Here is a 138,451-nt window from a genome sequence, read left to right on the forward strand (position 1 = left end):
TGAGGTGAACCTGAGGGGCCAGTTAACCTGTCAAATATGCTTATCTGGCATCATCATGAGACCCAGGTATACGCAAGATGTTGTTTGAGGTCAGCTAGGCTCTTGTTTGGAGCCTAGGATCATCTGAGATCAATCTCGCATACTGAGACCTTGACAGACCTGACATACACTTGACCTTCACAGAGGTCCTTTGAAGTCACCACTCTTCTCCTTTGGAGGAGGGGCAAATATTTAAAGTCTGTTTGGTATCCAGTTAAGCAGTAGGATTCATTTGAGGTCAACAAGACAGGCTGATAGGGTTCATGTGAGGTCAGTGCAACCTTTGTTCCGTGCCCAGAAGTCATTTAAGGTAAACCTGAGATCCAGTTAATTGTTTGATTTGTCATTGGCCGTCAACCTGCCTCTCACTTGGTGCTAAGAGGTCACAGTCCTTGACTCTTGTCTGAAGTCATCGGAGTTCAATCTGAGATGCAACTCTCACTGCAGGGTCATCTAAGGTCAACTCTCACGGTTGTGGCACAGGTCAGTTCAAGTAAACATGAGTTTAAATAACTTATGGGAGTCACACCAGGTCCAATTGACTTCCCAAGGCTCATCTGAGGTCAACATGCTAGCTAGATTAAAGGAGTCACCTTGGGACGACACAATAGCCAATGATCTGCTTGGGGTCATCCAAGCTCAATGCCTGGGGTCAGCTTTACACCCAGTAAATTGTCCAGGGTTACACTCGTTCTTATTTTCATTCAACAAGTCCATTCAGATCAAATTAACCTGCAGATGTGTCATCTAATATTAACCCTAATTCCAATTAGCTACATCAAGTAATCACTGAGGGTCAGGCTGGGCTCCTTTAATGCACAGGGGTCATCTGAAGTTAATCCAGACCACATTTCTTTACAGTCACTTTAGGCCAACCTTACATCCATTTAGTAGAGCAAGAGGGACATGTGGCCATTCCTAGCTGACCACCCTGGACCTCCCTTGCTCTCCTTGATCAGTTGCTGCCCTAACCGTTTCCTGCTCAGACATTTTCAGAGGTCACATTACACTTCAAATGTCATAGCAGGAGTCATCTGGGGAGAAGCATCTTTTTTTTCGTATTCAAGTGAGACACCTGTTGAAGCCAGGCCACCTGAGTACACTGTGTCAATGTGTTTTAGTACATGTTACTGCCTCTTGCTACAGACCACAGAAACAAGATGACATTGGCAGTATCTCTGTGGGACAAGAGGTCAGTCAGGAAAAACAGCAGGAGGAAGGCTCATAAGTCAGAGACTGCTCTCTGTGCCTCAGCCTCTCCTCCTCTTCCTCAACTCAGTCTCCTCCTCTTTCATCTCCTCCTCCCCTCTGCCAGCCATGCATAGGTTGGGCTGTCTGCAAATTGTCAAACCTAGATCATATTATTTTCAGTGACATCCTGAGAAATTGAAGGTTTTAGCCATTTACCTAAATCTTTGACACAAAGATCACAGCCAGGCTTTCTTTAGGGAACAAAGTTACTTCTTTCCTACAGAACTTTTTTCTGATTTTCTTCTTGAACCTTAAGAACTTTATCACAACTGAATATTAACATCCAAATGGACCCAGGGTATTTTAAAACACTGGTTTGTTTTTTGTTCTGCAAACAGAACCAGTGCCAGGGAGGCAAATGGACAGAGCATTACAACTGTTTGCACACTCTTCAATATCAAAGAGGAAAGTAGTTTTTGCTTAGCTTTAGTTTGAAATTTTTCTTCCCCAGCAGTAGTTACCATAAATTGGGAGACCAAACTGCCTTCCAGGATAAGTCAAAATATGACAAAGACAGTAAAGAAAAGCTGAAAAGCGTAACAGATCGTGCAAATGATCTATCAGTAGGGTAAGCACTGACTACTCTGGTGTGACCACAGTTGATGAGAAGGCCCAGGTCAATCCAGGCATGTTTTTCATAATCTCTGGGAACAATTTTTCAGCGAAAAGTGACTGGCATCATCATCCTAAGAATGGAAAAGAGATATAAAATGTAGCAGATTTGACAATGAAGTCAATAGGGCACTATTCATTTATAACTCCTTGTTTACACTTGTGGCTATACAGGCTTTTCACATCAGAGATCTAAAATTATAGTAAAAAAAAAAAAGACTGTCATATTACAGCAATGGTATCTATTATTCTAAAACCTGCAGCAGTGATTGGATTTACCAAGTTTTCTAAGAATTGATCATGCATCTCAACTAAAAAAATTAATCCAGGGTTTATTGAACAACTAATAAGTAAATTAATATATCTATTCTTCTGTAAAATTAACTTTTAACTTATGAGACAGGTGTAGAAGTATTCTTGCTGTAAGTATATTGACTACGAGAATAGAAACTAATGCTACTGCAGAACTAAAACAAAAGAGAAGCTGGAAACCATATGATAAATATAGAATAGATGTTTATTACTTTGAGATTAAAAATAAAAATGACCACATTATTCTCTGTATGTTACTTTCACCTGTTTTCCTTAGTGCTCAGAAACGTTATTTCATGTTATACTTATGAAGAACAGAAACATTGTGAAAGTGTTCTTTTATTCTTTTGAAATTTTGAAATAGATTGACAAAACTGCAACAAATACAAATCCATTTCTAGAAAACACATGTAATATCCCTTTTGAATTTACTGCACTAATAATAAATGAATAACCACAAATACAACTATGAATAAAAAGAAAAAAAAGCCTTCCTGAGTGTGAGGTTTTCAATTTCTGAATATTTTTCCTATGTTCAAGCTACATCTCCAATGCAGCAGATGCCAAAAAAACATTTTGCTGTGGATAATCCCAACTGAATTCCTAAGTAAGCTTCTTTTAAGCTCATATTAAAATGTGAGCTTATAAATACTCTGGTGGAGTTTTTGTTTTGTTTTGTTCTTTCAAAACTTTACTGCCTGACTCATTTGAACAAAGTAAACAGGTCTTTTTTTTTTCCTGAACCCACCAGAATTATGAAAGAAACCGCTGTATGTCCTTTTCAGCATAAACAAATACTGAAGCTAATAATCAGAAAACCCTATGCTTGGATTTGACATACAAGATTTCTTCTTTCACTCTAGTTGTCAAGCACTTGGAGAAAGAACCTGACTTCCACATCTTTCATTTCACATGAACCACAATTTTAATGTGAGTGGGGCTTACTGCTGTCCCCATTAAAGGCTGTTAGTTTTTCTTTCATGTATTCAGTGGACGTATGCTTTAATCCAAGGTCAGTATTTAGAAATCAACAGACAATTGAAAGAATATATAAAGTTGGTAGTAAGAAAGACACCAAGATCTCAAAAGAAATATTTTTTTTCGAATTATTTTCAATATAATTTATTACTGAACTATGAAAAGGTACTTAAATTTACAGTTTAGTGACATGTGAATCAGCGCTCCCAAAAAATGCAAAAAGAAAGGCGGGGCATAATATGCCAGGAGAATTACTGGAGTTTTTCAACTTAGTGTCTCCACGCATGGAAAAACTAGTGCAAGGATAAAAATATACAGTGGTACAATTTGAAATGCCTCCTTTTCTTGTTTCATCCCCTTAATATGTCATGCTGAACAAAACTAAACAGCTACAAAATTAAATAAACTACATTTCTACACAGATTAGTACCTTGCAAGGATCCCCAATTTCATACTGGAAAGCAGTATGTACCTTGACAGATACTGACAAGAGGGACTAAGATTAATATACACTGAGCTATCTAGACATCGTAAGAATTCTAACAAGTATCAGCTATGAAACCCACTCTTGCGGGCAACAGGAGCACTGTCAAGAAAAGACCATCTGAAGCATGATTTGTGCAGACCTTCAAAACTTGTAAGGAAATGAAAGGTGCTCAGGCCCAGCCTGGTGCAGAGTTTATTTTTTGTGCATAATATATATGTGTTCTGAATTTATGGCAACATTTGAGGAAAACAACACTATCAGGGCAGGAGTTACAATGTCTTTGACTTTAAAGACATATTTATGTGTCGTTTAACTTAACTGAATTGAAAGGCATACAAATAGTTAGAGATCCTTTAAAGAAAGGTCTTTCTTTAATGTATTTACGTATTCATGTAAGCACATATCTCCCTAAAGTCAGATTTTAAAATGATAACCACAGGAAGCAGAATTACTACCTTACAGGCATATGGATCAAAATTCACCCTCAGTCTGCAGAGATGCAATCAAGCTACCTCTTTCACAGACAAGCTAAGTTTTCTGATATATTGACTTGCTTCCAGAAAAAAGGAGCCAAAGGAAACTATGTATTTTGCAAAATGGAAAATATAATCTAATAGGGGAAAATATGGGGGGGTTTCTATCAAAATTATTTTTAAAAGGAAAAATAACCAACAGGAACCTCTTCTGAATACTCTCAGAAACTGAAGGCATCTCAGCTAAACATTGTGTAGATGATTACTTCAATGACTGTTTACAATACTGATTACTTCAACATCAATATCGTAATCAATATAAAAACTGGTAACATGTAAATCAATATAAAAACTGGGAGCATGTAACTCCCAAATCCAATGTATATGTAGACATTTACTAAATATACCAAATCAATCACAGATCATAATAAAAAATAATATCATTATTTTTTAATGATATTAAAAAAATTAATTAAAAAAAATCATAATAAAAAACCCCTTTACACCTTAAAATTTACTGTCAGCTTTAGTGGAAATGTTTTTTTTTTTTAATTCAAATATAAAATTTTCTAATGACTGACATTTGAATATTAGGTTTTTTTCTCAACATGAAAGTACAAAGTCACTTTAATGGTGTGATCTGTATTAGAACATGAGTTGTATTAGAAATATTTCTGCTGAACACTTCAATCTTTACAAAATCGTATTGCACAGATTGATTTTTCTGTTTTCTGAACTTCAGCTGTAATCAGAGGACATCGACAGAAACAAATGTGGATGCTGCCAAATATAATTGCACCACTGTTAGGCAACAGTCCTACGTTCAGCCTGACATTGACAAGTTAAACACCAAATGGAACATATTATTCTTTGTGACTTCTAAAATCTTTCTTCCATTTGCAACTTTAAATCATTCAGAAACTAAAATATTATAAAGAAAGGCAGGTCCTGAAAGTCAAATGTCACATTCACGGTTGTTCTTTATGTTTGTATTAAGGACCACAGAATAATCAACTTCATCAACTCAAAATGAGAAAATCCCATGCTTGTGGGCCCAATAATCTGCTCCTTTATTGGACAACTTTTTATTGGTATGTGAAAAGATTTCAAGATGAAGTTCCTACAAAATTTTTCAGTCTAACTGTCATGAGTACTGTTTAAACCATTAATTCATGGCTCACATATTCTTGGTTTGTCTCTGAATCAAAATCAATAATAAAGAGAAAGTAGTATTTCTGCAATTTCCTGGAGAGCCTTCTATGCCCAAGAATAAGTAAGCACAGGGCTGAATGGGCTCTGACTGAAAATGAATGATTTGCACATGTGTATACATTCATTTATTTACTAAAGAGCAGAAGGAGAAACAAACCACTGGGAAATAAACTTGTCACAGTCGTTTTCATAAGAAAACACAGTTTGGAACCATGATTAAAAAAAAAAAGGCACTGATGGGACTGTTTACCCAGCTAAGGGGTGACCTGCTCCCAGTAGTTCATTGGTCTGTACAAGAAAGACCAGCACAAGAGCATGGAAGGGCTGATTTTTCTCATTCCTTGTTTGTAGGGTCTAGCAAGGGCAGACAGATGCTGCACTCAGTCGCCTGTACTTTGTGATTTTGGACAGACCTTTGGCAGTGATAAGGGGCAGGTTTTCAAGCATGCAAACACATGGGCTCTGCTTCACAGCTGTGTGTCATACTCAGAAGGCTCGTCTGCATTATCCGCTTCTTTGGTGCTTGTTTCCATTTCTGTTTCGAAGGCCGGACCAACAGTTTCTAATGTGTAGTCACTTCTTCTCAAATCTATGGCAAGAAAACAAGTTCAACAATGCAGCCAAGTAAATGTTTGAAAAGCACATACATCTTGAGCAGTGCTCAGCCCAAGAACTGATGGCAGTTTGTTTGATGTTTCCAGGAGGAAGAAAATCTGGAGTGAGGCAAATAAGAACCAGGGAGTTGAGAGAACCAGGGGTGTGAGCCCGTATGAATGAAACTTCCCTGGCTGTATTCATTCAGCTGATTTTCCCCTGTATTATCTCCAGCTGCCACAGAGAAAAATAATTATAATTATAATTATAATTAAAACCAGTAACACTGCAGTTTCTGTTTCAGAATCAAACACTAATTATTACTCCATGAAGGCAATGAAAGGAAGGAGCTTTCTCTACAGAAGAAACATCAGTGGCTGAAAAGTCATCCAGAAAGCAATCTATTTTGGCTTTCAGTCTTTAAAATCTGCCATACATCAAACAGAAGCACATTCTACCAAATATAGCATGAACAACAGGGAATCCAACTAAGCATACATAGGGGCTGGAGCAGGGCCAGAAAGCATCCAGTGAGTTTTTCCCCAACTAATGCATCACGAATTTTCTATTGTTACTCTTTCTTATTCTAAAAATTATTGGAGATGTTGTCTGTAGTGATGACCCTGGAAAAAAATGGGCTACCATTTAGCAAAGAAGGGGAAACAATTCAATGGGAAGAAGCTTTCATACTGAATGCCAACATCAGGTTGATGAGCTCTCACTCTTACATGGATGGTAGGAAAAAGAGCAGTATTCTCATATCTGCCTTTGCACAGGAAGACTATGCCTACCAGAATCCTTCAGATCAATAGAATTTCAGTTCTTGCCTTTATAGCACACTTACACTCTTACTTTGTTGCACTTATAAAGTTATACATAGATTAAAAATTAATCTTTACTTTGCATACCGGGAAGTTTCAGCTTTCTGCAGCAAGAATTACAGTGATGCTTTGCAATGAAGTTTCTTATTGCATCTTCTCCTAGGTTTGCTGGTCCAAATACCATCTTTCCAGACCTAAAAGAAATATGCTTTAAAAATCAGTGAATCTAAAATAAAGCAATTATAGGGGAGGGAGATGATGACAATTTTTTTTTTTTTTATCAGTTAGCCCTTTTTATCAAGACAATCAGAAGTTAATACACATTAAAACTTTTTTTAGATATGGGATGAGTGAACCGTCAGTTCCAGTAAAATATTAGCCTACATATACCCCACACTACTTTTGTTTTTCTCTAAAGGAAGACAAGATAGACCCAGCAGTCCCTACTAAAATGCTCAAAGGAAAACTGGGCACAGCAATATTTTGATGACATATGCCATAATCTGTGTGATTCTGCTGCAGCCACCACTCATTCCCACCAAGCAAGTAGTTTGGTTCTAGTTTTGATGGTGGGCATGTGAGAACAAAACAGAACTGACAGGGACTAATTTTCTCCTCAATTAAAAGCAGAAAGGCAAAAGCTAGGAGAACCCTAGTCACAGCAATACGCAGCATAAAAAAATGAAAAAAAATTAAAACCCCAAAACCCACAATATGCTGCTGACAAGCAAAGTTTTAAAATTTATTGTCTTCTTCCTGTGCTTATTTCCATGTTTCTGTTCTCTGACCAACTCAATATTGCTACTAGGGAATCCATTTGTGGAAGTGGATTGCATATTCTGAAAGAAACTGCCGCAATTGCAAACAGAAGCCAGCTATGACCACACACATATTAGAAGCACCACATAATTCCAGCAGATCCTTAAGGTAGTCCGAAATCTCAGTGCTCATTAATTTTAGTATAGCTGCACCATTATTATCAAGAATTTGACAGTCTAGACACTATGGAACACAGCACACAAGAAGCACTTCCAAAAAAACTTTACAAATGCCAGTATTTTTTTTTAATGATATGCAGAGTGAAAACAGCATCTTTTAAAATCTGAAATCAATTACAGCTCTGAGAAGCTATAGAAAATATTTTAATTCTCTCAAATCTATCTGTAATTCACATTAACAAAACTATATTCTCTCTAAAGAAAGCAATGTTCAAACATGAATCTCTTCCCTTTCACACAGGACAGCAGCAGTGTTTAGCTAAAACTACTATACAAAACTTAGTATCCTTCTAATTTCTAGCAGACACTGGAGATTATGTGTCTCCTGGATCCTGTGAAGGGTTAATCTAGTCATCTTTTAAAGCAAATTAATGCATAAAACAAGGGAAGAGGTGAATTATAATCAAGGGCCATATATACACTTTAAATAACATGATACAATATAGCCATCTCTATCCTTTGCTGGAATCTGATGAAATGCCATAAAAACAGAATGTACTTAAGTATTTGCTTGAGCAGGTATAGGAAATTAGGAAGGCTTTGCTAATTTCAAGGCCACACAACTACTCTGATACTTCTCTAACCTAACCATTACTCTGTGCTAGGTGAAGCAAGTAACAGAAGACAGAATGGTATTTTCTCATACTGTTTTGAGATAAAATGGTATACTCTCTGTGACATATATGAAGTAACCTTTCCTCTGTACCTAGTACTAGCAATGATTCAAGAGGAATACTGCATTTAAATTTGGATAACTATTTCAGGAAATCTGGGGATAAATTGGAAATGATCATCGGCCTGGAAACCATAACATGTAAAGATTAGGGGGTAGTTTAAAATTATTTTTTAAAAAATTGAAGACTGTTGGCTTTTTTTGTCTATGTTGTCAGTAGGCAGGACCAGAAAGAAACATTTCAATATGAAAACCAGGAAAAATCTTTCATGTGGTGATAATATCAAACTATTGAAAACAGATGCTCTATGAATATATCAATTCTTTTCAGTTTGAAACTCAAAACACTCTTTTCCTCATCTCTGAATCTGAACCTAATATCTGTGAAAACTTTACCCGCATTAACTTTGTTGTGGACTTGCCAAGTCTTCTTCATGTTTGGGCAGTACAGAAGTGTTCAAACTATGTTAAAACCTTGCTGCTGTGCCTCAATTACATCTGTTTTAAAGGAAATCTTTCTGTGGATGTCATACCTGTACCATTTTATCACTTCATACATTCTATGCAGTGCATGTGGCCAGATCTTACACTGATTTGCATCAGCTCAGGATCTGTGTGGGATGTCCCAGCATTAGGCATACTTTCTAAACAGATCTATTATATTGGTCTTGATACTGGTATAAAACCAAGACATAAAGCACTACCACAGACCTAGAGGTCACACTTTGCCATTGCAAAGTCCTTTCCAAAACAGAAAGCAGGATGCATGAAGTAAAAGACTTACATGATACTAACATGATAATAACATGAGCCAGTAAATTGATGGAGTTAAAGAAGTAAAACATAAATAATTTAACTGTAAGTAAAGCTGAAATTTCAATCAGCCCTATCAGTCAGGTGCCATCTATTTTTTCCTAGGTTTCCAAGGGAACATGAGCTCAAAGTATCTTTGATCTTATCTAAGTATCTTACCTACAAAAGAAAACTTAAAACACATCTTGCCTCTGTCAGAAATGTTTCTCCTGTGAGCAGATGAAGTTTAGAACAAAGACAGTGCTTTTACACTGTAATTCTTATTACTCTTTTAGAAAGTATTTCATAGAATTGGGTACCTGCTTACAGAAAACACCACAGTTTTACTGCCTTATTACTTTAGAACCCTAAATCAAACAATATAGTGTCACAAGTTGCTGTTCTGAAGATTTCCCTGAATATAAGAAAATCAAGCTGGGTTTGATTAATTAATCAACACTTACTCTGTAACTAGAACTATTTTGCAGATGATAAACAATAAAAAGTTCTGCAAATAAAATCTGTATGATCAAATTTCATTAATCAATTAAAATTATTTAACAGCAGAAACAATACAGAAGGATGCTAATAAAAACTTCAAAATAATGTAGATAAATATTATCCCAATTTAAAGGGGGTAGGCTGAGTTGCCATGTGAACTACTTCAGTCAGTGCCTCTCCACTGTTTACAGCAATAACTGTTACAGTTTATGCTACCACTGATATAAAAAAATCTACTTGAACAGTAGCAAACCAGAATTTATGCATCTGTAGCAATACCTTAAAAGTATTTGCTAAAGTCTAGTGAACAACTACATGACTGACCTCTCTGCATCTCTAACTTGAGCTATCTGTGTGCTTCTGTCATGAACCAATGACCTACTTAGGGCAGTCTTTGTCACTGAGAAGTGCTCAGCATATCTTTGCTCTCATATCTTTGTTGTTTCCAAAATAAATATTATATGGCAAATACACCTACAATCATTATTAAACATTAAGGAAGTAATTTATTACTTATCCTTTTGAAATATTAATAATGGTCCCAGAACTAAGAACTTGCTTACAAAATTAACTTGGAGTTCCAAGTTGTGGGCAAGTCACCAGTATTTCTGTAGTTAATTGCCCTTTGTATTACATTAGACTATTCACATTTGCATCTCTTCCTTCCAAACATGAGACCTCCCTTCAAGCAAATGGCATGAGCTGAGCAAGGGGCAGTCAAGATGAACACCAGATAGGGGAGGGGCAGAGATGTCAGGGCAGATCTGGAGCGGTGTAGGTTAAGGAAGAGTAGGAGAGCTGTAGGAGAGCAGCTGTCAACACCACTGCTTCTGCTCTTGCTACAGAAAATACCACTGAAGAGCAAGGTCACAGAACGGGAGAATAGCCATGGTTCTGATTCTGAAATTTGATTCACAAAGGCAGACTGCTATTTCTGTGTGTCTAATCTATCCAGTTGTTTTAAGTTTCCACTCATGATTTACCATTTTCATATCACAGCTCTGAAATCATGCTGCATGCTTAAATGCAACACTAAAACCTCTCGGAGAGGTTAAAGAGCCAGAGGCCTTCTCTTCATCCTCTTAAGCCATTGTGGCCCCATATACTCCCAGTTAGGGGAAACTGAACTGCCGCATTCACATCTTTTGGCACAACTCTGTGAAGAGATTGCTCCCAGAACAGCAACGCAGACTCTCCCGCCTTTCATACACCTCTTACCACATGTGGAGAGCTGGGACACTTAAAGTCCTCCAAAGCACAGGGGAAGATGTAGTCTCTTCACTGGCATCATGCTTTCGTTTAACCCAAGCACCATGTGAAAAAATAATTAAACCTCTCCCACAAAACATAGAAAATCATCCTAAATATACAGACTGTTGGCAGAATGTCTGAAATGAATAATAATTTCAACAGAAAGAAACCTACTTTTTGTCTTCAGGTTTAATCACAGATGGATCTGTAAGATTTTCCCCAACACCTACAACAGATAGACAATATGTGTTACAAACGAAGGTTGTCATGATTTCATAATCTGACACTTAACAAAAAATGTAATTAACCATTTTCTTGGTACATCATACAGTGTAATAGTTAAAGAGGTCATGAGCTGGAGTGAAAATGCTATGAGTATAAAAATCTGTAAAGGACTGGCAAAGTAGTTATTATTACAGTTCTGACTTCAGCTACTTTGAGGTTAATTTATTAGTAGATGGAAGGTGTATGCAAATACAATAAATATTATATTGAAGCTCAACAAACTAAAATGTGACCAACCAAAAGATTGTTATTTTACGTGGAATAAAGGTACTAACCAGACATGGATTTTTCCAATATCAATAGAGCTACTTTCAGACACACATTCTCTTCATGGCAACAAACACAAGAAGCCACAACTTCATGATGTGCAAATATTTGGGTCTGTTATCCCTTTCTCCATTTGGGTGGCCAAGGAAACATATTAAAGAAATAATTACATTATGATACCTGAATGCTGATACCTCCATTGCAGTTTTCACCAAACTGATTAAAGTATACTACCTTTACAAAAACCATCTTTTCTTATATCTGACAAAGTCGCCACACTTTTACAGTAATGAAAAATCTATTGTCATATGACCATGTGATATGGAATTATTTTTATTTCAACAAGGTAAATTTATGTTCTGCAACAAAAATAAAGATTCTGGAGACAGCATAATGTGACTGAAATAACCCCAAATTTCAATGTAGGCCATTTCAGTGTATGTAAATTAGGCAAAATGTGGTGTCTATATGTGTATGTGGAGATGTCCCTGGTATTAAATAGTAAATAGTCGTGTAGATTCATCCTAGTAGAATTGCGAGGAGATCAACCCTTGTACTTTTCCTCAGTTCCAGATTAGAGAATTAAAGATAAACACGAAGCCAAAACTAGAGCTGATCTCAGTTTGTTTGAGGCGAAAACTGAGATTTACATAGATGTTTATATTCTCCATTTTTGAGCCAACACAGTTGTTCTGGAACTGTGAGAGTTATGTAATAAACCTGAGCAAATGTCATACAAATTCTCATAGGCTGTGGCAAAGACACAGTTATTCTTTCTGTGCCATTTTTTTATGTGCAACTAAAATCAGTCAAGGCTAGGATGGAATTATAGGCTTACTTTGCATAGTAAGTATATATTTTTGTAATTTACAGCTTCTGGATGCTGTAAAATATAAATATGCTAAGTCTCTGGCTACTCATAGACTTTTCCCTTGACAGAAATGAAAAGCAATAGTGTTTATATTGTTTGATGGGTGATGTTCATCTGAACATTGTCAACTGTTCTATCTCCTCAAAATATGCCATCTTCCCACTTAAATATGTACAGTAAAATGATCACATGCTCTTTGAAGGAGTCACTAGACTTCATGAATAACATTCAGGCTAACAGCTTATTTAAACTGCATACAGATTTATTAATATGAACAATAAAAAATGCAGATAGCAATTCACACATTTTTGAGAGATTTACATACACATTAAGTGTGCATATATATATGAGTACATTTGAATCTCTATATTATTTGTAGATCTTATAAAAAATAAAAATATTTTAACTGTGGAGTGGCTTTTTGGAGCTGGATGAAATATTCCTGCAGTTTGTATAACTGCTCTTTTGGTCTTTCAGCCTGGAGGCATTTGGAGCAATATTATTTTCCCATTACACCTACATTAACCTAGACTGTTTCTGTGTGTTCTCATTTATTGGCATCACACAACAGATATCCAGAGGTTTCTTGAGCTTTGCATATTCTCATATAAGTGAAAATTTGGCCCATTCCTCAGTACTAAATTCTCTTTTGAGATGATTGCTTTTCATCTGGTTTCAAATAGCAATCCCATGCTAGCAGTCACCTTGCAAATCCAGAACAAGGAGTTCCCCACGGGTGTAGACATAGGTCCAGTGAGAAAAGGCCAGCATCATCTCTTCCAGCAGGCTGATGGGAGTAATCTCATCTCCATTGTTGTTGTTGTACTTCCGAAATTCACCAGTCATGTACTTCTCAATGGTCAGCCACTGGTTTGCTGAATGGCAGTAGATGAGGAAAACTTCCAGGAACCTGTAGATATAAAAACTGTCTGTCAGGAGCTGGCTAGGTAAAAAGCATCGTCACAATCAGCAAACTGCAAGATGCAGAGCAAGTATACCAAAAAGGAAGACATGTCTACTCTGGCTAGAGCATTTTCGACAACAGTAGATACCAAATGGAAGAGAGAAAAAAGGCTTTCTTGGTCTGATAATTCTCAAAAAAACCCGCACCTGATCAGAAAGTATAGTTTAGGAACAAAAACATAATCTGATTATCCTAGCCCTCTGTAAATGAGCTACATCAAATTGTTTTAGTTAATGATATAAAAGGCCTTCTTGCTTAAGTCTAAGGAACAGAATGTTTATTTTGCTACCGCATGTAGCTATAAAGACAAAGTTCAAAGCTGCCTACCTTTCCTCTTAAAATTAACTATCCTTAGACATTATTTTTACCATTGAGTTTTTGCACAATGATCCATGATGGAAAAGGAGGCTGAAAAGAGAAACCTCTTCCACCTAGTACTTTAAGACATTGAATTTACCTTGGAGTATAGGGAATAGTATGAGGTTTCACTTGGTTGAAGGTATAGATTAACTTCTGGGCAACCCTTTGCTGTTGAATCTCCTGAAAAAAATGTAGTGTTATAAACACCACTTCATTTTCATGAAGAAAGGTGTCATAAATTTGTAAAAAAACTAAACAAACATGCACAACCCCCTGATTATTTTTTACACATAGGAAATACATCTTCCTCAAAACCGTTTTTCTTTCCAAAAGATAGCATCGAAACATGTCAACCTTGCTGAAGACGTTAACAAGTAAGCAGTCTAATGTCAGGCTAGACCAGGGAGTGTTCCTTCAGGTCTGAACTCACCCTCAGACAGAGATGTAATACTGTGCCATGGTGAAAGATCTTTTGCCAAGTTTGAACCACCTCTGGCAGGAAAGACTTCACAATAAATACTTGTCCCAACTTTAATACATCACTCTCAGACCAAGTACAAATGACCTTCATGGCCCTCCGCAGGCCCCCATCCATCTCCTCCCGCGACAGGACTTGGATCATTGCAGTCGTGCCACACTGGGACCAGGAAGACATGCTTTTATCAAGATTCATAGGTGAACTTTCTTCTAGCTGATAGACTGTCACTTCCTCTCCAGCTTAAACAAAAGAAAGTTTTGTTAGCAAAAGTCATTAGCAGAAACAGGAGAGAACAGCATTTTCATTTAATGTATTTAAATAACACACCATTTTGCACACCTTTCTAAGCCACACTTTTTTAAGAAGAGAGCCTTTTTATCATAACTGTTCATCTGTCTGAAAACTTCCCAGCCTAAACTTAGACTATTTAGTACATTCATTCTTCTGCTATGATAATAAGTGGTCCAAAGAGCTTGTATTAAGCCTCTTAATAAAGATAAATTCAAGACATCCTGGATGCCTCCACACAAACAAAGCTCACTGATATTCTAGTCTATAGCAGTCATTTAAAAGGACATCTTTTTAAAGGGTTACCATTTTTATCTCCAGTGCATGAACTCTAAATGGCCCGTGTGTAATTTTGGTAAGACTGAAGTTAATTGTAAATCTGTGGAACACTTCCAGTATTTTTCTTTTAAGTCTGTGTTTCACAAAGTAAACCCCAAAAAACCCAAACACCCAAACAAACCTGCAGGAGCAGAATATCCGAATTCAAATCTTACTTTAAAAATAGTTAAAATAATAGTTTAAAGTAATAGTTAAAAACAAATCTAGAGAAAAAATCATGACATCAAGGCAAACAGTTTGTAACAGTTATTGACTATAAGATTAAAGGAGTTTAATTTTGTATTTGATACAAAATTGACTCTAGTCGAGAGTGCCACCTTTTGCCGCAGACAGAGAGCTGAGTTGTTTCAAAAGTGGTGACTTGGCCATGATGTGATGAGCCAGGGAAATTAGATGGAAAAGGACATTTCTAGGAGAACAAGCTAAAGCAAGTTATCAGGAATCTTACAGTTTTGGTATTTTAAACTAATATTTGAATTTTTTAATAGAAATGTTATTTGCAAAGATGAAGTGTTTAAGATGTTCTGCTCCTGCTAGTAACATTTTTTCTGCAAGCAGAACCTAGTGAGCTGTAACTCAGTTGCTCTCTGTTTCCCCCTGGAGCGCTGTAGTAGCATTCCTCTCTTGCAGCAGAATCAGTAACATTTTTCTGTTGCCACCATTTGTAAACTAACAGAAAAGTGGACTGATTTTTTAAATCTGGCTTTCCTTCCTACAATTTGCATTATTTGTAATGTTAAGGCATAAGAAGCAGGTTTTCCCTGGTAAGTGTGACAAGGTAACTAAATTGCCAAAATGACAAAGACTGTCATAAGCAATCACAAACTGTATTCAGACCAGTAGATTTCCTTCCCACTCTTGAGCTTGCCTTTTACCAGTTAGAAAAAATGCAGATGCTGTTGAATCCAGCAATTTACGCACATTTTAATTTAAAATACAACAACTAGAAAAGTCAGTATCTTACACAAAAGACAGACGCTTGAATAAAGATAGTATAACTAGACACATTTTTAAAACTTACATTAAATCTTCATTTCATTATCTTTTGACAGTTTAATACCAAGAAAGGTATCTCCTGGGAGCTTCAAAGATTAGAATGCTCAATATGGCCATTATCTACAGCAATCAGGTCACAAGAAATGCTATGATGCTGCAAGTATCAGCAATTAGTTGCAGTGACACAAAATATTCCACCCATTGAGAAGGTGGTACATAGATATCAACTGTCTATAGGCAGAGCTTCTGCTGCTGTAAGCCAATACTGCACACTAATTTCAGAACTCTTCCCAAAAATTTATGGATTATGCTCTACCACTCTTCAGTTACAGCAATTTTTTTTTCTTTAACACTAAAGACACTAAAAGTTTTCTGTGCCAGGTACAGGAATCATGCCCTTTAAATCACTATCTGGTTTTCTTCTTGATGGCATTTCCTATACATAGATTTACATGCGTGTCTGTGTTTGTGTCTGTGTCTGTGAAGAGAAACAGAGAGAATGAAGTTATCAAGGTTTAGGGGAAACTTCTGGCTGAGTTCAGTGATCCTAATGATAGATACATAAAAGGTGGAGTTAGACTCATCTCTGAGGTTGACAGCAATCACATGAATACTAACAGATACAAGCTACAGCAAGGGAAACCCCAACAAATACAGGGAAAAACACTAGATTCATTATTAAGTCAATCAAACACTGGAAGAGGTTGCCCAATGAAAATTAGGAGTCTCCATTTATAGACATAATCAAAATGCAGTTGGACAGGGCCTCAGCAATCTGATCTGAATTGATCGGAGAGGGAGTTGGGCAAGATGACCTCCAAAAGTCCCTAAACTGCTGCATGATTACATTACAATTCTATCTTGTTTTGTGTCTTTCAGAAAAAAAAAGAATTGTTGAAATAAGGAAATTTCTCACAGTCTTTAAAAGATAATGCACCAACTATTTATAAAGCAAAACATATAAGCAAGAAGTTGGTACTCACCAAAGAGCTGGACTGGTGTAAATGGTATAGTCTGAGCAAGTCTCATTAAGTTGTTTCTTTCAACAGCTGCAAAGAACATAGATTTCACTGCTAGATTGAATAAACAAGCTGGCTAAGTTTCAAAAACACTTGGCTGCACTTTACGGTAGTGTACAAAGCCAAGGAGGACGCAGCAGTGTGATACTGTGTCACATCTGATCACCATTCATTTTATGTAGACAGCAACTCCCCTTTGCACACTGTTGTGTTTTAGGAATTATATTCCCCAATTTGGTGTTCCCAATTCAGTGTTCCCACTGGAACATGTCAAACCATGCTCCATTCTTTCACTCCTCCTCCCCCTGTCCTTCCCCCTGTTGGGGCTGGAAAGGAGAGCTGGAGGCACAAAAGGTAAAGATCATGGGTTGAGATAAGTAGAGTTTACTGGAAACAGCAAGGAAATGAAGAGTAACAATACTGACGACAAAGAGTACAAAAAATGACCCCTGACAATAGAAAATACCACAGACTCAGAAGGGACCCCTCCTCCCCAGAAGAGACTCCCTTCCCCTCAGCTTTGGCAATGACCTGAGGTGGTAGACAACAACCTCTGGGTCCTAGCCAAGGCCCCTGCTGGCTTCTGCAAATAATTAAACCTGTCCTAGCCAGGAACAGGACAGAAAGATACCAGAAACTCAGTCAGCATTAAAGGTTTGCATCTGGAATAATAACCCAGATTCCAAATTCAATCATTACTCTTCTACAGGCTTCAGCAGGCTTCGGTCTCCTCTACAGGATTAACTTCGGGGTAATTTATAGTGACAGCTGACAGTCCAGGTCTCCTTTAGACATTTCAGAAGTTAACACAGCCTGAGAAATGGAGATAAATTCTTCACTTTTCCTCCTTTGAGAAACCAAACATCCTTCAAGAACCCGAACGCAATGACTGCCTCAGGCCTCAGCTGTACTACTTGTCCATTTAGGGGCAGGTTAGATGCAAACATCTGCAAAACTGTGAAGATGTGCATTCCAGAAGAGAGAGTTTTCAGTGGAGATGAGTGAGAACTAACTGGTGACAAAGAAACAGATTTTTAAAAACCAACTAACCAACCAACCAACCAAAACCAAACCCCAAAACAACCTGAAGGCAATGCGGGATACGAGCTGCTTTAGTAAGGCACTTCTTGATACCCAGAAGCCATGGAATCAGGTTTGCACTCCATTTTTTCAACCTAGCAAATTACATTTGGTTGATTCAATGCTCTGCAAAAGCAAACTGGAGAAGGAAGCCTTCCACACTTTTGGGGAACAAATAATTAAACCATTTTAATCAGAGGAGAACGAAAGAGTTGTGGCAGACTAGCATTGTAGAAAAGACTTGAGTTCTGTTGTCACGTGCATGATGATGGTTAGCTAGAAGTCAGAAAGCATTAGGGACAACTAAAATTGCCCAAATTTTTGTCAAGCTAATTCAATATAAATCAGCTAATCTGTATCAACTACACTTTTTCCCTACCTGAGACAAATAGTAGGATTGCACAGAACTCCAGGAACTTGCCAAAAAGAAGTCAGATCCACCCCTTCTTCCATACCATGTCCTTCATGTCCAGGTCATTCACCTTCTAATTATATACAGACAGATAGGTAGATAGATATGTACTGGTATCATTTCCATAATCAATGGTCATCCCTCCCAGATGCCTGTCAAGTTCATTGGGTCCATGACTGTGAGTTCTATCTGTCCTAGATGTCTTCCAGGGCAGGAGGGCTGCTGTGCTGTCAGGTGGTTGCAAGGTGCATCATGAGCTCATGACTGGTGTATCTGGAGCAGTCCATGCCCACTGGCCATGGTAGTTATGGCACGCAGTGGCAGGGTCATTAAGCAACCAACATTACATACACAGTCTGACATTGCAGACTATTCCCACTCAAAAATCAAATCCCCCTGAGGTACACATCGTGTTTCCCCATCCATCTGCATCACCAAGAGTGCTCAAATGCTTGAGCAAAAACAATCACATGGGTGGGTTTGCCTTTGCTTGAGGCAGGACTAATCCAAACTGACTTCCCAAACATATTCCTCATTTCCACCATGGGAGCTTTCTCCCCTTCTACAGTACATGGGAGTTTTGATTGGGCAGGACCAGCTTGACTGGGAGAGCCTCAGGTGTTAATTAACCTGGTGGTTTTTGCTAATTGTAAATCCCAATGTTTGAAGGTCCCACCAATGTGCTTTTAACAGTCCATTGTATCATTCAGTTTTCCCAGAGGCTGGTGCATGACAGGGAATATGATACCCACTCAACACTGTGCTCTCTGGCCCAGGGGTCTCTGAGGCTATTTTTGAAATGAGTCCCGTTGTCCAACTGACCTCTTTCCGGGGTGCCATGTCACCACAGGACTTGCTTTTCAAGGCCCAAGATGGTGTTCCAGGCAGTGGTGTGAGCCACAGGGTGCATCTCCAGCCATCCATTTCTTCCTTGTACATATAAAGAGCTTGCCTTGGCAGGTTTGCAATGTAATCAATCTGCCAGGTCTTCCCACATTTATATTTTGACCATTGTCCCACATATCATAGAGGCTTTACCCTCTTTTGATTTCAGCACATTTCACAGTTATTGAGAGCCCATCTGTATTGTTGCATCTCTTCCCTGATGACCTGAGGTGTTATGGGCCCACCAACCAGAAATAATTCACCTTTGTGTTGCTAGACCAGGTCCACCTGAGACACTTTTATCTTGGCAGCCCAATCCACCTGTCCATTGTTGTGATGCTCTTCAGTAGCCTCTTGGGTGCGTGTGCATCTACATGATGTACTTTTACAGCGAACTTCTCTACATAGTCAGCAATGTCTTTCCACAGTTCAGCAGCCCAGGTGGGTTTACCTCTGCATATTTATCTTTTTCCATTGGTCAAGCCACCCCTACAGAGCATTTCCTACCATTCACAAGTCATTGCAGAGGTAGAGCACTGGCCATTTCTCTTGTTTGGTGATATCTAAAGCCAGCTGGATGACTTTCAGCTCTGCAACCTGACTTCATCCATCTTGTCCCTCAATAGCTTCTGCAACTTGTCACATAAGATTCCATACAGCAGCTTCCCCTTTTTGACGTTTCTCTGCAGTACAGCAGGAAGCATCGATGAAAAGACCATACTGCTTTTCATTTTCTGATAGCTGATTATATGGTGGGACCTCCTCAGCACCAGTCACCTTTCCCTCCTCTTTTTCCAATGATATTCCAAAATTTTCACCTTTGAGCCAGTTCATGATGACTTCCAAGATCCCTGGGTGATTGGGATTTCCTGTTGAAGCTTGCTGTGTGATCAGGGTGATCCACTTAATCCATGTGTGGCATGATGTGTGGCAGGGACTTTCCCTTCACACATCCATCAAGCACTGGTATTCAGGGTGCCAGGAGGAGCTGTGCATCAGTGCCAATCCCTTCTAAAGCAGCTTGAACTCCTTCATAAGCTGCCAGGATCTCATCTTTAGATGGGGTGTAGCAGGCCTCGAGTCCTTTTTATTCCCGACTCCAGAACCCCAGAGATCATCCTCAAGTCTCCCTGGACACATTTTGTCAGAGACTCCAGGAAAGATCATTCTTCCCATCTGCAGTGTAGAGCACAGTTTCCAGATCTTGTCCTGTCCTAACTGGCCCAGGGGCTACTGCACAAACAATCTCCTGTTTAATTTGTTCAAAAGCTTGTTACTCAGGATCCCACTTAAAATCATTGTTCTTCTGGATCACAAGAGAGAACTCACAATCTGAGTGTAATCTGGAATATGCATTCTCCAAAAGCCCACAGTGCATAGGACAGCCTGTGTTTCCCTCTTGCTGGTTGGTGGGGACATAGCTGCTATTTTGCTGAACATGTCCATCAGAATCTGTCGATGTCCATCCTGCCATTTTACTTCTAAGAACGGAATTTCCTAGGCAGGTCTCTAAATCTTATTGTGTTTTACAGCAGGACTGGCCTTCAGGAGGATTTGGATTATCTTCTCCCCTTTCTCAAAAGCTTCCTCTGCTGCGTTGTCTCACAAGTTGATGTCATCCATGTATTGCAAATGTTCTGGAGCCTCACCCTTTTCCAGTGCAGTCTGGATCAGACCAAATACTGATATATTTGCATCAGGCAAATACTGTGGCTGTATTTCCACTTCTTGGGCAGCTGGTTCCGGGTGTACTGGACATCCCTCCAGGTGAAAGCAAACTGTGGCCTGCCCTCTGCTTCTAAAGGAATTGAGAAAAACCCATTTGCAATATTGATGGTGCTACCACTTGATTGCCTTGGGCTCCAGTTCATACTGAAGTTCCAGCATGTCTGGCACAGAAGTGCTCAGTGGTGGTGTGACTTCATTCAGGCCATGGTAGTCCACTGTCAGTCTCCACTCTCCAGTGGACTTACACACTGGCCATATATGTTAAGGAGTGAGCCAGTCTTGCTGGCCACTCCCTGGCTCTCCAGTTCAGGAATCACTCGTGGATGGGGGTCACAGAGTCCTGGTTGGTGTGATATTGCCAACACTGCATTGTTGTGGTAGCCATCAGTACCTGTTCTTCTTCAACCCTCAGCCATCCCACAGCAGAAGGTCCTCTGAGAGACCAGGCAAGGTGTTCAGCTGTCTGATTTCCTCTGTCTCTACAGCTCTCCCAAAAGCACAACAAAGCCCTTTTGGGTCTTTGAAATACTCTTTCCTGAGGTAATCTGCTCCAAGGATTCATGAGGCCTCTGTGCCAGTCACGATGGGATGTTTTTACCATTCATTCCCAGTCAGGGTTACTTCAGCTTCCAGTACAGTCAGCTGTTGGGACCCCCCTGTCACCCCAGAAATAGAGATGGGTTGTGCCCCTACATATCTTGATGGCATCAGGGTACATTGTGCTCCAGGGTCAACTAAAGCACAATACGGTTGTATGTCTGATGTGTCAGGCCATGAGATTCACACAATCCAATAGATCTGATTGTCCCCTTCCCCCATTTGGCTGGAGGAAGGACCCCTCTAACTCTGGTCATAGTAGTCATGGTTCACTTGTAAATATGAGCTGGAGGATTGGAATATGTCCCTTCAAGAGGATTGGAAGTAATATCAACCCTTCTATTCTGTCTGAGGGCTTGCCCACTGGCAACTGGAGTGGTGTTTGGTGGTTGTTCTTCCTCTCAACTCACATACCCATGCTGCCAGGTCAGAGGTGGGGTTTCCATCCCACTTCCTCATGTCCTCTCCATGGTCACACAGCAAAAATCACAGATTACCTCGTGGTGTGTACCCTCCCTTGAGCAGGCGACTGCTTGCTCCCAATAGCAGAGACTCTGGTCCATACTAGTAGAGCATGGAAAATTTTCTCTTTAACTTGCTCAATGCGATACTAAGCAAGTTCACAGATGATCCAAAACTGGGAGGAGCTGCTGACTCCCTCAGAGGCAGGGAGGCCCTGCAGAGAGACCTTTCCATAGCTGAAGTGCAGGCCAGTAGGGAGGAAAAAAAGGTGATCTTCATATTGCCAGCGTTGGGTAGTCACCTTTCCCTCACACTTGACAGGAGTCACCTCTGAGAGTTTCTGTCCTCTTCCCAATCCCCTTGTCAATGCCCACATCCTGGGATAGGGATCCCAATTGCTTGGTTTCACTTCCATCTAGTTCCATATCGTGGGCCACAACATCCCAGCATCAGAGCAGCCAGGTCACCAGGGGTTCTCCTGACTAGTGGGTGAAAATTGTTTGCATACCTTGCAGCTCACCTAGGGAGTGATTTTCTCTGGTCCTGCTTCCTGTTCTGAGGGCCCTGCTTCCTCTTCATCCCTCAGTATGCAAACTGGTTTGGCTTGAATTTCTTCTTCTGTATAGGAGCAACTGCTACCAGCATGGGTAGTTCCTCTGGTTCACCTGCAGTTTGAGTGGCCCCAGTGCCTATTGCTCTGCTTTCCTGCTCTTCCCCCTGAGGGTGCTTTCTAGTATTGTGAGCAGTGTCTGATAAACAATAGCCAGGGCCCTGCACACTGCAGAACTTTTCGTCTCTCTGGAGCTGCCACAGCATTTTTCTTTCAAATATTCTGCCACTTCATCAGGGTCCTGTAGTTGTTCAGGGGAAAACTTCCAAGCCATTGGAGCAGAATAATCCTTCAGAAGCTGGCCCATTTTCTCCCGCATTACAGGCCAATCATGACTATCCACCCTCAGGGTAGATCTCTGAAAGACCCTCCTAAGAATCCCTTTTTCTAATCAGGGTGTAAAACTGTACGAAGAGACCTGGCAGACTTAGCAACAAGATCATGCTTTCCTTAATATTCAAAGGGAATTCAAAATTCTCAAGCACTGTTGTAACAGACCTCAAGGAGAAAAAGGGGGTGAAAAGCTGGGAAAAATAATCTTTCCCTGTTCTGCTCACAGGCTGGGTACAATTGTTATAGAAACACAGAATCATAGAATATGCTAAGGGACCCATCAGGAAGCAGACCCATCAGGATCAAGTCCGACTCCTAGCCCTGTGCCTGAGAGTCATACTGTGTGCCTAAGAGAGTTGTCCAAATGCTTCATGAACTCTGACAGGCTTGGTGCTATGACCACTTCCCTGGGGAGCCTGTTCCAGCACCCAAACACTCCTCAGGTGAAAAACCGTTTCCTGATATCCAACCTAAACCTGACTAACTAACCTCTGACTCAGCTCCATGCCATTTCCTCAAATCCTGTCACCAGTCACAAGAGTGAAGAGACCATTGCCTGCCCCTCTGCTTCCCTTTGTGAAGATGTTGAAGACTGCAATGAGGTTTCCCCTCAGCCTCCTCTTCTCCAGGCTGAACAGATCAAGAGACCTCAGCAGCTCCTGACAAGGCTTCCACTCCAGACCCTCCACCATCCTCATGGCCCTCTTTTGCATGATCTCTAACAGTTTAATGTCTGTTTTATATTGTGGTGCCCAAAAGTGCACACAGTACTCAACATGAGACTCCACAGTGCAGAGCAGAGTGGGACAATTGTGTCCCTTGACCAGCTGGAAATGCTGTGCCTGCTACAGCCAAGGACATGGTTAATGGTTTCCCAAAGGTCGTACCTGAGGGACAGATAGGAGACCAACACTGAATACACATCACAAGTTACTCTCTTTGCCCTTGAGGTTATAGTATCGTAAGCTGATATCACACAGTTCAGCAACAAAGCAATCCTGATCTCTCTCCCTGCTCTGAAAACGAGCACCTCAATGGGCACATAGTGCATATACTGAAATGTACAGGGTTAGGTTACAACACTGTGACATACATAATATAACAAATACTTAGATCAAATTTATTTCCAACCCACTCTTACCCTATCTGTTGTTATCTCAGCTCTTCATGTTTCACATGGAACACCAAATAAGGTTGTTGTGGTTTAGGAATGGTGTTCATCAGTTTAGTGCTCCCACTGAAACATACCAGACCATGCACTGCTCATTCACTTCCCCCCTCCCCCTCCCCCTCCTCCCAGTAGCAGGATGGAAAGGACTGGAGACACAAAAGTTAAAAACTGTGGGTTTAGATAAGATCAATTTACTGGAAACAGCAATGAAATAGAAAAATGAAAGTAACAGCAGCAATATTAGTAACAGAGGGCACAAGAGAGGCAAACAATTCACACATGAATACTTACTACACGGAAACTTGCAACAAGTGTAGAATAACCTCCAGGTCCTAGCCATGCCCCCTCCTGGCCGGAGCCAGGGTACTGACCCATCAAATCTCACAAACGTCAGCTGCTGCTGTTTTCTCTATTCAAGAATTCCCTCCTTCCAAAGGAACAGGCTCTCTGAGAAAGCCCATTGCACCCTGCCTAGAATGACTTCCACTATCTCCTCATCCTCCTCCTTTCACAAAGGGCTGCTGCTGCATCCTGCTCCTGCCAGCTCCAGTGCAGCAACACTCACACTGCACTGATGAGATGCCTTGACCCCAACTACCTTCATTGTCTGTCTTGTCAGGCATAGAAGCACCTGGAGATTTAGCAAGGTATGATAGGAAAATCCAAACTTCCCCTGCACAGACTAGTGTTTCTTCATTCAGGCTCTTTGCCAAAAAATATCAGTAACATTATTATACCTCCCTAACCGGCAGCTTATTTCTCAGGCAAACACCTTCAAAACTTCAGAGAGTCAAGCAAATATTTATGGATTTGTTCTCACAATGACTAAGTTGTCAGGAAGGGGGAGAGAGTGTAAAGTAAGGCACAAAGAGGGTAAGACTGAAACTAGGAGGCAACTTGGATGCTACAGTTCTGATGTCTAATATCCCTATTGAATGGTTGAAGGCAAGCAAAACCATCATCCAAAGCTTAGAGTGAGCCACAGCAGAGCTGTGTTTCTCTGCAGAGTGACCAAAAAGCCATGGTGACAAACTCTGGAGCTTATGGAATTTATGGAGCTTGGGTATAATCTATCCTTATTTTAAGATTATTTCTTTGGGCAAAATTTAATTAGAGATTACTGAGTCCAGAAGGGCAGACTAAAGAGCACACATGAGACATCCACCCCATGAATTGGGGTCCTCATTTGAGAAGATGTGCACTTCATACTCCAGTTCAAGGTTTGTTTATATGTACCAAATTCAACAGGAATTGGTTACTGTGTCTGAATGGTTTCGGAGCACGGACTGAAAAAACAAGATCTTCCTTTGGTACTGCACTAAGAGCACACTCTGATCATGAAATCAGTGCGTAGCAGAAAGAAGGATGTGAACAGAGGAGCTGCTAAAATCTATGCCATCTATCAGACCCTGCCAGCAGTTGCTCTAGAACTTTGAGAAGCCATGTGACATGGACTTGCAGCAGCTGCCGAACTTGGGACGAAGATGTGGTTCTTTTGGGTGTGCAGAGAGGCTGAATTATATTTGCTTGCTCAAAATAATGGCAAGAATAACACAAAAGCAATATATGGTACAGAATTCTAGTGCTGAATTTGTGGGCCTAGTTGGCTAAATTCTGTCCTAATCTTCCTGAGGAAAGAAAGCCTACACTGAAAACCTCTGAAGACATTTGTTAACTCATAAGAGAAACCACTTCCATCTGTGCTAGAAGTCCAACCTCATCTCAAATAGCATGCCAGACAAGTAACAAATCAATCACTGCAACAATGCCACCATGCCAGAGAAATTTCTTCTGTACAGTTGATTGCAAGCCAGGAGGTGTTACTCCCAGTGAAAACTGTGTAGATCTTGAATTTAAGGAGGCTGCTAATACTGCTGATTTATTCCAGCCCTGCGTGTAATGGACGCCAAGTCCTGTGGGCAATGGTGACATCTACTGGCAATCCCTGCTCTGTTCTCCTCCTGGAAAAACTTGACATCCAGGCCTTCTGGGAAAATCTGTGCGCGCTAAACTCAGGGAAAGGCAGGGCTGCAGGCGATTAGCATTCAAAGCATTTCTTCCCTGACAGATTTCCAGGAGTTCATAGGTATACAAACACAGATTAAGTAGTACAGGACCAATTAACTGAAGAAAAGAATTCCAGACAGTACAAAGGAGGATTTGGGTGGTGTGAGGGGACTGACAGCTATGAAAAATGAGTGCTGCCTCTGCCCCCTCAGGAATCCGACCTGTATTCATGATTTCCACTGGTATTTTGAGAGTGATTATCTACATCCTGCTCTGGATTTGCCATAAATACCCAGAACAGAGCAATTATCAACAAGAAAAAATTCAATAATTCTCTCATTTAAGTGTTAGACATGAATTAACACAGAACCTTCTTAGCAGTGGGCAATTGTGCACATCCTCAAAATGAAAATCACAGTGGATGACAACCGGAGAACTAATGTTCTTTTTAATTTCTTAAATTTCTCAGCTGTCATTCTGGTGCCTTCTGCTTACCTGAGTAGTGAAGATGCAAATCTTGAGATGTTTTCAAGCAGGAGAAGATTTCTGAAATAATGTTTAAAGGATTGTTGTATTAATTATTATAAGAGACACAAATGTATGATTTTTTAGTTCCTTCCATCCCAGAGTTTGTCACAAAACAGATTAATCAGAATTGCTGGCTCAGTATTCTTAAGAGGGGAATTACTAATGGGCTTTAACTACATTATAATGTACTGTATATTGGCAAATTTCAGTTATCAGTGTAATATAGCCAGATGACTTATTTATTCAAGGAAATGGTAGGAAAAATGAGGTATTAACCTCAAGGACATGTTAAGCCAGTTAGACCCCCTGGGATAGCAAAAGCACTTTGCTATCCACCATGCTTCATGGCCTCCCAAAGACATGAGTTTTCCAACTCCATCCTCAGCTATTAAGCATTCCATTAACTGCACTATTGCACCAAAGTTATAATAATACTGTCCCATTAACCCACAACATCCAAACTGCTGTTAAAATATAAGCTGAAAAACATCTTCTGTGGTTACATATTTAACAGGCTCAGACAAATCAAATTTGGTCCAAAAATCTTTGCTTTATAAAAAGCCTTTTTAATATAACCAAGAATAATGAACACATTTTCATTAACTAGATGAAATAATTTTGTTCACCTGGAAAACCATCCTTCAAAATACCAGATTTCAGTATATATATATACACATATATGTACACTGTACTACTCTTAATTTTCAAAATATGAGATAATCAGAACAATGTTTATCAAAATTTTTGAACTTTACACTTTTCTTCTTGGTGTATTCTATTTGCTTTTACTCCCTCATCTAGTGAAAGAGATCCTAAATGAAAACATCTATGGATATTGGGGAAGAGTCAGCATTTTCACTCCCCTTAGTGATTCAAAGTCCTTGGTGCTTTCTTTCTTGCTCGACCCATCTACTTTTGCAGCATTTTGTATCTTGCAAAAAGCAAAACATGAAAAGGGGCCTTTTGAGAATGAGAAAACTGGATTTTAATCAAAACAATGGTGTCCTCTAGAGACCAGCCCTACAACTCACTGCTTGCAGCAGAATGCTTCAGCACTGCAGTGCTTTGTGCACAGATGGACCTGCAAAGAGCAGCACTTAAAATGGAGATAAGACTAGGAGCAACTTATTTCTGCACCACAGCTAATCTCAAAAAGAATAGATGGCCAGCTGCTCAGCCTCTTACAGCTAAGAATCATGCCAGGAAAACTGGGAGACAGACTAAAACACAACAAATATCCGTGATGTTTACTAACACTCTGCTTTTGAGGAACAAAGTTATTCCTCACTAAAACCTTGAATTTCTTCATTGGACATTTCATAATAAATTCAGTCCTTCACAGACTTCGGAATTCCAGGTAAACAACACAAAGAGAGATATTACACAAAATTGCAACTTGAAAAATCAAGCATACATTAAAAATCTTATAATCTATCTTCAGACATACACCCTGGTTTAACGCAGGAAATCACTTAGACTGTCAGGGATCAAAGCAGCAGCATCTTCAAGAGTTTCTTCCTGCTGAAAGGACAACATTACTGGGCAGACTAGAGTAAAATAAATTATTTTCTTTTAAGATTATGCAGTTGTTATGAGAAAAACGTGTCTCATGAAAGAAATCTTTCACTTTGAAGTATAAATTAGTTACTAACACATGAAACAATATCTGCGCTATAATCCTGAACTATAGTAAATTAACTTCTATTTGGATTTTGTGCTTCAGAATTGTCAGCGTGAGAATTGCAGATGGGAATTAAAATGAGTGACAAGCAATGCAAAACTTACTGTCAGTTTCCTCTGGAGTTCTCAATCTGTTTAAAAGCAAATATTTAATATTTTAATCCAACATTCTGTCATTAAGCTAACACTGGATCACATGTAAATAGATGTGACTCAGCAATCATAAAGCAAAATAACCCTCAGTGCAACTTCGTTCAACACAATCATCACCAAACAATCCTCAGGAACTGAAGAACTGACACATTTTTCTACGTGTTTCTTTCTCTGCTTTATGTTGAGCTGCTCTTGAGTCTGCACTGCTGTTCACATCTTTTACACTGGAGTAACAGTATCGGTTACAGACCTTTCAATGGCTTGCATAACTGTTCATTTTTTTAGTCAATGCCGAGATGTATTAACAGCTACTTATGTCATTACCATTACTTGTACAAAGACATACTTCTTAAATTGGTGGTTCTTTGGATTAACAGGTCTGCTTACAAAAAGACTACTGCATCAGCATTAATATTAAAGCAGTCTTTGTTGCAGAACAAAGATATGATTCGCCTCGTAGACCAGAGATACCCCACCGAAGACAACAGATTGAGTTATTCAGGCCACCCAACAGCCTCTATGTCCTGCTGGTAAGTGTGCAGTTTGCCTGCCATCCATAAATGATGGGGTGTAAAAAAAAAAAATTACCCTAAAAAACCCAAAACCACAACAACAGCAGAACACCCAGCCGCCCCCCACACACAGCATGCATATAACCCCAAAAAACAGAGTAACTTTTTTTTCTCCTCTCCCCATGGTGAAATCACATAGGCTGTGACAGCTTTCTAGTATCTTCTACTTATTATATATGCAGTGCTGCAAAGAAAAAACAAGAGAGATCTAGAAGAAATTTATGAAAATAGGAAAGAAAGGGAAAAGGAACATACAGACAGCACTGCATGTAGCAAAAATACTAATACCATGATAATGATTAATCAAGTTGGGAAAAAAAATTAAAAACCCCACAAGAAAATGGAAACCACTTGTGAAACCTTTATACTTTCACTGAATGCAATCAAAGCTTAATAACTTCTGAAAACACATAAAGAAAATTAAGCTAAATATTTTGTAAATATGTAACTCAGCACAAAAGAGATGAATCAGTGAATGAGAGAAGTTTTCAGGAGCTGCTAGCATTGTAATTATTAAAAAATAGAACATGCAATTACACAGCAAAAGCAAATGCAACTTTTCGTGCTGACTAGATTGCAAAAATGATTAATTAAAGATGTTATGGTCATAGAACCACAAAATCACCACAGAATCATAAAACTATTAAGGTTGAAAAAACCTTGTAAATCATCAAGTCCAGCTGTCATCTTTGTGACTGAATTAGAAAATTCAATTATTGTTAGAATTGGAAAGGGTGTCTATTCCACCTAAAATGATACACTTTGTTTAAGTGGATCTCCTTTATCTCCATTAATAAGGCTTCCTTGAAAGGAACTTAAACAAACTCAATTGCCTTAACTCTCCATTTCTCATTAATTTCTTATCCTAAGTGTATTGCAGAACTGGAGAGTACAGACATCTCTTTCTGAAAACATGTGATGAGTATCTTAATATACTAATAATACATACGAGGAGTTCTTGTTCAGATTACTTTTCTTCAAGTTTCCAAATACGCTATTACTCGAATCCTGAAAAAAGAGAGATACTTTTACTGGTAAAATATGCTAATCTTTATCATATACATGGTGCACAGCTCAGGAAAGTACAGTCTTGAGAACAATTGTTGATATGCTTATTGTTGAATAGTGACCCTGACAGGCAGGTGAACCATAGCACTGCCATACCTACACTAAAATGGAACTGATTTGCTCACATAGCAGTTTTCCATGTTGTCTACAGACATTCGAATTAAATACTCAGGTCACCACCTACATCTCAAAACACTCACAAAGCTTGTTAAAGGTCTTTTAACACATGCAGTATTAGAGAACTTCCTTTTTGTTGGAAAATTCTAATGCAGGGATAGTCTTTACATTTTTTGAAAATAAATTCCCTCAAAACCCCTGGAACAGAAGAAGGTAACACACCAAGCAGCTTTCCAGGGATATTTAGATCACATATTTTCCAGGTCTTAAAGAAATACTCAAATAATCTTTTAAACTTCAAGCCATATTAGGAAAAAATGGGCCAGCCAGGTCCTCCTAATGTGGTAGTAAGAAATGGAATTTTTCTTCTGAATACTAGTCAGGCAGATTTCAATCCTCAAAAGAAACACACACACACACACACACAGACACATGCAATAGTTCAAGGACAACTAAGTCCAAAGATCAATCAACTGAATTTCAACTTTTAATTTAACCTGAAACTTAACTCACTTCTAATTTTTTTTTAATTTCTCTCATATTTTGAAATTGTAGCTTGCTTGGAAGATGAAAAAATCATTAACAAAACCTTCCTAGACACTCCCTTGCTTTGCTCCCTGCTACCTATCAAGAAAGCTTCACTTTCGGAGAGATACATATCTTTAAAATACATCGTTGTCCAAGTGAAACATTTGGATGCAGCAACTTTGTTACATCTCAGTGATAAATATAAGCTTTCATAGTCCAGAGAGGACTTAAGGAGAGGCATAACAGTGCAGTGGATACTGGAGACTGTACCTTGAAAGAATAAATAACTTGAATTTGGTGTTGCGGAAGCGACTGGTTTCAGCCTAACTCCAATATTGCTGTTAATCATGGTCGGAATGGTTTTTTTACAATTTTAAAAATCTCTCACTTGAGTTTTATCCAAATACATCTTGATATAAGATTTGAAGCACCAGATTACTTGGTTCCCTCACACAGTTTTCCTGACTTTACTTTTATTTTGCCTGGCTGATCCTGTGTTTCACATTTCAAAGATTTATTGATTTAGAGTCTAAGTTTGGGTTTTACAGAATACAAAATCAGTAAATGTATTTCTATTTCGCTCTCTCATCACTTTTTCCTACAAAACCCCATTATTTTTATTCCTTTAAAAAAAAAAAAAAAGATAACATTTTCAGTGAAAAATAAGCTAGCCTTTGAAAGATCTCCATTTTAATAGCCAAAAGTGCTATAAGTAAAATCAGCAAGGAAGGGTGCTTTGGTGCTCTTGAAAAGGAGGAGGAAAGGATTCTTTCACATTTCCTTTTCTTAACTTATTCTTTGTTAATTTCCTTTCATTTCTCTGAGATATCACTACAAAATTTAAAGAATGGTACGTTTTCTTCTATCAGCTATAACATTTCTTCTATTAGCTACAGAAATTTAAAACAGATAGTAGTTTCCACAATCCAGACTCCTGCTCAAGTCTCCAGGAAACATAAATTGGTCTAGCTCCATCAAATTCAAGGAGCTTATGTTGGTTCACACAGGAAAAGGACCTTTAGATTACAGAGCTGCAGATTAATTCTTGTAAGTAATAAAATACGGTGTTTATAAAACAATGGTTAAGAAATCTATGCTTTGCAATTATTATCCGTATTTAACTACCCCTTTGCAAGAAATAACTTTGTGATGAAGTGAGTGCTATGTAGCTAACTTTCCAAAATTTGCTTCTAATCCATTCTGCCCAAAAGTTCAAGACCAAGTTTTGTGCTTTCATTGCCCGATGAAACATCCACATGTCATTTGTGACTAAATTAATGCTCAGAATTACTCAAAGATTCAATAATTTAATGTCCTATTTCGATAATCTTAGTAGAGTCTTAGCAGCTGTTAAATTATTCATTTACTTCCTCACATACACTGTGCCAGCAGACAACAAAGTTTTTCATCTCTCAAAGAAGTATGTTATGACAAACAAACTCTATTGGCAAATCCAGGGATGACTGTAGAGCTACTCTGGACTTATCCCAGCCAAAATTATGGAGTAGGATGTGTAATCCTAGGTCTTACCTCTCGAGAATGCCTCAGGTAGTCACAGAATGGTATGGTATGCCTACCAATATCTTGATTTTTAATCTTCTGGTGCTTGTAATGGAGGCGTTCCAAACCTAGCCAAAAGAGAAGATGTCAGCTATTTCTAGAGGGTAAATTAACAGCTCTATCACTATAAACTAAGTAGCTATGCAGTGCTATAAAATAAACACCTATGTACCATATTGTCCCAGCAAATGCGTAATGGTTTAAAAAAAATTACAGAGTTTCATAGGGTTAAAACTGAATATTTCCACTCTTTTTCAGCAGACTTTGGAGTACAGCCCTCCTCAGACCATGTGGTACTGAGTCACAGCACTGCCTGGTACTTCTCCCAGTAGCTCGCAGGATGAAACCAGTGAGCCACATCACAGCAAAGTTGAAAGATGAGATGAATAATGCCCAGAATTTCTGAGAATGAAAGAGATGGAGAATTACTAAATGAAGAGTAAGAATGTCATTCCTTTTCACTCCAAAAGAGACAATACAGAGTTCATTTCTTCCCTTTGGAGGATGTTTTTCTGAGCAATGAGAAATGAATAATGCAGACAGAGGATCTCCCAATAAATACAGTATCACAGCACAGCCCGTGAGGGTAAATGCACAGCCCGTGAGGGTAAATGTCCTGAAAAATCCTGAGTTTATTTTTTGCAATTAGCCAGGATGTCACTTTAGAAGATGTCACCTTAGAAGATACTTCAGGAGAGGAGACAAAGACATCATTCTCCTTGCTTCCTACTAGTTCCTGAGGATTAGCACTCTGCTATCTCCCATGGAAGACATGCAGTGGTCCCAGAAAGATTCAACTGGCCTTCCATCCAACCTATGACTCTTTTGCCTCTTCAATGTTGCATCAAATAATCAGGACATGCATGCCTGCAAACTAAGTCTAATTTTATGAAAATTACGCCCTGAGGTGAAAATGGTGGATAACACTTTGATTTTTTGAATTCTATTTACTGCTTCTTTTTAAAAGCTGTTCTGAAATTCACTGTTTGCAACACGTGACATACTTAGCTGACTGAAATTAGACACGGTGAGCCAATTCTTGCTGTGTTTCTCTTGCTCATCCCAGACACTGATCTCTGCAGGCTCTGAGTTCACTTGAGTGTTCTGGGGACAATCATCCACTCTAATCACCTGCCAAGACACAGACAAAACAATACTGAATTTACAAGTTGACTAGCATCTCTGCAGTTCCTCTGACAGCAAATGATGTGGCCTTTCAGAGCATCTCTGAGACACCAATGACTGAATGCACTGACAAACAGATTTTCCCATTTTTGTTACAAGCTGCAGAAGATGGGTAGCTCTTGTCTAGTAAGTACTACGGATGAAAGGTCTCACACTATCTGAAGGTATTTGAACTTTGAGACCTAATACCTTCAGAGATATTAGATTTCAAAGTTCAAGTCTAAGATCCTTTGCTGACCTGAGCATCTTACATAAACCAGTCTTCGGCATTCATCTCATTGAACAGATAACACCGACCATAGAAATTTCTTTATAGTTCTAGAAATAGATTTTTATTTATGAACACACAGACACAGTTGCAAAAATTGCCCCATACATATGACAATCAATATACTTTCTGCAATGTGCTAAATGCTTGATGGATTCAGAGAAAAGTCTATGGGACTCTTGCAGGCAGGAGACAACATTATGAGGCCTAATCTACTTGAGTACAGTTGTATACCCCCTGGGTATGGTCACTCCTTAAGTCTATCCTAGATCATATGAAGCCTCCACAAGTTCTCCCACCAGCTGAAGTGCAAGGACCCATCTATGCTTGTGTAAAATCAGTATCATCACAGTATACCAAAGTCCCTGTATGTCAGCAAGTTCAAAGAAGAAATCCCATACATCCAAAAGAAAAGGAAAATTGAAACAAAGCTAGACACACACCAGAGATGCTCCAGTTTGTGTGAAGCATTTTAATGTATACATTTTCAACTACACCACACTGCAGAACTGCTCTTAAGGAATGAAAAAGACAATTTTGAGATACACAATTCTCTTGCATCTGCCCATACCGGCACCTGAAGAGGTTTTTGATTCCTCTTTCCTCTCCCAGACTTTCTGTCTCTGTTTTGCTGGTTTGCTTTTGTTGCCTCACTGTGGTGTAGCTCACTGGATCCTAAAGATTCTGCAGGAAAGAGTCAAAAAACACCTTTAAGCTACAGCGTTTCTGTTTACTGAGAGAAAATCTGATAGGACTGAGAATTGGCAGATGTCTAAAGCAATCCTAGAAAGAATTGTTACATCCAAACTGAATACTTGAGCAGTTCAGTGCAAAGATATGCACCATCACAAGATATAAAACAACTGATGTTATCTATCATCCTATACTATTCATAATTAAAATTGGAATCTGATGTATTTTAGCTCTTGGTAAGCAAACTTGGTGGTGGATAGGGAGGTATTTAAACTGACTACAGAAATGTATGCCTTTTCATTCTCCATACACCCATCTCTGATACTGCTAATGTATCTCTAGGGGATTGTATAATATATTTTGGTTCTTGAAACTCTGTTTTTGCATGCCCAGGCCAAGAGACTTCTCCAGAGTGAGCAAAATCCTTCTGTCACCTGGCTGTGTAGCCACAGCCATGGAGATTCCATGAGATGGGGCAAATCAGGGTGGCTGACACATAGGTGTGTTGCAGCTTGGATACCAAGCATACTTCAGATATTCCCAACAACCAGATCCACACAAAGAAAATGAAAGAGTAACTCTGGACTCTCTGCTACTATCCTTCACTGCATCTAATACCTTCTGGGTGCAAATGAAACATTTTTGTAATGACTTGGACTCTCCAGTAAAAGATACTGTACAGGTTTAATGTTTTATAATTACCGACTACAGCCTTGCAGGTTTTCCCTGATCTCTCTTTCTTGGGAGATGGCAAGCTGTTGCTTCTGCAGAAACTCCAATCCCTCCAGAGTGGGCTGATCCAGAGGGATATGCTTCGTTTCAGCCTGTTCTGAGAGATGCTGCTGCTGAGACATGGCTTGTCAGAGTTGTAGGAGAAGGACTTTGAATCACTTAACTGGACATGCCTGGCAGGATTATTCTGGCAATTGTTGTCCCTGTCATAGGAGGAACGTATGTACAGGGCTTTCTTCTTTGAATCTGAGATGAAAACTCCTTTTTCATCACCTTCAGAGAATCCCCAGTTCACATAGCCACCTTCAATTTCTTCCCTGTCATGACAGGGGGATGCTGCACTTTCTTCAATATCCAGAGGTAGCTGCAGATCAAGAGGATGAGCAGCCTCTGCAGTATTAGTCTTTTCTGATGGCAAATGAATAACAAAGTTTCTCTGGCTCCACTGATAACCTTCTGTCTCTTTTCCAAGGAGACTGACACTTGGCAAGTTTTGCTGAACCACAATGCTACTTTGCAGGTTATCTTTGAATGCTTCATCCTTGTACTTGGCAGGAGTGCTCAAAAAGGAAAAATTCAAGGTGACATCCTCAGAAAAAGACCCTCCCTGATGGCCAGGGGGCACCAGCAAAAACTGCCCATACCTGGGAGTTGACTTAGTCTCAGAGGATACTCCTGAAGTGAGTGTGTCTGTTTCTATTTCTGCCTTTTGAGAGCTGTCTTCTACCATCTTGTTACTCTTAGACCTCAATTGCTTGCACTCTGATGGAGACTGAGTCCTTACCAAGCTCTGTAGGAGGGAGGGGGGCATGCTGTAATAGTGGTCTTTCTTGTCATACAAGCACTCAAGGCTGCTCAAGGTCTTGGAATAGAATGCATTGCTCCAGCTGTGGGGCAGCTTCCTACAGGTTTGATGTTTTGTGTCTGCCAGTAAGGCTTCTTCCACCTTCAAGGTGTCTACAGCTGAAAGCACTTTCAGGATGTCCACTGTCAAGGCAGACAGGTCTTGCAAATGTCCTAGCTGGCTGTCCAGGGAGAATAAAGACTCCTTGATATAAAATACCTTCTCATGCACTTCTTTAAATTGTTGAAACATCTCTTCCACTCTAAGTAGAAAAAGAAAACATAATTAAAATACTTCATATCTGTTTGTGAGATGATGAAAGAAACCATTAACACATTTCAAAAAGTCAGTGTTTCAAACAGGGGGTTTTTTTTAATGGTGACTTTCATTCCCATTAATATCCGTATTTGGCAAAATCCAGCCAAACTGCCAGTGGGTTTCTGTTGCAGTGGGGATCCTGCAACACGCATATATCAAACCAGGAGTCCCGTGGAAAGGAAATATATATGGACAGACAGATTCTTGCTAGATGTTTCAGAGATGTTTATTTCTCCAGCCGCATGGCCGGAGCTCTGCCCGAGGAACTGTTCAATCACGGGACCAAGGGTCCTTCTGCCCGCGCAGGGAACACAAACCAACCCATGGGAACGAGGCTGAGCAGGGGCAGGGAAACCCCGTGTCTGTGCCCTCAGGGCCCCTCTCCCAGGGCTCCATGGCGGGGGAGGGACCCCAACACCTCACCCGTTTTATTTTAATAAAAGGAGAATGAAAACAACTGGATAAACATAACAAGAACAGTTTCAAAACAAAACAAGCCACCCTCCTGAGTCTTTAAATGTCCAAACAGATTCTCTGGAACATCTTAGGGCTGACAGAAGGGAGACAGGACTCTCTGAGCATGCTTTGTGGGGAAACTGAGGCAGGAGAGGGTTTAACTTCTTCCCTCCCCCTTTTCATCCCCCACTCGGCATTGGAAAGGGATTTTTGGGGAAACAATTGGCAAAAGCATGGTTTTGTGAGGGAAACCATGGATGAAAAAACGGATTGGGAATACACTGGGGGTAATAGGACATAGGGTAAAAGAGAAAGGTGGGATTAGGAAAGGGAGACTGTAGGGGGGACTTACAATAGAGATACTGTCTAACATGACTACGATTTTTTGCATATATACTGCCTTTTACAGCAACACCATCAGGCCCAGTGACCTGCGATGCTTGTAACCCTTTTCTCCCTAGTACAATATTAAATTCCACCACCTCTCCATCTCCCAAGCTTGGGATGCATTTTTCAGGGTTATTCTTTTTAATAGCAGTTCTATGCACGAATATGTCTTGCTGGTTGTCACACCTTGTTATAAAACCATAATTTTGCTTAACATTATACCATTTTACTATCCCTAAGATCTTAGTTTCTATGATCTTTTCCTTTTTCCGAGTGGCTGCTGTTTTTTGTCTCGCTGCGTCTTTGCTCTCTCCTTTGGTCGCTCCCGTGTTGGAATTGTCGGGGCTGCTGGTGCCTGCGCGCTCTTCCCGGGGTCGCGTTCGGGGCTGCGCGGGCCGGGCCGGGCCGCGCCGCTCAGTTCTCCGTGCGTCGCCTCCTCTGGTCGCAGCTTCGCTGCCGCTGCCGGCCGCTGTACCCACATCTCGGCCGGGCCCCCGAGCGATGACTCCCCCGCGCCCTGCTCCAGCGTGCGTCTCGGCTGGGCGCGGCTCCGTTCCACCGCCATTGCCGCCCGCCGCCGCCCGCGCGCCGCCCCTCTCGGCCGGGCGTTCACGGGGCTCGCTCCACCACACGCTGCGCGCGGCCGGGCGGGCACCGCCGGGTCCCGCCGCTCCCGCCGCGCCTCGCTCTGCTGCCGACACTGCGGCTCGCATGGCTCCGCCCGCGCGCGGGAGCTGCCTCGCTGCTGCTCGCAGAGCGCTCGGTGCACGTGGCCTGGGCCGCACGGTCCCTGCGCCAGGCTTCCCTTCGCCAGGACACAGCTGACATTGCTCAACAGTCTCGGTAACTAAATAATATTCACGAAAATATTCTTCCATCGGCATATATTTTGACTCAAATATTAACTGTGTCCAAACGGTTTTCCAAAAGCCCTTGGTAAGAATTAAATCCCAAGAAACATAGAAAAAGTTCTTAAACAACCATGCCAGGAAGTGTTTCAGTTCTTTCTGAGCTTGAATCAAGCTAAAATTTACAAATCGTTGTTCAAGAATCGTTTTAAGTTTAAGATAAATGTCCATATGCGGCTCTGAGAGCCAAGAGTCTTCCCACGGTTCCTCCATAGTTTAGATACGGAATAGCAAAGCAAAACCAAGAAGAGGAATCCAAAGTTTCCAGGGTTTACTCACACAAATCAGTCGCTTAGGGATCGGGGATCGTTCTGCTCTCAATTCTCCACCATTTGTTGCAGTGGGGATCCTGCAACACGCATATATCAAACCAGGAGTCCCGTGGAAAGGAAATATATATGGACAGACAGATTCTTGATAGCTGTTTCAGAGATGTTTATTTCTCCAGCCGCATGGCCGGAGCTCTGCCCAGGAACTGTTCCAGTCACGGGACCAAGGGTCCTTCTGCCCGCGCAGGGAACACAAACCAACCAATGGGAACGAGGCTGAGCAGGGACAGGGAAGCCCCGTGTCTGTGCCCTCAGGGCCCCTCTCCCAGGGCTACACGGCGGGGGAGGGACCCCAACAGGTTTCTCAAGGAAACAGACGTTTTGCTCAAGGAGTATCTATTTTTAAAATTGTTGTTTTCCTACTGATACCCATTAATTGCCATAGAACTACTAAACCAAGGATGGCAGGCTACATTGACTATGGCTGCGAATGAAGTATACTTCTTGTCGGCTGGACATCCTGCATTTTACATTTCTTGTGCAAGCATGAGAAGGGTAAGGCTCACACACACTGCCAGGTACTCTTTAATTCTGCATTCTTCAAATACTAGAGACTGCTGAGAAACACATCTTCCCAAGAACATATTTGGCCTCCAGAGCAGATTCTACGCATCTTATGCTATTGGTTACCTTTAGGTAAAATTCAACTACCCAAAAAACCAAAGCCTTTTTTGTTATCTTCGAATCTCCAGTGAAAAGTGCAGGAACTTCTTGGCCTGGAATTACATCATTTTAACCAAATCATTATCTTCATATTTCCTGAAGATACTCTCTGGCTGATAAACTACCTGCAGGCAATATGCAGTAGTAATTTCTTTCCTTTGTCACAGAGTAACTAAAATATCTAGTATTTAGGCATTGCTGAATAAAATCAAAGACCAATGTTCCAGAACATTTTATTCATCTAAATTAATGTCGTGCATTGATGTTATGCAATGCTGTGAAGTGTGTTTCAGTTGTACTCAGAAAAAAATTCCTTTCCAGATCTATATTTATCCAGTAAATGAAACCTTATTGAAGTAATCAATTCTGCAGTTTCTGAACAAAGCTACTTATTTAATTTCTTTTAGAGGGGAGGTTTATTTTTCTTCTGTGTTTAGTTTTAACATGCAGAAAATAAGATTATGAACAGGAAAAGATGCTTTCTCTAGGCAAAACAAATTCGTTAGATGAGATCAGTGTTGGCATTCAGTAAGACTTTTTATAGTGTTCAGTTTTTATAACTCTTCCCATTAAACTTAATGGCAGATTTGCCATTGATTTCAATAGAAAACTAAATTAGGCCAATACTGATTGTTTTGAAACCCTGTTAGTATTTGTGTATTGACATAGTGTAAACCAAGGCACTACACTGCAAATAATTCTACTGTGGTTTTCTGGTTGCTTCTGTAAACAGCAATTATACTCAATCATGAGCAATACTCTCACAGTGTACCTACACTAGCAAGTTTTAAATAAAATTACATATTGCGTGCTGTTCTCTGGCTTGCTTTTCTAGTGCTACCTGATCTGCAAAAGTGAAACTGAGCAACACCTCACTGTACCCCTTTAAGCATGTGCACACTGAACGCATCTGGGGATGCAATTCTGTCAGCAAGGCAGATCTGACATACACCTCAAACACATGCAGATACAGAAACAGATACATTTCCATCAAATTAGCAAGGCCTATGCATGTTCACAGTGGCCATAACCAGCTTCAAAGCATTAGCTTATCAAAGTCTTTTTGTATCACAAATTTATACAAAGAACATAAATATGCATCAAAACACACCTTTCTGTGGTCAAACGGATCCTCTCACTGCCACTGGAACTCCGGTTTTCATTCTTTTCATGAAAATAGTCTTCTACACACTGTTCCTCAAAGTCATGGAGTTTCTTTAACTCCTCATCACTCAGATAGAGCTCTGAAAAAAGGAGGTAGGAATCAGTATGAAGCATGCTGATAATTGCAATCATTTATAAGTATCCATGAGGAAAAAAAAAGAAAAAAAGTACCTGCCAAAAAGCTTGTTTACACTCCCTCCCTTCACAAGAATGAATCAGGCCTAACTGCATTAATTTGGGCTTGAGCATAAAGACTCAACATGCCAAATACTCGAAAATACGGGAGTTTGTCTTTCCTTACACAGGGAACAAAACCATACTGACAAAAATTCCAGTGGACTCCCCTTAAAAGCTGCAAAAATACATATATGAATCACAAATCTGCTCACAAAGATGTACTTTCTCACAAACTTTTTCCTTATTTTGTTGTACGTGTGTCACTCACAAGAGTTAGAGATGAATATGTCAAGCTTACAAAAATTTCATTCCAATTTGGCCCAGGCATTCATTTGGAACTAGTCATCTACAACAATTACAGTCCATTCAGGTGCTCAAAGCTGCAAAGCCCTTTTTTTATTTCACCTAATTGATTAATATGTTCATATATATAAAACATTCTGATATTCTTAATAAATTTTCATATGTATAAAACATTAAGATCTTCAGCTCCAAGATTATTGGGGGGAAAAAAACACTCAAAAGTTTAAAACTCCATAACTTGGGCTGCTCATGGTGCTATTCTTCTAGGACACCAAGACTTCTGAGAGAAGAGCTCCATTACAACAATGTACAAAGAAATGCATATGGTGGAAAGCTGCTTCTCTGATTCAAACTCCACATTTTCCAAGCTTCTCTTCTCTGTCCTTTTTTATGTACCAAAGTCCTCACTGTACTTGCTCAAGAGGTATCTGTTCCAAGCAACAAGGCAGTGTTTGATACAAGGATGTAATACTCAGCTGCAACACACAGCTCAGCAGTGAAGACCCCCACAGTATTCTGGGGTTCCCCCTCTCACTCCAAATGAGACTTGATCACTTTCCAGGCACTCTTCTCCCCTATTTGAGCTGTGTTTCTTCCTCCAAAATTTTACTCTGTATCTTAGTATTGATTTTCCACAGAGCGGCCCTGGATCCTTCTTTGTGAAAACCAGTAGTTATAACAACACCAAAATTCAAGAAAGCTATCAAGCAATGTATAGGTATATAGAAAACGTGCCCAGAGGTGCCTAAACAGAAAAAAATTCTCCTTCTGAGAGAAGTTGTAAGTAAGGCATGAGCCCTCTTCTATCCAAGGACTTTTATATGTGCTAAGCAAGGTTTCAGTTTTGCTTTAGCCTAATGTTCATTACAAGACACCCTCTATGCTATGTCACTGCCTTATGCTGTGCTTGCACATAAAATAAGCAATGGCACTTCAAAGGCAGCCTGCTGTATCCAATCATGATGGGGGAGCTGAACCTGGGAGCAGCAGTACAGCAGTTCAGCATTGATTAGCTAAGCCCGGTTTTGAACTCTCTGAGCATGCCAGATACCTTCAGCATTGCATGTTCAGCAGAGAAAATTCTAAGTGAAGCATAACCGAGGCAGAGTCTGCCCACCTCTATTACAAGGCATCAAGGGTGTATGTTGCATCAAAAAGGATTAGGTTGTATAATACTATATACCAATGCTTCCCAATGCTTTTTGAGATATGGTTACAGTCACCAGCCTCTCCTTGTCCCCATTTCCCTGCCTCACCCCCACCACCAAGCCCCACTACTGACTATTCATTTCCACCCCAGTGTCTTGAGGTCCCCTTCCCACAACAGCTCGGGCTACTCCTGGCAGAGCTGGTGACAGTGGGACAGGGAACTGGCATCACTTTAAAGAGGCATTAGGAAGGACCTGGCATGAAGAAGCCCAGGCTGGGAAAAGTGAGGAAGGTAAGGTGCAGTGATAAGCCAGTGCACAAAGGGACGGAAGTAGTGAGGAGGTGGGAAGCCCCTATGCTCTCTCTCTGCATCTGCCATCACCAGATCTTGTCTATCCTTGGGCTCTGCAGCTGCTTTCCCCAGGTAATGAAAAAGGAATTACTGGTCTTTTCATGACAAACATACAGAAATTTATACCTTCAGTACTGCTTAATTCCTTTTAAAATAAGAAATTATTTATTTCCTACAGAATGAGTTGCTGTCACTTTATTTCAGCTCAGAGTTATGAGGTATCTAGACTGATGCACAGTATGTAGCACAGCAACAGCCAAATATAAAGCAAAGCATTCCTCATTTTTTTTTTTTTGGAACTCAACTCCACAGTGATGGGAGTGATGATGAACCATTTCTTTTGACTCCCAGCTTACTTAGTCCAACATCGCCTTCCTCTTGGTCCAACTCATTTGGAGGCTGATGGCGGAAGATGCGGTTTATCAGAAGCCCAATGTGACTCAGGAGGATGAAGGGTGGAGGCAGCCATGGCTTCTCATGGTAGGTCATGATGTAGCGGTAACGGTTGTACTTCCAGAGCTTGTTCGATATGGATTTCAAATCAAAATAAACATTACTGAGGAGAGAGCCACAGAGGGAGAGGGGAAGGAGGGTGAAACACTCATGTGAGGAATACTCCCAATATAGCACAAGACACATGTCTACAGATCTAATCTGACACTGAAGGAAAGTCCCATTCCTCCAGTGAGGTAAATCAGCTTAGCAACTTTCATTTAACAGAGCAGCAGCATGTGCCTGCAGCTAGTGCATTGAGAATGAGATCTTCAAAGCTGCCCAACAGATTCGGAGATCCAATTTCCATTCACATTAATGGGAGATGGGCAAAAGATTTCACTGACGTGGCTTTGAAATCCCAGTCATACCATTTAAACTTTAATACATACCCTAACTGAGAATTCAGCATTGTTTGCCTCTTGGGACTAGATTAAAAGTAGGTGTCAGGCTAAGGGAAGACTGTAACAAAATACTTCTGTGCACTCCCTCTAAAAATATACTTGCTGCGGATGAGCCATTCTTCTGCAGAATACTCATTGGAGCTGTGAAATTATTAAACATGACTGCTGTTGCACTGAATAATTTTCTGTACCTACCATCATAGACCCAATATAGGAAAGAAATGTTGTGGTTTCTAGCACTGCAGTTTCAGGTGCACTGTCACACTGCACACCCAGCATACAATCACAAAAACATCAACTCTCTTTCTGAGAGCATAATTAAATGTATTTCTCATACCCACCCATTTCTGGTCCCACTTCTGGAACAATCAAATCACTACACAGAAGATTTAGCATATCATCATTACTAAAGGTTTAATTCCAGAAATAATTGAAATAACAATTTCACAGCTGCAAAATAATACATAGTGTGTAAAATAATAGTTTGCTTCCTTGACACAATTTCAGGAAAGGGATTTCTTGTTGGGAGGGGAAATAGAATGAGTTTTGATAGTTCAGTTTTCTTGTATATTAATGACTTATTTTATTAATTTGAATTTTTTTAACCTACAGATGACTTCTTCTTCCCCAGAAATGCTAGAACTATAGGAAAAAATAAAAACCCACTTGGGTTAGGCTGCCTTTTACTAATATTTTCAGAACTTGATCCACTACAAGGGGTTCCTGTTAAAACAGGAAGGGTTAGGATTACTATAAAGACACTGATTAACTACTGTAAGATTAATATGAATTACTATACAATTCATAGAATAATATAGAAAGAGACCTTTCTACTGTGGCAACACACATCAAAAGGCAGATTGTTGGAAACACTACAGTTAGATTTCAGTCTAGAACATACGAGATTACATCAAGTAAGTAAGAATTTTCAAATTATTTCCTAAAGGAAAAGCATGCTCTTACAGTCATTATGCTCTTCCCTTTGAACACCTTGCACTTATCTGCCAGTTTAAAACTTGGCTTACATTATGATGAATATTATATAGGCTCTTAGCACAACAAATACAACTTTTAGGAAGGGAATTACTTCAGAGCTGAATTAATGTTGCTTTTTTTGCCAGCTGAAATTGTCTGATTTCACAGAGTCAGATTCTGTTTAAGTGAGCTGCCTTCTCACCATCCCTTTCCTTGCACCATCTTGCTATCACCATTCTTTCCTTATTCAACTTACCCCCATGGCAGATGGGGTACAGCCACCACCACCAACATGCCCTTGCTGGGGCATTTTCAGTGAAAGCTTGTAAGAAGTGCTGGCAGAACATACATTGGCTGCTTTTGCAGCAATATACCAAGGGACCTACTTAAAGAATGCAATGAGCAAGTTGACCATGATGATGTACTGCACAAAGAGGTAGACAGCTTGCAGGAACGGTGTGAGAAAGGAGCCAGGAGGACAGTCTTCATTGGTTTCACAAACTGGAAATGAAGGACACACAGAATATGGGTAGCACAGAAACCAGAGCAGAGCACAGCAATGGCCTGTGCTTCTCATTTGTCCCAGCAAGAAACAGAATAGTCCTCACTAATTTCACAGAGAGACATCACTAAATTTTCAAATTAAAGGTCAACCTCTACCTAAAGGAGAGCTGAGACCTCTTCATGCTACTGCCACCCTAGTCACCACTGTTGAGAAGCTGCAGACATCACTTCATACATATTAGTTCTTACGCCAGTCATTCCACTTGTTGTTAAGGGGAAATATGATGCAGCTGAAATGTATTTGGGAAATGGCACACACTCAGGTCAGCTGAAATCCAAATCTTTGATCCTTAAATAGGAGCATCACAGACTCCACTGTGAAAAAGGTACAGCTCAAAGGCTGCTTTACCAGTACTGGAGTGTAGAGCTACACACACAACTTAAAATCACATTAAATCAAAAGGATATATGGCTATGAACATTTGTGACATAAAGCAACAAATAATGGAAATGAAGGGATCCCTTTTGATGTTTTTAAATTGTCAAAATAAAAACTTTTCAATCTTTTAAATTTCTAATCAATTTTAACTCTTTCGAGGAAATTTTAAAACACACTTAAAAAACAGAAGTCCTAAATTCAGGACATATTCTGCCGGATAAAGAGTCACTAGAGAAATCATAGCTTTATTTGGGAAGCGTCAAATTTCTAAAGGTTTAGAATTATTAGGTGATTAAACGAATTAAACTGGGAAACTTTACAGTGTGCTTTCATTAAAAGAATTTTGACTTATATAACCAAAATACATGTGACTGTTTCAGCAGTGATAATGGATGCAACATCTTAAATTATTTTAATGAATTGGGTCTATGCTGAACTATGTACCTTAAATATCTATTTCTGTTTGCATACCTACTTCTCCATTTTAGGGAAAAGTGTTTTACTTATACCTTCAGTCAGTAGCATGAGTGTATCTTACATCCATAATGCTTAAATACCTCTGGAGTGCCTGGTTCCAAGGTTAAAGCCATAATCAAGATACATGATTTTTCCTCTTTACGTTGATTGGTTCTATTTCTCCTATGTGCTCATTTTTTATCTGTTTAAGAATGGAGCCAGGTAACTTATTTCTCCCTTTCTTTTTCTCCTTTATTTTTTCCTCCTTAAAGGCAACTTTATAGTTTTTTCCCCAAGAGATCAGCAGCTTTGGATTCACTTAACTGGAAATTTATTTCACTGGCAGATCCCCTGACCTGCCAGTGAAATAAAGGAAGTAGCTTAGCATTAGCTCCTATGTGCTTTGCCCTGATATTTGCAGTATACTTAATGTGAAACACTAAATTTGAAGGCTTTAGAGCTTAATCTTTATTTTTAACAAAGAAACTCGTATTTTCAACTTCATTCATGCAGTATTACTCATTATGGACACACATATACTGGTATCAGAATTGTTTGAGAAAGAACAGACTCAGTAGGCAGTCAAAACTCAAGTAGAGCAAAGTAGGCCAAATATGTTTCTGCACATATTTAAGCTGCCAAGCTATATTCTGAAAATTACCTACCATCTATTTCTCCAGCATAGACCTCACCAAACATCATCCAGTAGGGCTGAAATACAATATCTCGTGCCAGTGTCCAGGAGGGAGGCTCCTCTGGTGAAAGAATTGCCTTTCGTGACACCCCAAAACTCAGCAGGACTATGGCCATCATGACCACAATATAGAACATGTTTCCTGTCTGGAAGACATATTTGTGTAAAAGAATTAGTTGTGCTAACTACATGTAAAGGAGACATTCACTTTAGGGAAGAGTATCAATCCCTGTTTTTGCAAATCAGAATATAAAATCAGGGGTAATAATCTAATATGCTGGAGGAAATAAAAATATTTTATTTATGTACCTGGACTACATGAGCATTTTATAGATGTTAAAATCATCCTAGACCAAAAAAGCCACAAGTCCTACTTGCTTCACATGTTTCTCTTAGATCTTAAGCAAGGCATAAAAAATGCAGAGACCTTACAATGGCAATTTTGCTCAGTGGAGCTTCTTTCAAACCAAGAGCAAGGAACAGCAGTGAAAATTATTTTGCCTCCTAAACAATTGCCATGAAAGACAGAATATAAATGTATTAAGAAGAGAGCTCCCAGTAACCAAGGCAAATTACAATAGGAATCTTCACTAAGACTAGACAGTAGTTCAGCAGCAGTTCTTATAGCAAAAGAGAAACAAAATTAACTTTGATTTCACAGATATTTTGCCAGATAAACTGGGATATAAATATTTGAATCAAAAAGTAAAATAATACTGAAACAGTTTCCAAGAGTTAGGGGAATAATCTATCATAGTGAGCCCATTTCCAAGAGGCAGTGACTTTTCTTTTCCCTGTTACCAAGCTGGATCAGCAAATTAACTCAAATGCAACCCTTCTCTAAGGAATGAAGTGAAAATGGCTTTTTTGAATAAATTCATGTAATTAATAAATTAAAGTGTAATCTGATTATGGTCAACTCACAAAGAAAACAAAATCATGGCATTTTCAAGCAATACATTCACTGTGAATTATTAGATGACTTCTCCTTTTCTGTCACTTCTGAGCTTTACATACTCCTGAAGGTAGATGCCTTAACTACAGAAATATTGCTCCAAAGCACAGTACTTACCATTTTCCCAATCATTGTCAGGTATGGGCCAGCATGCTGATTCACAGCAAAAAGATCAAGGAGCCGAGTGTACCAAAATATAATATCCAAGCAGTAAAGGAGCCTCCCTGCAGTTTGAACAGGGGGGTTGGACCAGCGCAAACCAAAACCAATCATAAACAGGATGATAGCTACAGAATCAGTAAAATTCCAATATTCATAAATCCACACCTTCACTTTTTGGCGGAATTTTCCAGGTTCTGAGATAAATACCTGGGTAGAATGTAGAAAAAAACCACAAAGAAATGCCATTAAAATCACATATACATTATTTTACCTTTTCAGTCTGAATTATTTCATGATATTTGGGAATGTATCATTTCCCCCCCTTCTGTTTTTTTCTTTTTTCTTAGACCCATTTACTGCTTACTGCCGTTCACCATCAATTGAGGTTTTTACTTAATCTATTGTGTCATATTGCTCAACTATGCTACATCAAATGGGATAGCTCCTCCTGAAGAAAAAATGGATTCTGAACCTGAATCCATTCACTAAAGGGCACATAGCTCAGCAGAAGAGAGCAGCCAGTAAAGAATTGTTATGCACACGGTCGTGACCTGCAGTGGCCTTTTCATTAACCCCTAAGTCATGGAAAGTACCAGCCTAACCTTGCCGATGGGAAAATAACTAATGTCTTTTATTTCAGACCAAAAATATAAAGAAAGATCCTTGTATTCTGCCAAGGACACATTAAACAAAGGAGTGCTGGCAACTAGCAAGGTAAAGAATGAAATGTTTACTCCTTGAACTGTGAGGTGCCCCAAAGGGGTTTTAAGCTTCACTGAGCAAGCGTGTGAAGTGGAATCCTCGGGAGGAGGCAAATAAAACCTTTGCATATTGCCACAAGTGAGGCCAATTATGCAGTGCTATGTAAGATCACACTGATAAGCACCAAGCAAAGGAGAGATTTTGAAATGTTATGCCCTGATCTTGCAAGAATTTATGCATATGAACACACTAATGTAAACAAGTGATCTAGACTAACTACATGAGTTGCAGGGCCTCAGGCTTTAACAATTATTTGATACAATCTAGAGAAAGAGGTTTGCAGTTATATGTAACAAGGCCCTTGGCAGTTAAGCAACTACATGGCTGAGACAGAGCGTCCTACAAAGTCTTTGCCAACAGACCAAAATTAGAATGTGGATAAAGAAAATCAAGTAGGAGACATAAATTCCAAAGTGTCCAGCCAATGATGACAGAAAGAAGAGCTGTTGTTTCTACTGTCCCACCATCAAGATGATGCAAGAGCACAACAGCGACTTCCAAAGTGCTTGCTCTTCTACATTTAACATTTTTCTCAGGGAATCCTGGTGTAGATTTTTTCAGTCCTATCTCATGCTGACACAGAACTTGCAAGTTCACCCAAGCTTTGATATATTCCCAGTATCTTTACTGTCACTTGAAATGCTTCACCTCTCTGATTTCACAGTCTTCTGAGTGATCTGTATTTACAGCATCCTTTGCTCAGAACTGTGGCTGGCTTTATTCGTCTGAAAGTACAGCATTTCAAAAGTCATACAAAAGAAAATTCACATTACTATTGTCTATTATGTGCTGATTCTACAGTGAAGGTATGTCAGAGCAGATACAATAATTGGGGAAATTCATAGCTGCATTTGTCCCCAGACTCAGGTTTGGAGTGCAAGTGGTGTTCAGAAGCTTGGGTCTAATCAACTGCAAATAATTGCAATTAATTTTGATTGGAATATCATTTTTCTGTGCTCCATAAATCCAGCATTAAAAGCTGATTGTGGATTTTTTCCAAGTTCATTTACAGAAGCCTGGTTGGACCTGAGGGAGAGCCATAGATTGTTCTGTGCAAAATACCTCTTATTTCATAACAAGTTCTCGCTCAGATTAAATATCTAAAGACAAATTTTATTACTAGAAGTCTATTGGCCCACTCAAGAAAATAAAGGACCAGGTGCCTACATCAAGGTTCCAAATCTCAATTCAGCAGTCACTCTAAAGTGTCTTGGGGTGATCTTATGATGTGTATCCCATATCGCTGCCCTATGCCCAGAAATTAATTTCTGTGCCTTTCTATGCCTCTAAACTGAGCCTGAGAGGGGGAAGGAAAAAACTGAGCAAAACTTTTTCAAAGCAGTTTGCAGCTTGCTCAAGGTCACACACAGATAGCAGTTTGTTTCCCAGCTGTGGCAGGGGAGGGAGGAAGCACCCGGCTTGCTGCGCCCAGGACAGTTTTATTTTTGGCCAGTGGTTCAGCTGCTTTTTTCTCTGGAGAGAGACTGAGAGTTGAATTTTTCCTTCCTGGGATTCCGGATTTTCTCCCTTTTCTGCTGGACTGCCTGATTGCTTTAACATCAGAACACATCGGGAGGACTTTCAACCGAGCACAGAGGGCCTGGGCCTGGGCCAAGCCCCAGCTCCAAAAAGACCAAAGGAGGACTCTAACGCTTTCCCAGGTTTTTCCTCCACAGTGAAAGATTTTATTATTTAGCATTCTTTTCCTTTCCCGTGTGTTTGTTAAATAAATAGTTTTATCGCCTTCACTCTCCTTCGAGGAAAATTTATTTTTCCCGAACCTGGTGGGGGAGGGGTGGTTGTGCCTTCTCTCAGAGGATATATTTCTAAATTTGGCCAAACTGGAACAGTGACCTACACATTACCACCCCTCTCTACACAGAAAAGTAGATGCATTTTCAAGGCCCAAGAGCTGGTCTTCTAAAAAAAGACTTCCAATAAATAAATTCCCTGTTTAATTCTCTATAAAAATAATGCAGGCTTTAGCATTCTTCAGACAGGTATTCCCTGGCTTATAGTACATATGAGAAGTGTGAATGCAAAAACTTACCTCCCTGACTTTTTCAATAGCAGTAGTGAAAATATAAATGATAACAAGCCACTCTTGCACACTTGGCCTTGGTTCCATCTTCACCAACACAGTGTAAGTAAAGAGCATGAGGAATGCCAAGTAGGATATCTGCAAAACACACTGTATACAATCCATATGCACAAAAACCCCAAGCAAATTTCTGCTAACATAACAGGTGACTGGCCTCACTATAGGTACTCAAATTACTGGGACACTGCCACATTTTTGAGCCCAAAACCTTTATTCCAGTTCTCTAAATGTTTTTTTTATTTTGTTTTGCCTTTTTTTTAATGGGGATGTCTCTAAATATCACTGGAAATTGGTACTTTAGTGCTGAAAAAATAGGTAGAAGCAGAAGACGAACAATTGCAGCACATGTCCACCGAGGCCCCATCCCATGTAAGAGTCAGACTATTTTATGTTGGATGTTGGACTAGATGGTCTCCAGAGGTCCCTTCCAACACTAACTATTCTGTGATTCTGTTCTGTGATCTGCACACCATTCCTCAAATGCAAGGGTAGTCTTATGCTTTTATCCCAGCCTTCTGTAGGAACAAGTAACAATTCTCAAAGTTATATAAGCCACTTCTGGTTAATCAGTGCCTTCCAAAACACAAGAATGATATCAGGTGCAAAACACATATTTTAGAGGTACAAGAACATGCTGTAAATGTATCTGACATAATAGATTACAACCTATAAATCACTTAAACACACACATCTAAAAGAGTAAAAGTTTATATACATGGTGATCTGACCTAACGAGCAGCCTGAACTTAAGCATCCTGAGCTCTACTGATACAGGGTTACTAAAACTGATTTATTAAATGCACATTTCCTTTAGAAAATTATCTCCTATAGATGAATATTCGCTCTTCCAAGGATAGTTCTTAAAGAAAGGAATATGAATAACAGTGAAGTATTAAAGGTACGTAAGGCCACCTTCAAATCTATCTCAACCTTTGCAACTGACCACTGTAAAAACCTGTGCTTCAGTTTTTCTTTAGTTCCTTATAATTGTTTTTCTGGGCTTTTGGGTTTGGGTTTTGTTTTAGTTCAGCTGCATGATTTTAGCAGACAATCTTTATACTTAATTGTCAGAGAAATATTCAAATAGCTTCCCATCTACACCCACCACGAAGTGATTGTAAATCCATGCTAGAAAAAGTAAAAGCAGGATTAAGTGGCATTTGAAGGATCAAAAGAGGGGTTTGTCAATTCAAGTTCTAGAATGATGACTAACCGTGTGAAACCAGAACTTGACAATTGGTGCATTGTAGAACTCATAGATTTTTCTAGTTCCAGGCAGGTTTCCTTGTGCACCGTCTACTTGGCTTTCATCAGACTTCTGAACACCCTTTTCCACATCATAGCCCTTCTTTAAAAGAAAACAACATTTAAAAAGAAACAATGGTCTATAATTGCAAAGGTAGTGTTATTTCAGAGGGAGGACAGACACAAATGTCTAAACTTTGTTCTGAATACACAAACCATTACTGTAGCTTGCTTTTGTCTGGTTACAGCCACCTCATTTGCAATAATTAACATGCATTATGTGAAAGATGCTCTATATGGCACAGCTACACTCTCTGTATATTTTTCTGTAGTACTTTGTACAAGAGTATTTAAGGAAAACCAGTAGCCTGGACTTTTGCTAAAGACTAATCAATAAAATCAAAAGTTAATGTTAAGCAGAACGTACATAAGCACTTTTCTTATCTGCCTCAGGTGGGACTGCTCCCTTCCTGCATTAGCAATAAGTGTGAGTTTGGGAAGGATTTTCTCATTATGGTCAGTACAGAAGTAACATCCAGGACAGATGAAGTGACTTGTACCAAGTTCACTTGAGTCCATATCCAAACTAGGAACCTAACCCATACTTCTTGAAAACTGGGCTCCAGTCACTTCATTCCACCATCTTCTCATTCCTCAGAACTGCACTGTGGTGAACAAACAGACTCTGACACACAAATGACTGATCATCACAGACTAACCAATGTCTCTTTAGAGCTGACTGGGCTCTGTTCTCCATGATACCATAACTGGTGGAAGTCCTGAGACTGAGGCACATGAGACATTTCTGCCTTGCTTTTAAACTCCAGCATCAGGATGGTGGGAGGCAGGAGAATACTCATAATGACCTAAAAGAGAGATCAATTAAGATAAATTAAGCAGTGATAGCATAGACCTGTGGCCACAGTCCGCCATGCCTGGTGCCAGCACAAGGCCAGTGCAATTCCACTGGCTGGGGAAGGAGTCATTGGTGCTGGGACTTTGTATCACAGTCTGACAGCCTCTGAAGAAGTGTGTTGCTCTTGGCTGATTTGTGGCTTTGTGTCATGGTATCTGGGGATGCCTTCAATACTGCTCCCTGTGTCTGGAAAGCACCCTTCCCCCAGCAGTTCTGCCAGGGAACAGGCAATGTCAGGAAGCAAAAGCAGGTGAGCAAGGACTGAAAAGTGCTGAGAGAATGGAAAGAGCAACAAAAAAAATCCTTCCTCCTAATGTCATCCCACAGATGCTTTTACAAAGAAATAAAACAGAAGCAAGTACCCTTTTCCTTCCCTCCCTTGCTTTTGTTTCCCAGATGTGCACATTCCAACACATGCTTAAGCCCAGCTGTCTGAAGATACATTACCCATGCTCATAACCAAAAAGAGTGCTTAAATGCTCAGAAAAAACTAGATTGATGGTACCTTAAACCAGGAGTTCTTTCGCATCTTGAGGCGCCCCATCCACATGTCGGTCAGCAGCATCTGTGTGCACGTGTGGGACACGAACGGCCGCAGCCCCACAGACACTGCCAGCTTCAAGCAAGTTGAGTTGCTCCAGTTTTTCAGTTCATAGGTCAGCAACTTCATGGCCATCTGCTCATTTTGTTTGAATGCTTTGTCCAGCACATCTAAGGCAAGCTGCCCAAATTCCCTAAAGCAGAAAGGAATTAACAGTCAATATAACGGGGATCAGTACAAACTCAGAATTACTGCTGAAAAGAGGTTACTGTGAATACTTTGGTAACTAAATTTCAGCTATCAATCTTAGTAAGCATGCCTTCTCCCGTATTTCTCATTGCTTTATTAATATACCTAGTGAAAAATAATTTGGGGTGTAAACTTAACTATTTAGTCCTAATCACAATGTTTACGGCCATACTGTTTTGTCATTTTTTATTTGTTTTATCTTAGTCTCACTCCATGATTGAAATGGACCCCACAAAGTTCTTTGTATTTGCTTCAATAATAGATTCATCACCACTGTGGGCAAGCATTACAGCCAGTTGTGAAAGTTTCTTCTTTTGTACTGACTTTAAAACATCTCTGCAGAGAAGACTCTTCAAAGAAGGTACATACCCTCATTCAAATTAAGATTTTGAGCTGCATACAAAAGAACAAAGTACATTTTATTGTTCCTGAATCTTAAGCATGAAATCTACAAAACAGAGAATATATTACTAACAAGAAAAACTACCAGAAAACACTAATGGGAAATAACAAACTCAAAGAAAATTCTTGGTCTACTTCCCTTTTCTTTCAATCAGGTATTTCACTTTCCACTTAGTCTTACACAGAGCAGGATTTAAGCACTGATTTTGGTTTGCTCATTACTACTTGTTACAGATTTGAACAGTCCAACGCCTATCTGCCATATGGCTTTTTAACAAATTGAACTGGAGGAGAAGCTGCAAGGGAAATTTCAGCCTTTCACTTGACCATTTAGCAGAAAATGAGCTATACATTACTCACCTATATTTTCAAATATGCATCTAGGTAATATGCAAATAGCTTTCATTTAACTCTCTACCACACTACACATAGATCCATTATATAATATCAATAGTGAGTATCTGAAAGTATTTTTTTTATATTCCATAATCCATTGCATCATTAACTTTACTAACTCTTAGCGGATTAGGGCAGTATCTAAGCATTCTCAGCACCAGAGAACTTTAATTGAAATGAAGGGAGAACTCATACTTTGAATACTTCTTGAGTTCTTCTGAAGTGTCATCCACCATGTTGCTCTGTTTAGCCTCATGTGCCATTGCTCTGTAGAGTTTACAAGCCACAACAGCTTTGACCATGGCTTCCTCTCCATGCTGCCAGAAGAACATTGCCATCTTCTGTCTTTTCATTAATACTGCCCAAACCAGAAGGTCATTATAGGGGTAGATGAAGCCAGTTGACTCATAATTCTCTGTGTAGTTTATATCTTCTTTTGATTTCTTCTTATACTTTGGGAAAGCACTGGATCTTTCCTATCAATTTGTTAAAAAAAAAAATCTCAGTGAATGGTTGAGGTTCAGATTCATGAAAATAAAATACCATGCAAATCTGAATTGAAAGTAGCAAACTATAGCTACATACCTTTGAGAATGTCATGGCTTAGCAAAGTCATAAACCACAGCTAGGATCATGTTCACATTACCAATGCTGAGAAGACGGTAACATTAACAAAGGAAAAATACGCCTTACTCTGCATCCATGCCTTTTGTAACTTCCCTTTCCATAGTGTTGGGCAGTCTCCAAACCCCACGATACCAAGAACCTGCTTTTACTCTCCTTTTTATATGTGTCATGACAGAAGAGAAAGCAAACAGTAGACTGAAATATACACCTTAGGTACTTAAAGACTATTTTTACTGTCTGTCACACTTGTAATGTAAACTTGCTATACATTCATATCTGTATATTTCTCAGTGAAAGTTACAGGAAAAAAAATCTTACTGATATAAGTGAGGAAGTGTCAGTGCTATAACGGGTTCATTTTTGCTCTAATTCCAACACAGCCATTTAAATTTATTCTACTTTATGTTTTGTCAGACAGATAGAAAGATAGATAAATAAGATAGATATGAATGAATGCCAATCTTTGCTGTTTTGTCATTCTTTCTTTGAAAGAAAATACTGTCCCCATTTCCAAATATTTGAGAAGTACCTCTTCTTAACAAGCTTAGTCTAGCACTTTAATAAACAATCATGACAAAGCATTAGGAGAGTCAGAGAACTCCCATATTTCTTCCAAATCAGAAGAGTTTTCACACATGCCTGATAATCAGAAATTTGGTGATACTACATTCCAGTAAATTGAAGCCCTTAGCAACTAATGGATGGAAGTTAAAAAACTATCATAGGAGTCTGAGCTTGATTTCACCATTAAAATTGCAAGACTTGTACTTCATGAGCAGTGAGCAGTAAAGCCTTGTTTCCACTGCAATTTAAGTTGAATTATGAAAACAAGGAGCCTGACCAACATGTCTAAAATTTGTCAGTAAAATAATTATCAGCATCATATATCCTAAGCAAAGTCTAGAATAAGCAATATTACCTTGTATTTGTAAGGCTGTGCAGTTCTGAAGAACTGAGAATGCAAAGTACTTTCGGTAGATCCCATTCCACTATCCATCTGATTACTATGATGAAAGGAATGAGACAGGCTTTGAGGCAAGCTGGACACCACTCTCTAGATCCAAAGGCAAACCATAAAACATGAGGAGAGAAATGCAAATTAGAAATAAAGTTTGCTGGTACTTGATGACTCTAATAGTGCATGTAGAAACTGATGTTATTCAAAAACTAGTGACTCAACAATCACCATAACTGCCACTGGAACTTATACCATCAAGGAAAAAAATGGCCTGTTTCACATATCAGTTAAAGAAAAATACATTTTTCTGAGTCTCTGAATTCAAAATACTGATTTTCCACATAGCATCCACGAATTGCAACAACAGAGTTGCAACAGCTGGAATCACCCAGTCTGGAAGCTCTTCTGAGAGCTGCCCTTTATCAAATGTGCCATAAGCTGTTTGAAAGACAGAAATCTCTGAACATTTTGCTTACAACTTCCTCTGAAGGATGGCACATGTAAAATCTCTGTAAATTTTGTTCAGTGTTGGCTAAGAGGGAAGAATATTAGCATCTGAATCAGTAATGCTCTTCCCAGCAATTTCTTGTTATAAGATTATGTGGTTTCACCTATCCCTGTCAAGGTCATACTTCATTAGGAAAGAGCGAAAGGTGTTAAAATTGCTCACATCTTTTTTAAGCATCGTGTTAAAAACTAGTGACACACAGGAAGCTCTGTCTCTGTGTTTATATTCACTCCGACTCATAGGTCTCATTGTTTCTTCTCATTTTCCCTGATCATTATGAGGTTCTTCTCTTAGTCATAGAAAGAGTTCATGGGGTTGAGAGGGTTTTGTTGTTTGTTTTTAAACATATGGAAGTATTTCAAAGTCCAGTTCTACTCCAAAAACTGGGGATCATTCTTATGCAGTAAATTTTCTCCTTCTGTGATGTTGGGAATGACATTCAGCTAATTTATTGAGAAGTTTAGGCTGCTTTTAATTTGCTGATTTTGGAAAACCACCAGGGAGAATGCTGACATGCCCTAGGTCTAATTCAGTGGAATTCAGTATTTCCATGCTGTGGTTCAAGCTGCAAGAATGGAAATGTAACTGTTTCAAAAAAGGGAAAACGGTGGTTGGCATGATCTCATCATTCCTTACTGATGGATGATAGACAAAGCACAACCCAGACATTGCAAACGAAGGTAAATTTACTGAAATAATAAATAATTTAACAATCACTAGTCTTGAGGATTTTTGTCTTTTATTTACAACCTCTCCACAGTTCTCAGACACGCATGGCATACATTTAAATGATGCTCTTCAGACAAACCATGATGACAACCTGAGCTATTTTCAGGTGTCGCATTTTGACTTTTCTTGGTGACCAGTGATTTGGAAGAAGCTACCTTGTGTTTTCTGTAGAGATCATTGTAGAGAATTCGGAAATTCTTCCTTGTGTAGCTGCTCCGATAAGCTTCACCAAGGAGGTACTCTATCACTAGTCCAATGTCAATGAGTGATATCTTGTAATCCAAAGAAAGGCCGTTCTGAAACACCACATGTCACAAACATTTCATGATGCTGTTATATGCAACATTCAACCACGTCACAGCTCTCCTATTGTAAGGGAAAACTGGAAAAATGTGCAACTGAGAGCTCCTGCATCGTTCACATTCATTCATATGTGCACATTCATTACACATATGGAACTCCCCTCAGAAAGAGGGAAAAGTGATGTCTGCTGTTCACTGTACCCACATTGCATAGGGACATACATTGCAATGTTCACAAGATCAGCTGCATCCAACAGTGAGGATAACAATTCTTCAGGATAAGCACCAACAGCAGAGGTACTGATAAAAACCTTCTCATAACAAGAGAAAACTAGCATGGTATGATTAAGTACTTTGATTAATTCAAATTGAAGAAGTAGATGAAGCATGTATTTAATGTTGCAGAGTAATTCCTAGAGACTGGAAATATCTTGCTGAGGCTCAAGGCTGTCTTGCCAACTAGGAGAACAGTAGTACAGGCACTAGCTCTACCTTCTGAGTCTCTCACCACTTCTGTTTAAAGCACCATTGCCCATCTTACCTCCACTGTCCTTCCAAGACCCAAGGTTTGTGACAAATTCTCTGAAGAACAAATTACATTCCATGCAGATTTTAAAAATTATTGGTAAAACCTTAAACTACAACTCCTTGAAATGAAAAAGTGGCCTGCATATGAATGGGATGAGAGATGTTATGTATTCCTAGCAGCGTATGCCTTTCAGACTGTGAAAAGTCTTTTACTCCATTGGACTGAGGGTGTTTTTTCAATAGACTCCAGTAGCAAGCCTCAGTACACTCAGCTAGGGCCACTCAGCCCCAGGTTACAGAAGGCATCAACATGCTGAGCACTCTGGGGCAAAAGCACATCTCAAAATAGTTTATCAGGTCTGTCATTGAGAGTTAGGCAACTATTTCTGACTACCTGCGCTTGTAGATACTTCTCTGCACTATCCCCATCTTTTATGTCATCAGAGCAGACTGCAATGTATGTTTCTTCAAAAGTAGCAGCACCAAAGCTGGCCACACTAATGAAGAAAATATTCTGTAATTCATGGTCACATTGCTCTGCTGACTGTCCCAACTACAGTGTCACCATTTTTAATCAGACTGCAACTGCACAACAGAAGCACAGAGCACTTATTTTCACTTACAGAAGCTCAGGTGAAAAAGGCTTTTCAGCATTTAGACCTGTTTACAGGTCCCAAGTTTAGCTTACACAATGGCATAGAAAGTCTTGAAATTGTGCAGACATTTTTTATACTAATGCCATTACTGTATATCAAGTGCCAAAAGCTTCTCTATAGATCACTTACTGGGTTTTCCCAAAGTGTCCTGAGATATATAGAGCCATATATAGATGGATTTTAGGGAAGGGGTCATATCAATCACTTCAGTGAAGAAGAGAGGTTTCTCAGCCTGGAAAAGCTCGCTGTTTTTTCAAGATTTAGATGTTTCAATACATAGATCTTCCAGATTTATAACATAGATTAGATCTTGAATATATTAATCAGTGTGGAAAAACACAGAAAATGGTTTGTTATGGAGACCAGGATACCTTACATCTATCTAAAGAACCGTAAACAGGATTGACATGAAAGTCACCCACAACAACAAAATCATACCACAAATCCGACAGAACCCTGCAAACAGTCAGACTTACCATTTCATTTTATCTTAGCAATCACACCCTGGAAATAATTAGCCAGTTAGTCTAGATTTGGATCTAGGAATCTCCTTTGTTGAAGTCTAGATGCATAAAGAACAGCTCATCCCTTCCTGGCTAAGCAGTGCTTAGCCATGTACCTTATTCAGGTACAATAGACAACAGAACTGTGAAATAAACTAATGATAATAACAATAATAACAATAAATAACAAGGCTGCTATTAAATTTCTAATGGAACCAGTGCCCCATGCAGTAGTCATCCACTGCCACCTTCTGTTGTCCTAGGCAATGCAGAACATCAAAATATTATCTCTTGTCACAGTATCTTTTTGTTACTGCTCTAACAAGGAATGACTTCTTTAACTTTGGGGGAAAAGTAGACAACCTTAAAGCAATGAGCATAATTACTGCACTAATTCATTAAGTCTTTTGTACAATCACTTCAAAACGTCAATTTAGTAATGTGAGAAAGAGAGTCTGATCTACACGAACTGCTTGGCTTTGAAATTAAGGTATGGGACCCTTGGGAGCCTCAGCAGCAATATGTTGGTTAATTGCTTAGGGGGTCAGTGGAATTAAGATGAAACCATTTAGCAGATATAGGACTGTAATAATGAAGCCATCAATTCCATTACTAAGATTTCCCTGTATTATCTAATATCAGCTTGCCAGTGGACACTGAAGTTCTAATCTAGTGTTTTTGTCCCCAGCCTTCACTATGTCTATTACCTGTTTCACATCTCGAACTAGATGGTATAAAAGGAGATTTGATGGTCCTTGTTTCTGTGGTGGGAACAGAAAACACAGTAAACAAACATGTCACTCTACACTAGAAAATCAATACATTATAAGAAAGCAGCTGAAAATATCTACAGAATAAACTACTGTGATTCAAACTCTCCCCACTCTACTCACAAATCTTTTCAAAAATATTTCAACAGCAATCTGCAACACCTCTACTATCTTAAATCTGAAACTGGTATAGCTTTGGTCTAAACAACATACCATTTTCAGCAAGGTAAGCATATATTACATACCAGATTAAAATCTGAACATACTCCTCGTCAGCTTCCAATGAGTACTCAGTCTGGTTCATGACAGTGAATCAAAAATAACAGCCTTGCACACCATTCCCAAACCCCCACACTACCATCAAAAACAACCAAACCCATTTATTTCTTTTTGGTTTTTTTCAAAAATCCTTCATACAAATGTGACCTAACCATCAGATCTCTTAAGCAAAACAGTATTGTTTCCAGGCTTTCATATCTAAAGTTGTACACTGGAATTTTAAATACTCACTGTATTGTAGAGTTCTTCCAAATGAGATATGGTAAGAAAACGGTGCATGTTCACTCCGTGTTCTATTAATAGTTTCACAAAATCCACACGATCCATGACTAAAGCATTCAGCATTGCCTGTTCCAAGGCACCAACCTCCAGATGGACCAAGTTGATGGAAAACATTAGAACGTTACTTTTAGAAATAAATAAAACTTTCCTGGAGCTAGTAATCTCTCCACCACAATGACTTGTCTCTGTGTATACTTAAAGTGCAAGTACAAAAGAAAAATATGCTGGACAAAACATCTGTGTAAAAAGCCAACAGAGGGAAAGAAAAACAGTTTCCATAAATCCAACATCTACATACCTCTACAAATGTAACTTTACAAACAAACTCTGATAATGCTTTCTCTACTCTCTAATTCACTTCAGAAGACAACATATGATAATGCAGGGCACAGAGGAAAGTGGGGGTTTTTTATTGACACATGACAAAAGCTATTTCAAAGTACTATAGAGAAGTCTCTACAGAACTGCAGGTTCTTTAAAGCAAACCTTTTTTCAAATATGAGAGAGTACGAGTGTTAGAATAAACTCTCTCAAAGAAACACGAAGCCTAACTACAAGAAGCGTCCAAACGGTGAAGGCACTCTACTCATGGCATTTGAACAGAGCTTAACAGGGCTTATGCATGCAAAATGGCAAAGGAGTTAGACATATGAGGTTCATATAAATCCATATAAACTTTTTTTACAGGGCACATATGCCCAGGAAATGCAGTGGGGTGAGCAGAATGAGGAGGCTGGCACATTAAGGGGCAGGTGCTAGTGCTAACTTGGAAATAGCGCATTCCATGTATATATAGAGGTTTGACAGAAATTATGTTAAAAGATGACCAATAAATGTTACAGAATTCTTACATGTAAAAAAGAAAACTTATGCACTCATCCTGAATCACTGGGTTTTCTTCCAGAAATATCTGAGAGTGACTGGCCATTCCTGTATTAAATTTCTTCTAACAGTCCTTGAGCTGGCAGTGTGTCTGATGAGGTTAGCAGCTCTTTGATAACTATTAGAATGGTATTCTTTGGTATGAAGTCTGTTTGAGATGGAGTTGACACTTAAGCAGAAACATAGTCACAGATGGTTATAACCTTTACCTTCTGAACTTCTAAGACTAGAGTTAGAAAAAGAAATGGCCACAATATGTAGAAAATTGTGCATGTTGCCTTGAAACACTTAAATAGACAGAAATATTATAAGACTTCACAGACAATCCCCTCAAAACTGCTCCTTAGATATGTAACTCAAAATTTGAACACACAACCACAGTAACACTGCAGAAGCTGTAGCCTCTGACAGCTGCAGGTCCGGCAGAATCTGACAGTCAGAGGGTTGCTTCACTTTAATTAAGAAAGCAACTAAAAGTCAAAGGCAAACTTTAAAACCATCCTTGTACATTTTCTTTGGTTTTTTTTTTTTTTTTTTTTCTTTTCAGTGCAAGAAAAAAATAGTTGGTTTGGGGTTTTTTTTCCCTGCTTAGAAAAGAAAAACATTCAGGAGTGTATGTCTTCCTAAATTTTGCTTGGGGAAGCAGCAAGAGATGTGAGGCTTGTTTATTATGATGTCTTTAAATCTTACTTGAAGGGGAGAACATAATTTTTATTTGACCCACAGGCTTTTATTCAAAATAGTGCTGAACATTGTACTGAAATAGACGTGAACAGATACATCAATTTTTTCAAACGTTTCAGAAGCAGAGGCAAGGGAGTAGGGGGACTGCCTGAGAATCTATTGGGCCAAGGTATAAAAGAAACACTCAAGACTATTGCAGACATAGCAACCTAATTTGTTGCATCACTGCTTACTACAGAACAGGCTGGGAAAGTCCTATATTAAGTTGTTCTTTATGGCAGAAAAATCTGAGGAACTGTGTCAAATTGAAATGTCAGTAGAGAATATTATAGAAGCCATCCATAAAGTGGTAGTGGTAAATGGTCAGGACCATGTGGTATTCACCTAAGAGTTCCCAGAGAACTGAAGTACAGCTGAAATCAGCCCCTTTAACAGCAGCATCAAAGACAGTAGATATGAAATATGCCAATTGTTAAAAAAAAAAGTTGTCAAAGTATGGCATATCAATACAGTTAGAACTTTGTAAGGACAAATATAACAAAAGTACAATAATAACAACATTTTAAAATACAGTAGAATAAGTGAAAGCAAGGTAGTTACTTTGTAGACTGAAATCTGAACTCTACCAGAATTTCGACAGTGACAGTCAGAAAAAGGTTCTAGCTGATCTATCTTCTGTAATGATGAATATAAGCTGGATACAAATTAAAATCACTTTAAAAAGGCATAGAGCCTATTAGGATTTATCCTTAGATTAACATAGAACAATCTGTAAAATAATAGTTTTTCATTAAATATCTAAATGAGAATATTGAGTGCTGATCTACCTATTCCAAAAGATGACTTTTACACCTGAAAATTCAAGTACACAGAACAGAAGGAAATATTGTCAAAAATATGGAAAAGCTGAACAGATAATCCCCTTGGAAAAGCCAGGAGCAAAGAGGCTGAACTGCATAATAGCTCTCTAAACCCTTCTGTGTTGAAGAGGTGGGGATCAGGAAAATGTTATTCATTATTTACACACACATACAGAATCATAGAATCACCTAATTTGGAAAAGATCTTTAGATCATCAAGTCAATCAGCAAACCTAATACTTACAAGTCCACCACTAAACTCTGTCCCGAAGTGCCACATCTACATGTCTTTTAAGTAGTTCCATGGTTGATGACTCAACACATCCCTGAGCAGCCTGTTTCAACAGTTGACAATGCTTTTCTGAATAAATTTTTCCTAATATCCTGTTGGGGTGGATCAGCCTGCTCTCAGGCTGAAACCATCAAATGTCACTCAAACCCCGGCTATCCACTGGGTGGATTTCCCCACCCAGGACAGTGGATCGGAAGGCAGACCAGACGAGATCACTTGAGGTCTAGGTTACCTCCCCCTGGGTGGCTCCCAATCCTAAATTACCTCCCCCTGTTCCAGAAAGTTCTCCCTTTTGTAGTTATTAATTGGTTCCCTCTTGTGACTCCTGCCTCCCTGTTTTCCCCATTTGTTCTGAAAAATTGTATCCTCCCCTCTGCTTGTACCCCATTGGTTGTTTTCCCTTTCCCTGCCTTACTCCACCCCCCCATAAAGGGGCTAGCCCGCGTCTCCTCCGGGCTTCGCTGGTCCCTGGACCCTCCTGCAAATAAGCCTGTTGGAACTCACACCAGAAGCCCCTCCCGCCTTCTTTGCCTCCGGGCTAATGCCAGCCTGATCATCGGCTGCCCGACGTGCTTCCTCTGAGAAGGAGCCAGCACACGCACCCATCCCACGCCGATTCCACTGAGCCGTCCAGTGAGGATGCTGTGGAGGCCGACGCTGCGTCCCCTCTGCCCGAGGGCAGCCGGGGCTTGTGGTGACAAACCCCCGGTTGCGTTAATATCCTGTCTTTAATTCATGGATGTTCAGTTGTAGACATCCCAGACATAGTCCTCCAGATATTCAGCCTTATGCACCACAGGAAAATACGGGCTGGTGATTAAAAAATCAGGTCTCTTGTGGCAAACAACCAGCTATGGCCACTCAAATATATATACAATTGACCATTTTCCAGAACTTACATTTTAAAGAAGAAAGCACACTTGGGACTGAAAAAAAATCAATCTTGCAATTCTTGGCAGAGAATTAAAAACTGCTTCTGGGATCATGAGATATTATTTCTTGAAGAAAATATTAACTCATATAACAAATGGGAATACCATGTTGAGGCACATAGAGTTTTATATTTATCGTCTATAAAAATCTTCTTATGTACACAAAAAACTCACTTAGGGAGGGTTATACTTAAATACTGGATTACCTCTGAAAACTTGAAAACCGCAATTTAAATTTAATTAATAAATTAATGAATTGATTTAATTGCTACTGTATGTTCTTTCACACACATATAGCTAATGCAGGTCTAAATAATGGCTTGCTTTCTGTAAGGACTTAAAGAATGCAGTTGGCTATCTCAAAACACTGTCCCCATAAGATAAGCCACTGTAACAAAACCTGAGATAAGCACAGATGGCACAGCGGGAAGGACCTAATTCCAAGGCTAATGGAGGTAAATGTTTGGTTAGCATCAGGACAAAAATTTCCACTGTGGCAAACTGCGAAAGGAAGCAAGTGTTTATCCACATGCCAACTCAAGTTATGGGAATGGGATTTCCCATATGGGAACAGCACACCCCATGAATACCCGGGACTTAGACTGTATAAAGGTGGTACCTCCAGCAGAGCAACTCAGGGGCCCTCACCACTGAAGACCAGGGTGAAGAAGGACCAACAGGACACTTCAGGAATCCACGTGGTGGTATCTTTTGTTTAACCTCTCTCTCACTCTCTTTCTCTCCCCCCTCCCCGTCCCTCACATTTACTGTTATAAAAAACCTCTACTATTGACTCTGCATATGGTCTCATTTACACCTTGATTTGAGCAGACTCATCTCTCATAATTGGATCATAACTCCCTCATTGCAGCTATTCCTGAGAAACAATATCTAAAATAATGATGTTACTTTTTTTTACCTGGTGATTTACACTGGGATTTCTGTGTTTCTGTCTAGAGCTAGGAAAATAGATGCAACACCCCTTTAGGGTTTATATCTTTGGATAAAAGACTATTCTAGGCTACAATGAAATATCCTTAACCACCAATGATTGTCAACACAGGCTTGAAGAATACATATCCAGAAGTACCACCGAAACTACTTGGAAAAGCTCACAGCTAAACAGGAATTTTGTATATCATCACTTCTCTGGAAAACTAAATGTGATCTGATGCACTGTGTAGTTGAATACTACACTATTTTAAGGATGATGCCCCTCCAAAATCAAAGTAGATTACAGAAGACTAAGTCCAATCATCAAACCATTCCTTAATTAAACCTTGACAAATGCAAATAATGGAAAATTTGTCATCAAAATAAAGTGCAAAGATATGGTGAGAAATAACAGGTAATAGTACCTTCCAGTGTTGTCCATAAACAAGTATGTGTTTCTTGGCAATATCTAGCTGGTTCCAGGCCAATGCCAAATCTAGTTGATCTGAAGCAGACATATTTGTACCTAGGAAGCAGGTAAATGATCTATCAGTTTTCACACATTTATGTTACTGGCTTACTTTGAAGAGGTAAGTCAGTGAGACTATATGTCGGAAATATAGGTCGTATTTTTCAATACCTTTCAAGAGTGCCGTCAGAATTGCCAGATCAATGTCCTGCTCATCTTCTGACTCCGCATCAAATACGGTTATCTGTTAGAATTGCAGAAGTATACTATTTGAGGTGAGGCAGAGAAGTCTGTAGTTATTTCTTCTTTGTACGGGCTGTAGTAGATTAAATCATACACATTTCAACACAAGCAATGGCAAGGGTCCAGACATAACTCTCCTGTGTTTCAGACAGAAAGTGCACTATTTTGGTTTCTAATGCAATGGCATCCCAGGCAAATTGGAATAAACCTACTGCACAAGTCTACATGAGTCTATTTTCTTTTGATTAACCTTTAAACCTGAGAAATGTAAAAATGCAACATGGTTGATACTCACTCAGTTTTCAACTAGAAAAGAGACACTTGAAGTAAAACAAAAAATGCTAAAAATGTATTGGGTAGTTTCCATTTTAGTGATCATTAGTACAATTACCATTACTTGCATATATATTTGGTATTCCATCATATTTGAAAAGTTGTGACAGACAGGCAAAGTAACTGGAAAAAGGGAAACATAACTACTATTTCTAAAAAGGCTTAAAGGAAAGACCTGGGAAACTACTGGCCAATCAGGTTCAGCACAATCATGGAGCAGATCCTCCTGGAAACTCTGCTAAGGCACATGGAAAATAAGAATGTGATTGGCGACACCCAATATGGTTTACTCAAGTGCAAATCACACCTGACAAATCTGGTGGTCTTCTGTGGCAGGGTTACATCATTGGAGGATAAGGGTAGAGCAACTGATACCATCTACCTGGACTTGTGTAAAGCATTTGATAGACAACATCTTTGTCTCTAAACTGGATGAAACTGGATTTGATGGTGGACCACTCCGTGGATAAGGAATTGGCTGGATGGTCACACTCAAACGATTGTGGTCAGTGGCTTAATGTCAGGTGACCATTGACATGTGGTGTCCCTCAAGGGTTGGTATTGGGACCAGTATTACTTAAAGTGTTTGTTGGGGACACAGATACTGGTACTGAATGCACACTCAGCAGTTTTGCCGACGACACGAAGCTGAGTGGTGTTAATACTCTGGAGGGAAGACATGTCATGCAGAAGGACCTTGACAGGTGTGAAATGTGGGCCTGTGCAGACCTGATGAAGTTAAACAAGACCAAGTGCAAAGACTTGTATCTGGGTCAGGGCAATCCTAAGAATTAATAAAGGCTGGGCAGAGAAAGAATTGAGAGCAGGGAGAAAGATTTTGGGGTGTTGATGAAAGAAAAGCTCAGCATGAACTGGCAATGTGCACTGGCAACCTAGCCAATCCTATTTTGGGCAGCATCAAAAGCAGCATGGCCAGAAGGTGGAGGGAGGACATTTCCCGTTAATAGCAGTGTTACAAATTCCAGCACAATTCTGTTGGAAGCAGAAGATTGGAAGGAAACATTTCTAAATTATAAATAAGACTCTACTAGAGAAGAAAAAATAGGAATTATTTGATCTTTCTTGTGAAAACAAAGATATTTGGCCTTTTACTAAGGTCAGAAAGGCTCTCATTTCATAAACACTGAAACCAGAGAAGTTAACAGGCTCTGTAGAGCTACTCAATACAGAAATTGGCACGGACACCTTTGTACTATCTTTATATTAGATATAACACCTGTGCTCATGCCGACCCACCAGAGAAAGAGCAAAAAAATGTAACAGGAAATGAAGACTTCCTAAACTCAGCACATGAACCCTACTCACAGACTCTCTGTGTTTCATGCATTCTATCAAAACATGAAATAGACGACTGGACTGTTTCTGTTCCAATCTAAATATGTTTTGAATCATCATTAATATCTCCTCCTTCACCTGAGGGCACAGATCCCTGGAAAACAGACATAGAATCAATGACAATTATATTTATATATAGATACTTCTTACCCACCCAGATGACAGTTCAGAAAAGATTAAACATAGGAGAAATTTCTTTTTTTTCTACTTCTCTGTTGACTTAATCCTTATTTCAACACAAAGCAAAGTTATCCCATAACATAAATTATTAATCACATATGCATTAGTTCTGACAGACATATTTACTACTGAAAATACAATACATAAGTTAACAATTTTCAAAGGATTTTCTATGAACATGAGCTAAAAATCACTGGAAGTGATTTTTCTTTCTTTCAGTAAAGAAAGAAAAAAAGGCATAAAATGAAATTCCTCACTATTTGTTCATTAGGCGTCCTACCGCTCCCTTTTTTTTCTCTTATTTATCCTTCTGTTAACCTTTTCATTCATATTTTCCTTTTCTTTTGAAATGAAAGGATTTTTTTTTTTTAGTATCATAAATACGGAGAGAAAAACAAGTGAAGACAAAGTTCTCAAACAACACACTAGGGGCAAATACCACCTATCCAAAAGTATAATCAGAAAAGACAATAAGTAAACAATTAGGATATAAAATCTATTAAATCATTCCTTTTCATAAATGGGAGTGAACCCAGGGCACCTCTTTAAAATTAAATTTTTTATCTAAAAAGCTCTTTGTCTTTGAAGAACTTGCACATATAATATTAATTTGCTGTACAAATATATATTTTAATTTCCAGTTTGGCTGCAAAAATTTCACCGAGGTAGGTTCAATAGAGCCTGCAGCTGAGACTGAACTGGTGGTGACATAGAGTTACAGCTCGACAAGGATAACAAATCTGGGCTACCACTGAGTCAAAGCCACCAAAGCCAAAGATGAAGAAATTTAGTCTTCCTCCTACTGCAACCTGAGGCTCCTACAGGAATGAACCCCAGCTCTAGTCTCAAAAAGTTTTGTACAATCCAAATCCAAGCCCACATACAGAATATCAATAGCTGGAGACATGTCTGAGTTGAAAAAATAGCAAATATTCTGGGGGCCATCCGAGAGCGTCTCTCACCAAAGGTGAGAAATTTCATAATTCAGAATACCACAAGCACTTTTCCCTCTTCGAAAAAGTGATAGTAAATTTGGTACAATAATCATTTCAGCACTAGTTTGAGGCAGGGAAGAAAGAAACTCCATTCTCCCATCACAGAAGTCAAAGCTGGCAAAAGACCACAGTGGCATCATTGCTAGAAGCACTGGAAATTGTCTCGGCAGTTTTGAGACAGGCAGGTGCCTGCCAACAGGACAGACCAAGGAGGAGGAGCATTATGCCGCTACTCACCCCGTATCACCCGTGTGCTTGTGGGTAAATGCCAGGATATCTGCAGCTCTGCCTGTGCCCTCGTAGACCACCACTGGGACAGCAGGGCTGGCCCTCACGTACTCCCACACCATTAGGATCACACTGGGGCCTCCTTCCACCACCAACCCAACTATGGGTACACCTTGGCTCATTCCTGTTTCAAAACACACCTAACCAGTTACAAACAGATCTCTGTCACACACAAAAAAATCAAAACATCTGGGAAATAAATACTTATACATAGTTCAATGGAGAGGAAATACTGCCTTCACCATCTCTAATTTGACTTACACCTTTTAAGACTTTCACAGAACTTCTGCAACCAGATCAAAAAGACCATGAAAAACTACTGAAAAACCTGTAAGCATTGGGAAGAAAAAACATCCTTCTAAATATCCCTCTTCCCTCTAAAATAGTTGTCACATTCAAGGACATTTGAAACATGTTCAATATACATGTGTTTACCTACACACACAGAAAAGTAATCAGGTATTTCTTCAGAGACTCTTTCAAGTGTTACAGCAGCAGGGCAGGTTTTTTAAAAAACAGAAATTAATTTCAAGTGCAACGCAATGGAAATGAAAATGAAAGCCTGACTCGCAAAATCTCATGGTAAGAAATACATGATTGTGAGTAAGAAGCTCTATACATGAACATGTTAATAATTGGGTTGGTTTCTAAGTTTGTCAGTTCTATAATGTGAGCAGATAAAGGAAGCAACATCAACATCATAATGCTAATGCCTTTCTAACGTACCTCAAGATTTGAATGACTGGGTAAGAGTGAACGTTCACAAATAATTTGTACAGTCTAGTGCATAAAAGAAAATAATTACTATGTAATGAACATTTATTTAATTATTTCTTTACCATAACTCATGTACTCCATAAATAAATGGTGGAAGTTATGCAATCTGTCAAACACTGGCTAAAGGTTTTACTTTTGCAAACACTCTTTGTTGCTGTACTTGAGGTCACAGGCTTTCAATAGGGAAGAGTGATGAGGACAAAAGTAATTAACAGGGTAAAAAGAATTTGAATTCCACTGAATGTAGCAATCTTCCCACCTCGTTAAATGATGGGAAAGTATCTAGCAGTTAAATAGAGACCACATAAAACTGTGAGGTGAGCAAATGCTCAATACTTATTAAATAATCTGAGTCGTTTAGATGTCTCTACAACTGAAAAACCAATATATGTGTTCATCCAAATGCATAACGCTTTGTGAAAATGCCGTCCTTTTCATTTTCCTGATTTTCAGAGCTCAAGACACATGCAATTAATAACATTTGACCTCAGTGAAAACTATGGCAAATCAAGATGTACAACCTGTAACACAAAATATCGAGTACCTCCCAAACTTCTAGGATAGGTTTTTCTGTCATAAAGCTGACCACAGCAATACTTACTTGTATGTATTTTTTGAAATGATATGTACTTCTCCAAATTCCTCCTGAGCACCATTTCATTCCCATACTTGCCCACTGTCCCATCATCTGCCATTAGAAAATGAGAATGCATGCTGTTGAGCGTACTCAGCTTGCTGAGTGGGTTACCAAGAGTCTGGTACAGGCAAACTACCTGAGAAAACCAAAATAAAAAGGTCCGCAAAGAAACCAACAAAACACCACCATTTATGTTCCCTCATTTACATGTATTTCTTCGTCATAGTGTGGTTGTTTGAAATCCTCCATCATGCTTTTTGTGCTACTCAAATGTTTGATTCTTAGCATTTGATTCTTAACAGAAACAAACCCACAATTAATATCTCAGAAAACATTTCTGATTAGGCTTGCAATCCTTAGAATCACTGTCTGATGTTCTTTGCAAAAGTTGAAACACCATGGCATAGTTTCCCTGGGTTGTATTCCCATTGAAAATACATGAGCTAACATTTATCAGGAATGATTTCACCTTACTACTTAAGTGCTTTTAGACACTTGAGTATATTATACCCTCACATAAAGTTGTAGTCTGTGAATATAAAATGGACTGTGAATAAAATACTACACATATTAATAGCTGGCTGTTCATTCTGAATCTTAATATAGAAAAACACAATTTACAACCACAAGAGAGTTGCTTAAATAATTACAAAATTTAAGAAAGAAATGGCAATTTCCTGTAAGAACAGAAGTATTTTAAAACTATTCATTTATACACAGAAAGCAAAATACAGTCCTCAACATGCCACAAAATTCTGCTGAGAAAAACCTAAGCCTCTATTATACAGAAAAAAATATCAAACCAGTGAGTTTAATCTAGAAGAAAATCAAGTATGCAACAAAACTCTACCATCCCATGAACATGAAGGCTTTTATTATTAAAGGGCATCCAACTCACATCTTTTCCAATGAGATCCCTCTGATTCTCAATGATACCCCATGGAGGAATCCCAATAGCACAGATCTTTCTCAGGTGTGGTGAGGCACGGCCTTTCAGTGCATCCCCCACATGCCTGGACACTCCTAAACAGATAATCAAATGATAAATTTTCTTCTATGTTCAGAGACCTGCTACAGGACACCAAGAGAGATTTCTCATCACTTAATTTATATTATGGTTACATTTTAATCAAAAGCAAAACATCCCACCCAACTGATAAATTTAATGTACACTTCAGAGCTCAGATGTAATGTACCGCTGCTTCAAACTCAGCACATATTTCTAATTAATAATACCCTTACATGGTGCTAATGGTGCTTTTCACATCTACAGAACTTCATTAGTTACATAAATGCACAGGACAGTTCTCCTGCAAAATCACCTGACTGAATAGCAGCTAAAGAAGTAAAACTTTCAGTTCCACAGTTTACTGACCCCTCTGAGTTTATAAGAGTAACCTAAAGGGATTTTCAGATACTAATAGGCTAATTAATGGATTATCCTGATGCAAAACTTTCTCAATTATAAAACACAAGTTAAATTTAGCTTTGAAAATTGTTTCAAAAAGACTAATCACAGTCCACAGAACCTAAATAATTTAATGAAGCAGATAAATTTACTGCGAATAAGTTCTGGCTATATGCAGTGTTTCTTATTATGTGTAGAATACTCTGCTCTTTAATTAAAATATTCAGAACGCCTGTCAACAGTAAATGAACACGATCTCACTCTTTGAATTAAGAACTGCTCCTTAAATAAAACCAACTTCATTTTGTATTAACATATCACCAATTTTCGAACAATTTCACTCTATTTGACCTAAATATACATGCTGTTATGCAGAGATAAAAATACCAAAAGGAGAAGTGAAACAAAGAAAAGTAATTACACTACCGCTGTTGATGCCTTCTGTAATTATCCATGCTCCTGTAGACTCAGCTGCCTTCACCAGCCCTTTGCTGAAAACCTGCTTGACCTTTGAGGGAAGCTTGAAATTCTGAATGCCTCCATGAACAGAGATCACTAGCTTTGGCAATTCAATCTGCCATTCTTTAACCATCAGATGCAACAGCTGATCCAAATTGCTGTCATAAGAAAGTCTAATATACTGGAAAGAATAAAAATGGGTAAAATAAACATATTTTAAATGCTTCAGGGAGAAGAAACTGCAACACATTACAAAGTTCTAAGCATTAATGTCCTGCAGATCTTGTGAAGGATTAGAGCTATTATAGTACCCTAACATGATAGCACAAAAATGCATGTGAGCAATACAGAGAGTATCTATAATCACTGTGAGGTTCAACATAAAAATACACACACATTTTAATCTGGTTTACTTTTAGATTCCCCTGCCCTCTTAAGACAATCAATCTGATATTCACCCAAACCCACTTTTTGCCTTTCTTATACTGAAATTACAAAAATAAGTCAGGCATATAAACACAGCACCTATTACCTTGGCGTGGTAAGTGTGGTCTCCATCTTGAAAATTGATTGTACCAAATGCATCTGTTGGATTCATCCTAGTGTGTTTTTGCACAGACCATTCTCCACCATCACTCTGTGAACCCGCCTGATAAACAGGCCAGCTGAATTCTACTCCTGGGTGTTCTCCAATCAGCCGTCCACAGCAACACCTCACATTAAAAATGCAGAAATTATTTTATATCAAACTCACTTGCATACAACTTTAGGATCTACACGTGAATAGCCCAAGTAACTTCCTGCAAATAAAAATACTGCAGTTGTCTCATGGGAATGCAGTAAAAATTAACCATGTTGAAAAAATTGCAACAATAGCAAAATAACATTGAATTAAATCATAATTATGTTTAGTTGGGTATAGAATTTGTTCTCTACCTGAAGAACACCAATAACAGTTGGGGGGATGTTGGACTAGATAGTCTTCAAAGGTCCCTTCCAATCCAAACCATGATGTGATTCTGTGTGAATCTGTAACCGTTTGAGAGTCCCTTACAGAAATTCTGACCTGAGCAATGCAGCTTGGCCTTACTGGTCTTATATGTTCCAATTCAGAGGAATGTTGTAGGACACTGAGGTTTGCCATGAGTATTACCACAGGTTATTCTAAGTACTAAAGAAAGATCTAGGAGTTATCCTCAACAACCAGGAGGAGAATTTCAGCGTGATCTTTATACTAACACTTGGAAGCCAGCAAAGTGCATATACCAAATACATGGGTTGAAGTGCAATGCTGAGGGGATTGTCATGGTTTGGGTATGACATTCCCCAGTTTAGTGCACCCACTGAGACTTTTCAAACCACACACCCACCACTCACTCGTTTATCCCTTTCCCTTCCCTTCTCCCTGCTGTGCACGGGAGAGAAGAATTGGAGGCACAAAGGTAAAGATGACAGAATACGATAAGAAAAATTTACTTGAAACAGCAATGATATAAGAGAACAAATAGTAACAGCAACAATACTAATAACAGAGGGCACAATAAATTAACATTTCACTCAGAAACCCGCCAGCAATAGATGACACCAAACCGCTTCCCCGGTAAGTCTATGCCAACCCAGAAGGGACCCTTTCAGCAGATGATGTGACTCTCTAGAATAGTCCTGTCAGGGCCAGGAGTTAGACTCAACGCTCACTGTGGATCGTTTCCAACTGGGTATATTCTCTGATTCTGTGATTCTCCCTGGAAGACAGTACAGCAGGAAGCATCAGCGAAGAGAATGTATTGCTTTTCATTTTCTGATAGCTGATTATATGGTGGGACCTCCTCAGAACGTGTCACCTGCTCTTTATCCTTTTCTGACAAAAATATGAAATTTTTGTCTTTGGGCCAGCTCCTGATTCCTGGCCAGTTGGGGTTTCCTGTTCGAGCTACCTGTATCATCAGCACACTCCACTTACTCTATAAAGTACCAGTGGTATGATGTGTGGCAGGGACTTTCCCTTTGAGCATCCAGCCCCAGCACTGTCAGTCAGGGTATCAGGAGGAGCTGTGCATTGGTGCCAATCACTTCTGAAGCAGCTCAAGCTCAGCATCTCCAAAAGATGCCAGGATCTCTTTATCAGTTGGGGTGTAGCAGGCCTCAGATCATTTGTATCCCTGTCCTGGTTTTGTCCAAGCCAGGGTTAATTTTTTGCACTAGCTGGGATGGGACATGACTAGGGCCAAGATGTTATTCTTTACCACCTCACATCATTGCTGGAGGTAGGGGGTAAGGGTCTCTCTCTCGTGGGAAGAAGGGATTATTTCTGGTTGAATAAATTTAGTGGAGGGACCTGGTTTCAAGCCAGAGACAGGTTCAGGTGGTGCCAGTCTCAAGAGGGACAGAGCATTGAGGCTGACCCTGCTTGGGTCACGAGATCTGCAGTGAGCATTTTTGCATGTAAATCACTCTTCTTTTTTTTTTTGTACACTTCTTTTATTAATACTGTTGCTGTTACTGTTTGCTTTTTTCCATCACATTGCTGTTTCCAGTAAATTGTTCTTATCTCAAACCATGATCTTCTGCCTTTTGTGTCTCCAGTTCTCAGCTTCACCCCACTGCAGTGGAAAGGGGGAGCGGAAGATGGAGTGGGAGAGAGGCATGTGGTTTTGGAGCATCTTGGTGGGGGGACTGAATTGGGGAGTACCATTCCTCAACAGTGAATATCCCTGAACCCCAGGGGTCATCCTTGAGCTTCCCCAGGTACATTTCACCAGAGACTCCAGGAAGAACCATTGTCCCCATCTGCAATGTAGAGCACATTTTTCACATCTTGTCCTGTCGTGACTAAACAAGGGCAACTGCATGAACAATCTCCTGTTTGATTTGTTCAAAACCTTGTTGTTTGGGACTCCACTTAACATCATTCTTCTTCCAGATCACCTGATAGAGAAGACTTTCAATCTGACTATAATCCTGAATACAGATCCGTCAAAAACCCACAGTGCACAGGACAGCCTGTGTTTCTTTCTTGCTGGTTGGTTGAGATCACAGCTGTTAATGTGTTGACCACATCCATTGGAATCTGACAACTCCCATCCTGCCAATTTAATCCTAAAAACTGAATTTCCTGGACAGGTCCCCTGACCTTACTTTGTTTTATGGCAAAAGCAGTCTTCAGAAGGATTTTCCATCCCACTTCCACATGTCCTCTCCATGGTCACACAACAAAAACCACAGGTTACTTCATGGTGTGTACCCTCTCTCTCTAGAAGGGGGCCACTTGCTCCGACTAGCGGAGACTCTGGTCCATACTGGTGGGACATGGGACATTTCCTCTCTACCTTGTTCGAGCCTTTTGAATCTCTGTGCAGTCTTGGGCAGTCTTTCCGCAGCCAAGGAGCAAGTTGGAAGGGAAACAAAAAAATCATCTTCATATTGCTGGAATCTGGCAGTTACCTGAAGCACTGTTTGTTCTCCTCCTTTCATGGACGTCAATGCCAATGAGTTGGTGTACGATGATGATGAGCTCCATACAAACTTCTGCCACATGGATTGTGTACACTGGACCTCATCTGGATCTACAGGGGACTGCTCATTATTTGAATCCCTATAGATTACCTCCAGCACAGCTAATTCTCTCAGGTACTGGATACCTTTCTCCATGGTGTCCCACCTCCCTGGGTGCACTATTAGATCATCCTTGAGAGAGCACCTTTCCCTCACACTTGACAGGAGTCAACTCAGTGGCTGAGAGTTTCTGTCCTCTTCCCAAACCTCCTGGCAATGCCCACAGGGATCCCAGCTGCTTGGTTTCACTACCATCTAGTTTCACATCATGGGCCACAATATCCGTGCATCAGAGGAGCCAGGTCACCTGACTGGCAGCTGAAATCTTTTCACATACCTCACAGCTCAGCCAGAGATAGGGATCAGGGGATTACCTCTGGCCCTGCCTCTTCCTCCTGTTATGAGGGCCCTACTTCCTCTTCAACCTTTACTTGGATTTCTTCTGTAGGGGCAGCCGCTACTGGCACTGGTTCATCCTCTGGCTCAGCTGCAGTTTGAGTGGCCACAGTGCCTCTTGCTTTGCTTTCCTTGTCCTCCCCCTGAGGGCACTTTCTAGTCTTGAGCAGTGTCTGATTGAGCAGTATTCAAAGCCCAGCATGCCACATAATGTCACACCTCTCTGGAACTGCCACAGCATTTTTCCATGATGTATTTTATCATTTTAACAGGGTCCTGTAGTTGTTCAGGGGTGACTTTCCAAATCACTGGAGAAGTCTTCAAAATACTGGCCCATGTCCTTCCACATCACATGTCACTCATGACTGTCCCCCATTGGGACAGAACTCTTGAATAAACCTCCCCAGAAATCTCTGTTTTGACTCTAATCACAGTGTGGACCACTTTGGGGGACCTGACAGAATTAGCAACAAGAACATGGTTTCCTCAACATCCAAAAGAAATTCAAAATTCTCAAAAGCCATTGTGACAGGCCTGAAGGAGGAAAAGGGGGTGAAAAGCTGGAGAAAATCATCCTCCTTTGTTCTCCCCATGGACTCGGTACGATTATTAATGGACTCCCAAAGGTTGCACCCAAGATAAGGTTAGGAGGGCAATGCTGAACACGTCACAAATGACCTTCATTGCCCTTGATGTTATGATGCCGTAAGCTGATATCACACACTACAGCAACAAAGCAGTCTTCCCCCTAGTTAGAGAAGGAACATAGAGAGGAGCACGCATGGCAATATAGTCAGGGTTAGGTACCACACCCACATGAACAGACCTGGTAACATTGTGACCAGTGGCTCCATACCTATTGCAACAAACACTTAGATCAAATTTGTTTCCAACCAGCGCTGGCCACATCTCATTACCTCAGCTCTTCCTGCCACACATTAGGTACCAAATAAGGCTGTCATGGTTTAGGAATGGTACTCCCCAGTTTATTGTTCCCACTGGAACATGTCAAACCATGCTCCATTCTCTCACTCCTCCTCCTGTCCTTCCCCTGTTGGAGCTGGAAAGGAGAACTGGAGGCACAAAAGGTAAAGATCATGGGTTGAGATAACAACAGTTTATTGGAAACAGCAACAAGATAAGGAAATGAACAGTAACAGTGACAAACTGATGACAAAGGGCACAAAAAATGAATGATTCACACAGAAAGTCCCTGACAATAGACAAAACCACACTACCTTGACTGAGAACGGACCCCTCCTCCCCAGAAGAGACTCCCTTCCCCTCAGCTTTGGCAATGACCTGAGGTGGTAGACAACAACCTCTGGGTCCTAGCCAAGGCCCCTGCTGGCTTCTGCAAATAATTAAACCTGTCCTAGCCAGGAACAGGACAGAAAGATACCAGAAACTCAGTCAGCATTAAAGGTTTGCATCTGGAATAATAACCCAGATTCCAAATTCAATCATTACTCTTCTACAGGCTTCAGCAGGCTTCGGTCTCCTCTACAGGATTAACTTCGGGGTAATTTATAGTGACAGCTGACAGTCCAGGTCTCCTTTAGACATTTCAGAAGTTAACACAGCCTGAGAAATGGAGATAAATTCTTCACTTTTCCTCCTTTGAGAAACCAAACATCCTTCAAGAACCCAAACGCAATGACTGCCTCGGGCCTCAGCTGTACTACTTGTCCATTTAGGGGCAGGTTAGATGCAAACATCTGCAAAACTGTGAAGATGTGCATTCCAGAAGAGAGAGTTTTCAGTGGAGATGAGTGAGAACTAACTGGTGACAAAGAAACAGATTTTTAAAAACCAACTAACCAACCAACCAACCAAAACCAAACCCCAAAACATCCTGAAGGCAATGCGGGATACGAGCTGCTTTAGTAAGGCACTTCTTGATACCCAGAAGCCATGGAATCAGGTTTGCACTCCATTTTTTCAACCTAGCAAATTACATTTGGTTGATTCAATGCTCTGCAAAAGCAAACTGGAGAAGGAAGCCTTCCACACTCCGGGAGACAGGGCTTAAGGAGAAGTGGCACTAGCAGGCTGAGCTGATGTTTGAGTCAAAATAGCACAAGAGCACTTGATTCACACACATGTCCTTGGGACCTGTCAGGCTGCACCCCAGGGTGCTGAGGGAGGGGGCTGATGCCCTTTTAGAGCCCGTTTCCAAGGCTGTGAAGATCAGGGGTGTCCCCAATAATTGGAGAAAGGCAAATGTCAGGCCTGCCTTCAAAAATGGGCAAGAGCCACCCTGAGCAACAATAGGCCAGTCATCTGGCCATAAGTCTGAGGTAAAATCAAGGTGTGAGACCTCCTGGAGCCCACATCTGGGCACATGAAAGAGGAGACAGTGACAGGAAGCGGTAAGCAAGGATTTGCCAAGGGTCAGTCATGCCTGACCCACTTCACTGCCTTCTGCAACATAATGGTAGGGATGAGAGGAGAGCACCTTTGCTCTATCCAGGCTTCTGTAGCTGGGCTGTGACATTACAGTGCGGGAGGGATGACAGGCTGGCAGGTGAGGACCAGGCTGGGTGGTGGGCCAGTATCAAGCAGTTCCTCAGGGTTCCTCAGGGTCTGTACAGGGCCACTCCTGTTCAGCCTGTCCACCAGCAACCTGGAAAAAGGGATGGAGGGAATGTGCAGGCCTAGGGGTGAGGCATTTCTGAGGCATGCTCCTCGTTGTTCGTGGGCTGAAACAGGGTCATCCATGTGCCTGGGCAGCAACGAGGGCAAGAGGTGCCTGGGGTGGTGTAAGCAGGACATGGTCTGAGAGACAGGGGACAGTAGGTTCCATCCCTTCTGCTTGGTGCTGGTCAGCCCCTGTCTGGGTACCACCTCCAGCTTCAGTCCCCAGCACAAAAGAGACACCAGCAAAGTGGAGAGACTTTGGGGGCAGAGGGACTATTCTGGTGACAGAGGTGGGGCTGGAGCCCTTGATCTCTGAGAAGAGGCTTTTGGACAGGGGATGGTTCAGCTGGGACAAGAGGTGGCCTCAGGTGCTCCAATGACACACCCAGCACTGACGAGATGGGATACAGAAGATGTAGATGGGCTCTTCAGTGATGCATGGCAGTAGGGTGAGAGGCAGCAGCACAGTTGAAACAGTCTGAGGACTGGAAATAAGAAGCCTTTTTTCCAGGAGGACAACCCAGTGGTGGAGTCAGGAACCGGGGAGGGTGGGTTCTCTCCATCCTTGGGGATTTCACACAACTGGGTGAAGCATCCTCTTCTGACCACCCTGGCTGACCATACTGAGGAACATGTCCCTGAGTTACTCTGTGATCTTATGGATATAGGATATGCATTGATACAAAGCATCTTTGCAATGACTTTGCCTTCTTTGCCTCAAAGGCTCGCCAAGCTGCTGGAGAAGGTGGGGACATCATCAGTAATATAAAAGCAGGCCACTAGAAAAGTCATACTTTGAGCAACAAGGGAAAACCCAAAGGGTTGACACTGAAGTAAAAGTAAAGCAAGAGTCAGACTGCAATGTCCAGTGCTCTAGCAGGCAGTGATTTAGAAGTTGCGTCTAAAAATTACACCTAAAAGGTGAGATATATAGACAAGTTGCAAGAACATCTCAGATCTACAAGGATGCAGGAATTTGACACTGCACTTCTGAATACTCATAAAGTGAGATCGGTCTAACTGCTGTCTGGGATGTTTCTGAGAGTTCTGCACAGAAGGGTAGATAGAGATCCATTCTGACTCACCAGGGGAGCATTGACAAAGGTGCTGCTAAGTTACTCAGATTTGATTAGCAATGTCTAAACAGAGTAATTCTACTTAGAATTAGCAAATTAGTTACATAACCCATTCACAATCTGTTTCCATTCACAAACTGTTTGCAAACCTTGGAAATTCTCTACAAAAGAAATCTTTCAGAGATTTCACTTGCTTACAATAAATACTAGGTCAAATTATAGTAGGCATCAAGTATATCCACATGATTTTTGGACTGTTGTGGAAAACTGCAGAACTCAGGAGGCCCAAAACCTGTTTCATTGCTGATCTAATAAATACAATATAACCAGTCACAACAATCATATGAAAGTTATTTGTCCTTGTTAGGAACAGAAAAATTCTCCTAGAACAAAGTTGTCTGTACACCTTGAGATACTCAAGAAGACAAGTACTGTTAACATTTGGAAAGATTTACTTGTAAGATAAGGGCTGACTGAAATGAACATTCGACACCCACACACATTCTGCAAACATAGACAGACCAGCAGACTGGATTCATAGTAACCTAAACAGCATGAAAATGCTCAGCAAAAACTGAAAGAAACAACTACAAGATAAAAGACACACAAAGATACAGGATGTCTTGACAGAGAAAGGTGAAAGAAAAAAACAAACCCATCCACTGGAATACACATTTCCTGTTTCTCCTCCTCCCTCTCCTAGCACCATATTCACATTTATGCAGATAAACTGTGCTTGACTAGGAGGCTTATTTGGTGGAAGTTAATCTTGGTTTGGTTTTCCACTTCTGTGGGCTACATTTTGTCCTAATGATCTTCCCAGACTGATTAACAACATGGTCACTCTGAGAGGGGAGAGGGGGAGAACCACAGAACTGCTGTAGTCTTGATTTAGATGAAATTACACTGCTGTATTTTGAAGGACAATGCAACTTCAGTTGTGATACCCAGCTGGGTAACTGCAGGTCAGCAGGAAGCATTAAAATGCCCCCTGCATTTCTTCTCTCAGAAGCCCTGCAAAAATCTTTGAACATCTATTCTTCCACGCTGAAGCAAAATATGCATGAGATCATTCTCTTAGAGGGAGCTGACACTTTCTGAACAGAAACACAAATCATTTGCCTTACCAACACCATTCTGCCTATCAGCCCTTTACAGTGATTTGATTCCAGAAGTAATTTATTTATTCTTTGTAAAACAGAACTCTTGTAAATCTTAGATGCCAAATAAATTGTGAAGCATAATGAAAAGGCAGATAACCATGTTGACACGGGTTATGGGACTACTTGACACCAGCTTGCTACTCATCAGTTATTGCCTCAGCCTTCAGATGCCTTTAACTCAAAACAAATGGAGGTTGAACTTTTTGTTCCAAGAACTGATAATGTATTATCATAAATATACAGCACCAAAATATGTTTGGTAATACCATCTGAATGACAAATATTGGATTGAAAACAACTAATTAATAAAGGTCACGAAATACAATTCACCTGGAGAAACTTAAAAGCACCAAAGTGATATAATATCTGTTGTTTGCCTTCCCAAAAGCAGGAAGTCAGAATCCTCACTGGAGAGAAGATGAAAAATCTTCAAAAAACCTATTACTGGGGTGTTTCTTTTACTCTTTTTCTTCTCCCTTATTTTTTTTTTTTCCCATACTTCTCATGGTTGTCTATTGCTATTGACTCACTCTCCTTCATACAATCCAGGATATAGCTGGAGTTGTCTCTCACTTCAAGACACATTTCTGCCTGTCATTCCTCAGGAGGAGATTAAAACAAAATCATCTGCACAAGGTATTTGGGCAGAATTTTCTGTTGCAAATAAATCAAAAGGCAATCACACAATTTATTCTACTTATGTTTACACTAAGCATTCTCTAGCACACCCCTAGAAATGCTGCTCTGACTATAAAACAGGAGGGATATTTCTCTTATCATTGCTTCCTTGACTAAGATTGTCTATTACTAGGTCACTACAAAAATTGCCCATATATATTTATGCACTCTTACCTGATTAAATTCTGGCACACCTGGCATCCTGCAGGACATCTGTGATAAAAGGTGAATCATTAATACGTGTTTGCATAAAATAAGACAGCTGTAATGCTTTTCTTACAGTACCAATTCAACAGCGAAAGAATTCTCATCAACAACAATACAGGCTGTCTTCTCCAGCACTAACCCCTGGAAAATGTACTGGATAACTTCAGCGATTTGTTTAGATTTCACAGCTCAGACTGTATGTCAGATCTGCATTTTATAGATGAGTTCTCCATCTTGTGTATGCTACACTATCCATGTGTTCAAAACCATATGATCAAAATTACAAGCTTACATTGTCAGAATGTGATGTCCACAAATTTATCTAGGCAACACCATCCACTAGATACATAATCTCTAATGCCAAGTTATGTTTGCTTTCTGGTCCTAAAGCACAGGCTGAGGTCCTTACTCCTTCTGTAGTCTACACCTACCTATTCTGACTGTGCTCAGCAGCAGTAATTATTCTGAGGAAGGGAAAAAATGGTGCAGCGGTAACTCCATGTAATTCAATCTCTTAATTGGATACCATTCCTGTTTTGGTTACTGGACTGAGAGCAACAAATCTAAGAAGCATAGTAAGGTTAATTGCTGCCAATTTCTAGTTCAAATAGTTTCATTTAAAACATACACCCATAAACCAGCAATCACTGACTGAGATACTAAAAAACATCATCCAAACCAAACACAATGCCCATAAAAAATTATCCTGATTATTTTTAGATGTAACAGAAAAAAGGAGAAATTCATTGTTTTACCTGTGCGGATCTTTTGAGCTGGGAATAATGTGTGCACATTCTCTTTTACTGAAGACCTCTTCAATCCAAGATTTGTGGGGCTAAAAAGACATTTCAAATATAAATGCATTCCTGAACTTTGGAACATGATATCAAAAATTGCACTGTAATGACAATAAGGCTGTATACAGATAACTCAGAACAATTCCTATCTTACACCTATCTTAGGTGTAAGACTACAAGCTGAAACTACAGCTCTGAACAGTCCTAGCCCTTCACCTCCAAGCTTTACAGAATTCCCCAAGAAGATCAATATTTAAATTTTTTGCCATCATGAGAATTATTTAGATGTTTCATCAAAGACATATAATACAATATATACAATAGAGAATAGAGTTCAACAGAGAAAGCGGCAAGGATGAACCAAAATTGCTTAAAGAATTGCACTCTCCTTCTGCCAGAAAACTAGCAAACTGTGATCTTACTAAAGCTGTGTCAAAAAAGGCAAGATTTTCATTATACTTGAAAGAGACGGTTGAGTCCTTCTTTTATTATTCTTCACAGAGTCAAGAATAGATGCATTCTGGTTATATTTTGCTGAACTAGGACTAGAGTGAAATGCAAAAGCAGGGGACCTAGACCTGGCACTCAGGTGGGCTTTCTCCACCAGCCTCCTGGTGTGCTGTCTTAGTGATACCTGTTTACAGCTCAGCAAACTGAACAGTCACTATGGCACACAGACCTTTGTCAAAGAATCTCACTGGAAATCTTTGAACCTTTCTCTTCAGGTCTATCAGGATCAAATTCCTTGAAAGGAACGGTAACTGTTGGATGCTGAACTTCGAAATCTTTGGGTCTTAATTAGGTAATTATTCTTAATTTTATATAGGTAAAACCTTTATTTAGTATGTAAAATTTACAAGAGAACCTTAACATTAATTCTTAATCTAAGGCTTTATTTAGGTTTTTAGGCTGATTGTATCATCAAGAAAAGAGGGTTAAAACTTCATGCTCTTTTATAGTCATACATGACTTGAGGGCTGGGCAAGTAAAAACAAAAAGAGGAGACTTCTGAACAGCAAACTTCTCTAGTCTAGCTCTTGATTCCTAGTTTTGTAAAAGGCTTCTGTAACATGTTCCCTGTCACTACAGTGAGGTACATACCTCTCAGCCATCATCAGCATGTATCCTTTTCACTACCAAGTCCTAAAGGAGACAAAAATATAACTACATGTTCCTTCTCACTGGCAAATTTCTGTTCTGATATACTAAAGACCTGAAGCCAAGTTTATATTGCAGCTTTCCTTCTGATTTTCCTCTAAGGAAGTCCTGAGACCTTTGTTTTGGAGTTCTGGCGTCTCTTTTCTCACCAGTCTGAGGATTAGGATTGCTGCTTATAATTCTATGACACAGAAGAGGCTTTGGAGATTTCTAGACTGATTTAGTCAATGGAGTGGCAAGAGTTTGGCTCTGAAATTTAAGGCACATGAGTAGTTTTTAGAAAACTGCTTTTAATCACTTTTCCAATATCTTTAATGTCTAAGATCCTTGTATAATATGGTATTAAAGGGACACTGTCAGGTCAAAATGTTCAAAAATTAAGGTTTCCAGAAGTAAGGAAAGAGATCACAGTGTAAAATATAGGAAAACATACGCACCACTCATTTCTTTCAAATCCTTTCTAATGAGCAGTGAGAGGAGACAAAACCTAAATATCCAAACTAGCACAGAGGTCCTTCACAAAGCAGTGTTGCTGTCAGCAGGGAGAGTGACTGTGCCACCATCCCACTGGAGTGGCTGAGCAGGTACAGGCTTGGCTCACCAGTCTCCAGGGACAGGGCAACAAGCGCTGGGATCCCCTGCTCTACTGCTCCCCTCACTGATTTCACCTGGGATCCCCTGCTGTACTACTCCCCTCTCTGATTTCACTACCCACCCATGCAGGAAAAATAAGTGAATGCTTCAATTTTGCTTCTGCTTTCTTCTGCCTGAGCCCACACCCCCCTCCACCACCATCCCTGCAAAGCCTTGCCGAAGTCAAAGCCTGCAGATGCATTGTGACAAAAAACCACTGTTAATTGAGGGGTTAATGTACACTCTTCCTGCTCTGAAATTAGCTTTACTGAACCAAGAACTGTAAGAAGCATTCAGCTCCTTCAAGACCAGTCAAAAGCTCTCTTCACTGGTCGAGTACCAAACTCAGGGGAACAAGGTTACACTGTCAATACTAAACAATTTTTCAGTATCCTTAGATGTAAATATGCCTGCTTTAGGGTGAAAGGCACAGATACAGATATTTTCTAATGAAACACCATGCTGCTCTGGCCATTGTTCCATTCTCTGCAAAAGAAAATTAAAAGGCACACATCTCTCTGGCTTAATAATTCCATCCATTATTGAAATATGATCCATTTTTGGACAAAACAGCAGCAACTGCCTTTAATGACACATTGTAGCTCCAGACAGGTGCAGATAATTAGAAATCACACAATGACTAGCCAGTTTACATAACAGGTTAGTTCATTTAGGCAAAGTACAGTTGTGCTGGAAACTAGGCAGAAAAATCAAGTTGTAAGTAGCTTACTGAAACTGCAACAAATTTGTACTGATGACAGAGAAACACAGTGTCTTAGCCAAAGAGCTACTTCAAGAGCTGGAAAGTTCTGTCAAGCACCATACCTCAGCTCTGCATACACTGTATGTTTAGTGAAATCAGCACACAATGTCACTTCCAAAGAACTGGGGTTTTCTAAAAGAACTAGGGCCAGTATTTCTGCATTGTTGAACAGGTTTGTCAAAATTTTAGCAAAAAAAAAAAAAAGTTATGCATCATATACAACTTTTATACAACTCAAGGTAATTATTTCTCAAAATTATTAGATGAAAATAAACACTCTTTAAAAAAGGAACAGATGATCCTGGGGCTAATAGAATTGCCTCAGTACTCAAACATACAGTACCTGTAAGGACCTTACTGAGGATGTCAATAATCAGAAATACCTGACTTTTAGTGCCTGTGAAGGAGGGAGGTACTATTTTCAGGTGAAAGCATGTCTGTGAGAAGTCAGCATGGTGCAGTCTGTGACCAACCTTTATTCAAATACATCAGAGGAGGGAAAAAACTTCCTCTTATTATAGCTGCTGCAAGAATCCACTGCAAGCAAGGTGTCCTAAAATATCTTAAACCCTTTCAAAATTAACTTGCAAGTCACTTGCAATAACATTAAATACCTGAAATGCAGCCAGAGTTCCTGTAAGCTAGCACTCAAGACTATTTCACAAGAGCTCGGAGTTTAAGCACACTGGTATCTCTTGAACCCCTACCCCTGGAAACTCTTCATGGCTTCATTACCAGCTGGTTAAATTACTGCCAGCATTAAAGAGATTTCCAACTTAACAGGCTGTCTCTCACATAAGCTTTTCAGAGCAGGGACTTTGTGGTTCAGCATCCACTCCATGCACGCTGATGGTATGAAATAATACAATTGATCGCTAAACAAAGAACACCACTCTGGATCCACGCAGGGTAGAGCAATATTGCAAAACTCCAGGGCCACATGCAGTAAAATATGAACCCATGAGAGGTTTTCAGTGGCCTCTGAGGTCTTATTCTAGAATTTTCTTGTGTTCAGGTTACCCTGTCATAGGACAACCACCCGGCTCTGTAGCACAGACATGCCATGGTTCCTCTGATCTCCAGTGCATCCGTACATCTGTTACTAACTGGCAGCTTTTGCTTTTCCAATCTTTCTTATCTACTTCTGTGCCCCAGTGTTGAAGATTCTGCACATCTGTTGAAATACACAATTATAAGCAATTGAATTCACTAGAAAACTTTCATCACTAAATTTCACCAAGATTTCAAAAATATTGTGCAAATAATTTCATTTGAATGAAATGTGAACGGTGAACACTGTTCACCTGTCCACCATGGCCAATCATAAAACAACTATCAGCTAATCTCAAACTGCCTTTGCAGGCAGACACCAGATTCAGTAGCACTGAGAAGCTTTTAAAGACAGTATATAATTTCAGGTCACAGCAGAATTTCTGTGATTATTTCCTAGTAACCAATTCAAACATCCACTGAAAACATATTCTTAGGTGTTCACAAATATAGTACAAACACTAACAGAAGTCACCTGTGCTTGCAGGATAAATGCAGACCCAAGTCAAAGAGGGATAACAGAACTTCTTATGACTCTTCAGTCATTCTGAAGAGAGATCTTATGGTTTATTTCCTCAGAACAAATGTAGTGTGTTAGCTTCTCAAAAATACATAAATTCAATCTTCACAGAATGCTATAGCATTTTCTTTTGCAGTTAATCAACTGTGCTTAAAAGCTAAGTAGGTATGCTTAAGTGATTTTCTGGATTAGGGTCTTGCATCAAAGACTCATAAAACTGTTTCCACTATTTTGAACCCAAGCTTAGCCAAAAAAACAAAAACCCTTTGACTTTAATGGGCTTTCCCATGTGGTGCTTCTGATCCAGAGAAGACCACACAACACAACAAATACCTGTGAGGTTATGACAACAAAATGCAGGAAATACTAAAACCAAAACCCTCCTTGTGAAAAAATCTGCAGCTTAACTCCTGGGTCACAGAGAAGAATGAACTGATGGAAATCTTAGCTTAGTCTGGAATATTAGACCTTTAATTAGTTTATTTCTTTTTACTTTTTAAGTTTATTAACTAATCAAGTAAGTCTTTCTGCTGTCCTTTAACATGCGATGTTTTAGAAAAACACATCAAAGAGCAGTGCTCCAAGAGCACAGCCAGCTCAGAATGCAGGTGCTCATGGAGGGATGCCTGGTTTGCAGCTGGAGGGGCTGAGCAGACCTCTGCAGAGCCCATGGCACCGGGCTAGGTGGGGAAGGACACACAAGACTTCACCTCAACACTGCTGCAGCAGCCCAGGCTTTTGCAAAAAGAGTAAACACAAGAAATCTCAAATCACAATTTATATTCTTCAGCTCTGTCCTTGAAACAGATCCCACAAACATTGCTTGAAATCTTATACTGGCACTAGATACCTAAGAATTGCTTTAAAACAAGTTTCCCCGACTGGAAATGCAAAAAGTCGCTGCAACATGACACATAATTCAGCCTTCCACCTAAAGCAGGCCACTCCAAAACCCACTGTTCTAGAAGCATGGCGATTGTTGACAAAGTTTGGATCTGACTGCTTCATTCCTGTGGCCCATACAGATAATGAAAGTGCTTATGGCTGATGGCAGCCACCTTGCTAGAAGCTGACATTTGGGTTACTTTGGCACTGTATACAACATAATAGTGCATATAATTTCTTATAAAACGTCTCGGGTTTGGAGACAAAACTTCAGGAGGAAAGGGCCTCCCCTTTTCCTCCACCAATGAGACAAATGGGTCACAAGAAGTTAAAAGTGGGAAAAAGAAACCAAACAGTTTATTAACACACAAACAAAACAGGGTAGAACAGGATAAAAAACCCCCTCAAAATACAAATTCCCGGAGAGGGAATTGGACCCGGGCTAGGACCAGCCGGGGCCACGGCCACAGGCTCCCCGGACCGGGGAGGACGGAAGGGAGGCAGTGAGGCAAGGGGAAGGGAAAAAAGAACAAGAAAAAAACCCCAAGAGAACCTTTTTTCCTCTAGCCGGAACACAAAGGAAACCCAAAGAGCAGCACAGCGCTCCCGGCGCGCTCCCTCCCCAGCCCTGCTGAGCCCCTGGAGCCGCAGGGCCCCGTTAAACCGCCCCGCACTCGGCCCGTGGCCCCGGCCCTGGGTCCATCTTAGAGAAACAGCGTCCCTGGGCATTGAGCGGACGGGTAAGGAATAAAGCGGCTTCATAACATCACCCCAGGACATAAAACTAATTCAATAATCAGCATAGGATAATGAATTATTGAACAAGTTTTGGTATGAAGTAATAGATATGTAAAGATACAGAAATACAACTTCTAAAAATTTTAATTGTCAGAAAACAGTCCAAATTGCAGGATAAATTATAGGAGATGCCCAAAACTTGCAGCAAATAAGAGCAGGCACCAGTAAAGGAGGAAGAAATGGCAAATTAATCCAAACTATATTTGCAAATTATTATAATCTTTAAATATAACCATGGCCTTATTTTACTGTGTCTCTTTTGGAGACAAAAATTTTCACAGTTTTTTTAATGGGCACTCCTGTCTTAACAGCAATATTTTGGAAGTCACTCCCAAAGAAAGTCAGGCATTTGGTGTTCTTTTATTAACTAATACAATATAATCAGAAAATCATAAATATTGAAAGCAAGTTACATATCCCATATGAAATCATCTTGTTAGTAATTACTTGTAAGTAATTTTAAAGAAGGGAAAATCCAGGCAGCCATAAGAAAATGATGTTTCAGATGTATTATTCAGAGGGTCAGTACAATGCTTCAAGTCTCATTCAGATTTCCACTTTGAAAGGCAGTCATTGGAAGGCAGTTTTTCTTACTTGTTAAGAACTTGATCTTAGCAAAGAGCTAATCAACTTGCTCTTTTTGAAATTGGGTCTCACCTACCTAGCACTGAGAAGTCACAGAGGTCAACCACTCATTGCTGTGACAAATGCATTCCTTTGTCAAATGATTCAAAATCACAGAGCACAAAAGTCTTCCTAGCTTAAACCAAGAGAAGGAAGAGAAAAAAATTACCTGATAGTAAATATCAGAGCTTTCTTTTGCTTGTTTTATGTTATCCCAGCACAGGGTTTAATATTGACTAAGGAGGTGTCTCTCTAAAGGTCAGATATATCTAAAGTAACTAATGTGAAAAGCAAATGCAGGTTGCAAAATTCAGCTGGAGGAAGCATGAAGGGCCCCAGGAAGTCACACTTCGTTAACAACCTGCTCTAGAGGAAGGTGGCAGGTGGGTTGGAGCTAGATGATCTTTAAGGTTGCTTCCAACCCGAATTATTCTGTGCTTCTATGATTCCATGATGTGAGCAATCCACACAGCTCACCTCTGGAGCCGTATGATGTTCACTGTCATTTCTATCAGAATTCTTCTTTTTGCTCCATTGCTTGTCTCACATAGTAACAAAATCTTCTTGGACTTGACAGCTGCATACAGCGGCCCTTGCACACACTACAAGACAGGCAGATGGTTACAGAACTGAAATTCCATTTTCCAAAGAAAGAGGAAGCACATCTTGGGTGATTTCTAAAGCGGCTGAAGGTATGGTCAGTCCCACTTCTGCATTTCCCACCTGGACATGTCTTACCTCTCTCTTCATGTCTGCCCTCCCACCACCTTCCAAATAAAAAAGCTTTCCTTTTCCATGCTGGCTCACTGTTAAATGTAAGTCACATCATTAACCCATCATACATTACAGGCCCACAAACAAGCTGGAGGAACAGCCAGCCATGGCCTGGGAGCAGCCACTGTGGACTGCAAGGACAACCTTGTGCTCTTTGTCCCAGAGACCACCTGGACACGCTCTTGAGCTCTCCACCAGGTCTTTCTGCACCTTCAGCCTCATGTCCAAGACATATTCCGCCACACCAGACTTATCCCCCTTGTTTATTCACTGCGGGTTGCAACAGTGGCCAAAGGGACTCCCAAAGGCTTGGGTTTCCCCGGGGCCAGGCAGCGAGGAGCAGCTGCAGTCACACTTTATGCACAGAATGGCTTGGCAGCCATCAGCACTGCCCTCCTGGCACAAAGACGGGCTGTGGCTCCGGGCTTCCAGCAGGCTGGGCTATGTTCCAAGGCATGCTCTCCTGTCTGCTCCACCCTGATGACAACTCCTCTCCCTCAAGGGGCAGCTCCAAATGCCACCCAGCCTTCCAGCAGTGCTCTCTGCTCACCAAGATGCCTGCATGTGTGTTCGGATGGTCTCCTGAGCTGTGCTGGCACAAGTGATGAGACAAGGGCCAGAGCAGGGGCAAGGATGGTGCTGCAAGGAGAATGGGCAGGATGAGCTCACTGTGAGGGCTGAGGTTGCACAGCACCGCCACCCAGCCTGTCTGAAACACTGGCTGGCCAGCAGGAGAGAGATGGATGTATTTCACAAGCACTTGGGATGTACAAGTAGAAGCTCTGCTATGCCTCCTTGGGGGTTAAATTGCACCAACAGTCAAATGCACTGGTTTATAGGACTGATAGGACTAGGACTGGTCAAACCTGGGATCATCCCACCCCAGCCAGGCTGGTAAAAAATTTCTATCCACAGCCTGACCTCAACAATGCAGCCTAAACTGGCGCTACAGTCACAACAGGCCAACCCTTCAAAGATATGACCAAGTCCCAGTCACCAATGTGCAATCTCTAGCACTACACAGTCTCTAGGAAAACACTTCTATAGTGAAAACATTAATTTTCTCACGTCACAGGGCTGACACCAAAGTGCAGCCATGGTGCTTACCAAGTTGCAGACCACTATACCTGAAACCACTGAAGGCTGGGAGGCAAGTATCTATGCCAACACCGTTTCTCTGCAGATCCTCCCATTACTGATAATACTGGAGAGGGTTGACCTCTACTCCCTCCACTCTCATCTCCAAGACTTAATAATTATGAAAAACCAGAAGCACCAATTTTATTAGCAACCAAAGGGCTTGTGATTTGGAAACAGACAACATATATCACATCACCAATGGGTTTTAAAAAACCCTTTCTCCGACTAGCATTTATCAAAGTACATCATGACAGTACCCAGCTTCTGTCCTGGTAAAAAGAACAAGGAGAAACCTCAGAAACTGTTTTTAAATGCCTCATTCTGTTCCTGTATGATGGACAGAGGGTACTGTACAACTCAGAACAGCATGTACCAGCAACTGCACTACAGCAGAGATGCAAAAGAATGGCAATCCTAAGGAAAGGATGAAGACAAGTGCTTAATACATCCTTCCTTTTTTGAGACTTAAGCAGCCCCTCAAAGGGGCCTCTCCTCTTTCAGCTGGGAGGCGAAAGTACAACCACCTCAAAAACTGAGGGAAAGCATTAGAGATGAGAACATAAAGCAAAAGAACTGGTAATTCAAGTCATACAGAGTGGATCACAAGGGTTTACCTAGAATGCATTTTACATGAAATTTATATATTACAAGAATCAGGCAAGGTTTACACAGCATTTGATAGAGCCAGTCTGAAAGGAACACGGAGGGAATATCAAAACCTGCTAAACTGTGGCAACCTCAGCTTCTTGTTGTGCTGTGTACCACCAGAGGTGTCTCAAACTCACTAGTGCAATTCTCAAAAAGTTGAATTATCCTGCTTGAATGTACCACCTCCCTGGAGAGCACAAAAAAACCTATCGATCAGCTTGCTGGAGGACACACCTTTTCAGTTAACATAGTGCTACTAAGTAAAAACTAAATTTAAGATAATCTGAACCACAAATTGAGGGATGAAAGAATTATTTATGTAATAAAATAGGTAGGAAGAGTAATGCAATAGTTCACATAGACTTTTTCTCTTGGAACAGTTTCATTCAGCTTCTGCAGACCAGATTGTAGCCACACTGAAGGACATTGTAGATGGGATACAGCAGCCCCACATCGTCTGTGCTATCGTATTCGTAACACCAGTCACGTTCAGCATAGTGCTGACAGCAACATGAAGGGACTGACCTTACCTTCTTACTGCTGCAGCTTCCCCATGACATGCTATCCTGTACTGCAATCCCACTTGAAAGACAATACCATTAATCCAGGACAATTCTGGCTTCATGACCATTAACACCTGTTTTCTGTTATTCGGGGCACCTCCCAGAGTAGTTATGCAGAGGCGTACAAGAACTCCTGGGGAGGATGGAGGAGTGACACTCTGCAGTTCCCAGGCCCATGAGGTTCTCCACAAAGCCAATCAGCATGCACGCAAAGTTTCACTGGCCCCGGGGGGACCTACGCTCTTAGGTGATAAAAACAGTTTTGAAAACTGAAACCCAGGTGCATAAATCATTTCCCCACAGCCCAGAGTGGACTACTGTCTGCACTGCATCATCGTGTGTATGCATGGACAGACATGTTTATTGAAACCACATTTTCCTTTATGAACTCTAGACATTTTAAACTCACCTACCTTCTGCTCTTCTAAAGCTACTACCTGCCATTTTGCCTTTCACTAGGGGGTCACAAAGGGGCAGAGGGAAAAAGAAGTAACAAGTAACAATTACCTACTCCCTGTTCCCACAATATTAAAATAAAAAAATTTGATGGTGAAGCTCAAAGAGAAATGTCTTTTTCTGGTATAGTTCTGGATGATTCTCATGTTTTCTTCCTGATTCTGGTTACTTCTAGGAATGACATACTTCAGCACATTCACTACTGGGTGGTCTCTGTATCCTGACCTTGTAACAGTCAAGAAAGATTCATTTGTTCCTTATCAACCCACAAAACAATTAAGGGAACAGGTTCAAATACAATAACCTATTTGCTGCTTATTGTTTTTAATACCACTATATAAGCCTGCTACTACTTTAAGTAAGGCTGTTATGGCATAAGGTAAACTTAACAAAATCTGTAAATTGATTTCACAACTTCAGAGAATGCTTTCAATTAAGAAAAAAAAAGGAAAAGAAAAAAAAAGAGAGAGAGAAAAGAGACCTACGACGATGTTTCCTTAAACTCATTTTAGGTTCATAACAGTACCTGCTGATTCTTATAGGTAACACTACAGTTCCCCTGGCAGGTCCAAAATACATGAATCTCTAAAAATTGGCCACTCCAGTGTTCTGGTAACAGAATTTTGTAGTTTAACTTCGGGTGTTCACAATTTAAAACACTAGCTCATTTTTTTCTTTGTTTACAAGCTGATATTATGTATTTTGAAAATGATGTTCATAAAGAGACATGTACAGAATATTCCACTGTAAACACATTTCTTTTATCAGGAGGTATATCAGAAATGGATACAGAAGATACTTTGCTACAGCAGATACATTGCTACAGCATGATCTGTGTGAAATATGGTCCAGTCTCAAAACGTTATGTGTAGTAGCAGAGCTCTATTCTTAAACCCCAAACATCTGAATCACAAACGTTCCATCTTTAAATTAAAAAAAACCAAAAACCAAAAAACAAAACAAACAAAAAGAAAACAAAACAAAAAAACCCCAAACCAACCCGAAACCAACCAACAGAAAAAAAAAATCCAAAACCCAAACAAACAAAACAAAACTCCACATTCAGTCAGCATCATAGTAAAAAGAAGTGACAATTTACTAAAGCCGGAGGCACCTCTCTGACACACTACACCTAACCTCATGGCTATCTGAAATAGCGCTACCACGAAACTGCCATGCTATGTCCTGCCGGTAGTGTGGGCAATCTTTTTTGCTAAAAGCCTGTTATGGCTACTAGAATACAAGCAGACCTATGTATTTGTATAAAACCATTCAAGTCCCCGCCTGCAGAAATACAGGGGGCTCAACAGCACCGGCCCCAGAACATCAAATCCCTGGTAAAACGGCTCCCAGTAGCCCAGGGATTTCTCTTTCCCGTCGGCTGACACTGATCTGCTCTCCCCAAGTCGCCCGGACTTTCAGACGGAGCCTGATGCCATTTGCGGGTTGGCTCGGACGCCGCTCGCGGCGCGGCGAGCGCAGGGAGCGCCGCTGGACACAGCCGAGCGCTCTGTCCGAGCCGACCGCCGCCGCCCGGCGCCGATGCTCCCCCTCCAGAGCCGCAGAGACGGGGCCGGCTGAGGACGGGGAGGGTCGGTCACAGCCCCCGCTGCCCCCGCTGCCCGGCGGGGCACGGAGGGACGTGGAGGGACACGGCACCGCCCGTGCTGGGGGACAGCGGGGTCACCCCGGCCGCGCCGCCCTCACCTGCGGGTCCGCGCGCTCGCGGTGCGGGGGCTGCCAGCCGCGTCCCCGCCGGTGGCCGCGGCACGCGGAGCCCAGCGGCGGCAGCAGCAGGTCCCGCCACGCCGCCATGCCCCGGCCCCGCGATCCTTGTCCCGCCGCGGCCGCGCGGGGCGGGCGGGGCGCCGTCCTTTACCCCGGGCTGCTCGGTGAGCCGGGTGCTACCTGTGCCCAGTTCTGGGAGCCGCACGCTGCCGCCAGGGCCACGCTTTCCTATGCGGGGAGGGCGAGCACCGACTCTGCCTTGGCTGCCATCCTGCCGGGGAGCCCTGACGGCCGGGCCGAGCACCCCTCTGCTCACACGCTTCCCCTCCCGGGCGCTTTTCTTCCACCCCGCCACACTCTTCCTCACATCGGGAGACCGGATCAAAGGATCCCGAACTCAGCATATGCTTTTTGACTCTGGTTTGCCTGCATCACAGCACCCCTTCCTAATGCCTCCTTTTTCAGGGGGCTCTAAAAGTAAATTTATGATATAAGCTACAGCACTCAGGATAAAAGTAACAAGAGGGTCCAAGAGGAAATCAGCAATTCTCTTGGATTGTGAAATATGAAGACTTGAATCATAGGTAATCAAGACATTATTGAAGGCAAAAGGTAAAAAGGAACAGTAGCAGTGTTACAGCTCACGACAATGAACACAACCAATGAATAAGAAAACAGTATGTGCCAGTGTACTAATTAAAATCTTCATGAAGAGATAAAATTTGGATATAAACCCAAATTTTTGAACACTTAAGTTCTTGATCTTCTTAGTCATCTTCACATACCTTCTGTATCACTTCTTTCTCACTGACAAAACTTAAGGAACCTCAACAGCCCCTCAGCAGTTACCACTGTCTCCTGCAGGACTGGAGCCCTCGAACGTCCCAAGGACCACAGCCATCAACCCAAACCAAGTCCCTGCAACAATTACACCTGGTTGTACCTATTATAAACTAATAAAACAGGCGTACACGATTCTTCTTTATCCTGAATTTCATTTTGTTTCCAGTCTTTTTTATTTTCTTCAACTTGTTTCTCAAACCTTACTTTTCAGTCAATCTCCATTTCCTCTTATTTCAAACTTACCCCTTCCTATAATTAATCCCAGTCTCAGTTCTTTGATTTCTCAGCTCTGCTCTCTCATCTGCTTCTTGCCTACTGTTTCTTTTATTTTGTTGGTTTCTGGCCACTGTATTGACTGTGAGGACCAATGTCCATCTGCCTCTGGATGTTATCTCTATTTCCTATCCACTTGCTCTTTCTAGATGTTTCTCCCATTTTGTGGTCTCTCAATTTCTAATTTTCCTGCTCAGCCAAGTCTTATCTTTCTCTATTGTGCTCAGTTCTCCCTCCTCCTCCTCCTCCTCCGCCTCCTCCCTACAGGAGAAGCTTGCCTTCAGACCACGCTGTTCCAGTGCAGCAGCCCGAGCAGAGCCTCGGTGAGTACCAGGGAGAAGATGGTTCACACACAGTCTCAGCAGCACCCCAAAACACAGAGCAGCCTGCTTGGTCCTTGGGCATGCCTCAGGACCTTTTGAAATACTGGCTGTCAAACTTAGCAGTGGTTTCACATAAACTATTACTTCAAAGACAGAGACGATAATAAAACTGTTCCCAGCACCCTGCCAAACATGGTTTTCTTCTTCTTACATTGCTTCTATTTCGTCTTTAGATATTTATATTGCACTTCCCACATGGTAGGCCTTAAGAAAACATTACAGCTTCTAATAAGAGAATGGACTCCTAAAAATTTTAGCAGGTGTTGAATGTAGCTAGGTTCATTCTTTACCTAGCTACACCTTTTTTTAAGATATTTCATTATCGTCAATTAAATTTTCTCAATCAAGTAATCCTGAGTCAGCATAGAAGATTTTGGCTCAATTTGCTAGTATCATCAATGTTCATAAACGAAAAAAAAATCTTCTTTTAATAAGATGTATCAGTCACTGTTACTGCGCCCACTCTTCATATGAATCTGTACTCCATAAGAAATTTGAAACACAAGTATCCCAGCACATGCAGGTGCACTGGAACTTACTGGGTCACACCTACGTGTACATATTCCACTGACTGCAAGCATTTTCTTAATTCCAAATTTGTGCCATTTCTAATGTGAAGAGTCTTTCAGACATAAGAAATTCCCAACCTTCCCTGAAATCAGGTATTGCCACTTCTTACCTAGCACAAAGACCCTAAAAATCTGCTATGAAAAGCCATATTATGAAAAGCCAACTTATGTTACAAATTCCCACACCCAATTCCTCAGCACTTCACTGATATGAAAACACATGTGGTACGTTTTATAACAGCTACTTTAGTAGTTCAAAGTCCACATAGCTCCCATGTACTCTCTATCCTGTTTTCTCTAGAAATCAGAACTGCTGAGATGTTTCCTCCTTATCAATCTTACTTCTACAGACTTACCTTAAGATCAGTGCTGTCTTGTTTGTCCATCCTTTAAGCTTCTTTTTTGTTAGTCCTATATTTCCAGTGTCTAATCTGTCACCTCAACAGCAGCGCAGACAGCTCAGTTCTTGGATGCTCATTAGGAACAGCGCATCACACCTCCTGCTTTTTGTGTCCTAAGGAAGTGAAATGTATATATGTCAAAGTATGACTGCATTAATTCATGAATCACCTTGCATTGTTTTCAAAAGTCCAAAAATCCTGGACCAAAAAGCAATTCAAAGGAGGATAGTATGCTTAATAGAAACACTTACCAAAGAAGGAATGGCTTTGTTTCTGTTGTTTCCATGGGTGGCCTGCAAAGGCATAAACATCCAGATACCCACTCTGTTCTCTAAGATCTGTTATATTATACCTCATATCCAGCAAGTACCTGGAAATGTTTTCGGGGTTTTTTCCATCCATTGTGTTTAATCAGGCAGAATCTACTAGATGTTTATACAGACTTCAGAATGGAAAAGCCCAAACTAATTTACATCTCATGCACTAACCTGTTTTAGAGGGAACTCCCAGTTTCATTGTTTCATCATGTCCAAGCACACTGAAGATACCAAGTTTCATAAGACTATACACACACCTTTACCTTTGCCTTAGTGCCCTAGCAGACCTTCAAGAACTGATGATGAAGCAAAGAGAGGAGAAAGGAATAAACTGGTAGACTGCTTCTAGATTTCTCGTCATTCCATATCATCATCAACAAATCAGCCTGCCTTCAGGCTTATTTATCTTTATCTAACAACACAAAAGAAGTCTCATAAGTCAATCCAACACCAAAGGCTAGCAGCAGATATATTGAATGCACTCATCAGATGATGACTGCTTCAGCATCTGCTTTGGCATGCTGTGGAAAGGCTTTGTGGCAGAATGTTGTTCATTATAGCACAAAATACAAATATTGTTTAACCATGCAGATCCTGAACTACAACAGAACAGAATTTTCTGCTTTGGTCTTCCCCTTCAACATACAGTGTGTAAAGGCAACCTCCTGCAGTGAGTTTAAGTCATGCTTTATTGCTTAGTTCACAGTATGCATATATACAATGATTGTTCCAGATCTGATCACAGTAAATCCTCCTTCCTGCTGCCCACTGCACACTGATACTAGAAACTGATCTGCCAACAAAGGAGAACATTACTTCCCTCATCACGAATAGAATTATTTTTTTATTAAAAGATGACAGAACCGAGACAGAACCAATAAATGTCAATCATCGACTTGTTCACATGATAAATGTGCTTCAACAGGAGGCAAGAAGGAGGAGAATTTTGAATATTGAATTACACACAGACAGGATGCCCCATCTTCTTTTTCAGGGGCGTCACCCAGTGGTTGCAACAAGTAGTTATTGATATCTGAGTATGGTTCAAAATCCCTCAAAACAGTTCTGACGTTGTATTTAGAATGTATGAAGAATTATCTGAAGTGAATAGGATAGTCTACAAAACTTACTCTATGAGAAAAATTGTTTTTACAAGTTTAGAGTTTCTAACTTGCCAGGAATGTAGTGGGGTACATTTTCTCAACTTGATGGTCACAATCACAAATAACCAACTATAATTCTCCTGGAATACATTCTGAAGTACCCTTGGTATAGACCCGAAGAACAAAATGTGATGGTATGGTTTAATCTTGTTACAACCACAAATAGTTTCTGTGCGTGTAGTGATGGTCCCATGGAAACCAGCACACTGCTTCCTACAGCAGGACATCACAGTCCAGAATGGAGAAACAACATTTCACATGGTGTCTCTAGTCTCTGTTACTCAATTTTCTTAACAGAAAATTGGTAGGAAAATTAGTGAAGGCGTTCTAAGAGGACTTGGTGTAGGAGTGTGTTCGGCAGCTTTAAGGTAAGTAACGTCTATCTCATGTGAATAAATGCTTTACAGTTATAGAGAACCAAAATGTACTTTTGCAGGGCAACAACCATAGATTCATATAATCATTTAGATTGGAAAAGACCTCTAAGATCAACCAACCATTAACCTAGCATTGCCAAGTCCACCACTAAACAATGTCATTAAGTGCCACATTTACACATCTTTTAAAAACCTCCAGGGATGGTGACTCTACCACTTCTGTGAGCAGCCTGTCCTAGTACTTGGCAACCTTTACAGTGAAGAAGCTTACCCTAATATGCAACCTAAGCCTCCCTGGCACCAACTTGAGGCTATTTCCTCTTGTCCTGTCTTGTTACTTGGGACAAAACCCCAGCATCTACCTCACTACAACCTCCTCTACAACCTCCTGTGTAGCGAAGACAAACACAAGGAAGATGCAGGATCAAAGGATACCTACTTCAGTGGCTTTTACCTCAACATTCAATGACTCCTCAGATGCTATGTGTAGCTAAACAGTTAACACCTTCAAAATTTTCCAGGTTTCTGGGGAGCCTTTATTGACCAATAACACAATTCCTACTTACAAGAATAAGCAATCTTGAAGGTTTTGTGGAACAGTCTCAGAGAACATTGCCTCTCTTCTGTTTACTCTTTTATTCCTTGTATCCCTCAGAGTGGTTAACAGATTTTTCAAATGTATCACCTTTCAGAGTACTCCTAGAAGATGAGAATTCTGTCTGACTTAGCTTCCTGGACTGTGTCAAATGACAGGCATATGGGTTCCTCAGTGACATTTTCTCCAGATGTTACCCCAGAGATCTCAAATCCTCATTTTAAAACAATTTTCAAAATATTTGTTTTGCTTTCCCACCTGTTTTTCATACTAGACACAAGCTGGGGTTGTTACAGGGGCTGACACTGTTCAACATCTTCACTGGTGACATGGACAGTGGGATCAAGAGCACCCTCAGCATGTTTGCCAATGACACCAAGCTGAGTGGTGCTTGGAGGGAAGGGATGCCATCCAGGGGGACCTTGACAGGCTTGAGCGGCGTGCCAATGCAAAGCCCATAAAGTTCAACAAACCTAAGTGCAAGGTCCTACACCTTGCTCAGGGCAATCCCAGACACACCCACAGGCTGGGCAGAGAAGTGTTTGAGAGCAGCCCTGTACACAAGGATTTGGGGGTGATGGTTGATGAAAAACTGGGCCAGCAGTGTGCACTCACAGCCCAGAAAGCCAAATAGCTTCCAGGTTGCATCCAAAGGAGCATGGCAAGCAGATTAAAGGAGGTGATTCTACCCCTCTGCTCTGCTCTTGTGAGACCCCACCTGGAGTCACCTACCCTGTGTACAGTTCTGGTGTCCCCAACATAAGAAGGACATGGAATTGTTGGAGCAAGTCCAGAGGAGGGCCAGAAGGTTGGTAAGAGGACTGGAACATGTCCACTACAAAGACAGGCTGATAAAATTGGGACTGTGCAGCCTGGAGAAGAGACATCATAGCAACCTTCACAGAATCCGAAACGGACCTGCAGGGAAGCTGGAGATGCCCCAACCCTGGCAGTGTTCTAGGCCAGGTTAGATAAGGCCTTGAGCAACCTGATCTAGTAGGAGCTGTCCCTTCCCATAGCAGCAGGGATTGGAACTAGATTTTAAGTCCCTTCAAAATGATTTTAAGACCCTTCCAAACCCTTAACATTCTATGTTTTTTTGATATCTTTCTCACAGGGATTATACATAAATTAGAATTGGGATGATGGAGATGCCATAGCAGAAGAGGCAGGGGACCACATGGATTGACCCTATAAGCTGTACCTGGCCTGCAGGGCACAGCTTCCAGTACTCTCTGCTGAAAGCAGCAGGCAAAAGTCCCATGTAACACTGAGATGCTGGTGTCAGCTAGGCAGAGCACTGTTATGATTATTACTGCTTTCAGGCCATGTTTTGAGTAGCTATCCCATACTAAATAATAGAAATATACCATAACATGAACAGTCAAACTGATTAACTTGGCTGTTTCTTGCTGCTGCTCTAATTTCACCTTTAGGTACCTAGATTTCCTAAAATGAAAGCAAAACAAATTTAAGCTTACTTCTATTCAAGAAATAAAGAAATTTGTTCTTTCCCTGCAGTAATCACCCATTTATAAAACAACATTCTTCTCTTATAACCCAGTATCTTAGTCCTTACATAATTTTTATACCAAAGTGTTTGCTAATTGCTATAGTGTGTTTTTAAATTATAGCTTTTATTATCACAGAAATCAGCATAGGTGATATTTTAAGTAGTATTCTCTTAAACTCCTTCCTCATATGAAAACATTTTAAGTATTTTTCTTTTCTGAGGAAAAACTAACTAGCCTCAGAGAGGAGTTCAGTTCCATCCTTGGGAAAATCACATCAAAATAGTGAGACTGATTTTTGTTTTCATACTGTATTTCACAATCATACATTAGAGTTATTGTTATGAGTTAAATTTCAACAATTAAAAGCTGTCTTTGATGTCTCTGTATTCACACACTACACATCTGGAAATACAGAGGTTTGCCTGAAGTAGATTTTCCTCTTTCCAATCACAGCTTTCTCCAATTTCATAAAGGTAAAAGAAGGAAAACTATTATGGCATACACAGATGCGACCTCTTGTGATTATTTGCTTAAAAAAAATTTGTAGTTTCCAACTGACAATCATAAAAACAAAGGATTTTGGTAGGTTACTTTATGCCAAAGCAGTTCTTACATAATAATTATGTAATCAGAAACAAAATAGGGTGGTTTTTTCTTAAATTCCAGGAACTAAAAGAAATGGAAAGCAATTTTAATACTCTACAAGCTGAAGCATCAAAAGAAAATATCCAGCATGTAATATCAGGCTTCAGAGACAGGTATTTGACACTTTGCATAGAATTACTGTGTTTCCATTTAGATAGAGGATCATCTGTGTACTACTCAAATGAAGGATGTTACAAAATTCACCTGTGCAAGAGAACAATGAATAGCTCATTTCCATTCACAGCTCTGCATGAAAGGCTTTTCTGTAGCTTAAACTTCACTGCAGATAGTACAATGCTATTTTTGTTTCATTTTCTCCATCTCATACTTGGTAAATCAATTAATTCATCATATTCCAATCCACATATGAACTGCAAGCATTCATATAAGAAAAGTGGAAAAAAATGTAATGCTTAGCCAGTCCACATCCCTTCTTTCAAAAGTTCATTTTCGTAAAATAAGACAAAACAAAAGCAGGAAAACAATCATCCACCATAATTATTTTTAAAAACAAAGTAAAATTACAAACAAAAATTTACTTTGCCTCCATCCTGCTTTCACATTTCTCCTGGGAATGGTAACGTATCACTAATAAGAAAACTATTTTTTCCTTCAGTATGCGAAAAAGTTATTATCTGTATGGCTTTAAGACAAGAATTTTTAAGTCCTTAGAAGAGACTAAGAAGTCATGAATACAAGAACACTTCACCAAGAACATTAAAAAAATAAACTGCTACTGACTACAACTATTTCTTGCAAATGCAATAGTAATTAAAATATACTCTTAAAATATACTATACATCAACATCAAATTCTCTAACACAAAAAGCATGAAGAAAGATAATATAATTAATAAGGAAATAATATAATTAATAAGGAAATAGGACAATTAGTATCTCCCTTCTCTAACTTTCTTCATACACCTCAAACAGTTACCTATATACAAACATGTAAATACTTCTTCATGAGTTAGTTTCTTAGGAATTAGCACTTACCTTTCTCTTCCTCATATTATCATTATATACTTTAAGTAGCCTTCAGCCACTGACTGAGGTTTCCATCCAGCACACGATCCAGTAAAGCTTATTCCCCAGTTCTAACTAAAGGGAACAGTGATACAAAACAGTGACAACAAAATCCCATGTATTAAATTGGTAATTTGGTTTGGTTACTTGCTTTTTGGTTTGTTTTTTCTTTGGGGGATGAGGAGATTTGGAGAAAATTAAGAGATGAATCAAAATGCCTTGACACAACGTTTTCACTCTAGTTATGCTGAAAACCTAGTGTCATCTTATGATCAGGAACTTGTGACTTGATTTGCCCTTATTTATGTATCACAGTAAGGAAATTATTAGCATTCATGATGTCACTGCTTGAATTTTCAGCAGCAGTCTGGAAAAAAAGCATACCCAATTTTCCAGATTCATTGTAACTTACTGTGTACGTGTATTGCCACCCAGAGTGTCAAAGTTATCACTGTAGGCATGGAAGTAATTAAGCCAGTCCAGGCACATTAGTTATTATGAAATGCTTCTTTGAGCATAAGTTTTGTTGTAGAAAACAGAGAGTCTGCACAGTCCAGCTCCTCTTACCACAGTCATTGTGAGATGCTTTCACAAAAGAATACATGAATTTCCCCAAATGAATCTACTGTTCTGGTTACAACATGCTGGCAAATTCTGGATAATCATTACTTTTGGTTTCACCTGATAAGATAAACGTTTGCACTTTTATCTTCTTCATGAAGGACTCTGTAGACTTTTCAAGTACCTACATACAAGTGTGAGTTTTAAACATTCACTAAATTCTTGGCCAAGAGGAAAACAAAATCAACCAGTAATTGTCAAAACATTGAGAAACTTAATACATTTACTGTTGATATCCATATTCAAATTACTGTAATGTTGCTGTGCTGAAGACGGAGTTAATGCTGAAAATAGTGTCATTGATCTGCCGGCCAAATATACATGCACTCACAGGCTGAGTTACTTGATGATCACCTGTCTTCTATCTTCCACTTTTTTTCCCCCTTTCTTTCTACCACGGTCTACTTACCCAACACATGTTTACTTGAGCAGCCTGTTTTCCATAATCATTCTTCACTTTCCTGATCTGGACTGAGCTTTAATCTTCTCCCAGAGCCTTATCTATCTTGGGAACCATAAACATAATTCAGGCCTTCAATAAACACAAATCAGACAACATAAAACAGGCCTTTAGTTTAGAATAATGTAAAAACTTTACTAAATGTTGGTCATATTACTTTGCTGTTTAAATCTGCTCTGAAACATATTTACTCCCACATTTGACTTATGATTATGCCTGTACCCTTACTGTGCTACTTGCTGATGCAGCACCTGATCACCCTGGGTGGGGTCTAGATGTGGTTACCCCTTACAAGTTCTCAAGCTTGGGACACTGTATTTTCCTTTTAAAGAGAAATATTTTGGAGAATACCAAACTCCCAGTTAACTAGAGGAAACACAAATAATTTTTTTTCCCCTGAAATTTAAAACCATATCAAATTAAAACTGTCAGTCAGTGTATAGTTACCAAATTGTCTCAGGACGTGTGATGACATTTATCTTAAAAGAACATTTTCTTCTCACTGGATATTAATGCATATGCAAATTAAAACATCTTAAGCTTACATACAGTTTACATACAGCTTTTGAATGAAAGGTCTCTAGAAAAATGGAGTCAGAAGTCAAGACCAGCCATTTGGTAGTTCAGTGTCACATGGCATCTGGAGACATCGGACACTGAGAAATGCAGTTTTTTATCATACCTTTTGTCAGCTCTAATGCAAAGTTTATGTAGTCTATCATCACTCCCCCTTACTGGCCCAGCCTTTTGTATCACCCAGACTCTCAACAGTAATTTCAGGTAGTTTTCCAAGGCTCTTAAATTTACCTCTATTTGCAAAGAGATGAATGGAAAAAATGAATCAGCTCAGGAAATGCTATAAAAGTAGCCATAACATTCCAGCCTGTAACAGAGTCCACAACTGGAACAAAGGAAAGTGCTTGCCTGCAGCACAATTGCAAATGAAGTAAACATATGGCTTACAACACACTGCAAGCTTAATTTGTTGTACAGGACTTATTTGTCAAGGAATAGATAAAACATGTATTTCAAAGACAATAAAAAAACATCTTCTGTCCCATGAATGACAGATTTTAAAAATAAAATGCAGTCTACTGCTAGGACCTTATCTATTGTGTGTGAAGCATCAAGCAGATTTTAAATGAGGGAAATGTGTTGCAAAGATGCTAGCTAATAATGCAAGATACTGGATCCTGAGAACACTGGATGGTGCGAAATATTACAAAACTCACAAATACAGGAACATATGTATTATCTAGGGTCAAAAAACCCCTAGATCATATAACCAATCCAAACACCTCAACAAATTCATAGATCTATTTTTTTCACTAATTTATTTTGGCGATAGTAAACATGAAACACCAGTTTTATAGCCTTCTTGACAGAGAAGGAGGTTTTTTTTTAAAAAATTTCAAAGTACCTCTTAAGACAAGTTGGCATATTTGGACTTAAACAAAATGTTAAAGCTGTCTGAGAAAAGTACTTATTGTCCAAATATGTATCTAGCTAATCTGACAGAAGGTAGGAGGATATCCAAAGAGGCACCATGAACTGCTTAAGTCACTAAGCCACCTCTCCTTTCTTCAGTAGGTATTCAGAGATCTTAACAAGCTAAAAGAATAAGTAAAAAATACAGATATGTATGCAGCACAAATACTGGAAAAAGTTTCCAAACATCCACCAAGAAAGCTGACAAGCTAACTACTTTAAGCAAAAAGACTTAATACATCAACATTATAGAAGCAACAATCTTATGAAATAAAGTCAAGAACTTCACATAGTAATAGTGCCAAAGTTTTCAGATACACACAGGTGAAACTTTATTGTTCTTTAGCAAACACATTATTAGAAAAAAATAAAATTCAAAAGTTGCCTTTTTCCATAATGATTACAGAAAAAATACATTGTTTTCTATCCTTAAAGACAAATCGCATTTGCAAAATGTAACAATCTTCCCATACAACTTCAGCCTATTATTAAAGACGTCTTTCTAATTGTACTTCAGTTTGTAAATAAATTGCAAATCACAAACATTAAGTTCGTATTTCACAGCAAAAAACTACTTTTTGAATTTGAACTTCTGCAAAAACTTTCTGCAAGATTCACAGTCTCTGCAAAAACTACACCTCATTCAGTAAAGATTGAAAGAGTGTGTGTGGTCTTTTTATATTGCACTAACTTTTCTTGACACACCTGCCGAAACCTGTCATTCAGATGCTATCAACTGGTTCACAGCTAACGTCACAAAGACTAAGAACAGCAGTAACTTCAGAATGAACCAAAAACATAAAAGCTGGGTGCCCACTGTTGTGCGTAATGTGAAAAAGAGAAGGTGAAAAATCTTTTTCACAATGAGTATGTGAAACCTTTTAGAACAGCGGCAGCTTTCGGCAGAAAGTAGCCCCTTTTCCTTCCCCTTCTCTGCCACACTTGGTTTTTGGTTTGCATAGAAAAGGGAATGTTTTGTCTGATTTTGATAGACTCTTATTTTTTGGTTTAGCTATCATACAGAAAAAAAACCACATTAGAAATCACTACAGTTTGTGTGCTTTATGATAAATTCACATGTTAAATATTTCACTTTCAGGTACCACATTTTTTTTGTTCAGGACAGATAAAATGACTTTCCATTTCCTTTTGACATGTAATATATCCACTTGTTTCTTTTAATTGCATCTCCAAGTTCTAATTTTCTGTATTCGTCTTTTAGTCTGCCTCCATGTTTTCAAGTATTCTTGTTTAGACACTGCAGCCTCCTCCTTACTGCACACCTTCAGGCAGCTGACTGTTAAGTACCCAATGGCGTTTATCCTATCCCCTTAGGCAACTCAAATTTGCTTTTAAAGACTGCCACAACAGTTTCTCCAAGACAGCATAAGCATGCTTATTATTCACCCAAGGAACAAAACTTGAATCTCGATGGAAACAAGTTTCCCGGGAACAGATGCACAGCTATGAAACAACTGATCAGGTTTCCATCTCAGTCTCTGTGGTGTCAGTCCTTGCAGCAGTTTTAGCGTCCAATGGAGTCTCTTCATCTAGGTTCTGAATATCAGACAAATCAATAGCAGGCAGCGGTGCTCTCCAGTACAGAAATGAGTTATATTGACAGAATTCTTCCTCTTGCTTTGAAAAGAGACAAATAAACAAAAAGTTAACAAAACATTAATGTGTATCCCAGCAGCAGAAAATAATAAAAAGAAACTTTTTATATATGAGAAACTGAAACAAGGAAGAGTTACTCAGCTGTTACATATTAACAATTACTTTAATTTTATGATTTTTAACTAATCATTATTTACTTTTACCTTTCCTAACATTCTTGCAAAGAATTACGTAATAACTTCCTTAATTCCACTGATTTCTTCAACTTACAACTTTTGCACAGAAAAATAGTGTAAAACTTGCGCAATTATTGGACTTTGCATAAAAAATCTGGTCCCTGCTTTTTCTTCTCATAACAATATACAAATTTCATGCATGTTTAGAAACTGGCATTCAGAAGAATATATTTAGCTACTTAATAACAACTCAGAGGGATGATACTGCCAGGATAAATAAACCATTTTATAGTGTTTAAACCACATTCTGTTTCTTCTTTTCTGTATCCAAATTTTGTATTCAAGAGAGGAAAGCTTGAGAATGACAGAATATTCTGAGTTGGAAGGGTCCCACAAGGATCAGCAAGGCCAGCTCTTAAGTGAATCGCCCATATGGAGATCAAACCCACAATCTTGACATTATGAGCACAATGCTCCAACCTATCTAACTAGATCGTATCTCAAAAAACCTTGGAGAAACATGTACTCAACCAATAATTTAATACGGCATCACAATTTTTTGTGTACAAGAAGACACAGCGCCTGTTTATAGCCATGTCACAGTTACGAACGGTGGCCACTCTGTGCTCTTTCTATGGACATGATAGACCTAGGAAGAGGAATGACCTAAGCCATTGCTTACGTCATGAGCATGTGTTTTCTTGTGGTATATAAAAACACTGAATGCTGCCACAAACCTAAAATAGTGCATTTCCATGTTATATTGGGTTTGCATTTTTCCTAACATACAATTTGAATTTTTAAGTATTTTACTTTACTGTCTCAGCTGTAACAGATGCTGAATAGAAGTATTTTTAACAAATAAACTGGTATAATTGCTTTAGTATTTCTCAGAGACCAAAGTGCAGCGTGCGAAGGGTGAAGGCACCACCACAATCCAAAGTGTGACTAAAATCAACTTCTCTGGGCCTCTACAGTGTGGCTCTTGAAAAAATTAACGACTTGTCTGTCGGTTTTGCAACAGAGTAAAAAAAAAAAAAAAATAGTAGTGAGTATCATCCCTACACCTTCTCAAATACTGAAAAATTATGCTTCCCCCAGTTCCCAAAAGAGAGAAGTACATAAAATCACCATACTTCCCATTTAAAAATACATTCTTCTATTTGTTACCACACAGATCTCTCCTGAACTACAATCTGTTGTACTAAGCAACCTCCTTCTACTGCAAAAGCCCTGCACGATTTAAATAATTAACAATATTTTAATTTAATATTATACATTATATAATTGCATATTTAATTTAAATAGTTAATAATTAAGAGAGGACAAAAGGCGTAGACATTTCATAGCAGTAAGATGGTTCCTTGCCTGTAGAATACTACTAATGTGAATTTCCTCACTGGCAAAGACTGTCTTCAGAAAATACTGAAGAACAAAAGTTCCATTAACTGAGACCAAAACCAATTAACTGACACCGTGACACAGGAAAAAAAGATTGATTATACTGAAACTGGAAGAAAGCCAAACCAAAAGTAGTTGCCCATTCCTGTAAACTGGAAATTTTGTACTGCACTGCATTAACAACTACTGACAAGTGGCGAACAAATTCTTTGAAAAAAATCTCAGGCACTGGAGTTTCAGAAACTTTCAATTAGTTTTACAAATTCTCCCCTGCATAATTTGAACTCCCCTGACATTTTAGTAAGTTTTTGCTCACAATGAGAGCTAAGCAGTCAAAATCAGAGTCCTGTGCCAGATGCTTTGTATGCATAAAGCAAATGACAGCACCCTCATTTCAAAAGGATTAGAGTCTAAGAGTTCATAAACACATACTCAATTTTGGACAAAAGACTACAAGCATAATTAATCTCAAGAGTTTTCAAGTTTACAGATCAGCAATACTTCAGTGTGAAAATGAAAAAAAGCATCAAGTACAAAAGACAGGCACAAACACTAAACATTCGTACCTAAAAGGCAAAATAAACTACCAAATATTCACCTTCAGCTAAGAATGTTTCCATATAGGTTTTGAGTAGAAATTCTGTCAAGGTAGGCAATAAACAGCAAGATCAGAGACACAAAAGCCCAGTTTCTATAGACTAAGTTGCTTAATTTTTAGGGATTTCGTTTTCCAACTCTAGTTGCAAAACTGTACTTGGAAATAAAATCAAAATAATCTTTCTTCTCTGTCCAACCGTAATATAATGCCTTAAAGTTTAACAAAAACAGTGTGAAATTAACAGTATCCTAATCATACTTATTAATGTATTGAAATATACAAGTCACAAACAGCAAAGAATAGTACCAACCTAGGGATTGTATTTTCAGAAAGGTGTAAAAATCATCATCAGAAATATCATTATGAAAGATTTAAAATATACAGGTAGGACACACAAAAACTGGAAGAAATATCTCTAGCCTGAGGTGTTAACCAAGCTTTATTTTAAAACTAATACATTCTTTATACAATACTGTACTTACGGAAACAACCTGTTAAAAATACTCTCCTAGAAAAACATTGTACATCAAGAACTAATCTTTATTGTGTGGCAATTCAAGGGGCTTGTGGTCTTCCTGCCACTGCTAAAGCTTACAAAATTATGCCAAATAACACCAAGAGTATGTAAAAAGTTCAGCATTATACTTGTGATGGGTGTCAAACTGTTCTGCAGAGGTTTGTTCAATTTGTTTAATTACTATGCTTGCGAACACACATGTTCTCTCTTTGAAAATGAAAGAGATGCTTGTGCTTAAAATGGCTGTATAATAGTCATAGGACATAGAATTTTTGTGAATTTTTTTGCCTTAATTTTACCATCCATCACCAATAAAACCCACTAATCAACCAATCAACCAAGAAAACACAAAAAGGCAGAGCTTGAAAAAGCAAAGCCACTATTTTCTTTACAGATCATAAATGGGTGTTATACTACGAAAGGCCTCAAACTCTCAAAACTGGAGTCTACAACTGCAGTTCAAAGCCCATCTAACCTGATCAGACTTTCTGTCACTTCTGTATCACTGAATCTAATACTTTGGTCTTACTTAAAAGATCCAGGTGGAAGGCAAAGTGAGTTTAACATGCACCAAACTTCGAAGCAGGTGTGAAATTTGATCAAGCTTTTTTCTGGTTGTGTGGTATTTTCTTTGGTTTTTTAATTAAAATTTTCTTAGCACCAGATTTTGTTTCCTGAGCTACGGTGCAAAGTGCAGTCAAGGCCAGGAAGAAAAACGTGTACTGTTCAAAGTTAACCAGGAAAGTAGTTTCAATATACTGTGATCACTACGACACTGATGCTCTTCCTCTGATCGCCTCCGCTAAACGTTTTGGTTAAAGGACAGCTCTGGAATTGCTATTAAATGTCAAACCACTTAGTTTAGGAAGCTGACGCTGTAGTGAGCCCAACCCTCACACAACAGAAGCGCCAGCAGAATAACCTCTGCAAGCTTCCACCGCACTGCTGGATAGGGATGAAGCTGAGCATAACCTCAGGTAACGTGGAAAGGTTGTTTCCCATCCATTTCACGGCCCGGAGCGGGGGAGGGACCGGTAAACCTGGATGATACTCTCCTGCTTCGAGGAAGACAAAAAGAAAAGGCCCTTTAAGAGGCCCGCGGCCAGGAGGCGCAGATGGGGCTGGGAGGCAGAGCGCTGCGCCCTGGCCGGCGGAAGCCCGCCAGCACCCCCGGCGGACACCCGCGTCCTGCAGACACGCTTCAGCCGCTACTGGCACCGCCCCGTCACTTCCCTCCCCGCGGACGAGCGACCCGGGCCCATCCCGCTCAGTTACCTCGGCGGCAGCGGCGGCCCGCTCCTTGGCCCGGCCGCCCGCGCGTCCCTCCGCCGCCGGCGCGTCCTGGGGCACCGCGGTCCCGCCGCGCTGCCGCCGCCCGCCGCCCGCGTCCCCCGGCTGGGCGCGGGGGCCGCCGGCCCCGAGCCGCTTTCCCGGCGGCGCCTCCGCCTCCTCCAGCGGCCGCTTCGGCGCGGCCGGGCCCGCGCGCGCCGCCTCTGCCCGGGGGCGCCGCTCGCCCGCGCGGGGCAGCGACGGCTCGCGCAGGAGCCGCTTCACGGGCACGTGACACATTAAGGGCTCCGCGCGCCGCTTGGCCATGAGGGGCCGCGCGCCGGCGGCTCCGCGGGGTTCGCGTCCCCTCCCCCCGCGCATGCGCGGTGGGCGCTTGCTGAAGCGCGCATGAGCACCACTCTCGGCGCCACCGCCGGGGGGCGGGGCTGCCTGCCGCACTGCCTGACGGGAGGAGCGGGCGGGAAGAGCCCCCGCGGGCACAGCCTCGCCCGGCAATAAGGGATGGAGCGGGAAGAGCCCCAGCGGGCACAGCCTCGCCCGGCAATAAGGGATGGAGCGGGAAGAGCCCCAGCGGGCACAGCCTCGCCCGGCAGTAAAGGATGGAGCGGGAAGAGCCCCAGCGGGCACAGCCTCGCCCGGCAATAAGGGATGGAGCGGGAAGAGCCCCAGCGGGCACAGCCTCGCCCGGCAGTAAAGGATGGAGCGGGAAGAGCCCCAGCGGGCACAGCCTCGCCCGGCAATAAGGGATGGAGCGGGAAGAGCCCCAGCGGGCACAGCCTCGCCCGGCAGTAAAGGATGGAGCGGGAAGAGCCCCAGCGGGCACAGCCTCGCCCGGCAATAAGGGATGGAGCGGGAAGAGCCCCAGCGGGCACAGCCTCGCCCGGCAATAAGGGATGGAGCGGGAAGAGCCCCAGCGGGCACAGCCTCGCCCGGCAGTAAAGGATGGAGCGGGAAGAGCCCCAGCGGGCACAGCCTCGCCCGGCAATAAGGGATGGAGCGGGAAGAGCCCCAGCGGGCACAGCCTCGCCCGGCAGTAAAGGATGGAGCGGGAAGAGCCCCAGCGGGCACAGCCTCGCCCGGCAATAAGGGATGGAGCGGGAAGAGCCCCAGCGGGCACAGCCTCGCCCGGCAGTAAAGGATGGAGCGGGAAGAGCCCCAGCGGGCACAGCCTCGCCCGGCAATAAGGGATGGAGCGGGAAGAGCCTCAGCGGGCACAGCCTCGCCCGGCAATAAGGGATGGAGCGGGAAGAGCCCCAGCGGGCACAGCCTCGCCCGGCAATAAGGGATGGAGCGGGAAGAGCCCCAGCGGGCACAGCCTCGCCCGGCAATAAGGGATGGAGCGGGAAGAGCCCCAGCGGGCACAGCCTCGCCCGGCAATAAGGGATGGAGCGGGAAGAGCCCCCGCGGGCACAGCCTCGCCCGGCAATAAGGGATGGAGCGGGAAGAGCCCCAGCGGGCACAGCCTCGCCCGGCAGTAAAGGATGGAGCGGGAAGAGCCCCAGCGGGCACAGCCTCGCCCGGCAATAAGGGATGGAGCGGGAAGAGCCTCAGCGGGCACAGCCTCGCCCGGCAATAAGGGATGGAGCGGGAAGAGCCCCAGCGGGCACAGCCTCGCCCGGCAATAAGGGATGGAGCGGGAAGAGCCCCAGCGGGCACAGCCTCGCCCGGCAATAAGGGATGGAGCGGGAAGAGCCCCAGCGGGCACAGCCTCGCCCGGCAGTAAAGGATGGAGCGGGAAGAACCCCCGCGGGCACAGCCTCGCCCGGCAATAAGGGATGGAGCGGGAAGAGCCCCCGCGGGCACAGCCTCGCCCGGCAATAAGGGATGGAGCGGGAAGAGCCCCAGCGGGCACAGCCTCGCCCGGCAGTAAAGGATGGAGCGGGAAGAGCCCCAGCGGGCACAGCCTCGCCCGGCAATAAGGGATGGAGCGGGAAGAACCCCCGCGGGCACAGCCTCGCCCGGCAGTAAGGGATGGAGCGGGAAGAGCCTCAGCGGGCACAGCCTCGCCCGGCAATAAGGGATGGAGCGGGAAGAGCCCCAGCGGGCACAGCCTCGCCCGGCAATAAGGGATGGAGCGGGAAGAGCCCCAGCGGGCACAGCCTCGCCCGGCACTAAGGGATGGAGCGGGAAGAGCCCCAGCGGGCACAGCCTCGCCCGGCAATAAGGGATGGAGCGGGAAGAGCCCCAGCGGGCACAGCCTCGCCCGGCAATAAGGGATGGAGCGGGAAGAGCCCCAGCGGGCACAGCCTCGCCCGGCAATAAGGGATGGAGCGGGAAGAGCCCCAGCGGGCACAGCCTCGCCCGGCAATAAGGGATGGAGCGGGAAGAGCCCCAGCGGGCACAGCCTCGCCCGGCAATAAGGGATGGAGCGGGAAGAGCCCCCGCGGGCACAGCCTCGCCCGGCAGTAAAGGACAGAGCCAAACACTCGAGACATTAAGCCATACAGCAAGCTTTAATATCCAAAAAATCCAGTCCATTACACACGGAGAACTGCAGGAAGTGCACACACAGATGTGAAACTTCCCACTCTTACTATCTTTGCAACCAATTTCAAAACATAACACATTAAAAAAAAATACAGGACGTTTTACATTTATCAAACTCCATATAAAGAAGTTTTACACTGAAGATTATGCAGCATTTTATTTTACACCTGTTACCATGTATAGTTTAATAGTGACCTAAAAGAAACAGTCTCAGCTGACGAACACCTTGAGCATTTCCCCCTGCATATAAAACTAAATAAAACAATGATCAAATTCTAGAATACACAATTATCCCTGTGCATTACAGTAAAAGTGGCAAATTCTAAGAACCCGTAAATAGGACTGCAGGTAAAACACTACTAACAGCTTGTTCACAACATTATTTTGCTTCCCACTCTTAATGTGACTGTTGCAATTTAGAAGCAGAATGCTCTGGAAAAAACCCAGCATTTTCTAGATCAGAAATAAATGCACATCACTGTATTACATCCCATGTAAAAACATCTTCAGAGAACAAATAAAAATGGCACCTGCAACAACAGGGAGTGGCAAGGAAAAAACCACCAGAACCCAGGATATTGACACTCAACCATAAATAAAGAGTTCCATTGCTTATTTTTGAAAAAAAGAACACCACATTTCAAGGTATAGAATGTGTAAGGGGCAGCAACTGGGTAATATTACCGATAGATACACTCACCACTCAGAACTGACATTCACCTAACCTCTGTCTTATTTCAAAAAGCCTGAAAATCAAGTAAATTACTAATCACATTCTAAGGGAAGAAAGGCAGACTGAAAGCAAAGAATCACAAATTCCCTCAAAAACTGAAGTAAATGGTACAATACAGAAAGTAAACCATGTGGCTTTTTACTTTTACCATGAAAGGATTTTTATTTTTAATTTATTTGTTGAATAGCAGTTTATAATTTTTAATCACATCTCCCTCAGAAGAAGGTAGAACTCTGACAGTTCATGCACTTTTAGAAACAAGAGAGTTCAAAGAATAGTTTAAGCCACAGTGCACTTAAAAACTTCTGTAGACCAGAAGCCTCTGTTCTCAATCATGACTCTGAGCAGAAAGGGGCACAATACTGAAACATATGCAGGCATGTGCTCTATTATGCAGTGTTGAAAATACTAAAAAAAAAGGTTTTTTCCCGCCTTGCAGATTTTCAGTTTAGAAATAAAGGCACAAATTTCTGGCCTTGACTGGAAAAATCCAAAAGCCAGTAACAGATCTATTAAAAAGATGTGATTAGGAGGTCACCATGAAAGACGGGATAAAAAAATAATCGGAAACAAACAAGCTATTGACCAGTGTCCTTATAGCCAAATACGAAAAAAAAAATTCAGCCATCATCATAATGGTTTTATATTTTAAATATATTTTTGAAAATGCATCAAAATGGAACTTCAAGGTAATCAATATTATGAAAAAACAAAATGCCTAACATGGCACCTCCTCTCAGACTAGTCACTGTTAATTAAGGTTTTTCTCAGGTACATAACTCCAAAGTGACATGAGATTCAGCCTCTCGTACAGTATCACGACTTGTAGATTAAATATTCACCTAAGCCACATCTGTTAGGGAAAAAAACTAATTAGTAGGAGAAGTCACATGGGTAAAGTATCTGAAGTTACAAGGACATTGTCTACCATTTGGCCTGCATATCCTGGCTAAGGTGGAGGTGATTAGGTTGTAGCACATACTTACATGTAACTTCACTGCTCCAACAGGTATTTTTAAGTTGTACTACCTACATATGGCATGGATAACTCAGCTACGTTCAACAACTTTAAAACTTCTGGCTTAAGCAGTAAGAAGATGACTCAAAACCAGTGTATTTCAAGAAGGCAAAGCATCTGACACATTTCAGCTCCAACACTAAGATCAATCAAGACCGGTGTTTTCCAGAATGGAGGTTAACATACTGCTTCTCTGTGCCATTCTGCTTTTCCTTCACTCAGTATTCTGCTTTCACGTAGTATTTCAAATCACCTATAGGTTCTCTTTTTAAATTAAACTTCTAACAGTGGTACAGTCAAAGATTAGATCTTGTATAATAACCTATTTCACTTCAGTTCCACAGAAAATGCTCTAACAGTTCTGATGGCTATTTTATCTGTCAAGAATAATTTTACCACTTCCCAACCATTTCAGACTTCATAACTTAAGTATACATTTAAAAATACTTCTCTAAAAGTGACACAGCTAGTACAGTAAGCACCTCCATGCATTCCTAATATCAGAAAGTAGAAAAAAAGCACTATAAATCTATGAAAAATGAGGCAGCATTAGCAGAGAATTAGCCTAGTTATGGCAAACATTAAATTTTGTTCTCAAGAAAACACTTTTGCTTTTACATTTAATGCATTCCAAAGCCCAAAGACAGTGCATGTGAACATTTAATCCTTTCACAAGTATATTATGAATATGCATGGCATAGTAATTGTCTGAATAGCAATAGAGATATTAAGAAAATAGACACTATCTATATCCTCTTAGGAACAAGAAGGCACCACTGATTTGAGGTTGTGTCCATACATCACCAGATCATTTTATTCTCATTTCTAGCTTTCAAGCCAACATTATTTTCTCAATAACCTATTCAGACCACTACTGTTCTGGTTTTCTCACCACAAACAACACACATTCATAGTAGTATTTCATCATGGAGAGTTCATTCACAGTGTAAGTTGACAGTACAGATTCTTTCTCCACCTGAAAACAAAGCAGCAGTTTTCAAGACAGCTTCTCTACAGGAACTATACAAGAAAATGCTACACAGCATTACTAGACTATGAGGCCCATCTGTACACTTCTTAAAAAATTAGAAAAGCAGCCAATTTTTAAGATACAGAATACCCCTGGAAGTTATTAATATAGGCCATTATACTGAATGATATGGTGGTTTATTCAAAGCAGTTTGTCTGATTCATAACAATACTGCTTATTGCAAACTGCAGCATCTTCTTACCTCTATATGGAATCCATATTGCAGGATAACATTTTTTATATCCTCATAGCTTAATTCTATGGAAAGTTCATTTCCCAAGTTTTCAAAATGGTAAAGGAGAGGACCTAGAGTACAAAGACAACAGAAATGGCTATCAGAAAGACAAAATGTATCTTAAAAACCAAAGCACATACTGATAGTACAATAAACGCTTATATCCAGATTCACACATTTAAAAATATGGAAGGTTCCCTGCCCAGAGCAGAAGGGTTGAACTAGATCATCTTTAAGATCCCTTCCAAGGCAAACCATTCTATGATTCTATAAATACTGACAAAAGAACATATTTCTGTTACTTGAATAAGATTTTTATAATGAATTTCAGAATCAATGCAAAACGAAAACTGGTAACTTTAGCTCTTATTCAACAATTTTTAACATTTTCCTACCAGATTTTGTTTTCTGTATCTCAAAATTTCTTCAGTCCAGCATCACTGCTGTCTCTATAGCTCAGAATACAAAAGTCTGCTCAGGAGCTCTGCCAGCACTCTGACTGGCTAGGACTGGGAGGGTGACCGACTGACCAGTGACCGACCAGTTTTTACTATGGAAAATGTTTAATGCCTGTGTCTTGTCTAACACTCCTTCACCATGGAAGACTCCAATAAAATCTCATTCCCAAAACTTCCGCTTTGAAGCAGAGTAACCAATTAGACATTGGGAAAAAAAAAAAGCGCAAGCATGTATTTACAAGTTTATTTTCTTAGACAAATGGCAAAAAGCCAACACAGAACACTACATCTGTCAAAAAACAAATGTTTGATGCCTGAATGCAAAACCTGCCACTAGCAAAATTTACTTGCCTATTTAAGAATCATATGGTATTGACTTGATTGTAACTAGCAGACATCTGAACATATTTTGAACACTTCTGAGGTAACTTCCAAGCCCTCTGTTTTTCTAGCTGTACAGTTTTCTGCACAGACACTATTACTCACACACACTTTTCAGGTATACTATCAAAAATCAGTCAGAAAGAACAGTTGGTCATACTTGCCTACATTTATCCATATTCCTCCAGGCTTTAGTATTTTCCATATAGTATCAATATAATCAATAACATTATGTGCTGTATCTATGAAAAAGCAAGTTGCTACACAGTCCCAAGTATCTGCATAAAAAGAGCAAAGTATACAGAGATCAGTTTCAATGCTTTTAACCCTGTAGAAGTTCATCATTTAACCCTGGTTGTCTGCTGGCACCCTCAGCATTACCTTCAACTAACAACAGCTGAAGGCTTCTAATTCTGTTGGAAGTAAATAAAGTATTTTGGTTTATATTAAAAACTGTTAACTTTGGGTTCGTTTGACCTGTATTTATGTGTGTATATGTACACATACACATTCTAAAATACTACATATACTTCTTACATATCCACTTAATAAAACTGTTCATACATGATATAAAATTATAAATATTATATACTGTAAAATGTAAATGTTGTAACACATTTTATATAAATGAAGGCTCAAGTGCGCTATTACTCACCTGTCCTATGAATTTCATTATGACAACCGTTAAAAACACAACTGGAAAAATCCCCAGTGATTTTAGGCCTCCCTAGACAGAATCTAGAATAATACAGGTCTGTACCCTAAAGTGTACTTTCACAAATCACTTAGCTTTAAAACATTTTACTCAGTATTTGAATATCTGCCCAGCTGGTTTTTTTACTAGTTAATTCAACAAGCAGGAACTTTCAAAGTCTGCTTTTTAAAGCAAGAGTCTCCCTGTTTTTCTCTAAACAGGTATTCTTGCAATAGCAAGTTTTAAGTTCTATAAATAAAAAAATTAAAAGTCTTGACTTATGCCAGTCTTGAATGTTTTTAATGTTAAAGATAGAATCTTCAGAAAATTAAGCAGCTGTAGGGAAGGCTCCTGCAACATCTGTTAGACAAGAAAGTGTCCACATTTTCTATAACTAGGAAGAAAAGAAAATCTGATTTGGAGTAAGAAATTGATCTGCACTTTACTGTACAGCTGGATAAACATTCTGAGTAAGAAAATCTTGCTACAGTTAGTTCTTAATACTTGTAGATACACTTCCATTCTCTTTATAATCTATCCCAAATACTCTGAAAGTATGTAAAGTTACATGGATAGCCTAGAATTTTGCATTTACTCACTGCACTCGGAATAAATTTCCTGAAAATCCCCTGCTGTCATAGAGAAGTTTGAACCTGAAGGAAGACTGTGAGGATCAACATCTGGGAAATAAATTGGTCGTATCTGATCAGCAGATCTTCTGTTATTGCTAAATTGATGAATCCAGGGATAAAGCTTACATGAGTTAATTTCAGAGCATCTGCAAAATATGAAAATCACCAAAATTGTTTCAACTAATTGCTTATCTGTAACCTAGATATGTAAGAGTCAAAGTTTCTGTAACATCTCCACATTTGCTACAAGACTTAATCTAGCTCACCACACTTCAGACCACCCATCATAATGAACTAATCAAAAAACTAATTCTAATCTGACACAAAATCATTACCACAAAGTAACTGCCTTTTTTAGTTCTAGAATTTTCTTTTATGACTTCTTATAATTTTCTCCAACTTATTTCTCTGCTGAAAAGAAAATACATATGTTTATTTTGTAAGATTAATGAAATTTATGGTCTACTATATTCAATAAAGCTAAGATTTTCTGGATCATCTCCTTTCCTAGTAAAAAAAAAAAAACACGGAAAAAACTAGTAACATTAGTTCCATGATTTTTTTTGGAACTGTTTGCTCTCATTCTAGACTCTTCTGAACCACAATCATAGGAAGTTTTGAAGCACAGCAAAATAAAAGCATTTTTCAGATGCTAACTGAAGAGATGCTTTAAAAATTCAAAAAATAAATAAGCCCCATTTTGCAAAGCACAGTCGTTTCCATGTTGCAAAGCACAACAATAGTAATTTTAAGTTTGTAACATTTGGATCTTTGCAATCATGCTAAGTAAACATGTCTTTGTAAAACAGAATTTCTGGGTTGACATGAGTAACTAAATCAACTCTTATTTTAAAAATTGATAAACATAGCATTTAATAGGAAGCTTTTCCCACCATCCTGTAAAATTAGTTTGTAACTAAAAAATGAAAAAAACACTTTCTTCCAAAGACAACGAGAGGACATATCAGCCCCACAAAATACATATCATCAAGGATTTCAAGCAATCTATTGGGTTACAGAAAGTGCACTCTTTTGGCTGGTGGTTAGAATACATCTGTGATAAAGTCTCTGAAATAATACTTTTTACCTTCTCCATGTCGTATCTCTATTTCATTTCATCAGTTAAAAACTAAAACTTGTACTTGAGCAGCACTATACAGCATTCAACAACTTTCTTCATATATATAAGTAAATATCTATCAGACATATGCAGTTGGTTAAAAAAAAGTAAACCCAAAACCAAAGAACAAAAAAGCCCCCTAACCACTACAACAGCAATAAATGAAAAAGATTAGAAAGGAGTTCATGTTCACATAGACTTTGAAACAGTTCCAATGTAATAGAAAATAGCAATCCCTTTTCATATACAAGCTTGAAAACCTCCATTTCCAGTTTCGACAATTTTTACTTCAAAACCAAGTATTCCAGTCCTTGGCAATTCCACTCTTACAACAAAAGAGTGTAGTATACGTTCTGTTATAAAAATCTAACATAGTTAAGTGTGACACACTTCCTTGTTTTCCACAGGGGCAGAATATTCACTGTTTAACATTCAGATGAAAAGACAGTTTTGGAAAAAATCAGTAGGTCAAATCTCACTTCTGACTACTAGTTTACAGTATATATATACATAACTTAACTGTTTTCATCCTCAGGTATTCGTGGGCATACAACAAACACAACTAGTAGTCTTCTCCAATTGTCAAGATTTATCTAAAATTATATTCTTTCCAGAAAGTAAAGAAGAAAAATACACCATGTAAGAACCTTATGCATACAAGGGAAAGCAGAATTTCCCATACTAGGACTGAAGCAGCCTTGGAGCCACTGAAGCTTAACTAGTCCTGGGTCACTTCATTCTCAAATTAGTTTCCTCAACAGAATAACAAACTCTAAATAATTTCAGGTATTTACAGTGACCACAGTTACACCATGACATACACTCTACATACCATGCAACTTTATCCACTGTAACAAAAGTTCACAATTTCAGAGATATGAAAGGGTTTTTTTTAAACGTGTGAAAATCAGCAAATACCACTTTGCACACAGAAATATTAAGCCAGGCTCCATCTAGGAGCCTACAGTAGCAATGCTTGACATTACAAACAGTACTTTGTCTTCCTAAATATAAACCACCATAAGAGAAAGAAGGTAAAGCTGTAAGCTGTAAAACTGTAAGCACATGTGAGCAAAATGGTTTTAGTTAATAAAAGCAAGTATAAATTAAATTGAGACTATAGTTAAAAACCAGTTTACTAAATTCCTTTTTCTGACCACTCTTCTTTAGGTATTATCTTCAGCTTTTATTGGTCATTGCTGTTTCTTCCAGTTTCAGAAAAGCAGATGTACACTTCAGGCGGCTAACTGTGAACAGCCACTTAAGACAAAACTGAAAGAATCTTCAAGTCCCTAAAACCTTCATAACAGACACATCCAGCCCACAATTACATCTGGCAGAAAGGAATGCTTGGACTTCAGCTAAATTGACTGCTGCTCAGAGTCATGCTAGCAGTATTTTCTTCCATGCTAACAAGTGAATATAAATGATAACTTGTCCAGCAAAGATGAGGACTACAGCAGTTGCGCAATACTCAAAATCTCATACTGTTAGCAAGTTAAATACATATACACCTCTTTGCTAAATATCCTACATAAACAGGAGACACTACATGAGCATTAGATGCTAAAATTGCTACAGTTAGCAAAACATGAATCTTTAGGATAATTTCACATATAGGCCAAAGACGCTTTAATTAAAGAAGCATGTCATCAGAGGGTAGGGGTGAAGTTAACCAACTTCTGTGACCAGTGCTCCCAAAGATGGGAAATGAATGCTTTAATGCTGCTTTGAAGGTCCAAAGCATGGGCAGGAATGTAGCTTCCTTTTAGTAGCTGCAAAGCATCAGTCAGATCAATTGTAATACACAATTTCATCACCAAATGAGTCACTTGAGAATAATGCAGGAAAAAAAGAACAAATGAACCTCCAGTAAACATTTATTATTATCACACCAACTACTACTGCTATACGCAGATATGCAGCAGGTATTATTCAGTGTCTCCCCCTTCGTTTTTGAACAGCAAGCTGTACGAGACGTGAGATCATCAACCACAGTGTGCTGTGGACAATCAGTCTATAAACAGGTGTCCAAAACATTATGGTAATACAGAAAAAAAGCCAATAGTTTAGGTATTTCCAGCAAAGGTGTATCATTTCAGACTGATGAATGAACTGTCAAATTCTGCCTCTGTGAACTGGGCACTAACTCCCCCCAAAGAAAAACCACCCCCCATACCTCTTTCAATACTTGCCTGCCCATAGCCTTCCCGCTCCCCTTCTTAAAAGAACAGTTGCATGTGCTGCCTTTTTTCCTCTCTAACAATGTGATTTTGAAACCTGTAACTTCCAATGCAAGTGGCAGAACACCAAAAACAGAAATGTCATTTTAAGTAAAACCTTTAACATGAAATTTACTACATTTAAACTTATTATCTGAGCGTAATTGCGGAACTATTAACTCTTTATTTTAGCCACTTGCTCACCACACTTCAGTGATTGTTTTTCTTGTCAAAACAGTGCCTAAAATTTTACTACTGAATGTAATACTTCTTTTTTAACAGCTATCCTCTGTTAAAAATCACCACCACTAAATGCCATGGACGTATTTACTAGCCCATATTCAGTAATTGTAAGATAGGTGTCCGTTTTACAGAAACAAATGTGAAATAAATCATAAATCCTAATTAAAATTATGCAGAAAATCTGTTGTACAACTTAGAGATTTTAAATCTCCCAACTTGAAAGTCATGCTTCTGTAATTTTAATGACTCAGATACAGTACTTCCTTCCCCATTTATCCCTAAGACTTTCCTTAAAGCATTCTATAAAGTGAGCACGTGCGTCTTATACTACGACTCATAAATCTATTCTTGTGAGATCTACATTATTCAGACTTCACTGGTTTATCATTTTGCCTCTCTAGGTTTTATTCAGCAAGTAAAACATAAGCTATATACCTGTTGAGTACAAAGTTAGAAGAAAAGAGCATAAAGAGGCTCCATTCATTTCCTTGGCAAGCATAACCGAGCATAGCTATTTCCCACGCCAATCTACCTAGCCCAGCACCAGGTACCAGGATATTAACTTTGGAGAAATCCCTGCAACAGAACAAAAATAATAGTTAAGTCTTTATCTGATACCCCTTAACACAACTTAGAGGTCCAGCCAAACATTTTTCCCATCATATACTTAGATATTGTATTATGCTTCCTGTATGCCTTCACTTTTAAATGGCAATTGAGCCTGTTCTGATCAGATTGGTTAATTGTACAGTTAAAATAATTCACAGAAATTACTCAAAAGAACATATACAACCCTCATTCAGAATACAGAGCATAATTACTATACACAGTCTGTTTTCCTTAAAACTTCTACAGTTATCAAACCAAAAATTTCTCAAGTGAATTAAAGAATATTGTCATATAGCATGTACTTTTCTTTGAGCCCCACTGATAATCAGAAAGCATTCTAGACATATTGTTACCTTGCAAGAAAAAAAAAAAATAAAAAAGTATTTTGACACGAGAAACAAAAATATAAAATCTCCATAATCAGATGAACAATTCAGAATGTAAAAACCTTAAAGTAGTGAATGTTTCAGCAACGATGGGTTCTTCATATGCTGCTCACTGGTTTTGCTGAAGTACTCTAAGTGACGTATTCCTAAATCAAAGTACATTGCAGCTCTCTAACCCTTTACCCATACCTAGCCATCAAGCTGAAGACAATCAGAAAACATCCAGCAGTGTATTTATTGAAATATTTAGAAAAATCTCTCCCAAGTGCAGCAGCTAACAAATAGAACTAAGAATCTCAAAATTCACTCCTCTTTGAGGTAGAAAACGCAATATAGACATAGTCTAATCATCAGACTTCCACCAGAATGCAATCAAACCTTCACTCATAAAACAGAAAACACTCCCATGCCAAACTGAAAAGACCTTTAATCTAAAAAGAAGTAATTTTTCAGTTTCCAGTGATAAACAAGACTCCAAGAGTTAACAATTTCATACACCAAAAAAAAAGTATGAACATTCATATACCTCCCCACACTGTTTTGCACAGCACCTTCAGAGACAAAACATATATCTACCAATTTATATGCAACTACATGAAGGAGGCCACAATCAGATAAAAGACACCAAAACACAAAGCCTTTGACTACTTAAAAATTCAGAATGCCACAAAGGGTTCGAAAGAGCTAGGATGCTGCACAAGCATGAAGATGATTAAATCCTAAAAGCTGTACTTTTCTGAACACTATTACCCAAATCCAAAAGGAAGTATTATTCTTTTCCAAAGGCCACACAATCTAACAAAGCAATTTTAACAGTGCCTTTTGAGTTATGATTTGATCATCTAGTTAGTTAGGTCTCCAAAATGGAAAATCATTCCATTCATTTCCATTCCATTCATTTCCATTCCATTATACAGCCAAGCTCTTCTCCTGACTTAACAAGAAGCTGGAAATCAAGACTTCGTTATTACTGAAGAGCACTCCTGTGACGCAATGGTTCTCATTACCTCTCTTCTGCAGGGGAAACCAGAAGAAAGCTAGCCACAAAGTCCTACTGAAAAAAAAAAAATTAATTCAGGAGAAAACTACATGGTCAATACGGAATTTTTGAAAACAGGGTACCAGAAAAAGGAAGAAGAAAATTGCTTTCTGGTAGAAGCTAGAAAAGCTTCTATGTTGCAGCTTCTCCTATTCATAATGGTACACTGTTATTCCAAACATATTTTCTAACCTAATCTATTTCTCCACTTCCTTACAATTTCACTTTATTTATGAAATATTTAGACTAGCTCTACACAGATTTTAGCACCCCCATGTGGACAATTCTATAATAAATGGGCTGATAAGCCATGAACTGCTTTCAAGATTACAATACATTGATTAGTAGAAAAGTCTTTTCTTAAAGCAACCTAGTAACCAATAGATATGCAGGTATAGTCACATTTTGAAATCTGCACCTTTATGCACCCTGAAACAAGATAAAACCTCTAACAGTCAAGTGAATTGATATTAAATCGCCTGTAGTTGTCTTCTATCTTTTCATTCACAATATGAAGTTTCTGTATTTCTAAACTCATTTTCCCAATTCTCTCTTACAGTTTTCTATTTTCTTTTCCTAGTACAGACTTAACTACACTTTCAATTGCACCTTTATTAAGGGATTAAAGCCTGGAAATTTGTTAGCAATTTAATTTCTATCTACACTCTTCATACCAGTTGCTGGAGAATGCTCCTGGCCACAAACTTCATTTCAGCAACAGAGCACAACTAATACAGCACAATACAATCAAACCACAGTCCACAGCCACTAACCTTCCAAAATGGCCCAAGAGCCTCTTTTTGAATTTACAGTCAGAGAAATTAGGTATGTGGCAAACTTACTGCATAACAAGTAGTGACTGCTTATAGCATCTCATTATAAGAAAAAAAATGGTCAAACACATTTTTCAAGACTTAAAAAGAATTGTTTGTGGCAAACTGTTAATGAATTACGTTGAGTAATTATAATAGCTAAAAATCTTTAATTGCACATAAACTGGTTTTTTTAAGGGCTATAGTCCTTTAAAAGGATAGAAAAACATGCTTTTCTCTGGTGGATATGTGATTGCAGCACTTAGAAAGTCAACTAAAAAAAAAATTAACTGTGGTAACATAATAACCCGAAGTTATCCACAACAGAAAACAAGTCTTGCACCAGCCAGCAACAGGAGGATTTCTATGACTCACATCCAGCAGTGGTTAGGAACATAAATGGGTACCCAACAAGAATCCACTAAATACTTGTGGGCCAAGAGGGAAGTAACAGCTATTAACCTGACAGCTGTGGGGAAAGGTGCTGGCCAAGGAGCAGAGAATAGGCCTGCACAGTACTATTCAGCTCAACTACTGGAACTGCACAAGTCTGTTAAAAATGACAGTGGAGAAATATCAGAAACAATTAAAATCTGTCATGCCCTTTCCACACTGCATTTTTCAGTGTGATATATTTTCAGCTTTTAGAAGACTATTGATATTAATGAAGATTTTAACTTTTCAAAGGTACCCTTTCTAAAACCAGAAAATTAAACATGATAAAAATGGAGGCTTATTTCCTGTCTATTGTATTGTAATAAAAAGCAATGATACTGAAAGGGTAGACATGCTCACCAAAAGAAAAATGAGCATATCTTATCAAACACAAACCTCATTTTTGTAAGCTAAACACTGCATTTCAATTTATCAAATTAAGTAATAAATACACACGTCACACCTTGATGGCCTTCTGATCAGTGGAAATATCACCATAGGAACACATTGTGGGACTCCTTTCCTAGTGTTTATAATCTTTGTAACCAGATGCAATTCTTAGTATACTATCTTCTGTTAGTTTACTTCAATCACATTGTCAGAGATTTTTTTTTAAAGACAAATGCTAAACAGCACAATCATTTGAAGAGCAATTCTTCTCCAGACTTGGCAGCTGAGTTTTAGATATTTTCATTTAAAGACCCTCAAAGCACGAAGTGATGCAGTAACACTGATAATATATTTGCCCTTAAATCCAATGTTTAAAGGAAAGTTTAGGCAAAGTAAAAAGACCTGCAAGGATAGATGTATTTCATATAAAGTCAAATAAAATTCAAATAAAGCAGAAATTTCAACTCTACTATAACTGTGACTGAACACACTCAAGAAGTATAGTCAAGCTTGGGCTCAGGACTAATAAGCTGTTTTTCATATTAAAAGGAAACTAAACTCTGGTGATTTCTTTCGGGGTGTTCTGTCAGCATCTTGGAAAATACATCTGATTGCTGGACAGAATGACACAGATGAATTTTAAGTTATAGTTCATTCCAGAGGCCTAGTTTGTGAGAAAACCGGAAAAAATGCCTAAGGTATACCAGTTTTGGCCATGGAACAATAATTAACAAAAAGGTTAATTATTTCATAATTTCATTTGAACATGAAGCTGATGATCTTTACTTCCTTTTATCTAAGCAGGAAACCAAGATGAGAGAAAAAAAGGGAAATCTGAAAAAAATTTATGAGTATGCTCGTTTATATTTTCAACTTAAATATCTCCCTATAAAAATGCTTCAGTAAAAACATTTCATTAAATAAAAATGCATCTGTTTTACTCTTTTCTCCTACAGCAAGTACGTTCATTCTAATCCAAGAAATCCAAGATATTTAAATATTACAGACCTCCTGTGAGCTGAAACACAAATTCCAACATGAGAAATTCAAGAAATCTATCAGTTCTTCATGAGGACCTGATCTCATGAGATTTACTTAAAACTGCTTTGTTGATCCTACTAACAGATTCTGTGCTAAGGTGCTAAGCAGAAAGAATAAGAGGCAGGAACAGCTTTCGCCATTTAATTTATTTTTACATGATAGCCTTATCAGAAGACTAGACTGAAACACATTATAACAGTAGCACCTACTAAACAACTATTCTGATTTACAGCTCCTTTCAACCATTGCTTGTACTTCTTCTACCTCCCAAAGAGCAACCATACACAACACTTCATTGCTTTTTCTGTTTACATGCCAACAGAACTCATACGTGTCAATCTTGCAAGTGCAACACTACACTGTGCGCATGCATGGAGTGAAACATACTTGGGTAGGTTCAAAAATTTAAACCCCTTTTTCACATTATTCCAATGCATGGAATCAATAATGTTAACAAATTATGTTAACTAGAAACTGAATGTACCATTCCACTGAGTATTACATATTTGATGAGTACTGCAATTTCTTTTACAAAGTGAAAGGTGACTGGCACTGACAGTTTTGAATTTATAATATTATCATTTTCAACACAAAATACATTTAGAAAAAGTAACTCTCATGATCCAGTGCAGTTTTTCTCTAGCACTTTCATTTCATCCTTTCAGGAGACTTTAGTGCTCTGTGCTACAAAAGGAAATTCTAAAGCAATGCAAAGCTGCACTCTGAGGTTCACCTACAGGCTGTGTTCTTTCACACACTGGAGTCCACGGTCAGTCCTCTCCCACTATGAACAATAGAGTAAGCCCACTGTGGTCAGTTGAGGACCTGTCAATCCCTTCAAACTGGAAAAACTGCTCCACTCCAAAATCACTAAGTCATAGAATATGCCAAGCTACAAGAGACCTACCAGGGTAAGACAGTCCAACTCCTGGTCCTATGCTGGACACTCCAAGAGTCACATCGTGTACCTAAAAATATTGTCCAAACACTTCCAGAAGTCAAGACAGGCTTGCTGCTGTGACCACCTCCCTGAGGAGTCTGTTCAGTGCTCATCCGTGTTCAGGGTGAAGAACCTTTTCCTGATATCCAACCTGAACTCCCCTGACTCAGCTTCATGCCATCCCCTTGGGTCCTGACACTGGAGAGTGAAGAGTTTGCATAAAATTTGCCTAAAGGCCAGACTGACCTGCCAGGGAAGTTACTTCTTGCACAAGGGTGAAGTGGCACTGCCAGTTAAGCTTGACAGTACATGACTCTTTCTTACATCAAAAAGCTAAGTACACCTAATCAGGAGAGCCTTCGGTCACCAGGAAAAATGAGTGAGCTGACATAGCAGCTAACAATACGTGAACAGAGAAGAGGTTTTACCTAAGTGCTAATAATAATAAACTTTTAAATATGTATTTAAGCAATACACATTTTAGAAATTAAAAAAAATAGTTTGACAAACTCAAACTTGTAGTAGAGATGTTTCATCCACACAGTGATGTACTGAGATTTCAGCAGAGACAAAATAAAACTCAAATGGTACTTCAGAGCTACCACAATAGGGACACATGCTTTGACACATTAGTTTTGTTTGAAAACGAGAATTCCCTGCAAAGAAGCACAAAGCTGTCAACTTCAGATTCACCCCATCTGTTACCACATGTTGCTTCCTATTATCAACTGGAGTTTTTGAAACAGAGTTCATTGACAACAAATGTAAAAGTTAAGATTTTCCAGCCTCAGTCATGGATCTCTTAAGATTTGACATAAGCTACCTCTCCCATAACCAAAATTAGAGTTAGCATCCAAGAAAAAAGCTGAATTGCTACTTTGGAGATTAGAATGATTACTTGCAAAACTAACCATGAATTTTCCTACAGATCTATGTATCAGAGATATAGCTGCAGTATTTAATTCATTTTTTATCTTATGTAGGCACTATTAGCACTAGAAAAATTGCAGTAAGTTCTGTTTCAGATAAAACATTTTTAAAGGTGTATGTAGCTTTAAACAAGTCAGTTCAAGGCAAAATAGAAACCGTATACACTCTGTGTTCTGCCACCACAGAAGATGGCTAGTGGAAGAAACTTAAAAAACTTTTCCAAGTTGTACAAGTGCATTATTAACGATTGCTGAGAGAGAAAAAACACCACAACAATACCCTGCTATATCAAACCTACGTAATGGCCTGTTACAGTTATGAATAGAAAAGTTCTCAAATTTTCCCACTGTAAGACCACTAAGTTTAAACTAAAACACACTTTAAGATGACTGGATTGATTAATTGACAGAACCAATAAACATGGAATTCTTATAACACTATAACCTTCTGAGACTTTACCAGTATGCTTCTATCTAAATTACCTAAGACCCTTGCATCAATGACTATTTTGGAGCTGTTAGCAAGCCAATACTTATAAAATTAACCTCACATGTGCAACTAAGTTTTAAGACTTGTCTTAGAACAGCTGTCTGAAACCAAGGTTAGAATTTACTATTTTTAGAGTAAATTCTTAGTGCAACTAAGTACAACTGCACTAGAAGTCCTCTTCCTTCCTTCCATCATGAAGGGCCAAAGTCTTACTTCCTGCTGTCACAGAGTCCCTCCTTTCATCTGCAGCAGACACACTCTGAGAATCTGCTAACCTGCAAACTTTACCTCACTGAGCACAACTTGAGTTAATTTCCTGAAAGGTTTACATTTATTTTTACACCCAGCTGCAGAACAACAACACAAAAATTATTGCTGGTTTACCCGGTATTACTTTGTGAAGCTTACAATTATACTCTTTTCCAACATCTTGTATTAAAAATAAAAACTTTCTTGATTTAAAAATAAATTCCACTGTGTTCATAAAAATTTCTCTATTTTTGAAACCAAGCTTTTCATTACTCCATAAAAACTTTGTTAGATTTGTGCAACAGTGTATGTCCACATAAATATAAGTTTTAAGACACTATTACCATCTTTCTTTTGGAAAGTTCTTTACAATTTCACTAATAATTGGCTGGTAGCAGGAATCTCTCTCAGATTTTCCCTCTTCACTCCAGTCTCTCACAAATTGTTTCAATGTGGACTTTAATTTATCCATGTCAAATGTTGAAGCTGGTGTAATCTTCCCACTTCCCTGAATAAAATGGAGAGAAAAAAAAAAGTTAGTGGAAAACATACCAAGTATCTTGAGTCTTGGGGGGGGGAAAAAGCAAATCATGAAGAGAAAAAAAGCCATGCTGCAAGAGCTGCTGGCAGTTATCAGCTGACAAAGCACCTCCCTTTCACTCCTGGGACCAGGACTTAAATCCACCTTAATATCCTACACAAACTGAGTCTGCTGGTCTCTGTTTGGCATTCAGGAGTCCAGTTTCTGTATCAGAAAAACAACACATAGCAAAGCACAACTGGTAGTCCTTATTCAGGAAAAGATCAGGTAGTGCAGAGGCTGAACTGCCTACCCTGAAAAAAGGATCCCTTTAGATACTGATAAGACAAAACTGAGAAGCTCACATGAGAGCTGCCCATTACTGTATCTTGCCTGTATCCACAGACTTCAGTTTCCATCTCGTCAGTCCTTTCACTCTTATCATCATTTTTTTGATAGAAAGTAGGCCAAGTAGTAAAAAAAAGTATTTACAACATTAAATAACAACATTAAAAATATCTGGCCTGTCTAGAATTGTAACCAATCTACAATGTTGTAATATGTAAGAACCTACAGTAAGACAAAAAACATCATTTATATTCTATATAGTTAACAAAAAAACAATTTTAAAATGTAACCAGGGTAAAGCTAGAACTCTGGAGCAAAAAATGCCTTTTTACAGTAATTTGCCAGATTCACAGTTAGTTTTCATAACTGTAACTAACAGAACTAACAACAAACAGCTTCATTAAGCATCAGCTAGGCAAAATGTGAATGACAAGAGTGAGAAAAGTGTGAGCAAACACGAAATGACAAAATAAGAAAGGCAAAAGGAAAGAAAGTTGGAGGTCTACAGTGTGAAAAACAAATGCAGAAAATCCCAAAGCATAAAGAATTTCATTTTGGAGCAAGAAAAAACTCCATTTTAACATACATCTTCCCCATATTCTTTATTTTCAAACATATGAACACAGTCATTCACAATGGTTTGTAGTATTTCTTGATTATGATCAATGCACTTCCGAATCTTGTCAAGGTGAGGAAGAAATTGAGGAAGAAGACTCTGTTGGTTAGCTGGGAGAGACTTAAACTGCCTCTCTGTCCTGTTCACTCGTTCATGCATATTCGTTCTAAAAAGCAAAAGTTTTAAATATTTAGAAGCAATATACACATATGTAAATAATTCACTCTAAGACATTACAATTAAAATCATTCATTTTGTTATACACAGAAAGTGACCAGACTCCATAGCTCCTTACCAGAGAACAAGTTTTCTAGAATTTTTAAAGCAAAAATTTTTTAAGCTCTAGTTCTACTTTACCACTCTTTTTAACACATTCCAGTTTAAGAGGACTCTTCTGTCCTTCTTACAGTTTCATCATCAACCACTCATTTCCAGAGCAGGTGATCACTACCTTAATACACGGATCTATAAAATTTAACAACCAATCATCTCCCAAGTCTGTTTCACAAATCCAATTTAAATTCAATTAATAGCTGGATGCAGCGGTAAGCTTCGATTGCAGAAATAACAAGACGTGGAGTGGGAATTGGAATCCTCAAAACCCACTGCTTTTGGAAGAACTGTAAAAGTCACAGCTGGACCATACCAGAGTTCTGGCAGCCACACTAAGATACTAAGCTACCTTCTTTTAACAGCATATCCCTCATAAGTACTGTGAGCATGATAATGTAACCAATGCAAACTAAAAAATATTTTCCAATTCTCCAGGATAGAAGCTTCATGAAAATGGTGACTCTTCCAAGATTTTGCTAGATTTGATTTCTGTCTAAACTGACAGAAGAATAGTTGCTAAGCACAGTCATGATGACTAGAAAGAAAATTCAGTAAGAGATACTGACCCTTTTGACCACCAAATTATTTCAGCTGGTCAAGTCATACTGCAGTTTCCCAAAGCCTTGTGTTAGCGCACAGCAGCACAAAGCTGAAAAAACTAGCCATTATGAAAGACAGCTGCAATTACTGGCATTTTAGTTACAACCTCAGTCTGGAAATTTGACCAGGTAGTATCTCATTCATATGTTACTGAGAACAGCTCGTTCACTGCAAGAGTGTGGTGGTGCATCCTCCCCCCGCCCCACCCACTCCTTTCCAGGCTGCAGTGTGATCTGAGAAATGCTTGTTAGGCCTTGTCCTTGAAAACACCACCTGGACTCAGCTCTTTCTGAGCTTATCAAAAAACACTGTCTGCTCTCAGAACTCCTACCAAGCTTCTGTTTTTCTCGTGACTAGCCTTGGAAAGTATTTCTCCAGCCTGAATGGCATAACATTCCTATTCTTGCAATTTCAAAGAAAGGGCTGACCCAAACTGTGGCCAGGATGAAACACTGCCATGACTAAAGCTCACTCTATGAACAGCAGTCCAAGATGGGGCCCTTTGAGTTCTCCTGGACCACAGAGGGCCTGTGACCAGCAATCTTCTCCCTCTGAGGGGGATGCCTCTCAGAGCAAGCAAACCCTCAGGTTTGCTACACCTGGAGGATCGCCGAACCACAACATGCCCTGGGCTGATACCCTCATGCCTGTTGGGAGACACAAAAGCATCCAAAGTGCATATTTTCACTGACCTCTGAGGGGAATTTTTCCACAGGCACCTTATCCTCCACTGACTATTTCTTGTCTGCATGCATACCCTTTTGCGCATATGCTATAGCAAATCTGGAAGTTAGGTTAAGTTATAATTACAATTTAGGCTAAATGCTGTTAAGCATTATTTCTCTGTTAGATTGTTACAGTTAAGACATAAATTAAAGTATAAGTTAAGTGAAAGTACTGTTAAGTTTAACTGGTGTTAAGCTTTACGCCACATTCCTTTTCATCCTGGTTTACACTGTCTTTACACACAGACACACACACACACACACACACATACCTAAGTAGTTTCAGTTCATTCTGCTTTCATTGCCTGGTTTTTGTTTGGTTTTGTTGTCGCTTGCTTTCCCCTTGTTGTGCCTTAGTTGCCCTTTGTAAGTAGAGTGAACCTTGCCAAGGAATCTGTTGTGCTTTCTAGTTTAGTATTAAATCTGGCTTTTGCTCATACCCTTGCTGGTGATTTTTTGAGCGATCTCAAGCAAACTTCGGGGCAAATAACTACAGTAGTTTAAACTTACATTCAAGGACAAGAAACAGAAAAGAAACAAGAGAAAAAATAAACTGATGCTCTACATAAAGCACATGAACTTAGCTCTTAGCATCAACTTAGCTCAACAACATCTTCCTCAAAATTTTATCAGGAAAAAAAAAACCCTGCTATGCTAAACTGCAACCATCTAGCAGAATGAATAATTCACTGTAATCAGAAAAATTACAAATAATAAAGTTATCTCTGTTTATCTCTAGAAGACAAGAACAAGATCTGAACTCATCTGAAAGTGTGTTACTACCTTATTCATGTATGTTTCCAAGTTAACTGGAAATATATGTATGAGTAAACAAAAACTCCAATTATTAAGTACCAAGATATGCCATTTCACCTAAATTTTGAGTTATTTCTTTGAGACAGAGCTAATTGCACTGAATTTCTGTACTGGAAATTTGAGTCACATCCTTTTCTTATATGTTTACTGAAACAAGCATTCAAAAGCAACCCAAACCCACAGTTCAGCAGGAGGCTGAGAAAGATATTCCCAGCTTCTGAGGCCTGAGGGTACAATTACACCACCAATATAAATAAATTACAGGTCGGAATTGAATTAGTAACAACCAGTATTAGATACTTCCAACTAACTACGTTTTTGGTATGTCCAAACTGAGTCACAGAATTCACTTTGGAAGAGACATTGAAGAGTCGTTCAGACCAACCTCCCGCTCAAACATTAATCCCGAAAAACAAATGAAAGCCAAGATAGAAAAACCTCAAACAGAAGAAATTATACGAATATCACCTACTCCTACCAAGAACCTCACTACCATGTAAATATTATGGTTGTGTTACATTGACAAAAAAGGGTCCAGCATAGAGTAATGAGTCACATGATGAGGCTTTGTCAGCTGAAGTACAAATCTGCCTTCCAAACCCAGAAACAGGAAACGGGTTTACCAAAACAGTGAAGAGGACTGAGCTTTTCCAGTCTCCACTACACCACAATGCAAGTAACTTGCTTTCTCATCTATTCAACGGAATCGGTCCTAAAACTAGGTGTCCCCACCACCGCTGGCTCATTCCTATGGAGCCAGCAAACCCTCTTCTGACTCAACAGATGTTATTAAAAATAGCATCCATTATTTCCACCAATAAGTCTTATCTCTTCTGCAAAGTAAAATGTCTTTCAAGAATTTCCACCCATAATCGAAACACCATTTTGCATTTCTTTGGCAGCAAAGTACTACTGTTTTGAAGTCTTCACAGTGTTTTAGAGCATTTTCTCTCCTAAGAGACCACGAGACACCCTGCTCAGGTTTGCTACTTTCTTTTAAGCTTTTGAGTTGGCAGACATCAAGGCGACTTTGTGCGCATCCCGACAGAAAAGCGGTGCAGAAGCCCTTTCTAGACGCGGGTTCGGCACCCCGCCCCCAATACAGCGCTACGCACGGAGCGCAGAGCGGGAGGCGGCCGCACAACACGCACTAGGAGCGCCCTTCGGACCCTCCGGAGGCCGCTCAGCGAGCGGAGGGACCCCGCAGGGCCCCACGCCCAGGGGGCAGGCCTCAATTACCCGTAATATCGGAAAGCGTTGATGATCCTCCGAAAATGCTCCCGCTCCAGGCGTTCCTCCTCCTCCACCGCCCTGGCCGATGCCGTCGTCAGAGCCCTCGGCTCTAGAGGCGGCCGCCTCCGCCGCTCGTCGCTCAGCGGTGCCGCCCGCTCCGCCTCGGCCTCCGCGCCCATGCCGCTCGCGCTCTCTCCTGACCACGGCAGCTGCTCGCGCTCCTCCTCGCGGCCTCGCCGCAGGCCCCTGCGCATCACCTTGGCGGGCGGCTCCCTCTCGCCCTGGGGACGCGGCCTTGGCAGCGGCGCTTTCCGGGACACGGCGCACGTGGCCGACATCCCCCCCGCCCTCCCTGCGCCCGCGGGCACGTCCGGCGCGCATGCGCACCGCCGCCCTTCCGGCAGAGCGCCTGCAGCCCCGCGCAGGAGGGCATCGCGAGAGGGGGGCGGGGCCGCGGCCGCGGCCGCGGCGGAGAGGGACGGGGAGCAGTTCCCCGGCAGCGCGCTGCGCGCTCCCGAGCTGGTGTCACAGGGACGGGGAGCAGTTCCCCGGCAGCGCGCTGCGCGCTCCCGAGCTGGTGTCACAGGGACGGGGAGCAGTTCCCCGGCAGCGCGCTGCGCGCTCCCGAGCTGGTGTCACAGGGACGGGGAGCAGTTCCCCGGCAGCGCGCTGCGCGCTCCCGAGCTGGTGTCGCAGGGACGGGGAGCAGTTCCCCGGCAGCGCGCTGCGCGCTCCCGAGCTGGTGTCGCAGGGACGGGGAGCAGTTCCCCGGCAGCGCGCTGCGCGCTCCCGAGCTGGTGTCACAGGGACGGGGAGCAGTTCCCCGGCAGAGCGCTGCGCGCTCCCGAGCTGGTGTCACAGGGACGGGGAGCAGTTCCCCGGCAGCGCGCTGCGCGCTCCCGAGCCGGTTGGTGTCACAGGGACGGGGAGCAGTTCCCCGGCAGCGCGCTGCGCGCTCCCGAGCTGGTGTCACAGGGACGGGGAGCAGTTCCCCGGCAGCGCGCTGCGCGCTCCCGAGCTGGTGTCACAGGGACGGGGAGCAGTTCCCCGGCAGCGCGCTGCGCGCTCCCGAGCTGGTGTCACAGGGACGGGGAGCAGTTCCCCGGCAGCGCGCTGCGCGCTCCCGAGCTGGTGTCGCAGGGACGGGGAGCAGTTCCCCGGCAGCGCGCTGCGCGCTCCCGAGCTGGTGTCGCAGGGACGGGGAGCAGTTCCCCGGCAGCGCGCTGCGCGCTCCCGAGCTGGTGTCGCAGGGACGGGGAGCAGTTCCCCGGCAGAGCGCTGCGCGCTCCCGAGCTGGTGTCACAGGGACGGGGAGCAGTTCCCCGGCAGAGCGCTGCGCGCTCCCGAGCTGGTGTCACAGGGACGGGGAGCAGTTCCCCGGCAGCGCGCTGCGCGCTCCCGAGCCGGTTGGTGTCACAGGGACGGGGAGCAGTTCCCCGGCAGCGCGCTGCGCGCTCCCGAGCTGGTGTCACAGGGACGGGGAGCAGTTCCCCGGCAGAGCGCTGCGCGCTCCCGAGCTGGTGTCACAGGGACGGGGAGCAGTTCCCCGGCAGAGCGCTGCGCGCTCCCGAGCTGGTGTCACAGGGACGGGGAGCAGTTCCCCGGCAGCGCGCTGCGCGCTCCCGAGCTGGTGTCACAGGGACGGGGAGCAGTTCCCCGGCAGCGCGCTGCGCGCTCCCGAGCCGGTTGGTGTCACAGGGACGGGGAGCAGTTCCCCGGCAGCGCGCTGCGCGCTCCCGAGCCGGTTGGTGTCACAGGGGACAGTGGCTGTGGCGTGGCGCCCGTCCCCGCTGTGTGAAGCGGCACGGCGGGTTGCCAGTTGGCGGCAGTGACGCCGCAGCACCTCAGGCGTACCAGGGGAGGATCCACAGCTGCCGCGCTCCTCGGGGTACTCACGCACACGAAGTACCGGCTCAGCACTTAAGCCCCGACTCTCCGCCCGGCTGCCTGCTCCAGGCTGGGGTAAGGTATGCATCCAGCCCCGCTGGCAGGCAGCCAGGGGCAGCGAGTTCACAGTGGTAGCAAGAGGCAGTACTTCACAAGTACCTCTGCGCCAGACTGAAGACGGATGATATTTCCTGGAAAGATGTGCAAGGACCAGCTGTGGACTAGATGATGGCACATCCTCCTCCACCTGACAAAATTTGTTTGACCAGGTGTCCCATCTCAGGCAGCAAGTCACACCATACACCTTTCCACCTCGCTTTGAGAAGAGGTGGCTGATACACGACTGCCCATCCCCTCAATCTTAAAAGCTAAGCTACCGTACCTCCTTGTCTGTCTAAAGACAGTGGCAGTCTTTAGTAATCCAAGTAATGCAACAGGAATCGGAAAGTTTTTTGGCACACTAGCTTCTTCTCTGCAAGGAAGTAGGAGCATCAGCTTCCTAAGATAAACACTTTTGCTCCTGCTCTCTTCTAAGTACAGTAACTGACCAGACAGCAAATGGACACTGGACACTGTGTTCAGTGGCAGTGTCAGAGAGAAAGCATAGACATAACCGGTTCAGCGGACAGAAGAGTCCTTGTTCCCAAGGGGGTATGTAAATTAGGAAATACCATGTGTGTGACAGAACCAACATCTGAATCAAAGATACAGAAATTCAGCTTTTAGACTTTGAAGGTTAGAGTTGGAACCATAGCTTTGAGAGATAAAAAGTTTGTTCCTACTACATCAGTATCTAGGACTTGTCATGTTCTGTTATTTCAACATAAGAAAATCACCTTCTAAATACCAAACTAATAATGTACTTGTATTTCTGTCCTTATAGAAAAGCCATTAACCTTTTATAGAACACAACCACCTTTATCGCTCTACATTTCTGAATATATGCAAGACACTTAGCAAAGCTTTCTTTCAGCTGTGACAGCCTGAAATTGCTGCCAGCAGATGACACCACTTCCAGAAAGTTACCTTTTCTTCACTGAAGAACCACAGGTTTCTGTCATGCAGCTCTCCCCGACCACTGCAGAGCTAGCACAGCCCTGGCAATCAAAAGGCATTCACCAAGAGCAAACTAGATTTTTTCTGTCAGGGGCTGTACCACCTGCAAACCAAAAGCATTCTGCCAATGTGCCAAGTTACAGGCCAGCTCTGTAAGCTTTTATAAATGCACCTGAAATACTTTATCTTCCAAATATACTCAGAAGAGTTCATTATCCTTTCCTGCTGAGTTGCTGCAGCAACTGGCAAGAGCACACAATTTAGGCACACCACATTTCTACAGTGTATATGATATAGCCCTGCTTGCTTCTTTTACTACTTATGTGTGAAGGGTCAATGAATCTTCTGGATCCCTTTTGAACTTGCTGGTACTATCTGCCACCTTTGGCATTACATCTCAGAAGGTCAGTGTCTGCTGCATAAAGTATCATCTCCATCTGTGTGAAATACCACCTTAATATAATTGGTTAATCTGTTTCAAATGAGGAAGTGCCCCCCAGACTAGTATTCGTAAAATTTGGTGAATACTAGTTCTTCATCCACTTGCCTCACAGGTTTCAAGATGTTGTAAACCATAGCCCATTTTCCCCTTGATCTTCTCCTCTCCACTCTGAGTGGTCCCAGCATTTTTAGTCTCTCCTTGCAAAGCAGCTTCTCCATTTCTTTGACATTTAGTTGCCCTTCTTCTAACTCTACTATGGACTCCCTCTAAATTTCTGGTAGAAACCAGAACTGCCCAGCTCTGAAAACGTGGACTGGTCTAACACAGGAGCAAAGTAGGACCACCTGTTTTGTTTGCAAAAAAAATTAATAAATTTTGATGCAGCTCAGAACTGTGGCATGATTACAGAAGAATTATAAACAATCTATGTATGCCCTGAGCTCTTGCTGAAGCACAAGTTCAGTACCATGTATATTCAAGTAATGATTTACACCACAAATGCATAGATCTGTACTGGACCTCATCTACCATTTTTCCCTATAGGAGGATCTGACAAAACTGAGCTCCTTGCCACTGCACCAATGCTGGACTACTTAGGAATGCTTGGTATCATCTGCAAAGTCAGGTGATACCATTGTTCATTCCCTCTTGTGAATCACCATGCAGAACAGGTGGAAGACTGTCCCTGTGAGAGGGACCCCACTCTAAAGCAGCAGAAGACTGTGAAGCGTTAAGGAGCAACACAATCCCCATTGCCCCTCCACCTGTGCTGTTGGGAGACAGGAGATAGAGAATTTGTGTGGGAAGCCAAGCCCAGGAAGAAGGGAGGGATGGGGAGGAAGATGTTTTATGATTTGTTCTTATTTCTCATTATCTCTGATTTTATTGGCAGTAAATTAAAATAATTTCCCCAAACCACGTCTGACTGTATGTGACC

At 40.4% G+C, this 138,451-nt stretch overlaps 3 protein-coding genes across 4 annotated transcripts; all 3 read right to left on the bottom strand.

Annotated features, from left to right (window-relative positions):
• Nucleotides 1-2,398: 2,398 nt before the first annotated feature.
• On the bottom strand, nucleotides 2,399-75,491 carry TRPM6 (transient receptor potential cation channel subfamily M member 6). The gene is made up of 38 exons (XM_032097106.1): nucleotides 75,285-75,491; nucleotides 73,539-73,777; nucleotides 72,376-72,556; nucleotides 71,811-72,024; nucleotides 70,875-70,999; nucleotides 69,941-70,112; nucleotides 68,512-68,686; nucleotides 67,070-67,193; nucleotides 65,339-65,411; nucleotides 65,124-65,224; nucleotides 60,065-60,199; nucleotides 59,492-59,545; nucleotides 56,951-57,091; nucleotides 55,520-55,654; nucleotides 54,169-54,449; nucleotides 52,891-53,119; nucleotides 52,189-52,335; nucleotides 51,438-51,572; nucleotides 50,174-50,302; nucleotides 47,317-47,568; nucleotides 46,216-46,390; nucleotides 44,538-44,652; nucleotides 42,637-42,836; nucleotides 40,247-40,379; nucleotides 35,201-36,336; nucleotides 34,377-34,489; nucleotides 33,357-33,483; nucleotides 32,323-32,420; nucleotides 30,029-30,087; nucleotides 28,460-28,485; nucleotides 26,642-26,692; nucleotides 16,826-16,891; nucleotides 14,172-14,458; nucleotides 13,839-13,921; nucleotides 13,122-13,327; nucleotides 11,169-11,220; nucleotides 6,867-6,973; nucleotides 2,399-5,953 (listed from the first exon to the last, which is right to left on the bottom strand). Exons 1-38 carry the CDS (start codon nucleotides 75,489-75,491, stop codon nucleotides 5,832-5,834), a joined length of 6,405 nt encoding a protein of 2,134 aa, XP_031952997.1. The 3' UTR covers nucleotides 2,399-5,831.
• A 29,102-nt stretch (nucleotides 75,492-104,593) lies between these two features.
• On the bottom strand, nucleotides 104,594-110,740 carry CZH9orf40 (chromosome Z C9orf40 homolog). The gene is made up of 2 exons (XM_032095148.1): nucleotides 110,351-110,740; nucleotides 104,594-106,404 (listed from the first exon to the last, which is right to left on the bottom strand). Exons 1-2 carry the CDS (start codon nucleotides 110,723-110,725, stop codon nucleotides 106,246-106,248), a joined length of 534 nt encoding a protein of 177 aa, XP_031951039.1. The 5' UTR covers nucleotides 110,726-110,740; the 3' UTR covers nucleotides 104,594-106,245.
• Nucleotides 110,741-112,799: 2,059 nt separating this feature from the next.
• On the bottom strand, nucleotides 112,800-134,501 carry CARNMT1 (carnosine N-methyltransferase 1). 2 transcript variants are annotated; one of them, XM_032095147.1, is made up of 8 exons: nucleotides 134,136-134,501; nucleotides 130,393-130,588; nucleotides 129,283-129,446; nucleotides 122,054-122,194; nucleotides 118,055-118,179; nucleotides 116,872-116,985; nucleotides 115,836-115,939; nucleotides 112,800-115,579 (listed from the first exon to the last, which is right to left on the bottom strand). In XM_032095147.1, exons 1-8 carry the CDS (start codon nucleotides 134,465-134,467, stop codon nucleotides 115,475-115,477), a joined length of 1,281 nt encoding a protein of 426 aa, XP_031951038.1. In that variant the 5' UTR covers nucleotides 134,468-134,501; the 3' UTR covers nucleotides 112,800-115,474. The 2 variants fall into 2 exon arrangements, with proteins under 2 accessions (XP_031951038.1, XP_031951037.1); XM_032095146.1 differs by having other exon boundaries at nucleotides 118,001-118,179.
• Nucleotides 134,502-138,451: the final 3,950 nt, after the last annotated feature.

This window comes from Corvus moneduloides, chromosome Z (assembly GCF_009650955.1).
Source record: "Corvus moneduloides isolate bCorMon1 chromosome Z, bCorMon1.pri, whole genome shotgun sequence".
In the NCBI taxonomy this organism is placed as follows: domain Eukaryota; kingdom Metazoa; phylum Chordata; class Aves; order Passeriformes; family Corvidae; genus Corvus; species Corvus moneduloides.

Excerpts from the sequence above, each read along its gene's own strand:
- TRPM6 (XM_032097106.1), bottom strand. The coding sequence starts at position 75,491 with ATGGAGAAAGGTATCCAGTACCTGAGAGAATTAGCTGTGCTGGAGGTA. Across the intron at positions 65,412-67,069 it reads GCATGAAACACAGAGAGTCT|ATAACCGTATTTGATGCGGA; the intron begins GTGAGTAGGGTT and ends CAATTCTAACAG. Across the intron at positions 36,337-40,246 it reads ATCCGTTTGACCACAGAAAG|AGTGGAAGAGATGTTTCAAC; the intron begins GTGTGTTTTGAT and ends TTTTCTACTTAG.
- CZH9orf40 (XM_032095148.1), bottom strand. The coding sequence starts at position 110,725 with ATGCGCGGGGGGAGGGGACGCGAACCCCGCGGAGCCGCCGGCGCGCGG. Across the intron at positions 106,405-110,350 it reads GGGCCGCCGCTGCCGCCGAG|CAAGAGGAAGAATTCTGTCA; the intron begins GTAACTGAGCGG and ends CTCTTTTCAAAG.
- CARNMT1 (XM_032095146.1), bottom strand. The coding sequence starts at position 134,467 with ATGTCGGCCACGTGCGCCGTGTCCCGGAAAGCGCCGCTGCCAAGGCCG. Across the intron at positions 130,589-134,135 it reads AACGCTTTCCGATATTACGG|AACGAATATGCATGAACGAG; the intron begins GTAATTGAGGCC and ends TTTGCTTTTTAG. Across the intron at positions 122,195-129,282 it reads AACTTTCCAAAAGAAAGATG|GGATTTCTCCAAAGTTAATA; the intron begins GTAATAGTGTCT and ends GTTCTGTTGCAG.